Consider the following 111600-nt stretch of genomic DNA (forward strand, 5'->3'; position numbering starts at 1 on the left):
TCCCCCAAACCATTTGTGTGTGTGTGTGAGCCCACAGTTCTTTTGTTTATTTATTTTTGGCTGTGTTGAGTCTTGGTTGCTGCCTGCGGGCTTTTCTCTAGTTGCACCGAGTGGGGTTACTCTCTAGCTGCGGTGCCCGGGCTTCTCATTGTGGTGGCTTCTCTCATTGTGGAGCACAGGCTCTTGAGTTCATCCTCAGTAGCTGCAGGCTCCTTGGCTTAGCTGATCCGTGACATGTGGAATCTCCCTGGACCAGGGATCAAACCCATATCTCTTGCATTGACAGGTGGATTCTTTACCACTGGACCACCAGGGAAGTCCTCCCCAAACTTTTTATTCTGTAGTCATGAAATACAACTTTTAAAAAATTGTGGTAAAATACACTTGACATAAAAATTTCCTTCTTAGCCATTTTAAGTGCACAGCTCAGGGGCCTTAAGTACATTCACACTGAGAGACCATCCCACCACCATCTCCGCTTATCTTCCTAAATGGAAACTGGCCCCTCAAACTCCTGACACTTTTGCAGGCTTCCAGCATCAAGAAGGGCCAAGCCCGAGGCTCCCCTGCCTGTGAACCATTGGCACCGGCCCCATCTCTTTAAAAAAGTGTGAGGGATGAAGCCGCCCCCTCAGCGTGGGATCTGCCTGGTGGTCACTGCACATCACAACCTCTTTCTGCACTAAGCAGCTCTGGTTTAAAGCTGCGTGGGTCCCCCAAACAAATTCTCCAGGATGTGGAGCCACGATGGGGGAGATGGTCAGGGGAGGGGTGCCCTGACTCCTGCTGCGTGCATGGGGACAGGCGCAGGTGAGGTTGGTGGCCATCACTAGACAGACTTACTCCATGTGGCCTCCCCACAAACTCTGATAAGAGGTAACAAAAGGTGTTAGTTCCCCAGGGTAGGGTTTTTAGATCGTCTCTAGGCGGTTAATCTCTGAGGTTCTGAGGCTTGGGGGCAACCACACCCCTGGAAGTACTTTGTGGCTTCAATAACATGGTGGAGAGAAAGCAGGTGCTTTGTGGTATTTATACCCTGAGTGATGAATATGGCAATTAGAGCCTCCAGTCGGTGTGGGCCCTGTGGGAGGTTTGCTGGGGAGCAGGCCGGGGAGGGGAATGATACATCCCAGGGCACCCCTGGGCAAAGGGCGTGGGATGGAGGGAAGACCCAGAGGTTTGGATTTTGCAAAATATAATACAATAGACAAAACTCTGAGAGTCTGATTGACAAAAGGGGAAACACCAATGAGCCTGAGGAATGTGAAAGGTGACACAGTCTCAGAGGAAAGAGTTTGAAAGAAGGTAAGAAGTGTGTGGTGTGGACTGCACACCGAGGTGCCCACGTTCCTCAGAGAGCAGATCCATTCCCAGGAAGATTAAATGAAATGTTAGTCGCTCAGTCGTGTCCTACTCTTTGCAACCCCATGGATTATAGCCCTGCATGGAATTCTCTGTCCATGGAATTCTCCAGGCAAGAATACTGGAGTGGATTGCCATTTTCTTCTCCAGAGGATCGTCCCAACCCAAGGATCAAACCTAGGTCTCCTGCATTGCAGGCAGATTCTTTACCATCTGAGCCACCAAGAAAGCCCTCACAAAGATAAAAATTGCCCAAATTGTCTCTAAAACCACAGAGTAATGCTGAAGATCAGAAAGGGTCAGTGTCCTGGCCAGGAGCAGGCTTGCCGGGACCTCCTGGGGGGACAGATGTGGTCACAGGCAAACAGGACATCCTCAGAAAGATGTTGGCAAGGTTGCCAGGCAACATGTTAAGCAGCCACAGAGACACAGGAAACTGCATCTCAACTTTCCCCCACCAGGACTCAGGGAAGTAGAATAAAATTTGGTCACCAAAGAGCTGTTGGGTTAAAAGTGGTCGAGGGTGCAACTTACAAAATCACTTTAAAACTAAGAGTGCCTGGACGTCCCCGGTGGTGCAGTGGATAAGGATCCGCCTGCCACTGCAGGGGAGACAGGTTCGATCCCTGGTCTAGGAAGATCCCACATGCTGTGGAGTAACAAAGCCCCAGTGCCACAACTATTGAGCCTGTGCTCTAGAGCCCAGGAGCTGCAACTGTGGAGCCCACGTGTCACAAGTACTGATTGAAGCCCAAGAGCCTAGAGCCTGTGCTCTGCAACGAGAAGCCACACGATGAGAAACCTGCACACCAGAACCAGAGTAGCTCCCGCTTGCCGCAACTAGAGCAGCAAAGGAGACCCATTGCAATTAAAAAAAAATTATAAATATAATAAAATAAATTAAAATTGCATATTGAAAAAGAAAAAAAAAACCTAAGAGTGCCTGACTCAAGGCAGCGATGGTCATGCAGGAGAGCATGGGTTTGCATGGTTAGACTTGGCCTTTCCACAAGAACTCAAGCACATCAGCACAGAGGTGGTTCAGTGTTAGGACAGCTGCTTGTGTGATGTGTGACATGAGCAGACTCAAGGAGAATAATGAGATCTGTGTCTCATTTAAAAATTAAAAAGTGAGCTAACCAAGATGAAAACCTGGCAACTGAACATCAAAGTCCCCACTGTATTTGTACAGCATGTATCATGCTGAACAGTGGGCATCCTCTGGGGAAGTCCCAGCTCAGGGGCAGCCCAAGGGGTCAGTGAGAAATGCTGAAGGACAGCCAGACTGTTGCTTCTTGGAGTTGACCCCCCAGTCTACCTGGAGAGTAAGAGAATCAACAGAAAGACTGCTGGAACTGGTAGGAGGGTTCGGTCGGCACCTTAGCCCACAGAGGTCACGTTGTGCTGCTTTGGTGACAGCCCCAGGTCTCAGGGCTCTGGTCTGTGCCCCTCCACCAAGAGCCAGGCCCACAGAGCAGCCCCCTTGGGAGCAGTCCTAGTTCTGAGGCCCTGGGGGTGCCACACCAGCAATCAGATGCCCCCCTGCTCAGAAGCAGTTTATGGCCCTTCCATGGATGACCACTGACCAGGGTGAGTCCCCCAGCCCCACCCGCCCACAAAAGGCCAGTGGTACAGTCCTCCTGCCTGGTTACCCTTGGTAACCAGCACTGACGCCACAGGAAGGGATCAGATACACAGCAGGTAAGCGATCCAGGAGCTCTTCTGCACCAACGAGGACACACAGCTTTACTGAAAGCAGAAGTGAAGTGAAAGTTGCTCAGTTGTGTCTGACTCTTTGCGACCCCATGGACTATACAGTCCATGGAATTCTCCAGGCCAGAATACAGGAGTATTCTGTATTCTGGCCTGGGAAGGGAAAGGGTAGCCTTTCCCTTCTCCAGGGGAATCTTCCCAACCCAGGGATCGAACCCAAGTCTCCCGCATTGCAGGTGGATTCTTTACCAGCTGAGCCACAAGGGAAGCCCAAGAATACTGGAACGGGTAGCCTATTCCTTCACCAGCAGATCTTCCCAACCCAGGAATCAAACTGGGGTCTCTTGCACTGCAGGCGGATTCTTTACCAACTGAGCTACCAGGGAAGCCCACTGAAAGCATACGACACCTAGCAATACACATAAGCTGTGAGACAGCTGAAGGGAATTAAAACCTTTACCAAGTGAGAGAAAAGGAAACAAGTACATTTGTGAGAGTTCTGTGATGGACCAGGAAGGATCAACATTGGAAAGGTGTCGGTTCCTCCCAAATTTATCTATAAATCCATTGCTATCCCAATATAATGGCCAGAGAACAAAACTAGCAGAATTTGAGAAGCTAACTCTGAAGTTCACATGGAGAAAACCTGCAAGACCAGCGGCGAGCACCTCCCTGGAGGCCTCCTTCCTGGGTCCTACGGGCATCCTCCTCAGCACCGTTTCTCTTGGTTTACACCCTTATTTTACTGCAGTATCTCCTCCAGCAGCTCCCAAAGAAAAGACGCAGTGAATGAATGTATGTCTGAATCCTCGCATGCCTGAAATGTCTTTTTTGGCTGGTATTTGACCGGGATGTTTTAAAATTGCTACTTTAAGATGTCCCACTCCACTTAGCTTTTATTCTTCCCCAAATTCTATTAATTGGAGGATGGACATCCTGGGAGGTTGTTCAGCTTTTCTCACATTTTCAACTCACTATCTTTTTGTTTTACTTTCTAGGGGATTTTACAAATTCTTTCAATGCTTTTATTGAAACATTTTATTTGACAGTCATTTAACTTCATAGACGTTTCCTGGAGATGGCGCTCCAGAGTGGACTGCGGGTTCCTGGAGGCTGGTGCTGCCTGACAGACCACGGTCCCTATGGGCCACTTACCGTAGGTTATGGTTGTTCAGAAATGTGCCAGCATGGAGGGCGCCCCCCAGTGGGCAGAATTCCACTAGTGATTTTGTTCCATGAAAAATCATGCCCTTTGGGACGACACTCCATAAGACAACATGACCCCTTGAAACGAGGCGCCTTAGGGACGGCCTGCCCCAGGGCAGATACCAACCCTACCCTGCAGGCGACGTGCTGCCAGGGGCCCTCCTCCGAAACCAGGCAAGAAGCACAGGCCTACTCCCCATGTCCCTGTGGTTCAATGCAGACGGTGTCATTTGGCTGTAACTCAAATATTTAATCCCTTCATGTGATATCCCTGGACTCCCAAGTGGTCTCAGTCAAGGGCAGTCCCTGAATGGCATCCATCCTCCAACTACATCTACAGCTGGGGCCCCAGGGCCCTCGTGCTGAGCTGGCTGGGCCTCTGCTTCTCAGTGTCTGCTCCACGGGGACCCTGCAGCACTGTGGCTTTGGCCCAGGGTGAGTGTGGTCACCAGCCTCCCATGGCCCGTCAGCAGAGCACAGTGACAGGTCGCTTCTGACGCTCTGCTGTGGAGGCTACCAATGAGACAAAGGAAAACCAAGACATGCAGCAGAGAGGCACTCTGGTCGGCTGGGGCTGGTGCCTGGGAACCAAACTCCTGTGGAGAAGGCCCTGGAGGGTGCTTTGGCCCCAAGTGACCAGGAGCGTCTCCCTGGGGTTGAAGGGCACCTCCAGCTCTCCATGGGGACTCCAATGGGCTTAGGCTCCAGGCAGTTCTGAGCCAGGCTTCTTACCCTAGGAAGCCAATCCAACTGGACTACAATGCCAGGGCCCCATTTCCAAACCATGCCAGGGTAAGGGTATAGGCCGAGTGCTAAGCACAAGCAGCTGAGGTCCCCACTGCAGGGCGGGCACCCCCACGCCTGTTTCCTCCAGCAGGTCAGGGCAGCAGCTCTGCCCCTGCGCCCCTCCTTGCAGAGATCTCCCCTCTCCAACAATGGTCACCTGCTCTGCTAGGGTAGCAGGGGGCGAGCCCAGCCCTCCTGAGGATGTGCACCCTGACCCCCAGTGCACAGAGAAAAACAACCCAGAGAACAAGTTTGGGGCAGGGATGATGCGGCAGGTGACAGGGTGGGGACTGTGGGACCAAAGCAGTTGAAGGCAAGATGGAGATGCCAGCAAAGGCCAGAGGGAGGAGCCTTGGCAGAGGGAACCACTTGGGGGAGCAAGCCCAGGGCAGGCAGGGCAGCCCTGGTGGGTGGGAGCCAGGGGTTGGCGGAAGGAACTGAGGGCAGGTACGTGACCCCCACCTGCCACAAAGCCCCACAAAACACTCAACCACCTTTTCATCCAAAATCAAGGCTGTATTTACCTTCATTGGTTGATGTGAGAACAAACTGTTTAAAATAACCGGGGTCTACCGTGAAAACATGGGGTTGAAAATACAGAATGGAATAAAGCAAACAGCCAAGGATGGCCAAACCGAGGCGCCAACGCTCAGGACACAGGTGTGGACGTCAGGAAAGAAGGGATACTGACAAGAGGGTACAGTGACATTCACGGGGTTATGAAAGTAAGACTGAAACCGAAAGGAAATCATGCCAAAGCCTTGGCCGGTGGGAGAACATGAGACCGATGTCTTCTGATGGCCTCCGTGGAGAAGAAACACAGGTTATTTCCTTTGTGAACAGCCTTGAGCCTCTTTACCTCCTAATCCCTACTCATCTGGGGTGGATCCCCAGGCCACCACACAGCCAGCCCGAGGTGCACGCACATCCCAGGGCCGCTCCGCGGTCCCCCAGCGGCCTGGCCGCTCAAGCGCTTGCATAGTTGAAGGATGTTGCTGCCATTAAACGTCTGAGGGCAGTTCCAACTGACAGCAGGTGGGTTGTTGTGACCACCTTAAACAAACAACCAGAGAAATTTCTAGAAACTGTTTTTATAAAGTCTACCTAGGTTAAGAATTTAATAACATCATATATTTATATTAACAGACTATTTACAGTTTCATTTTTCTTTTTAAAAAAACAAACCGAAAAAGAAACCCTTTTACACTTCTGCATAATAAGGCAAAAAAAGCTTTGTACATTATTATCTTAATATATATCTGTAACTTCGGTTCCAAGTACCAAGGGAGGGTCAGGGCCAGGCCTGAGTGGGGGCCTCACAGTGCATTGGACAAAATGACCGTTTTTTTCTACCATAAATAAGACAAAAAAACCCCAGGGGCTCTGGAGACAGATCTGAGGCCATTAAATTGCAAAACCAAACTAAAAGTAAAAAAGCAAAAGTGTCTTTCGTTTCTTTTAAGTGTCTAAAGAGCACAAAGTTGAAAAAAATACAAATCTATTAAAAATGCTTCTTACCTGTGGGAAAAAAGGTACAAACTTGAATTTTTTTTTTTTCCAGTAGCCTAATCTCAAGCTCGGAAAACAAAAGATCACCCCCAGAAAAGCTGTGTGTGACACCCCCGACGCTGCGAGTGGAAAAGTGAGCGTCGCCACCCCAGGGCCGATGGAACTGTGCTTAGGTTCTAGAAACGGACGTTTAGAAAAGTGGACAGCAGTGCGTTCCTGGAGGGGACCCGCACGCGCGGTGGGAGCGGGCCCGCGGCCACTACCGCGCCTCCACCTCCTGGGGGTTGCGGGACGGGGAGTAGTCGCGGGCCTCTCCCGGTGCGCGGGCCCCCAGCGGCGTAGTCCTGCTCCGCGGCTGCCCCGGGGGCGTGGGGGGCCCGCCTGTGGCCACCAGCGGCGGCGGCGCGCCCAGCGCGGCGGCGGCAGTGGGCGGGGTCCGCGCCAGGAGACTGTTGTGCAGTGCGGCGGGCGCGAGGCGCGGGTAGTGCAGGGCGCCCAGCGCCGGCAGCAGTGTCGCGCCGTCCAGGTGCGCGGCCCGGGCGCGCCCTAGCTCGTCGCGGCGCGCCTCCCGCAGGCGCTCGGGGCTGTAGTCGTGCGGTTCGCGGTCCCGGTAGGGGCGCTCGGGCGGCTCGAGGAGGGCGGCGGGGCCCGGGCCCGGCGGGGCGCGGCGGGGCAGCTCCGGGCCGCGGTAGGCGTCGCGCGGCGGCTCCCACGCGAAGGCCGAGCGCTCGCGGCCCGCGGGGCCCGGGCCAGGCTGTGGGGGCACGTCGCCGTCCTCACCCCGCTCCTCCTTGACCTTCACGTCGCTCTGGGGCTGCTCGGCCGGCGCCTCGTGCGGCTTCCCGGGCTCGCGGCCCAGGAGACCGGCCAGGCGCAGGCCCTCTCCCAGGGCCATCTTGCTAGGCTTGGGGCCATCCTCCCTGGCCGGGGAGCGGCTCTCCTTGATGCGGAGCTCAGCCTCGCGTTCGGCGGGGATCCCGGGCCGGCCCGGATCGCCCTGGCCCCGGAGCACGAGGCCACTGCCTGGGTGGCCCACGGGCGCCGCTGGAGAGGCCCGGCTCAGCAGGCGTGTCTTTTCCAGGAGGTCCCTGGGAGCGACAACACAGACACCCCCGCTCAGCCTGACGGGACACCCTGCAGCGAGTTCCTTGCCACCAAGTTCCCACCTAATGTGGCACCATCACCGTCCACTGAAGTGACCTCAGGGTCCTTGTGTGTGTGGGTGTGTGTCCACTTAGCACGCTAGGTTCCTGTGGAATCACTGCTAGTGGCACCCATCCACACACACATGGTGATTATGACCCACACACCCACAAGGGCATCCCCATACCTGTCTCCCCTACACGGGCAACTCTGGAGCCCAACTTTGCAACAGAAGCACAGACTTCTCCACCAGAACCCAGAGAACTTTGGGAAGTTCCACCCTGCCTCAGACCCACTGATCCACTGATCTGGAGGGACGGAGTTCTGAAATCCCCTTCTGGTGGGTGTGTGTGGCCCAGCTGGGGCTCACCAGAGTTCCACCCGCCCCATCCCAGTCGGGTTCTCACCCATGAGGTGCCACTCTGGACGTTTTAGCCCTTTGGCCCTGAGGCTGGGAGCAAGGGGGGGCATGACCTCCACCCTGATGTGGGGCTGGGAGGGCAGCTGAGCTTGAGCACATCAGGTGCCCAGGTCCCCCCAACCTCACTGCTGCACCTGGCTACCCTTACTGCACTTGCAGCCCGCCCTCGACCCTGATGTCCCTGCGGGGGCTGCAGCTCCCTGGGCTCCTGACCCTCTGCAATGACAGTGATGGTTGTAGGGTGTGAGCAGGCCCTGGGGTGCTCCCCGGCACCCTTCCTGGGGCCTGTGACCAATGTCCCCCTCATCGTCTAGGCCACCCCTCCCTCACTGTCCTTTCAGGCTCTGCCCAACACCTAGCTTGCAGCAATGCCCGGACCTGGCCGGAAGGGCTGGCCAGGGAGCCTTCCCCTGCTCCTGTCTGCATGGCTGGCCCATGCCTCCTCCAGAACCAAGTCCCGGACTCTGCTGCTCCCATTAATGCAGGCTCCCTCCTGCCCTGCCCTGGCCTAGCTCTGCTGCCCGTGGGGCGAGAGGGGGGAACACACAACCTCAGCCCCCATCCTCCAGCTCAAGGGCTCCCCACAGGTCTACCTCCCAGACCTGGCACCCTCTGGTGGTTCAGCAGCCCCTCTCCAGCACTGCCCGGCGGGTCTGAGCTACCTCTAAACCCTACCATGGTCCAGAAGCCCACCGTCCCTGCCAGGGCCTTGGTGGAAGTAACCCTCATCCTGGATGGTACCTGCCCAGATTGTGCCCCAGCAAGAGTCTTCTGTGGCAACAAGGTGGAGAGTGTGTGGACTCCGGGGTTCCCTTCCCCTGGTCTTTCCTACCCCAAGGATGCAGTCTTCGCGTCCTCCCACAGGAGATTTCAGTTTGCCCCCTTGGGTTCAGTAGAGGTGGCTGGGGGCTGCAGGTGCTGGGTGGGGGGTGGGGGCCAGACAAAGTTGGGGGGCAGGGAGCTGGCAGAACGGGTAAATGGAGGGGCCCCAACTCACCGGTCCCGCTCCTCCTTGCCCTTGTCCAGCTCTCGGTTGTGGTTGGTCAGGGCTGAGACCCGCTCGGCATCTAAGGGCTTGGGCCACGGGGGTGGCGTGGGGAAGGAGGGTGGCGCTCGGTGCAGCCGGTTCCAGGCCTCGTGAGGGCTGGGCAGGCCATGCAGCGTGGGGCCCTCCTTAGGGGCAAAGATGCTGCCGCCGCCGGGAGCTGGGGAAAGGGTTGGCAGCAGATGGTGAGGCCGGGGGGCCAGGGAGGAGCACACACAGGGAGATGTCCAACCCCAGGCCCTGAAGAGATGAGGGGCGACAGTCTGCCTGGTGTCCCTGTAGCCCTGATGCACGCCCGTGCCCGTGTGAGGGGAGAGCAGGTGGCGGGGTCACTCACTCAGCGCGTGGCTGCCAAGGCCTCCAAAGGCGTTGCTGCCCAGGCTCCCCAGGCCCCCGAAGGTGCTTGATCTGCTGAAAGGGTCTGTGGGTGCAACAAGCACTCAGGAATTTCTGTGTGCACCAGGCCCTCCCCCACCCCGGGGCTTCAGAACCTGGCAGGTACCACCTGCACAATCTGAGGGTGCCCTGGTTCTTGGGGGGTCAGCACAGGCCAGCCAGACTGCACAGACCTCAGGGACACCTACCTGTCAAGTGACCAGTGGGCAGGAAGCTGCCAGGATGCGCTGAGGGTCCGAATGGGTTGGCGGTGGGATGGGTGGCACCTGGAGAGGGGGAAGACTGTTGGAGGCGTGGGTGTACCTGGGGCCCCATCTGTGCCTCCTTCCCAGGGTGGCTGCACCCTGGCTGCTCCACCTCCCCATCCAAACTCAGGACCAGCTGGGAGGTAGGCTTCCATCTCCCTGAATCTGGAAGGCCACGATGCAGGGGAACAGGGAGGGAGGTGCTGATAGTAGTGAGCCCCCAGCAGAAACAGGGCAGAGAGAAGGCCTGAGGTTGAGCTTTGAGGGGCTACTCTCGCAGCCAGCTACCCTCCGAGGTCCTGACCAGAGCTAACAAACAATCCTGGTCGTTTGACAGTGGGTGTGGCTTGGTCCAGACAGACAATGGCCTGAGCCCCTCTGGTGGTGTCCCCTGGCTGCTGGCCACAGCCCACAAGCATCAGTGCAGCATCAGCCCCGCTCCCCCAACACCTCCAGAACCGAATCTGGAGGGCAGCCAAGTGGGCCTGGTTCCGAGAAGGGGCTGCTGGGTCAAGGGCAGACCCTGCTGCTTAGGGTGTCCCACCTTCTGTCTAGAGGCGAATTTCTGGTGAGACCTGTGAGAGGGGCGCCCCCCCTGTATCTCCAGCTCCCTCCACCTGTTAGGGGACCCTAACAATGGAGTGCTGCCGTCTGCCTGCCGTGGGTGTCACAGGTGGGCTCCTCCACCCAGACAAACGCAGGTTTAGTTCCCAGAGAGCTTCCACCTAGAAACGTGATCTCATTTCTAAGTGACCTTATGAAGAGATCAAACCAGAAGTTAGGAAACAGCTGGTCCCAGTGCTAAAGAGGATGCTATGAGAGCACTTGGAGGGCAGTCAGGGAAACGTGCTGCCTTAAAAAGCTACACCTCAAGAAAAGGCCAACGAGCTGATACTCCCTGGGGAAGAGGATGGCAGCATGCACACCGATGGAAGAAGCACTCACACCAGATGGGGGGGCGGGTGGCCAGGCGTCAGGCAGGGCAGCAGGGCCCTGGTCTAGGTGGGGCATGTGCTGGGGCAAGTGCACACACAGCAGGACGAGGCCGTGGGTGGAAGGAAGCATAGGGGGGCCCAGGCCACAGTCTGTAGGTTAAGGCCTAAGAAGTCTGCTGGCCGCCAGGGCTGAGGCCCAGATGGGAGGCACTCTGCTTTCTGAAGGACCAGACACCTAGGAGACGCCTCTGCCCTGGCTGGGGACTGGAGGCCATGAGGGTGGTGGAGTGGGGGCTGGGAAGAGCCGGCCAGCTCACAGGCCAGCTGGCATGATCCCATCACACCGGCGCGCTAATGGGCTAACAGGCTAACACCCACTGATGGTGGGTGGGGGTGAGCGAGCATGAGCTTGCGGCAGGGTGTGAGTGGGGTGGATGTGTGGAATGGTCAGGGAAGGTCCTCTGAGGAGGTGACATCCTTCAAGGGCCTGACAGCTGGGGAAGAGGCAGCAGCAGCCCTGTGGGTTCCAGACCATCAACCTGAGGACTGCTGCATGGTTGCCCTGAGCCAGCATCTGGGAACCTGGGTTTCAGGAGGTTCCTCACCTTCCTCTGATAGGAATACCTCACTCACATGTGCTCAGATTGTTTGTGCAAACAGTGTGGTTTGTGCTGAGCACTCGCTTTCCTTCCGGGAGTCTGGGTTTTGGTCCAGGCACACACAGGTGCCTACATGACTGGCCCCCAGTAAGAAGCCGGGGCGCTGGGTCCCCACAAGCTTCCCTGGGAGACAGCCTCTTGCCCTGTTGTCAGGGCTCCTTTCTGGGGAATAAAGTGCACCCTGGGGCTCCTCAGGCAGTGCTCAGGCGACACCCGACTTCCACCCTCCCCCCGTTCCTGGCCGAAAGATGTGTGTCCCTTGGCTGCAATGCATACAGCTGGGGGTGTGTGAGACATAGGCTGAGTCCTGGGAGCGCCGCAAGCCTAGGAGTAGCCCTAGGGACCCCAACACAGTGAGGCTGTGGTGTGGCTGCTGGCGGAGGTGAGCATGGAACAGAGGCTCTGGAGCAGTTTCCCACCATTCGGACAACAGCCGAACATGGGCCAGAGCATGGGCAGGGTCAGGTCACCTGTGGGGACACCTCCAGGGGGCGAGGGGAGAAGCCTGAGGCAGGCAGGACTGCCAGACCCCACCTGCTACAGCTGGAGAAACAAAAGCGCCGCCCAAGCAGCCGGAGCCCTCCTGCGCCCACACCAGCCAGAGGAGAAAGGTGAGACCGCGTCTGCTGGGCCATCCCCAGGCCTGCACGGTGGCAGGGGCCGCCATCTCCCCTGGGCCAGGCCGCCTTACCCGAGCTGGAGAAGAGGGGCCGGGCCAGGTCCTGTGGGTAGTGGAATCCGGTGAACACGCCCGGGGCGGGGGGTCTGCTGAACAAGTCCAGCTTGGTGCCCACGTCCAGCTTGTGGGGCTCCAGCTGCATCTGCCGGGACAGAGCGTGTATAGGGGCCGGAGGCCGGGCCTCTGTCCTGCTCGCCAACCAGGCTGCCGATGAGCTGGACAACAAGGTGTGATGCCCCCTGCTCTGCTGGCCTCGCTCAGTGGGCGGAGAGACAGGTAAGAGTCATCCTGAACATAAGTCAGCGATGTGGGGTAACTGAAACGTCGTCACACGCGGTCGATATAGGAGGTTCCCAATTGCGGCGTTTCGCTCCTGTTTATATGGTCTTTGAAAGCTGGTGTTTTACACTTAAAACTCATCTCAATTTGGATGCTACATTTTCATTAGAAATACTGTTTCGATTTTGTAAAGTTGAGTTGGAAAAGTACATGCCCATACCCAAGTCTCCAGTTTTCCGATGGCTAAGTTTACCATGAGTATTAAAATTTAAATGTGTTAAATTAAACTAAGATGCCAGTCCCTGGGTCACTAGGGCCACGGGAGGCACAGGGTGGGCCAAGTCCGTCCTAGTCCCTCCTGCTGTGGTGACAACAGAGGGCTGCCCCCACCCTGCCTCCTCCACTGCACCTTCCAGGCACCCTGCCTGAGCGTCTGCCTGTTAATCCATCATAAATCCCTTTCTGTGACTTGTCCTTTGTAACCCACTTAGGGCGTGATGCAGAGAAGGCAATGGCACCCCACTCCAGTACTCTTGCCTGGAAAATCCCATGGGCGGAGGAGCCTGGTGGGCTGTAGTCCATGGGGTCGCTAAGAGTGGGACATGACTAAGCGACTTCACTTTCACTTTTCACTTTCATGCACTGGAGAAGGAAATGGCAACCCACTCCAGTGTTCTTGCCTGGAGAATCCCAGGGACGGGGCAGCCTGGTGGGCTGCTGTCTATGGGGTCGCAGAGTCAGACACAACTGAAGTGACTTAGCAGTAGAAGTAGGGCATGATGATTTAAAAATACCTTGAGTAAGGGTAATGTGTTACCTGACATGACAGACAAAAAGTGTGGAGACCCTTCTGTGATACAGGGTGTGGGGTCCCTTCCTGGCCTCCCTCAGCGCCCCAGCCCACTGCCCCTGGCTGCAAGTCCCCAGGATTCCCAGGGCTGCCTCTTCCCTGAATTGCTCAGCCAGGGCATCTGGCATCACCCACTGCGGGGAGGATGGCCTCAAGCTGGGTTCCTCTTCACCACCTGTCCCCCCCAGGAGCATGCAGGCTCCATGAGCACTTAGGTTCATCTTTGTCCATGGCCCACAGCAGACACTTAATAAACACTTGGGGGGAAGGGGGGACCAGGCCAAAGGACCCCTGGGAGGGCTTGACGGACAGCAGGGAGGCCCGCAGGGTCAGCTCCTCTCTAACGCTGCCTGGGTCATCCCGGGTGACAGGTGGGAAGTGACTTTGAGTTCCCCATACACTTTTGTCCTGCTCCCCAGCTCCGACCCCTGCTGGCCCGGCCCAGCGCTGGGGCGAGGGGCACATGCGCTCATGTGTGGACGCTGGGGAGGGCCTGGCCCAAGAAGGGCGCTCTCTGAGCCGCAGGCCTGGCTGGCAGGACGAGCAGTCCAGCTCACCTTTATCTTCTGCTGATGGTGGTAGATCTGCCAGGCGATCTGCACGTGCACAGCGCACCACTTCCCCGGCTTCTGCGACGGGGGGATGGGCTCAGCCTCGCGGCCAGAACCGTCTCCTCACTCCCCACCCCCAGATCCCTGCTGTCACAGGGCACCCCTGTGCCACCCAAGAGAGTCCTCCCTGGCCTCAGACCCTCCCGGAAGGTCCCACCGGGCCCCTTCCTCCCAAGGTGAGACACACACAGGCACACACACAGACTTTACACGTGCAAGCACGCACACACTCACCCTGATTGCTGTCCGGTACGGGTCGGACACCTGCTGTCAACAGAGGAGGAAGTGTTAGACCCAGGCTCTGCAAGCGGTCAAGCCCAGAGGGGTGGGGAGGGGGCACTGTGTGAGCCTCGTGGAGCCATGCTGGCCGGACGCCCACCCGGGACGGAGAGAGGCAAGAACACCACTGCCACCTACCCCGGGGGCTTTCTGCAGGAGGGTGTGAACCACACTGGCCCGGCCTGTTAACTCGAGTGGGTTTGAAGTCTGAGGGGAGAGAGGGACACCACACGAGACCACTTTGCAGGCTCCGTGCCCAGGTGGCACCAAACCCCCCCAGGGCACCGGTGTCTGCTTTGCCCTCCTTGTGAGGCCCTGCACGCTGTCACCCGGGATGGTCTGGCCCCGCCACATCCTCCGTCCGGAGGTTTCTGAAAAGTCGGCAGGAGAAGGCTCTGATCGCTATGCTGGGTGAAGGCAGCCCGCTGCAGGGAAGGTGAACAGAGCAAGCCTGCTCCCTGGTGCCTGGGCCTCCTGCGGTGTGGACAGCTGTGGATGGCTGCTGTCCACACTCTACCTCTGCTCCTCTGCACTGCTCCTCCCACTCCCTAACCCCAAGTGCTCCCAGCTGAGGAGAGAACAAGTGAAGCAAGGCTCTCCTGGCCCCGAAGGTCAAAATATTCTGCACTCGGGTGAAGGCCCTTCAGGTGCCACCTGGGGTCATGACTGCCCTGAGAGATGCTGGATAGAGGGGGGGGGGCGGTCCTGCAGCCCCTGCCCACCGTGCCCACCCCCTCCCAGGAGCAGCTGGTACCTTGGGCTGAAAAGCACCCTGCAGGGATCCAAAGGGGCCTGGGTGTGGGAGCAGGGCGGGCAGTCCTGGGACGGCAGGAGGGAAGGGCGGGAAAAACTGCAAGAGAAGGCGGGAGGGGTGTTCCAGGGGCCTCGCTGGGCACTCGGACATCCTGGGCAGGGGCACTGGGCCTGGCCCTCTGGTCCCCACCCTGCCACGCCTGCACTAGGTGGGAGGCTACATAGACAAGGCATAGCCCGACCTCCACACCCCCCACCCTGCCTGGTGATCCCAGGGCACGCAGGGACACTCACGTTGGAATGTCGGAAGTAGGGGCTGTCCAGCTTGGGCGTGTACTTGTCAAACTGGAAGGGAAGGAGGCAGAGAGTGAGGCCTCCCAACCTTGCTGATGCCCTCCATTGGCCAAGCGCCCACCCACACCGCCAGGCCGGGCAGTGGCCAGAATGAGGCTGGCGGCCTCCAGCCAGCTATCCTCCAGGCTCCCTGAGGGTGCTGGCCCATGGCCCTTCCCTGTTCTAGTGACCTCACCATAGGAGGTGCAGACTCGCCCACCTGGGTGTCTGCAGCCATGGCTGGGAGGGTAGGGCCTGGAGCCCAGGGCTGGTGGTCAAACTGCAGGGTACACTGAGGCCACTGCTCACTGCCCAGTGCCAAAGCAAAGCTGGGAGGGAACTGCCTACAGCAGCTGGCTTGGGGATGAGATCTTGAGGCTCAGGAACATGGGAAGAGTCCTGATCTGCATGGCCCCTAGTCCTGGTCCTCCTGACCTGCTGCCTTGCTGCCAACTGAGACACTGAGGACCCCACATGGGTGCAACTGGCCCATGGTCATGTGGACAGGGGTGTTCACCCAAGCCCAAGAGAACGGCCCAGGGCAGGGAGCGTCATGGGATGCCCTGGGAGCGGGGGGTGGGGGGAACCAGAGGGGCTGGACGGACGGACAGACGGACCGCGCGGGACGGTGTCAGCTGCATGCGTGCAGAGAGCGTCTGCGTGTGCCTGCTGAGTGTCCCGCGCCCGGGCCGCCCCCTCCCGCCTGCCGGCGCGCGGCCTACGCACCGGCGGGGGTGCGGCGTGTGGCAGGAGCGGCGGCGGGGGCGGCCCGGCAGGGAAGGGGGCGAATGTGTGTTGGTGCTGGTGTGTGTGCTGGTGTGTGTGTTGGTGCTGGTGGAACTCCGCCCGCAGCAGAGCTCCCGGGCCCAGGGGGGCGCTCTGGACCAGAAAACGCGCGTTCAGCTCTTGCCTGAGCAGCTCGTGATCTACAAGAGAAAAAGAGAGAGACAGAGAGGCACGTCGGCCGCGGGCTCCCGGCGGGGCGAGGCGGATAGTCACCTGGCACTCCCGGTTTCGGCAGGCCAAGCCGTGGTGGCCGCTCGCTACGTGCGGGCCCCAGGGTGGAGGTAAGAGAGGTGCCTGTGACCAAGTACCAATCAGAATCCCCGAATGAGGCTGGCAATACATGATTGGCTGGCTGAATGAGATCAACAGGCTGGCATCTAAAGGCAAGAGAGAACACGGTGAGCCACCCTGGGAGCCCAAGACAGCCCTGTCGGGGAGCCCTGCCCATCCCAGCCTCCCCCAGACCATTGTCTTGGTCCCAGTCTGGGGTACTGAGGTGCCCCCAACTGAGCTGGGCTCAGACTTTTAGAAAAAAAATTGGAGACCCATGGAAAAATCCTTAGTGACCCATGAGGGGGCACTTGCTGGAATCAAGCAGCGAGGGAGAGGTCAGGCTAGCTGCAGTTCATCTGGGGCCCCTCTACCCCACAATTCAGCCCTATCCACCCCTGCACCCCTAGCAGCCTAGGGACAGAGGGATGGGAAGAGACACACAGCAGGCCCCTGGAGCCCTCATCGCAGTGACAACTGAGCAGCTCCAAGTTATACCAACTCCCGGCTCCCAACTGCCCAACTAGGCTTGGCAAGGATTCAGAATGGAGCAGGGAGTGTGTATCCATGTGCACGTGTGTGCACCCATGTATCTGTGTGTGTGCATACTGAGGCCCTGGTAGGAAACTTCCTCTGCCCTGCATTGATGGTCTGCTAGGGCGCTGCTATCCTGCTGGGAGTGGTCTGGAGGAGCAAGTGGGAGAGAAGTCTTTATCTCGGAGGCCAACCCTGCCTCCCCAGGGGCCATGTGCCCCCCTGCCCAGGGATGAGGAGCCCAGAGTGGAGAGGGAACAGACAGTGACCCTGGCCCCACCGATGGCACCCAGACCTACCGGCGGGGTGTCCTGGGATGACCAGGCTGTTGGCCGGCAGCGCCGGGGGCGGGGGCAGTGTCGGGGGCGCGGCGAACATGGCCGCCGCGTGGTGCTGGTGCTGGGCCTGCGAGCGGAGCGCCAAGTGTGAGGTAGAGAGGTGGGGGCCCGGCCCGTGAGGCGACAGGGACGCGTGCTTCGCGAGCCCCAGGCTGGCACCGCTGCTGGCGCTGCTGCTCCTGCTGCAGGGAGGGGCGCTCAGTGCCCGGCCGCGCGCCCCGCCTCCGCGCCGCCCCGCGCCCGCCTGAGGCCGCGCAGGCTCGGCCCCGCGCCCACCTGAGGCTGTGCCCACCTGAGGCTGTGCAGGCCGTTGTGCGCGGCCGGGCCGGGGCCCGGGAAGGCGCCCGGAGGAAGAGGCACGTGCGTCAGGAGCGGGGCCCGGGGCTGCGAGGACGCGGGTGGCAGCTGCGGGGCAAGGCGGGGCAGCGCCGGGGCTTCCTTCTTGACCAGCGGGCTGGCCGCAGTGCTGGCGGAGGGCAGGACCGGCGCGGGGCTGCGCACGGGGGCCAGGAAGGGTGGCTCGGTGCTCAGCTCACGGCTGCGCTCGAGACCCGAGACCTTGGGCGCTGCCCCGGTCTTGGCCTCGGACTTCTCGCCCAGCGTGGGGCCTGCGGAGAGAGTGGCAGGGATGAGTCTGGGGTTCAGGATCATTTCCGAAAGGGAACTAGGTGGCACAGAGCCCCTGCCCACAACACCTTGGTATAACCCACCCCTTGCTCCCTGGGGAGGCTACTGCTTGAGGCCATCTCACTGCAGGGGCTCTTATGGCCCCGTTTTCTCGAGGGAGACTCAAATGCGTGAGAGAGCCAGCTCAATCTGGGCGCTGGGCTCCAAGCTCTGCTGCCCTATCTCCCACCACGGTAGTGTCACTTGAGTGAATGGCTGCTCTTTCTTGACCCACCCAACTGATCCAGGGCCTAAGCTCTTTTTTGGGTCCTCACCCTGGGGGAGACTTTCTGGACGACCAGCCTTGCCTAGTCTGTTGGGAGAAAGTGGCTGCCTCAACTCACCACCACCCAGAGCCTCTGCTCCCGAGCTCCAGGCCTGCCTTTGGGCCATCAGCAAGCCTGCTTGCTCATTCCAAACCCTCCTTTTGAAGCTGCTCTGAGCGAGGCCTCAGGTCACGTGCCCATGAGCCAGGTGGAAAGCATGTGTCCAGGCCAGGGGAGGCACCACCACCCATCGGAGCAGCTCTGCCTTCAGGGGATGACATCCCAGTTTTCCAGGAGGAGTGGAAATTCGGGTTACTGAATGTGGTTGCTTCATCTGGCCTGTTGGTTGACTCCACTTCCTTCTCTGGGCCCAGGGGCCCATGCAGGCGGCGGCCATGCAGAGTGACGCACTGGCCACAGCCTCCCCTGTGGCTGCAGGGCAGTGTAACCCATAACCCAGGCTGGAACAGAGATGTTTCCTCTGCTAGGGCGACACCTCCCTGCCTTGGGCCTGTTTGCTTAGGAACAGACCTGAGGAGGAGGCCACTGCCACCACTCCTGCAAGGAGGACAGGAAGCTGTCAGCCCACGTGCTCACTGCCCAGGGAGGCCGGCCCTCTCTCCCCTCCTGTCTCTCTCACTTCTCCACACGCAAGGCTCTTGTAAAGTGAGAGCAACTATCAGAACGGAAAGAGGCAGACATGGGCCATGCAGACTTGGACATGACCCCAGGCCTGCCACCAATGCTCCAGCTCTTCTGGAGAGTCCTGCAGTCTCTAGAGCCTCCTGCCACTGACAAAACCATGAGCACTGCTACTGATCACCCCCCTCCAACTCTGCACCTCTCTGGACACCTCAAAGCCCTGCCAGTTCCCTGAACTCTGCTAAATCATAACCTCCAGAACCTGGGACTGTGACCTTATTTGGAAAAAGGGTCTTGGTAGCCATAATCAAGCTAAGAATCTCCAGGTGCGATCAGCTGGGAATCGGGGGTTGAGGGTGCCTAAATCCAGTGACAGTGTCCTTAGAAGAGACAAAAAGAGGAAGGGGTCACATGAAGACAGAGGCAGAGATGGCAAGGATGCAGCCAGAAGCCTGGGGATGCCACATTTGCAGGCAGTATCAGGAGCTGAAGAGGCAGCAGGGACTTCTCCCCTGGAGCCTCTGGAGGGAGCACAACCCTGCACACACCTGACTCCAAACTTCTAGTCTCTGGAACTACGAGCCTATTGTTTCAAGCCACACAGTTTGTGATCATTTGTTGAAACTGGTAACACCCTACATTAATTCTGTCTGAAATGTCAGCTGAGCATGCCTGGCTCCAAGGAGCCTCTGGTGAGCCTCCTTACCTGGACTCTTCAGCAGGCATCGGCTCTGCTGCAATGCCTGACTTGAGGAAAGGGCTTCCTGAGCTAAAGGCACGTACAGGCCATGCCCAGCTACCAGGCCAGCAGGACCTGTGGTGCACTGGGTACCCCAAGGCCTGTTCTGTGTAGTCATGTCCTAAGGGAGCCTCCCAAGCAAAAAGACTCCTTCTCTGTGCTGGGTCCAGTGACACCCGCTCTGGGCCACAGCCACGACCAACAGGCTGGGCTACAAAGGGCTATCCTGGCCTCGATGGGATGGTGCCGGCCAGAAGAGCTTTCTGCGATGATGGGATGCCAGGCACCTGTGCCGTCCCACTCGTTCACTGGCTAGGGCCTGGGTGTGGCTGAGGAGTGAGTCTAGTCTGTCTCATGTTAATATAAACAGCTACACGTGTGGTGGCAGCCACAGGGGCCAGTCCACACTGTGGCAGGGATGCTTCATGAGCCAGGAGCTGCTGTCCATCCCTAGAGCATGTACTCCATGAACCTGGGAAGGGCCTGGGCAAGTACATTCCTAATGGTCCCCAGGAGGTACAGGGACTGCCCCCCTCTTGGGGAACCACCGCTCCAGATCTGTGTGGCTCTGGCTGAGGCACTGGTCCTCCTCCCAGCTCCCTGTTTCCTTGTGGCTGTTTCTGGGGGTGTGGTTTGTATCCCTCAGTAAATGGGAACACCTAACTCTGGCCTCAGGCTCTGCACCTGAAATTCAAGACAGAGCTAACATGGCACTTCCAGTTCATTTCAGGAATGTGTCCTGTGCTTTTCTAGAGGCCTGGAGTCCAGAGACACACTTACCTTTATCGGCTGCTGGGGCAAAGAGCTTCTCGGAGCCCACAGATGCCTGGAAAAAAGAGAGGAGGGTCAGGTCAAAGGGACCTACAAGGCTTGGGTGAACCTGGCCCTTACCTCCTGCCCCTGGCACCCAGGGAACAGGTCTGGGCAGGCTCAGTGCACGTGAGGGCTGCCCAGCCTGGCAGAACACATCTTTCTGTGCCCACTGCCCCCATGTAGAAGTGTGACCACACCCAGGTCCAGCGGACTTGGACACAGGTCACTCGGCCTGTGATCAGGGACCTAAGGATCCCCCCTCAGCAGGGATGTGGGGGCTCAGTGGCCCTGCTGGGTGGGGAGTCAGGATTGGGGAATCTGGGTGCCTCCCTGCAGACCCAGCATCAGGAACCTGAAGGCACCCCTGGGCCTGGCACTGGAGGCAGCAGGGTGGGGGGAACAGAGTGGGGATGCCCCCCCGCCCCTAGGCTGCAGCCCACCACCTGCCAGGCCTCAGACAGCCTGAGGCACAGGTGTGGGGACCACAGCCACCATAATGCACCAAGGGTCCAGGGTGGAGTGGGCTCCTCTGAGTGGGGGCCAACCTGCTTCAGGAAGGAACGTGGCAGTTTCTGGCGGGCCCCCTGACCCTGCTCAGCCTCTCCCCTCCTGGGGAGAGGCCCGTGTGCACAGCACCTTGGTGGACACTCAGGATGAGGACGTGGCCCTCACGCTGGTTCACAGGCAGAGGCCTGTAAGGCTGTTCTTAGCAGATCTTGTCTCCCTAGTTGGTGGTGTTTTAAAACAGTTTTACTGGAATATGATTCACATACCATACAACATACCCTCACCACAACCTGTTTTAGAAGACTTTCTGTACCCCAGGTCTTCCGCTTTCACCCCAATCCTCGCATCTCCCCCAGCCCTGGGCACTGCTACCCTGCTCCCAGTGTCTGTGGATGCCCCGTCCTGGACTTCCATGGGGAGAAAGTAAGTGGGGTGACTGAGTACCGAGGCGCATGAGACCCCCCCCATAATGGCCACCATCAGAAAAGACAGAAAACCCCTGGCTTGGTGAGTGTGTGGAGAAACTGGAAGCCTTGTGCATTGCTGGTGGGAATGGAAAATGGTACAGCCGCTGTGATAAGCGGTATGGAGGCTCCTCAGAAAACTAATCACAGAACTACCATGTGATACAGCAATCCCACTTGTGGGCATCTGTCCAAAGAATTGAAAGCAAGAACAGACATGACAGGTGAACAAAGAGATACAAGAGTCCAGGCAGAGTGAGGCCCCACGCAGGCTGGAAGCCAGGTCTACAGGGAAAGGGTGGGAGCTGCTCGAAGAAGCTCCCTGGGCCAGGGTCACACCAGACATGCTGATGGAAATGTGCAGAGTGAACAGTGACACCTTCACGTGAGTGCTGTGCCCCTTCACACTTCATGCTAGGGTGGGGTCACCTTCCTAACCCTGCCCAGAAACCCCACATCCGAAAGAAAACAGGTGACAAACAGCCTGAAAACAGGCTCACTGAGCCTCAGGCTGGACTGGCACTGGACCAGATGGAAGGCTGCCAACCTGCCCCCCCACCCCCCTGGGAGGCCCCGGCGGGAAGGGTGGTTGCAAGGGTGTGCCTCCCCCACCAGAGCTCAGGGGGCAGCAGAGCGGCTGTGGCTGTTGAGCTCTTCCCATGGGTTCCCAAGGCACCCTGCGCGGTGAGCAGCAGCTGTCAGAACGCCTGGATCGGCACCTCACTCGAGGAGACCCCACAGGGGTGAGCACTCCACCTGAGCAGGGGGTCTGAGGGGCAGGATGGCAGGGTCAGCGGTGCTGCCACCCACCCCTCAGGGCCTGGATGCGGACACCTCATGACCACTCGCTGGGCACCAGGCGTGGCCCCAGCTCTGCTGGGAGCTGTGAGCGCGTGTCCAGGCATGAGGTCAGGTGCCCCCGGGCCCATGAGCCACCTACCCTCCTGCACTCCCAGGGCCCGCCCAAAGACCTCCCAGGGCCTTGGCCTCAGAGGACTGGACCCTCACCATGACCCCAGGAGGGGGTCCCGGTGTCACCCGCACTTGAGGCCATACAGCTGCTGTAATTATTATTAATATCTGGTCTCATGAACAGTCTCACAAAGTAGCTCTCCACATTAGCAGTCTCCAAATTAGCAGCCAAGAGTATCTTTCAAAGCCAAAGCAGAACAAGTCACCCCGGGACTGAGAACAGTCCAGCGCCATCCTATGGCCCCAAACTACAGTGTGCATTTCTCCCCCAGCCCCCAAAGGCTGTGACCAGCTGGCCTGCCTGAGCCCTGACCCAGGGACTTCAGTCAAGTCCCCTGGGCCTTTCCAGACTCCCACAGTCTGAGGGTGCCTCCCTTGCTGGTGCAGGTTTAAATCCTCTCTGCTTGCTGCCCTGCACCAGCGGGAGAAGGGCATAAGTGGGCACTCAGCGCCCCCCAGATGAGAGGAACAGGAGCAGGAGCTGCCTCTAGGCTCTGCCGTGGACACCCTCATGAAGGTCTTTGTTACCTGCGGCCCTGACAGCCCCCCTGAGCCTGGCCCCGTGCAAGCAGCCCACAGGGGTCCCCAGCACCTCCTGGGGTGCCTGAACACATGCCCTCAGCAGGTGAAACAAATGAGCTAAAGGGCTGAGTCTCAAAGCTACCATTACCTTCCGGGGTGTGGTCGCTGGGCCACCAAGATGGGGAAGGGGGGGTTACCTCCTGGCAGGTGGTGCCACCTCCTGGCAGGTGGTGCCTCAGCTGCACCCTCTGTGCCAGCCCTCCCTGGAACCCCCATCTCCAATATAGCGGGGCATCTCCACCCCACCAAGGCTGATAGTATGGGAAGGAAACAGCAGAGGCATCACTCTGAGAAAACGAGTTTGTTTCTGTGGGGCATGACTATCCTAGGTCCCAGACTAGGGATGAAGGGGTGAGCAGCAAGTTCAGTTAAGGCTGCAGGTGCCCTTGCCCAGCCCAGGCCCAGCCAGGCCAGTTCCGGTTCACTTCAAGGCCCCAGGCTGGAGCACCAGCTTCCAGAGCCAGGAGGTGGCGCCCCAGACCCTGGGAAAGTCAAGGGAGCAAAAGAGGGGGGAGTGGAGGAAGGGGCGAGCAGCAACAAGGGGGGAGGGTCTTCTCTAGCCCTGGAGACCCCTGGGATGCTGCCCAGGCAAAGGCAAGAGGCAGTGGGCCCGGCCATTCTCCCCTCCCTATCTGGTCCCCACACCACACTGCTCAAGTTAAAGTTTGGTCAGGGAAGTTAAGGGATCCAAGTCCCCACAGGCGTCACAGGCAGAGAGACCTAGCAGGCTTCCACCACATGGCAAGGGCCTGGACACCTGGCTAGGCACAACCACGCCCATTGGAGAAGACTCTCAACAAACACAGGAATCCTCAGGCCCCAGGATATCTGGGGCCGCGGCCTAGGCTACAGCCCCCTTGCCAGCACAGGTACAAAGCCAGCCATTGCTGGGGCATGTCCCAGGTCGAGGTCCTTCGGTGACTTTCCTTCCAGGACAAGGGGTCTGGAGCTGGCTAGCTGACCCAAGGCAGGCTAGCAGTCCCAGCGCAACCACTACACCCATGCTAATAACTTCCCGTGGATTAGCTACAGGGACATGACCCAGGCAGCGCGGGTATCCTCCCGCCCTGCCACTGACCCCATGTAGGGGTGGAAGGAAAGGGTCACTTCGGCCAGAGTACAGGTTAGAGGTCCTCGTGGAGCGGGGAAGCTCGGTACCAAGAGCGTCAGGGCCAGCACTCACTCCCCAGAGGTAGGCAATCCCAGCTGCGGGCGGAGGTCAAGGTGCGCTTTGTCTGCGAGGACCCGACCTGTGGGGCAGCCTCGGCCCAGACACGCGGCACAACCTCCTCTGGTCGCGCCCCGCCCCAGACAAAGAGCTCCAACTCCTGGCAGGTGAGCGCGACGGGCGCCGGGAACCCGGGTGGCCGAGCCCGCGCCGGGGCGCAGACAAAGGCGCGCGCCCCCCCACCTGCCCAACGCCTTGCCCAGCCTACGCCCCGAGCCCCCCTGCGCCCTGGCCGAGGCCCGGGACCCTCTGCGGGTCTGCTACCACGTGCGCCCCACGGACGCAGGCGGAGGTACTTGGGGGTCTCCTCGCGCCTGGCTCCTGAGAGTCGGAATGAGCTGAGCGCCGGGGGCCTCTCTCGATCCTCTAGAGGGGGCGGCGGCTCTCTCAATCCCGGCCTCCAAAGTCCCGAGTGCCTCCCCAGAGTCACCAGCTCTCACTCACCGCGCGCGCGCCCTTGGTCCCGCGCGCTCTGCCGACGATCGCCGCAGGCCGAGCGCGGGCCCCTGCCAGCCTTGCACCGTCGAGGTGGCCCCTCTCCCGTCGCGCCCTGCCTAGCCGGAACCCAGGACGGTGGCGCACGGGCCACGCATGACCCCCACGCCGACTTGTCGCGCTCCAGGATGCTCGCAGTGCGCACTGGAGTCCCGGGCGCCGTCGGGCGCGGCACGGGGACCGGAGACGTCGGCAGCGGCGGCGGGCGCACTGCTGGCGGGCGCGCAGGCGGCGGCCAGGGAGCGCGGCGGGGCGGAGCGGGGGCGGGGCGCGGGCAGGCCCGACTAATCCAGCCCCGAGGCGTGGATCTGCCCGCGCCTGGCAGCAGGTTTGGGTTCAAGCAATCGTCGTGCCATCCCCGCCACCAGGTCAGGGCGCAGTGCCAGCTATACCGAACTATGTAAGGGCTGGCAACGCCGATGTTCACAGTAACGAATATGGACGGTTCCTACGCCCAGTTTACAGAGGAGAAAACTCAAAGTCGTGAGGTCGAGCAGCTGAGACTTGAAGGAAGAACAGAGCCCCGCTACATCTGTCTGACGTAAGCTCTGCCCTCCGTTTCACCATCGGCGAAATGGGGATGCAAAGTGGGAGAATAGGTCCCAGTAGTTACTGTAATTGCAAAATGCACGGAATACGCCACCTAGCCACTCCGTGGACCAAAAGAATTGAGATCCAGGGGGAACAACTGCCCCTTTAGAAAGTCGAGTACACGTGTTAGTCACTCAGTCCTGTCCAACTGTTTGCGACCCCACGGACTATATGTAGCCCGCCAGGCCCCTCTATCCATGGAATTTTCCAGGCAAGAATACTGGAGTGACTGGTTGCCATTCCCTGGTGGCTCAGTGGTAAAGAATCCACCTGCCAATACAGGAGACACAGGAGATTCACAGGTCCATCCCTAGGTTGGGAAGATCCCCTGGGGAAGGAAATAGCAATCTACACCAGTATTCTTGCCTGGGAAATCCCATGGACAAAGCAGACTGGCAGGCAACAGTCCACGGGGTCACAAGAATCAGACATGACTTAAGCAACCAAACAACAACACAACAATGCCCCAGATGGATCCAGGTTCATGGGGCAGCACCTTCCACTCCACAGCACACAGATGCAACACCCGGACATCAGCAGCACAACTCCCAATCAAGAAACTTGCTGTTAAAAAAAAAAATCCATAAAGAGTAATGGGATGGAATGGCTGTGGAAGGAGTTTGGGAGCCCCACCTCTAAGCTGCTGTGGGATTGGGGGCACTAGGGTGTCAGTTCTGGTGAGGCATCCAGGGACCCACAGTTTACAGCCCAGGTTCAGGGCCTGCATATACCTACCTGCCCCAGGCTGAACGATCAGAGGTGGGTCCTTTCAGGACAAAAAAGCATAGTCATTCAGTTGGGACCATGGGAACCAGTTCCAGAGCTGTGCAGGATGGGCCAGAGCCCCCCTTTTCAAAAGGTGGCAAAACACTGGCAAACACATGCACTTGCACAGCCTACAAGAAATCTCCAACCTTACAGAACAAGTGGCTAATGGTGCCAGTCTCGAGGTGGGGCTTTTAGGTCCTCTTGCTCTGTTGAATTACTATTTACATGTACCAATTTACCCCTTACCCTGCCCCCGAAAACACCATACCTCCAAACTCAGTTACTGGCCATAAAAATAGCATATATGTGGCCTTTGCTGTGTGTCAAGCAGCACTGTGCTGAATGGCTTCCAACCATGAAATCACTGGGCCCTCATGCTTATCTTTGAGGACATGCTATAGTCATCCCCATTTTGTTGATGAGGAAACAGAGAAGTGAGGTGACTTGCTGGAGGTCATAGAGCTGGTATGTGGCAAAATTGGGATCTGAACCCTGGCAGTCTGACCGTGGGGTCTGTGAGCTTAGCCAAAACATGCTCTGCCTCCAGGAAGGCAAAAGGGGCGGGACCTAGGACTTGGGATTCTGGTGGGAGAATCCTGACTTCTCAGGCTGGGGGTTGGGAGGTCTGTGGGCCTGTATGCTCCTGTGCCCACCACACCATGACCCAGCTGGGCTCTAGTACTCGGCCCAGCTCCAAGGCCTCTGGTAGCAAAGGGGAAGATATTCATGCAGTGGGGTGTCCCTATGTACCCCTCTGGGGTCAGCGGCAAACGGGCCTTAAGCCTGTGAATCTGTGAACCTTACACAGCAATGTGGCATTAAGGCTGGTCATCCATTAACTGTGAGATGGGGAGATGACCCCATGTTGTTTTTGTTCAGTCACTAAGTCATGTCTGACTCTGTGACCCCATGGCCAGGCTTCCCTGTCCTTCACTCTCTCTCGGAGTTTGCTCCAACTCATGTCCATTGAGTCAATGATTCCCTCCAACCATCTCATCCTCTGTCATCCCCTTCTCCTCCTGCCCTCAATCTTTCCCAGCATCAGGGTCTTTTCCAATGAGTCAGCTCTTCACATCAGGTAGCCCAAGAATTGGAGTTTCAGCTTCAGCCTGAACTTTCCAATGAATATTCAGGGTTGATTTCCTTTAGGATTGACTGGTTTGATCTCCTTGCAGTCCAAGGGACTCTCAAGAGTCTTCTCCAGCACCACAGTTCAAAAGCATCAATTCTTCAGCACACAGTCTGAATTATGGTCCAACATTCACATCCGTAATGATGACCCCATGAGCACAGTTTAATCACAGGGTCCTTACTAGTGGGAGGGGGAGGTGGGAAGACGCTGGCCTGCTGGCTGTGAAGATGAAAGAAGGGGCCAGGAGTGTGGGCTCCTCTCCAAGCTCTGAAACACCACAGATGGATTCTCCTGGAGCTGCAGAGGGACCAGCCCAGTCCACTTGACTCCCACAGACTGAGAGATAACAGTGTAGTACTCAGCCACCAAGTTCGTGATAATCTGTCATAGCAGCTATCCTCACATCGAGGACCCCGATGAGGGGATGGTATGCAGAAGAACAAGCCCTTGGGCCTCCAGAGCTGCCCAGGTGTGCCATCAGCAGACCTAAGTCAGCCTCAGCCTAGTGGGAGTGATGGGCAATACTCGGGGAAACAGGCAATGAGTCAGACAGGGTGGGCAGGCAGTAAAGGGTGACATGATCTGAATGGCAGCTGGGGGAGACTTCCCATTAGGGGCATTTGAGCTGACACCTGAAAGAGGAGAAGGGCCAAGCCGAGGGGAGGTCTGTGGAAGAGTCCTCTGGGGCGGCCACAGCCAGTGCAAAAGTCCCTGAGGCAGGAACAACCTGGCAGGGCCTTCCATAGAGGTGGCGTGGGGGCACAGGGCCTCGAGGCCATGACGGAGCTCAGGCATTTGTTTTGAGTGACAGGAAGAGGTGTGTGTGGCGTCTGAGGAAGACAGACATGATGAGGTCATTAAGAAGGCCCTGCTGTAGGAACCACCACAGGGCTGGGTGGGGTGCAAGGAGCTGGGCTAGGAGCTGCTGTGACAAGCAGGTGTGGGGATGAAAAGGGGTGGGACCCCTCCAGACGCGGGGACAGGGACTGTTCCATGGGAGACGTCAACCAGTAGCTGGTGACAGAGCTTAGAGCTCCGAGGTGGTGGCCTTGGTGCACCAGGTCAGGCGCCATCCCCAACTGAGCAGCTGAATCCTCTGGGCCCCCAAAGGTGTTCCATTGCCATGTGTCCTACAGATGAGCAGCCAGGCAGCACCCAGCCTCTCCAGCTACCTGGAGACCCCACCCCTGGCTCTAACAGGTTCTAGGAGCCAGGGTGGAGGTGGGGAGAGCGGGTGGGAACTGAGGGCTGGGCCGGTGCCAGGAACCAGTGGGAGCAGCTGGGAGACTGGCCAGCCCTAGCCCAGCCTCATCACCCTGGTAGAACAAGCTCTTGAGTCTGACCAAGGTCTCAATGTCCCCCCCCTTGGCTCCTGTCTTGGGGCCTCTCCTACCACTGCCTCAGGCCTTGGAGGAGGCCCCATCTTCCTGTAATGATATGGCTTCATGTCGAATGTCATTCTTAAGTCCAACATGGGCACTGAGTCCTTGGAAAGGCTGCAGTCCTGGCCCCATCCTCTGGTTTGGGAGGAAAACCAGACTTTAGGCAGGACAATCTTTAAGTCCCTTTAGAAAGGAGAGTGGTGTGATCTGAGAAGACCTAATGAGGTGAGAAATCTAGAAAGAAATGGAGTGGGACTAGATTAGCAGGAAGAATGAAGGCAACCATTGGAGAGCACAGGGACGTCTCTCGGACCTTCAGGCCAGACAGAGGTAATCCACTTGCGGCCTGAGGTCAGCAGCACGGTTACCTGGGGTTCCGAGGTCAGCAACCAACGTTCTGTGTCTGTTGTCCTTACGCAGAGCAAGCGGAGGCGGCATCACGGGGTCCATGCAGGGTGTTCCACCCACAGCTGGGAGGCACTAGGAGTACCCACCCCACTGCCACTCAGTCAGTCACTGGGCTCCCCTCTGCTAGGCTAAGATGGTGATAGCCAGCCGCTGCCTCGTGGCTCTCTCAGTGGGGCAGGTGGATGCAGGGGCTACAGATGAAGGCCCATGGGCCATGTGACAGGAACATCTGCCAAGACAGGGCGCTATATATGTGAGAAGCCAGTGTGGCTTGTGGGTTGAGGGGAGTGGGGATAGGCTTCCTGGGCCCAGCTTTTCTGCCTTGGTTAGTTCTTGCCAAGGAGCTGGGTGGCCTCACACAGAGGGAGCTCATGGGCGTGGACTGGAACCTGGATCCTCTCAGCCAGACTGGCAGGCTCAGCTGAGGGGAGGGCATGGAGAGCGGGGCAGAGTGCTGAGGGTCCACACTAGCTGGGCATGTCAGTCATCCAGTGTTGGGAAAGAGGCAAGGGCCAGAAAGATCTACAAATGCTCACTAAAAGGAACCAGAGATCAAATTGCCAGCATTTTCTGGATCATCGAAAAAGCAAAGAAGTTCCAGAAAAACATCTACTTCTGCTTCACTGACTATGCTAAAGCCTTTGACTGTGTGAATCACAACAAACTGTGGAAAATTCTTAAGAGATGGGAATACCAGACCACCTGACCTGCCTCCTGAGAAATCTGTATGCGGGTGAACTTAACAATTAGAACCAGACATGAACAACTGACTTGCTCAAAACTGGAAAATGAATACGTCAAGGTTGTATATTGTCACCTTGCTTATTTAACTTCCATGCAGAGTACATCATGGGAAATGTGAGTTGGATGAATCACAAGCTGGAGTCAAGATTGCTGGGAGAAAATAACAACCTCAGATACGCAGATGATTCCACTCTAATGGCAGAAAATGAAGAGGAACTAAACAGCCTCTTGATGAAGCTAAAAGAGGAGAGTGAAAAAGCTGGCTTGAAACTCAACATTCAAAAAACTAAGATCATGGTGTCCAGTCCCATCACTTCATGGCAAACAGAAGGGGAAAAAGTGAAAGCAGTGACAGACTATTTTCTTGGGCCCCCAAATCACTGCAGAACGTGACTCTAGCCATGAAATTAAAAGAAGCTTTGCTCCATGGAAGGAAAGCTATGACAGACCTATAAAACATATGAATAAGCAGAGACCTCACTTTGCCGACAAAGGTGTATATAGTCGCTATGGTTTTTCCAGTAATGTATGGATGTGAAAGTTGGACCATAAAGAAGGCTGAGTGCCGAAGAATTGATGCTTTTGAACTATGATGCTGGAAAAGACTCTTGAGAGTCCCCTGGACATCAAGCCAGTCAATCTTAAAGGAAATCAACCCTGAATATTCATTGGAAGGACTGACGCTGAAGCTTCAACACTTCCCTGATGCTGGGAAAGACTGAAGGCAAAAGGAGAAGGGGGCGGCAGAGGATGAGATGGTTGGAGGGCAGCACTGACACAATGGACATGAACTTGAGCAAATTCCAGGAGATGGTGGAAGACAGGGAAGTCTGGTGGGCTGCAGTCCATGGGGTCCGAAGAGTCGGACACAACATAGTGACTGAACAACAGAAGGTCACTAAGATCCCACTCAGTGCTGGCTTGCCCTCCTCACTGACCAGAAAAAGGGCCAGTGCAAAACAGCTACAAGGGGGTAAATGCAGATTGTGCCAGAGATGTGAGATTTCATGCAATCGAGAAGACCCTTCGGAAAGCCTTGGAGGAGGGAGCTTGGTGATGGGCTTGGGAGTACAGTTGAGGGGATGCACAGCGGAGCTTTTAAGGCAGCGGCCCCTCTGCCATCCTTGGCACTGTGGCCACAACAGCCCTCTGCGGTTCATGCTGTCCACGAGGTGGCTGCGGGCAGGACAAGCCAGCCTGCCTTGGGCTGAGTGTGGCCCCCAGAGACACGCACACCTAGGACCTCAGAATGGAGCCATATTTGGAATAAGGGTCTTGGCAAGTAGGATCCAGGATCTGCAAGTAAGCATCCTAGACTGGGCGCCCAAGTCCTATGACTGCCTTCTTCTGCACAGAGGAGACACAGTCATGGGGGTGCGAGGGCCCGCATGACCGCAGACGCAGAGATGGGAGCCATTCCACCAGCTCAGGAAGCCTGAGGCCACCAGAGGCAGGAAGCCTCCTCCGGAGGGAGTACAGCCCTGCCCACACCTTGATTCTAGGCCCCAGGTCTCTGGAACCGGAACCCTGAGAGTGTAACTTGCTGTGGATTGACCCGCCCAGTGTGCGGTGCTTGAGTCCAGTGAGCGTGAGGTGGGCACCCTGACCAGCCCATCCCTGAGGGCAGTGCGTTCTCAGCCAGTGTCTGAAGCAGGAGCCATGAGCTCTGGGTATCAGGAGGAAGTGGTGGAGGTGGGAGGCAGGCTTGGCTCCTTTCAGCCAGAGTAACTGCAAAGCCCTTTCTTTTGGGACTGGGGACTAGGGTCTGGTCTGCAGGTCCCTTAGTCGGGTGGGAGGCATCAAGTAGGGCGATGCCTCTGGTCCTACTGAGGGGTGGAGGTGGGATGGGGGTAGGGAACAGGACTCACAGGGCGGAGGCCTCTTGTGGACCCTAATCCAACTCTCCGCTGTGGCAGGGTCGGGGTGTGCGGGGAAAGGCCTCAAGTCTGGGGGGACGGGATGGGCTGTCTCAGTCTATCTCTAACCCCTGCCCCATCCACCCTATTTGTTCTCAAGCTCTGACTATGTCTGGAAGCATCCACTGGTTTTGTGCACTTGGTCTTTCCTGTGTCCTGATGAACACCATGGTTCCCACCAGCCTCCCCACCTGCCACAAGGTAGAGAGACCACCCACCATGCACATCTGCACCAGGCCCTGGGTGCCCCCAGCCCAGTCAGGCCTCTTCTGAGGCTAGCAGGGCAGGTGCGGCTATCTGAAGGGCCCTGGGTCTCTGGATTTTAGCCTAAGGAGACCCATTTTGGACTTCTGACCTCTTGAACTATAAACTTGAGCTGCTTTAGGTCACTGGTGGTTTGTTGTAGCAGCTATAGGACACGAGGACCACCCCCACCCCTGCATCTCTAGCCCAGGCCTCGCCATTGCCTGCTAGGGTCCTTGCAGTAGCCTGACAGTGCCTGACTCTCCCTGGGGACTCCAGTCCTGGCAGATCCTCACTCGGTCCCTCAGGCTCCTCGCTGTGGGTTAGGCTGCAGGGCAGATGTCACTTCAGAGGGTTAGCTGGGGCAGAATTAACCGATGTGGGCAGGGCCCAGGAGGTATGGGCTACATTTTAGTCACCAGATCACAGTCCTTGCTGGGATCTATGCACTGCCCCCAATGCCAGCCCAAGACCCTCAGAAAGCAAACTGCCAAAGGCTCGTCCTTGGGCAGACCCGTGGGAAGACTCTCTGGGCAGAGCAGCCCCAGGTCCCAGTGCACAGCCCCTCCCAACCCTTGTGAGGACACCCATGAGGTCGCCCTGCTCCAGCTGAGGTGGGGGCACCCGAGGAGCACTAGCTCCAGGCACTTCTGTCCCCACAGCATCCGGCCTGGGAGAGGGGCAGCGGCTAGGAGAGAGGAGGGTGGGTGAGCCTCCTACAGACTCCGGCAGGTGTTCTCAGGACTGGGGCTGGGCCGGGCACATGGAGGAAAACCCCTGTGAGCAGGGGCGCTCCAAGGGCAAGCAGGAACTGGGTGCTGAGCATTTCTCAGAGAGTGTCAGCCGGGGATGGCCGTGGTGGTAGTGGCAGGGCCAGAGGGGCAGTGCCCCATGAAGGCAGCAGGGACGCATGCCAGGCGGTCTGAGCTGCTGTCTGTCATGTCTGTGTGCCCTTTCCTTGTCGTCACAGGGGACCTAAGGGGTAGACCTGCTAAGCCTCATTTCAAAGATGAAAACATGGGGGTTCAGAGAAGGCTGTGCCTGGACTGGGGTCTGTGCTCACTGTGGACTGAGGGCTTAAAAGCAGCAAGGTTGACCTGGGGCTTTGGAAGAGGATGTGCTGGGGTGGGAAATGGGGTGGGGGTTGAAGTGGGGGTGAGAGTGGGGCTGGGGCTGAGAAGCTGGCCAGACCACCTCAGCAGCCAGCACCAACCCCTGGAATCCCTGCCTCCACCCCAGGCTGCAGGAACCACCATGACCCCTAGTTCACAACATTAGCAGAGAGCTGAGGCTCGGGGGGTGGAGGGCTGGCTGTGGGAGTCTGGCCCTCAAGAGGGCCCCAGGCCCTCCAGCCAGCTGCCTGACTGCCCCCTCCCAGGCCCTGTTCCTGCAGCCCAGCACGGGGAGCATGTCCTGGTGGAGTCGGGGATGGGGGCTGAGCCTGGCAGACAGGCCAGACAGACAGACAGCCCTCCAGAGAGAGCTAGGTGCTGGCCAGCCAGCCACCTCGCTGGGCCGCTCAGGCAGACGGCAGCTGGCCAGGCCAGCGGGTTGCCTAATAAGCCCCACACAATTTTTCACCCCATATTTTTCCAATAAAAAAGCAGTTAGACTCCAACCACAGCCATCTGGCCGCCAGGCTCTGGAGCCTCCTGGCAGCACGGCCGCCTTCCCCGCCAGCAGTCGGGTGCCCAGAGCAGGACTTGGGGGGCAGCGTGGGGAAGCATGTGGGGGATTATGTGGCGGGGGGGGAGCCACATGTTTTGGGGTGGTGAGGGGGGCCTGCAGCCCGGGGCGTGGGCTGCCCCCAGGGCAGGACCTCGTTCCTCAGAAGGAAAGGCGGTGGAGAGGTTTTCCATCTGTCTGTCTGGGTGTCAGCCTCAGGGGCTGGGCTGGTCTCTGATTGTCTGTATCTGGGAGGCACAACGTCCTCATTGTGTTTGCACCCGGAGCCAGAGGCAGAGCCCAAGGCTGGTGAGGAGGGGCAGGTGGGCTGGCAGGAGCCTGGGGTGGGGGGCAAGGTGGGAGGGACAGGTCCATCTGGCCTCAGATACTGGAGCAAACTGGCCGGAGAGATGGGCCCTGGACCTTCCTAGTGTCCCGCCCTCCCTGCCTGCCATGGCGTCGCCAGCACCCAGCACGTGGGTGAGTCAGCGTGGACAGACCCCATCGGCTGCAGCTTCTCACTCTCCTGCCCCACCTGCACACCCAGCTTGCTTCTCCTTCACTGACCCCCTCCTTCCAGAGCAGCCCAGGTGGCTTCCAACCAGCTGCTTCAAATCTGCTCTGCACCAAGGAAGGTGACAGGTTAAGCTTGTTCCAACTTGTCCTGGGAGGCACCCCCATGGGTGTGCAGGGAGCTGCCCCTGGCCCGTTGGCTGCCAGGCTCCGGGGGAGGCCAGGGCGCTGCTGTAAGTGGACGTTGTCCTCCATCCCGCCCATGCTCTTGCGGTCTCCAAAAGGCAGGACTTTGGCCATCCTGGACATGCTATGGAGACACGTGGCCTTCCTCCCGTCCAGCTCCTACTGGCTCTGCTCCTGGAGGAAGGCAGTCGGAGCACTGCCAGGGGCAGAGGCCTTCTCTCTGCTCTCAGGAGGGGGCCATGCCACAGGCCAGCCAAACTGAGGTGGGGAGGCGGATGGTCACTTTGGCTGTAGTCCCAGGCAAGTGTCTGCCAGGGCCCTCTGACCTGCGCCTGCTTTTTGATGGGCCCAGAGGAAGTTACTCATTGTCCAGAGACCCAGCTTCGGCAAAGGACAGAAGGCACTCAGGTCTCTCTGGTTATCCAAACTCTCCACACCCACCACCTCGACTCAGAACCAAACAGCCTTGAGTAACCGGGTGTCCCTGCCACAGAGGAAACTAAGAAGTCTGAACCACAGTTGATACCCTTGGTGCATAATTAGTGTCCCCAGGGAGCACTGCCAGGGTAAGGCTGTGTGGCAGGGACCTCCCAGGATGGTGGTTCCCCACAGGGCTTGGAACAAAAGCTGAACTTCTTGCCATGATTATTTTTTACATCGTGACCCCTCTGAGCTCATCCCCTCCCTCCTTCTGCTTCGGCTCCACTGGACACTTTGCACCAACATCATCCCTTCCTCACCATGGAGTGATCAGTCACTTTGTAAGATCAATGATGTGAGAAGAGGGAATGCAGATGAGATGGCTGGTGTTAGAACTGCCCCCGGGGATTAAAGTGGTGACTATGAGGAAGGGCTTCCCTAGTGGCTCATATGGTAAAGAATCTGCCTGCAATGCAGGAGACCTGGGTTCGATGATCCCTGGGTCGGGAAGATCCTCTGGAAAGTGGAATGGCAACCCATTCCAGTACTGTTGCCTGGAGAATTCCATGGACAGAGTAGTCTGGTGGGCTACAGTCCATGGGGTCACCAAGAGTTGGACATGGCTGATCGACTAACACTTTCATGAGGAAGAAGCCATTTGCCAAGAATGCCAAGCAGAAAGAGGAACCTGATGACCGCAGACAGGCCATGCCAACCTAGAAGGCCGACATCCAGGCCTTTAGGTGAGAAAAAGAAACTACTAAGCCACTGTTAAGTCCAGTTTCCATTACAGAAGTAAATTGCGTTTCCTAACTGATCCGGGGCCCAGTCAGTTCTGACCATGCACATCCCTGTCCCAGCGGCAGAAATACCAAGATTCAGCCATGATGGTTGGTGAATACCCTGGGCCCTAAAGTGAGCCCCTGTCCTAGGTGACCGCTCTGCGAAGCCCCACGACCTCCCCTCCATCAGGCAGCTCATGGGGCTCTGTCCAGGACCCCTCTGGCCTAGGCTGAGTGGCACCGCTGTCAGCTGCATGGAATCTCAGCCCTGGCCTCTGGCCTCCAACTCAAGCTTCCCAGGGACACACTCAAGTGTCACAGGAGACCCACACACTCATGGAGAAGGCAAACTTGGGTGACCTGGGAGGAAACCTGTACCTTTCCCTGGCTTACCAGCCAAGGGTCTTTCTAAAGCATGACTTGGCTCTGTCCACTTCTGCGGACGCGTCGCCTTACAAACAAACAGCAGCAGACAGGCTTACTCACTCTGTGCTCACTCACTCACTGTAGCCCCCATCAGTCATGGAGCAGGTGGGGACACGGGGGCATGGAGAGTGGGTGGCTTCTCTCTCCCTCCTCTGACCTTGGCCAGCCCTGCAACGGAGCCATGGGCTGTCGCACGCGGGACTGGGTGTGTCCCCACATCACCCATGCAGCCCACTCAGGGCCCGCCACTGCGCCCCGGCCCAGTCAGCGTGAGGAAGACTGGACTCAGCCCTTCTTCCTCAGGAGCCCCTGAGGCCCCAACACAGAACCCAGCCAATTCCTCCCAGCAGAGGGGCTCTGGGACTCAGACCATGGACTTCTCAGAGACCCCCCAGAGAGGAATTCTTCCCTCAGGCTGCACAGGGAATCGCCAGAAAGAATCACGGGTTCCAGACCACCCCCAGACTTGGCCAGAGTGAGCTTCTGGGCCAGCTCGAGGGTGGGTGTGACTGTAGAGGAAGCCAAAGCCATGGTCCCCCGAGCACCCTTGGTCACAGCCCGCCGGCCTTGATGCTCGGAGCCGATGATCCCGTGCAGTTCTCGGTGTGCATGCTCGGGGCGGCCGTGTGCGGCTGGGCCCTGCCTCTGCCCTTCCAGCCCCTGGTCTCCACTCCCAGGGTCCTGCCTCCTGCAGGACGGTGGACCAAAGGGTGGAGGGAGAACGCTGCCAGGGCCAGCGCTGACCAGGAGGCTCTGGAAGGCGCAGTCAGGAGCCTCAGGGTCTCAGAAACCCCCTTCCCACACCTTCCCTCAGAGCAGCCCTCGGCTTCAGAGCACTTTTCCTGCAAGTTGGTTTTAAATGAAAGGAGGTGCTGAGGGCAACGGGCCAGCATGGCCCTCTCCCAGGTGCTATAATCTAAATCATTAAAGGCATCAGGAGTGACAGCGCCTGTGGCAATGCGGCACCTGGCCCGGGGTTCACCTCGCCGGCACCCACCATGCCCTGTCTGCTCACAGGTCAGCTGAGGGGAGGGCACCCAGGACCAGAGACACTTCCCAGCTGCCCTGCCCTCTTGCCATCTTCCTAGGATGGTCTAGACCACAGCGACCCCACAGGGCATCTGGACCAACTCACTTTGGACAGCACATCCTTGACCTCCCCCGTGGCCACACCCACACCTCCTCTATCCACCATGTGATTCCCACTGCTACCTGCAACCACTCATCTGGCCCAGACCAGTACCCCTGCCATGAAACTTGTCATCTGGACCCCAGGTGTGCGCTACAGGCCTGCCCTGACCCTGCTCACCCTGCCAGGCAGCCTTTTTGAATCCTTTCCACGCTTGCTCACCTGCTCACAGGCTGAGCTGTGCTAAAGCGTGAAGCCTGCAGGAGAGGGGCTGGCCGTCTGTCCATCCACAGCTCCAGTCCAGGCAGGCCAGGACACACCAGGGAGGTGGCAACTGATGACCACACACCGCACAGACCCCCTGATGGAACCACGCTCCAGTTCACAAAACCTTGCACAAACAGCTCTCAGCAGCCCTCCCACCCGCCTCTCACAAAGTGCCCTTAGGTGCACTGCCCTCTGCCTGGACACTCGTCCTCCATGGTGCTCAGTGCCAGCCCCCGGGCCCCACCCCAAGGACCAGGGGCTCCATCGCGTCGGTGTGGCCACCTCCTGCCAGTCTCACCACCTAAGATTCTTCAGGTGGGCTGTTCACTTGTTCACCAAAGATGGTGCAGCCAGACTGCCTGGGTTCCAGCTGTGTGGCCTTGGGCAGCTTTCTTACCCTCTGTGTGCCTTACTCGCCACATCTGCATCGGGTAGTGGCGGGTCCTGCCCCATAGTGCTTTGAGTGAGGGCCAAGCACTGTGGGAGGCCCCTCGCTGTCCCTGTGCTAACTCCCCACTTCATAAAGCCCGAGACAGTAGAAACTCCACTGTTCCTGAAAATCAGGGACTGGGGGGATTGTGAGGGACCAGGCACTGCTGCTATTAGCAGAAGTGTCTGTTTGGGGGTGACGTTTACAACCCCTAGCTTGGAAACACTGGGGGCTGCACTTGGCCCAACAGAGCGTGGCCCCTGCTCTGCCCATGGTGCCCCGATCCCAGGGAACCCTGGACTGACGGCTGCAGACAGGCCAGGAGCTGGGGTACGGTCCTGCAGTCCCAGGGAGCCTGGGCAGCACCTCAGCATGACGTCCTTGGCATCCTCAGCCAGGCCAGGCTGGCACCTCCACACCCGGGAGGCCACCCCCACGCCCCACATGCCCCACAGGAGAACCACAACCTTTCTGCCTGGTCTCCTGGGCCCAGCCTGCCAGGAGGCCAGGTCAGTAGGATGGGAAGGTGAAGTGTGTGTGGGGGTGCGGCTTACCTTGTCATCCCCGTCGCTCTCACTGTCGCACTGCAAAGGGAGAGAGAGAGAGGGGAGTCAGTGTCCTGCAGGGCAGGCTGGCCGCTAGTGGGTGAGACGGTGAGAATGTGGGCTGGGGGTAGGGAGGGCCAGAGGCGGTGGCTCTGGCAGACCCCCACCCTGACTCGGGGCCTTGGGTCTGGGGTGGGGGTGGCCCCAGCCAGGGGCCCAGGTACCAGGAGCTGGGAGGGATCTGGGGGCGCCTGGCAAGGTCTGGGTCAGAGCTCCATTGAGACCCTGGTGCGGGAACAGGGCACGGGTGTAGGCGAGGCAGAGGTGAGACAAAGGAGGACATGTGACCGGGGAGACGCAGACCAGCCACTGCCCCAGGCCCAAGTGGGCCCAGAGCCACCAGGTAACCCCAGGAAACACATGGAGTAAACCCCACTCCCCTCTGGTCCTCTCCCAGGTGCTGAGCTCCCTGGCGGTAGGGGTCGGTGAGATGAGAGGGGCTCCTGAGTGGCTATGAGGCCCATGGACCAGGGCTCAGTGGAGGGAGACGCAAAAGCCCAGCCTCGGAGCAACAGGAGGGCGGGGGCAGGGTGGGGGCGCCCGTGACGCCAGCTCCCACTGCCCGGCCCCTGCAGACACCCCAGTAGAAACCGCTACACATGTGAGAGCAGCTGGTTAAGGAAAGATTGTGACAATTGTGTAAACACATCTTTGTTTTCAGTTCCCAGTAAGCATAGAGCTCTAAAAAGAAAGGCTGCTCTAGAAACCACAGCAATTTTCCCCCTAAAAGAATATAAAGGAAAAAGAAGCTCTTCCCAGCAGCTGTAATTGTGACATGTTTGTGTCAAGTGAGTTATACCGCTGAAAATAAATCTCCCTGGAACTCACAGGAGGCTGATGGGACCCTGGCAGACATGTGGGGGTGTTCCCCAGACACATGCTGCTTCTGGGGGGGGGGCCCACCCCAGACCCACTCAGCAATGGGGCACACACCCTCCATGCCCTGGGCTAAGGGCTAGAGTGGTACAGCGAGAGTTCATAAAGTTGAGCCAGCCTGCCTTGGGCTTCACCGCGGTGGGAAAGTGACCCTGGGGATGGTGGGAACCCCAACCTGGAACCTGTGGCAGCAGGGATTGGTATTTGGGGGGATCTTCCTGAAGCTGAAAGCAGCTGCATGGACCCTCTGCCTCCCAGCCTTGATGTGCACCCTGCAGGGCCTGATCCGAGACCTCTGGGGGGTGGGGGGGGTCCCTTCACAAAAGGCAGAAGGGGCTGTGGGCCCAGCTTCCTCGCTGGACAACCATGGCAAGAGGCCCCTGCCCCGAGGGGCTGACCAGCTCTAGCGGGGTGGCTGACACCTGGGAGGCAGAGCAGGAAGGTGAGGAGGGGAGTGTGGGGGGTGAAGCTGGAAAGGTGAGCAGCCTGAACACACAGAGCTTCACGTGCAGAGCCCAGACTGCGCTCTTAAGTGTGCAACCATGTGACTGGCACTTCAGGAGAGAGGGGTGGAGGGACTAAGGGGTCGTGGCCTGTGGGGAGCGGGGCCTGGAGAAGGGCTGGCATGTCTCTGATCCTGCAGAAATAGCGGAGCTGCCGGAGACCCCCAATCAGGCCTCTTTATGCCTAATTAGTGGCACAGAGCCCCTGAAGTGGAAACTGTGATCCCATCAAGCCATCAGAAGGCTGGGTCTCGGGCACAGCACACCTGTCCCTCGGCTCCCAGGGAAGCAGCCCCAGGCCCAGTTTCACAGCCCTCCTGCACCTTCGGACGAGGCCCCTGGTGACAGCTAAATGATGTGACATTGAGGAGGGGGTGAGGGTGCCTGCCAGCGAGCGCAAGGAGCCTGTAATTAACCAAACAGCTCACCGTTTTCAGCCAGCACAGGCTGCGTCGTAAATGAATTCACGTTATTAAGTCCTACTGAATTAATGTTTAACTGCAATAGAGTCGGAATTGAATGAGGCAATTAATCAGGACAAGGAGGGAAAGAGAGCCACATCTGTCTTGCGGGAGCTGCCTGAGTGAGGCGACCTTCACGGGGCTAGGCTGGGCGGCCCTGGAAACTGTCACCCTGGTGTGGGTGGGGGTCCAGGCAGGGAGCCCACAGAGAAGGGGACAGACCCTAGGCGAGTGTTGGGTGTGCAGGGAGCACAAGACACGGCTCTGGGGCAGATGCCTGCTCTGACGCTGCGCTGCCACCGCCGCTGTGCAGCCTTGGGCAAGTGCCATGACCTCTCTGTTCCTCAAGTATGCTTCTGGAAAACAGTCAATGGCCCACCTACAGAACTGTTGTAAGGTTTATATGAGTGAATATGTGCAAAGCTCTAGGGCTGGGTACATACTCATTACTATATACAGTGAGATGCTGTATTTCACCACCACCACCACTCAATATAATTACTGTTGTCTTCCAACAAGGATGAGAATGAGGGCTTCCCTCCCCTTTGGAATGGCTGATGGCCCTAACCCAGGGAGTTTCTGGGAGGTGTCTCCCAGCCTTGGAAGTGCTGGCTCATGTCCCTCACCGTAATGGCTGGTGGCTAGACAGGGAGCCCTATTTGGCCCATATGAGAGCCCAATGTCAACCCCAACCTTCCCTGCTTGCCCCTAATTCCAATCCCACTCAGCAGGAACCACACCCCTCTACTGGCCAACCAGTTCCTCCCAGCCTAGTCAAGCCAGCAAACGACGAAGCAGTAGGGCCACTCGTCCAGGGCCATCCCCTCTGCCCATCTGTCAGTCAGCCCAGAGCTAGTCCCGAGTGCACCTCAGCCCACCCGGCGACCTCAGGCTATGTCAGCCCGAATGCCTGGGACCCAGGTGACTCTAAAAAGTGGCTGGGGGGAGGCGCCCTGCTGGGAGCTCATGACCACCCAGCGTAGGTCAGACACATATGTGAGCTCAGGGTCCTGCATCACAGAGCCGCCGAGCTCAGCTCCTCCATGCCCCAGGCCACCGTGTCACTCTGCTAACAGATGTAATCTCTGATGTCTGAGGTCGTTGTGTGTCGCCCATGTTCACAGAGGTGATCTAACAAGGGACATGTGGTAACCCCCAGGCTTAACTGACAGCCTTCCCTGATCCCCATCCATGGGTGGACAGGCCTTGAGACAAGGCTTAAGAAGCCAAAAGCTAGATGAGTCTTCCGTTGTCCTGATGTTTAAAAAAGAATTGCTGCCAACATTTAGAAGTCTGGAGACTCCTCATGAAATCCTGCCTCTTACTGAGAATGGGGAGCCACATGCTCAGATGACAGCCCTGCCCAGTGCTAGCGGGGCCCCACTGTGACCCCCACCCTGCCTCTCCTGACGTCGAGGGCCAGAGCGCTGGTCCTTGTCACATGCTAGGAACATGGCCACACAGAGGCTTCTAGAGCCCGATCCTGGGGCTCTGTCCTGACTCCTCCACTTACAGTCATGTTGGCCACTCATTTCACTTCTTGGAGCCTCAGTCTCCTCATCTGTAGAGAAGGGAGTGAGGGGTTCCACAGTGGGGTGGGCTTGGGGTTCAACAAGTCACTGTACTGGAGCACTCAGAACAGCAGCTGACTGGCAGGCTGGGCTCTCTAACTGTGAGCTACTGCCACAGCCATATCACCTCCTTTGTTGTCACTAAATGAACTTCACCTTCATCACCTCTGTCAGTGTCATCACCATCGCCACGGTCGCTTTCACCATCACCGTCATCTCCATCATCACCCTTGTCACCTTCACCATCACCACAATCTGCCCCAGCCCCTTCCTTCATGTTATCCGACCAGCCCTTGGAGGCACCCAAGTCCTGCTCGGGGCCTGCACACAGACTCCCTCACCTGACAGTGCCTGCTCCCCTAGGGCACCACACAGGAGGTCTGCGGGGCTTAGCCTCCATCACCGAGTCCCTTCCAGAAATCTAGGCAGCTGTCTGCATGGGGTGAGGGTCGCTCATCACCCTCCACAAATTGACACGGTCGTTCAGCAGCCACAGAGACTGGCCTTGTTCTCTCAGCGTGAACGTTAATTACCGTGTCACAGCAGCGCGAGGAAGGCTGCGGGTCTCCCACTCCTCAAACAAAGGCATGAAAAATTCATGGGCTAGGAGACCTCACTGCTGAGCCTGTGCTCCCACCAGACGTTCTAGAATCCAGGGCTGGCCCAGAGTCACCTGTGGGGACGAGTAGGGTCCCTCCATGTGCAATGGAGACAGAGGGTCTGCCCTGGGGGGAGGGTGTTTAAGACCACCGCTAACCCAGCCTCCATCCAGAGGTCAGAGAGGGCCGAGGGGCAGTGTGGCCTGGCGCTTGGGGTGGAGGGGAAGGTGGGCCGGGTCCCTGTCCCAGCGGCAGGGCCTATGCTGTGCAAAGGCCCTGGAGGCCCTGCCCGCAGACCTGCCAGGGGGCGGAGGGGGGCCGCACGCCCTGCAGCCTGGGCTGGGCTCACCGTGGGCACGGTCACCTGCAAAGGCCTGAGCAGCTGCCAACCGGAAAAGTTGGCAGGACCTGTGGTCTGCGTGTGAGTGGAAGGCAACAGGACCTTCTGTTCAGCCCACCTGGGTATGAGGGGAGGAAGATCTGAGCCACTGCACAGTGGTGCTGACCCCTGCCCTGGGCCGCAGCCGTAAGGCTGGAGGTGTGCTGGGGGACACCTGGGGAAGCTCAGGTGACACTGGCCCTTGGTGCAGGCAGTGCTCACTGGGCGTGTTCTCGTGTGTGCCGAGACATGGGGAGTCGTGCTCTGAGGCTTCTCAGACGTGAGCACCTGGCATCCAGTCCAGTGGGCGCTCTACCCAAGGGTATCTTGCCAGATGCCCCAGTGAATGCATGGCACCTAAAGAGTCAGACGACCTGCCATGGGGCCACATGGTGCCACGTGTGTGTGGGGCCCAGGAGCAGTGTGCGTGTGGGCAGGACACGTCTGTCCTCAGGGCTCCCGGCCTCCTGTGGCCCCGCACATCAGCCCCAGCTTATTAAACACCCTGCTTGCTGGAGCTGCCTTGGAAGAACTGGGAGAGAAGAGCGGGCCCTCACCCTCTAGGGAGCAGAGGAACGCCACCCCCACCCTGAGTGGAAATCCATCCTTCTCCGCTGATAAAGGCGGAGATGTCACCTTCATTTCTGTTGCAAACGCCCCGCAGGGAGGCAGAACACATTCCAGTTAAGCGATTCAGCGAAAATACAGAGCCAGATGAGGAGTGTGAACCCCAGGTGGGCAGCAGCCTGGGCGGAGGCTGCGCTGTCTGGTTACCACCCAGAGTGGGCTGCAAGGCTGCTGTTCATCCTGTATGCTCACCTCCACCTTAGCAGTGAACACTGCAGCTGAGGGTTTCAGCCAGGCTCCCCGGCCCTGTCAGAAGGAGACCCTGGGGGATCTCGGGGGTGGGAGTGGCCAGGAAGGCAGTGCTGGGGCCTTCGTTGTCCCATCTATGGACCAGGGCAGCCATGGTCGTCGGGTGGCCAGGTCTGAAATGCGGGGCGGTACAGCGGCGGGAGTCAGGCACACGGCTGGAGAAGGCTGCAGCCACCCATGCCCTCTGTGGTATAGGCCCACTTCATGAGATGAGAAGGCAGAGGCTCAAAGGGTAAAGGGATTTACTTCCGGCCATGTGGCCAGTGAGCAGGGGCCCAAGCTGAGTCCAAGCCCCAAAAGGCCCTGTGCCACTATCCATCCTCCCACAGGCGAGCCCTGGGGCTATGAGGTTGGCAGGAGTGAGGGCAGGAGAAAGGCAGGGGCCTAGAAGACAACAGGACTTGGGCTGATGCTCACTGGGGTTGCTTCTCCACACTTCTCAAGTCCCCACCACAGATCCACCTGCTTACGGATGGGGAAACTGAGGCAAGGTGACTGGAAGCCCTCCCAGGGCATGGATGGAGGGTGGGTGAGCAGGCTCCTAAAGCCATGGTCTTAACCTGGCCCATGTGGTCAGGGCCCCATGCCAGTGACTCACTCGTGGCAGCTGAGACTAGACAGAGGTCCCTGTCCTGCCCCTGGCCACCTCAACCCAGGAACTCCTGATTAATTAGACAGGAGATCTGGATGGTGGATCCTGAAAACTCTATTCTTATTTACTCAGCTAATTCACTTTTTATGACTGTTTAGGCTTCAAAGCAAAATAAAGCACTAATTACCCAATTAATGAGCAATTAAGTTACTGCATCCTAATGGCCAGGGTGCAGCTTCCTCTGTGAGCAGAGAAGGTGGGGAGGAGGCTACCGAGCAGGGATGCACTGGGGGGAAATGCCATCCATCACAGGTAGGGGCAGCAAGGACAGAGGGGCCCAAGTCTGCCCAGGGCAGGTGCCCCTTTCACACTGCCTGCCCACCTGCCTGCCCCACGGCCCCTCGGGGCCAGGACAGCAAGCCCCACTAACCCATCCATCCCGCTGTGCCTCGGCCGGTTGGGAGCTCATGGAGGGCAGTAGCAGAGTTCTGGGGCCACAGAGGCCACCAAGCCTGGCTGAGAAGAGATGGCCACCAGGGCAGTGGGTTTCATAGGGCCTGAGGGACAAGAGGCTGGTGACCCTGCTCCTGCCTCCAGGGTCTCTTCCCGCATGTTCACATGTGGCTGACAGCAGCCTCGGAGGGAAGCCCATGGAGACAGTACAAGGCTTGGCGGAAGCCTGGAAACATCTCAGGCCCTAAGCCTAGGATGTTAAGTGGCCAGTGTGTGGCCTGTCCTCAGAGGGCAGAGTCTGAGTGTAGCTGGTGCCTGGTGAGAGGGAAGGCCGGCACAGAAAAAGCCAATCCCCCCAACCTGGAATAGAACTCTGGGCTTTGTCACACCTGGCCGTTGTGACCCACCGGCTGCCACACCCCTCTACCCCTGCCAGGCTGCCTTCCTCGCCCTTCCCTGAGCTGTGTGGAGCAGCACCCCACACAGCGTTAGTCCAGAGTCTGAACCTCACCCTACAGCCAATCTTCAACTAGTTGCTAATTTATTTAACATCAGCCTCCTTCTATTGAAACCCAAGTTCCCTCAGAACAAAGATCTCATTCCTGCAGTCCAGAGCAGGTTGGGAGTGAGCAACTGAATTAATGACTCAGGCGGGTACACACAGACTCCAGACACTGGGAGCAGGGAATGAATGAATGAATGACTCAGGTGGGTACATACAGACCCTGGACAGTGGAGGCAGGCAATGAATGAAGGAATACATGGATGATTCTGCTCTGACCACTGACCAGTCCCACTCTCCTCCTCCCCTCATGGGGCCTCCAGGGGATAGAACCCAGACGGGGCTTTGGTTGTCACATAGAGTGGGGTTGCTGCCTGTGGTGGGGGCCAGCCCCACAACACTGCCTCATATCTCACACAGTTCTGGAATGTTCTGTCAGACAAAGTTCCTGAAGCTGAAAACATGCTAATAACTGGAGCCTTGACTGTAACTGCTATGAAAAACACCAAGTTATGTTTCATTTTCTCTGGGTGCAGTTCCCACAGACACCAAGGAGAACTGGGGCATGGTCCTGCGGGTAACTTTGCCATGAGCATGTGCTGGGAGCACCCCACAGCCTCTGCTCCGAGGATCCACGCTGGAACCTGGGCCTGGCACTCACAGCATGAATGAGTCATTTTGCCCCATAAACTTCTCTCCCATGACTGCTCAGTGCTGCGGCCGACATCCGCCTCATTCCTAGGGCAAACATGTATCCAAATCTCCACAGGTCTCAAGGGTCACAACCTGCTCCCACAACTGGCCGGCCACATTGTAATTACACCTGCACGCAAGCACATGCACTCAACAGTGCCATATACACACACTTGCCGACACACAAACACTCACATGATGGGCAGGGTCCGGTGCGTGCTGTTTCCCTGAGAAACGCCCACCCCCCAGGTAGCCCGAGAGGACAGGCCTCCCCTCAGATGGCACCCCTGGACCCTGAGCCTCAGGGGGCCCCTCCACATCCTCTCCCCTCCTCTGTCGTCCCCTTCATGCACCCGCTTCCCTTCTTGCCCATCGGCCCCTCCCTCCACGGCACCCATGAGAGCGGGCATCTCTGGGTTCTCTTCAATCCTCTGACCTTGGGTCCTGGAGTGGCAGGTGACCCATAGTGAGGGGGCCACAAAGACTTGGGGACAGCCAATAGTCGCCACTTTAGGACTTACTTTCCAACCACTCCCAGCCCCGCCCGAGCTGGAGGGGGACAGATGGCGCCCCTCAGAAGACCCCGCGGCCCTGGGCTCCACCTCAGGGGCCTTTCCAGGGCCTGGGTCCAGTCCTTCCCACACACTGCGGACGCTGTGTCACACCAAGCCGGCTCTCCCTTTGCTCGATCAGCCCTGGCTGGGCTGGAATAATGAATGAGCCCCTGTCAGGAAAGAATAAAAGATGGCCCCCGGCCCTGCCGCCCGCCACTGACCTTTCTGGAGTCGACTGTATTAATATATTCTCCTGTTGTCAGACTCAAAGCACTAACTGCCTTATGAATTATTTATCAACAGAAAAAGTCTTAACCAGAACGGTGTTAACACGAATCCCTAACCTTCTGGGTCCCAGCAGCCCCGCCTGTTCTGCATAATTTAATTTCAGCTCCCAGCGGCCTGGCCAGGCCCGTCACCCACCCGCTCCCCAGAATGACTGTCCCTCCAGCCATGGTTCCTGACACATATGGCCACGGCCTTGAGGGGTCCTGCAGGCTTGCCCAGAGCGTCTGTGTCCAGCCTCCTGGGACGGCCCTGACTGGACTGGAGTCCTGCAGGTCATGTTATCTGAAGGGGCAAGGGCAGCTGGGGCCTCCAGGAGACCTGAACTGCTCTGTGCTAATCTGAGGGGCTGGGATCTGCCTGCACCCCAGGCTGGGCCAGGAGAGGAATGTACCCGTCCCCACCCCCCCATACCCCTCCACCGCTGCAGCTGCCCTGGAGGGTGGCAACAGCCGAGGTGGGGGTGGGAGAGGTGAGTCCAGGGGCAGAAGCTGTCTCCTGACTGGAGGATCGGGGAGGAAGCTGGCGAAGATCCAGCACGGGTAAGGGGGCTGTGGTGGCCCCCACAAGCTCTCTCAGAGTTCACTGTAGAGCGACCATGCTGTCCACAGCTCGGCCTCCCACTCCCTAACAGGCTGCCCTCTAGAGAATTCCAGAGTCACACACTCCTGAACGCTCGGCCCTCAGAAACTGTTATGATGAATGCAGGTGTCCTAAGTAACTAAGTCAGTGCAATTGGTCACTTAACAACTGATGGTCAACCCAGCCTGAAGCTTCAGGCCCCCAGCTTGAGCAGAGGGCCTCCCAGCTCCAGTCTGCCTGGCTGCTCTCCAAAGCTCCCATGGGGTGCCTCGCCCAGAGGAGTGCCAATGCAGATGGCTTGGATGGCTGGGACCAGCTTGCTGAAGCTGTGGGTTGGCAGGCCCCTTCCCTCCTCTTCTCGGGGCCCTGGCATGCCTGCACCCCACCACGTATTTGCCCTTGGCCTGACTTCCCTGCTGCCCCTGACCACTGGCACAGCTGTCCCCAGAAACCCTGGCAGTGCCCAGCACTCTTGAGAAACACCCACTGCATCCACCAACTCCCCATCAGAGAAGGGACCCCAGGACTTGCTCTGCTGTGCCCCCAGTGGAACCGAGGCCGCAGGCCTCAATGATGCCCTGGACAGACACGTGGAGTGTGACACTGGCCTGCCCCACAGCACAGAGAGTAACAGCGGGAGCCTGGCAGGCTCGTTTATTCTCCCCACAGCCCTGTGGGTTGGGTACCACGGCTCCTCCCTCTTACAGATCAGACGACTGGGGCACCGGGTGGCACCCAGTGGTGGCTTCCCCTCCTCTCCTGACCCAAGATGCTGTTCAGCTCTGCCCAGTGGGCCCCTCATCCCCTGGGGCTTTGCAGAGCCTTGGACCTATGGTGCAGCTGCCCAGTGGGCAGGGGCTAGCTAGTGCCTCTGGCTCCGCCATCCCTGCCCCTCTGCCTGCTCATGTGACACCTGGGGGCCACGCATGACCTTCGGAGGCTTTGGTGTGTTCTTGATAGAGCAGATTCAGGAGTCAGAAAATTCACTAACCCAGAGGGCTGAGCCAGCCTGCTGGGACAAGCGCCCAGAGTCCAAGGGGCTAGGTGCCCAGGGCTCACAGGGGCAAGTGGCTGTCCAGGTCTGCGCCAGCCCAACCTGTGACATGTGTGGGCACTTGGACGGCCACCCCCCAGCACATGCTGGGGTGCTGTCTCATGAGAGGGAAAGCAGAACACAGGGGCAGGTCGGGGACCCCCAGGGAGCACAGGACGCATCTTTCTCCCACCCTAGCATCCAGCAGGACAGAAGGTAGCCAAGAGAAGTTTCCTGGCCAGGAAGGTGGGTCCTCAGGACCCCTGGAATTCAGATGCTAGAGCCCTGAGGGGGATGGCGTGCTGCCCTGGCCTGCCTGGTGCTCAAACCACCCTGGCCAGGCTGACCTCTACGTGGGACAGCAGAGGAAGTGCCAAGGACCCAGTTGCCTACAGAGGATGGCCAGAGGGGCCCAGAGCATGCATACATGACAGCCCCAGCAGGCAGAGCTGTCAGACACCTACAGCACCACTCGGAACCGCTCATACCAAGTCCCGAGTCCTTGAGTTCTTCTCCCTCTTTACCAGCACCTCACGAAATCTAACCCATCCCTCCCTACCAGCACCCCTCTGCTTGCACCACCACCATCCACAGCAGTGTGCAGGCCACCTGCTCACCTTCTGTTCAGTCACTAAGTCGTGTCTGACTCTTTGCTACGCCATGGACTGCAGTACACTAGGCTTCCTTGTCTTCCACTATCTCCCCACGTTTGCTCAAATTCATGTCCATTGAGTTGGTGATGTTATCTAACCATCTCATCCTCTGTTGACCCCTTCTCCTGCCCTCCATCTTTTCCAGCATTAGGGTCTTTTCCAATGAGTCGGCTCTTCACACCAGGTAGCCAAAGTATTGGCACTTCAGCTTGAGCATCTGTCCTTCCCAATGAAGATTCAGGGTTGATTTCCTTTGGGACTGACTGCTTTGATCTCCTTGCAGGTCTGTTTATCTTATTCTCCCTTTAGGAAGAACCTACTGCCCAGCTGCCTGGAGAGCCCCCCACTGCGCAAAGCCTGCCCACAGGAAGCTGAACAGAGGCCCCCAAGGCCACACCCTTTCTGCTGCCACAGGAATAGACAGATGGGTGGGTGTGTGGACAGTGGCTCCTCTGACAAGAGGCAGGCCAGACACGGGCTGGGGATGCACCACTGGTAAGGACACTGCCCACCCCACTCCAGCTGTCCCTGGTGACCTCTGAGCAGCAGCCACTTCCCAGCAGCAGCTGAAGGGCTGTCCTGTGCTCAGAGGCGAGAGGAGCATTCAGCTCCCAACTCCAGGGAGAGCCTGACGGGCTTTTATTGCTTTTGTACAAATTACGGCTGCTCGGAAGTGGCCCAAGGAGCAGGGTAATGGATGTCATAAACCTGCCTCGTAAAGACGGAGCCTGCACTACGTGGCTGTGTGCGGGGTGGGTTAGGGGAGGCCCGCGCTGGCCAGAGCAAGCTCTGCTGTCAGGGCGGCTGAACTGCTCCTGGGTGGGCATGGGGCAGGCAGGTCTCAAGGTGGCTCAGGGGCCCCCGGACACAGGTCCACCAGCCTTCCTGCCCTTGGACGCTCTCTAGAGCCGAGTCCCCCACGTGCTGTGCCTCCTCTTCAACCACAATTGCCCCTGGCTCACGGAGCAAAGCTGGCAAGTGACCCACATGTGGCCGGCCAGGTGCCCCATCCCCAGGAGTCTCCCTGCCTGCCCTCCTGAGCCCCAGGCCCACGGTTCCCAGAAGGCAAGACTGTGCCCCTTCTGCCAGTGGGTGAGTGCAGATCCAAGAGCCACAGCTACCATTTCCAGCGCATGCACACGTGTGTCAGCACACACGGGCACTCAGAGCCCATGGGACACACAGCCCTGCTGTTGTGGTGAGAGCTTGACTGGCCTCGTCCATCACCACACTGGACAGGGCCTGGCCACCGCAGGTGCTCGGCTGATGTGTGAGGCCTGCTGCAAGCTGTTACACACACGTGTGCATGCTTGTCTTCCCCAGTAGAAGCTGCTGTGCCCCACCGAGTGTGACAGGCCCTGTCAGGACCGATAGGGGCTCCGGGTGGTGGCCTGTACCTCAGGCTGCCATGCACCTGTACCCCTCTCACGAGTTGCTGACACACCTCCTACAGACAGGAGGGGTCCACGGCCTCTCCCCATGAACAGAGGTGGGGAGGCTGTGATAACAGAGCACCAGGAAGCCACGCCACACCACTGCTACTGCTTCCTCCTGGCTCTCGGGACCCTGGTAACCTGCCGCCATGCTGTAAGGCAGCCCAACCAGCCCATGGAGGTAGGCCCCATGTTGGGGGAACAGAGGCCGCTGACCATGAGCTGGCATCAAGCTCCAGACGTCAAGAGCCTTTCATGACCCCGCCCCCCAGATGTCTAGGTGTTTCCGAAATGAGCGCCCGCCCCTCCTAGACTTTCTCAGCAACTGCTTGTCTGGCACAGCAGCAGCCTGGGCCCTGCCAGCCCTCATGTCAGCTTTGCCTGGGCCACGCCAGCAGCTAGCTTCCACTCTGTCCAACTGCCCAGGCTCCCAGGGGAAGGGACTGGCCAGGGGTGTGCTAGGCTGCATTAGGCTCTCATGGCCCCGAGAAAAGATGAAACTCAACTGTGCCAGGAGCCCAAAGTGTGCCTGCCTGAGACTGGGGATGGGAGGTGCTGCAGGGGAGGTAATGGGAGATTAGCAGGCTCTCCGGGAAATTAGCTGTCAGCAGCCCAACCAACAAGCCAAAATTCATTTCCAGAAATCCCCTGAAGGCAATCAAGTCAATCAGCTAATTATGCCTCGTGTGTATGTATGTGTGTGGGTGGGGCTACCCTGGCGGTTTGGCAGGTGGGGCCCCACCCGACTCTAGTGAGCACCCTGGGTCCTTCGCACCTGGTGTGGAAGCTGCCTCCCGCCACCTCCAGGCTGCCTGGCTGGGGTGCAGGCAGGCGCTCCCTTCTCCTGATCCCACCGCGGCTCTGCTTGGAACCCACAGTTAGAGCCTCATCTCCCAGCCCACCCTCCTGCTGTTCCTGACGGTGGTACCTCCTCCCACCACAGGGCCTTTGCCCGGCTGCTCCCCAGACCTGTATCAGGGCGGGGTTGGGAGCTCTTCTTGCCAGGCTACTCAAACTTCTCCATAGCACTCACCACCTCCCCGGGGACAGGGACACTGGCTGTTTGGTTCCTTCCAGTGGCGGTGATACTCAGTAAATGTTTGTTGAGGGGAGGAGGGACCTGGAGGTGAGAGCTGTACCCCAGCCCAGGGAGGGTGGGAGGACGGCAGCTTGGGCTGAGATCCGGCTGGTGAGGGCGGGAGAGGAGCCTGGAAGCCAGCGGCTGGCTGCATTCTGGTGCCGCAGGTTGCGGTGGGCAGGCTTCCTTCAGAGGGTGACAGAGAGGGGCCTGGGCAGGGGACTGGATGGGAGGAACTGGTGGGGAAAGCCGGGGTGAACTGGGAGTGTAGCCCTGAGCGGAGGCCCCTCCCGACAGTGGGGGCTGCAGCGGGTTCTCTGCCCCCTCCCTGACCACACCCACCCTGAGGACACCTGCCAGGACACTGGATCACCGGGGTCCTCGGCCCTGTCCCCAGGCTACACACACAGGGTGGGAGCAGGGCAGCCTCCTGCCTGTGAGGCGCTAGGTCCTCATTTCTCTTTAATAAAGGAAACTCCCAAGTCCCCTGCTTTGGCTGGAGATGATGGATCCTTGTGTCCTTGGTTGCAAGCAGTCAAATTAAGAAAATTACTTTCTAACTAATTTTATGGCACTAACGAACCTCTGGCGGCGTGCTGGGGACGTTGCGCCAAGCTTTCGGGACATAACATTGTTGAGGACGGGCAATAATTGGGGATTTGCTGGGGATAAATCTTGGCAAATTAAACTTCTAAGTACGGTCTATAATCCAGGTCAGACAACAAATGCCCTGTGTCACCTAGCAAGGGGATGCTGTGGGGAGAGGCAAGGACAAGTGTGACTCCTCCTGAGCCTAAGGCCCTAAATGCAGACACATAAACAGCAAGGTGTGTGCAAACATATACACCTATGCATAATGCCACATGGCCACAGGTCACACACATACACTGCATGACCACAGTCATACATATAGGCACATCGGCACCATGTCCAGACACAGGCTCCCAGATGGACACTTACATGCAGTGTGGCACACACACACACACACACCTGCTGCATCCACAGGCACACACAGGCGCCTCTAGACAGACTCTTGAGAGGACAAGACACAGACTCACACAGAAATGGCTACAGAGAAACATGGAATGCTTCCGGGTACAGCTGTGGAGCCCTGCCACGGCCACACAGAGATACCACCTCATGGGCACATGGGAGAGATAGACACATGTGAACATACAGGGTTACACAACACACACTTCCCTTGCACTGAGAGTCATACACAAACAGGGCCCTCAGCCTGAGTGTCACCCTTGTGCCAGAGGGCTCCGTGGTGAACTCTGGATCTAGAGGCAGGGTCCCAGCCGGCCTCCAAGCCTCATCCTCCGGCTCCCGGCAGGGTGACCTGCCAGCCCCCAGCCTCGGCCTGCTGGGCAAGGGTCCTCTAGGCCCCGGCCCACTCCTCCAGCCTCAGGGGAGGCTGCCACCATGCCAACTGGACACAAGGGCCAGCAGGGTTGACCATACAAGTCCTGCAGTGCTGCCCAGCACACGTCAGGGACCTGCGGGCACACTTGCTCACGCCAGGGCCTGGCGCACACACACCGGTGTGTCTGCAGACATGGTTCAGGAACCCCCAGGGCTGAGCAGCAGGCTGGGCCACTGCCCCCCACCATCTGTCACTCACGTGCAGCCTCAGTGGGGGCTAAGCTGCAAGCAGCTGGCATGTTAATTACAACTTCTTCTCCAGGAAACATTCAAAGTAGCATTTTGCAGAGAAGACCACGAATGACACATGGTGGTTTGGAAGCAGAGGGCTGCCCAGAGGCTCTGGCAGGGAGACCCCAGCAGCCCCGGGCGTCTCAGGAGGCTCCACATGGGGTATCTCTGGGCCCAGCCTCTCGGGGCTCCCAACCCTCCAGGACAGGTGCAGGCCAGTGGGCGTTCTGCGTCTTGCCCCCAACTCTCCCCATCACTGCCCCAGGTTGCCCTGGTGCCAACCTGGACCATATGGCACCTCCCAGAATGCAGGTCCTGTCCAGGCCTGGCCGACCACCCCCGTCAACATGGTCAGGAGCGGTTGGCGCATCAAGACCACCCAGGCCCATGGGAGGAAGGAGCAGCTTGGGGCCGCCAACCATGACCACAACAACAGATGAGAGCACAAAGGCTGCCCGAGGAGGGCAGAGGCCTTCCCAGGAAAACACCCCTTGGGTGGCACCTGGGACCACTGCCCAGAAGTGTACAGCAGCCCCGGTCAAAGGCTCAAAGATGCTACAGCCTGGCCCAGGATTTGAGGCAGAAGGCAGAGCCGCTTGGGCTGGCAGACCTGGGGGTCGCGGAGCTGGGGAAGGGGAGGGCCAGGGACCCTCGGCTGTCCCTGCCACCCGGGGAATTAATGGGTTAATTACACACCCTATAAAAAGCCGCTGTGATTTAGAGAGCCTGCCTGTCAGACCCTGGAACTCTGGAACTCGTAGTTAATCAGGAGCTGCAGGATGGGGCGGGCGGAGCCCAGGCCCCTGCCTTCCAATGAGCCGAAACGGCCGTAAATTTGCAGAAACGGCTTTTATGGAGCTCTGGGTTTTATGGTGTCATTAACGGGCCTCCTGATACTTAAGGGGAAATGAAATAAAGTCGTGGGGAGGGGGCTGGGGGACAGGGAGGGTGGCCCCCACCATGGCTGGAGTATCAAGTGGCAGCAGGCCGGCCCCCCTCCTGCCCCTGGGCTCCTGATGACAGCTAAGAGCAGGGGCCTCACACCCATGTCCAGCCTCTTTGGCCGGGCCAAGCACAGCTGGGGAGAGGGTGTCAGGGCATGGGGGCAGGGGGCAGGGCGTGGAGGGCATACACTGCAATTGTTCCATGTGCAGGAACCCTGACACTAAACGCTGCCCCACAGGACCCAGGGTGTCCAGCCCACTGCCCACTCCTCTGCAGGGCAGGACCCGGAGTCCCACTCCCTCTGAATCTCTGCCCACTCTGGCCCATCCCCATCCTGTTCAAACTCCATTTCCAGCCTGGGGGCAGCATTCAGTACAGTTGGGGCTCCCGTGGGTCAAGGGTCAGGGTTAGTGTGTGGGGAGCAGACAGCAGAAGGAGGGTGGGAGACTTACGGAGTAACCTCTGCCTGAGACTGCCTGCGCCGAGCTCTGCAGGGAAGGAAGAAGGACAGTCAGGAACCGGTTGCAGCCCGAGATGGCCACCCTCTCCCTTGAGGACCTGAGCAGGCAGAGCCCATCCTGGGTCTTTGCTGGAACACCCCAGGCTGGGGCCACACTGATCAGCATGCGGCAGGGCTCAAAGACCCACAGAGGAACCTTCCACCCCCAGACCTGGAGGTATGGTCCAGCCAGCAAAGTCTCCAGGCAGAGAGGCGGCAAAGCCCCCACATTCCCCAGGGGTGGGCTCAGCCCCTCCCAGAGGATGCCCCCCACCTCTCCACGTGGGGTTCTAGGCCAGGGGCTGACCCCTCTCTGTGCTCAGGTCGGCTTTTCCCTCACCACCCACCAGCCTCCCAGGGTCACCGGGTCCAGCGGGAAAGCCTGGGAAGGTTTCCTGGAGAAGGAGCTGGGCAGGTAATCCAGGGGTCTCAGATGTCAGATGGGGGTGGGGGGTAAGCTGTGGCCTAGAGGCCAACAGTCACCCCAGAGGTCCTGTGAGGGTGATCAAATGCTCAAATGGGCATTTAGGATCTGACGGGAGAAACCAGTTAGGTTCATTTCACCAGCTCCCCAGGGCAGGCGGTGGTCACCAGGGTTGAGCCCCAAGGCCCAGGCAGATAGGACGTGATGACCCAGCAGGTGGGGGTTGGGGGGGGGGATGTTCACACGGCCGGCGAGGGCAAGCTTGTCTGAGGTGTGTGGGACTCACGAACCTGGGGCCAGACCACACTGAGGTCCAGATGCCAAGATTCTTAGAGGATGCGTGACCACTGCAGCCTGGACCACTCTGCTCAGCTCAGCTGGGGCCAGGGGACCCCTCCCCTCCCCAGGCAGACCCTGGCCAGGCCCCAGGCCAGTTCCTGGGGGTCTGCCAGGCCAAGCTCACCCCAGTGTGTGTGTGTGTGTGTGTATGTGTGTGTGTGTGTGTGTGTGAGGGTCCCTCACCCCCTGGGGTAGCTCAGGCCCCAAGCCCTGCCACTGGGGGTGGGGGGGTTTGGTGCCATAATTGCCCCCAAGCTTGCACACTCACGCTGCCTGTGCTGTGCCTACAATCCGCCTGCTCCCATCCTGGCCAGCAATTAGAGGAGTTCAAACTAGGGCAGCCCCCACGGCCCCAGACAATTACCAGCCTATTTTCCTATCTTGCGGCAACAAGATCGGAGCCGGGCAATTAGGCCCCCCTCCTGGCCTCCCGCGCCGGCCCTCCCCCAGCCCCCATTTAAATGATAATGAGAGACGACTCGTTCCATTTAGCCCTGCAGAAAACCCATCTCCGTTAGGCCGCCACTCCTGCAGCTGGGGGTCAAGAAGACAAAGGCCTCTTCCAGGAGCGCTGCCTCCCACGGGGGGCTCTTCCGCCTGAGTCCTCATCGCCCAAGGCCCCTCAACCCCCACTCCCTGCCCTTGCAATACCTGCCCCATCCCCCTTCTCCAAGGTCTAGGGAGACCCAGCAGCCCTGGAGGAATACCCTGCACCCCCATTGCTGGCCACGTCCCAGTGGGTGCCCTCATGTGTTGCCTGGGTCATCCCTAAACTGGGTCCTAAGACCCCCCTCCCCCGCCCCCTGGGACCTGAGCTCAAGGACCTTTTAGACAGGACACATCGAAAGGCGTCCCCAGACCCAGGGCCAGCTTGTGCCTCAGAGGGGCACCCTCCCCTCCGTGTGGCCCCCAGTGGCAGAGACCTAGACTGCTGGATGCCCCGTGCTGCTGCCAGCTAGAGCAGACAGAAGGGTCTGCCTGGGCAGGCAGGAGTGTTTGCAGCTCAGCGGGCCAGAAACGCACCCCCTGCCTCCACCCTTCTTTAGATACATCTGTGGGAGCTGTTTGGCATCCATAGCCCTGCCCGCCGCCAGCTGGGCACCGACCCCGAGCCTACCCCCAGCTGGACATAGGGACTGCACCCCAGCATGGTCACCTCCACTCACCCCTGCCCGTGCCTAACGGTTGGTCCTCATTTAAATCCCTCCTAATGGGGAAGCCCCAATTAGTAGACAGTTATGTTTTAAAGAAGGCAAATGCTAATTGTGAGCACAAAACCCTGGATTGAGACTCTGGGCCCCTAAGCAAACGGCTTGCAGTGTCCGCTGAAGGTTGGAGGCTGGCCGGGCAGTCACCCCAGGGACTCGGAAGTGTTCCCGCGAGCAGCTGGGGTACTCACATCACTGAGTTGGTCCCGAGAACTGCTCCTCCGGGAGCTGGTGGCTTCTCGGAAGCTGTCGCCGTCACTGTTGTGGTCGCCCCCTCTGGACACTGCGACCTTCATCTGGGGACAGGGAGAGATGAGAGACGGGCTCAGCACACACACCCTGCAGGGTGGGGCTGGGGCACAGCCTGGCTCAGGCTCCTCCCCCACCCCACCCGGTCCCTCTGGGCTGAAACCCGGGGAGGGGGGCGGCAGGGCACAGCCAACCACTGACAACCCAGTAAGTACTTCCCATTCCTACCCAGAACAGGAAAGAAGAGCCCAGAGAGCAAAGGATGAGCACTCAACAGTCTAAACTACTGTCAGCTCTGTCCTTTCCTCTGGCCGGCTGGCAACTAAAGACTCCTGGATGGGGAGCAGGCCAGTGGGAGGCCCCGGCCTTTCCCACTCCACCAGGGGCCCATGATCAGGTGTCAAGACAGGCCTGCCTGCGGCAATTCACCTCTGCTCCCTGCAGGTGCACCACTCCTGGGCCCCCTTCAGTCCTCAGCACAACCCACATCAGGGCTGTAAGGTCTGCAGAGTTGGGTGTGGACCAGCCACTCCCCTCTGCGTGTCCTAGGGTCATTACTCAACCTCTCTGTGCCTCAGTTCTGTCATCTGCAGAATGAAGCAAGTAGTACCCACTGGAAGAGCTGCTGCTGGGTCAAGTATCTGCCGGACTCTCTGTAGACCTGGTAGGCCCTCAGCTCCTTGCTCCTCACACAAAAGCCCTGGTTGGCCGCTCTGTGCCCACTTTACAGAGGAGGAAATCAAGGAGGGAGTCGATTAACCACTAGGGAGGTTAAGTGACAATGTGGAAAGTGCCCAGAAACCTGCCTGCGTTCTTTTTACTTGGAAATAGTTTCAAACCTCACCAAGCTGCAGGGTAGGAACATCCATCACAGCCCCTGACCCTTGACCTCTGGGCCCAGGAAGTCACCATCCCAATCATGCCAGCATCCATCCAGGTCTTGTTAGCTCCCAGCTGCCCTCCTGGACTCTCTGGCAGGACCCACAGAGCTCGGCTGACCCACCACCTCCAGGTGGCTCCAGCTTCTTGGTTCTGGAACATTCCCACGGTTTTGTCTGGACGTGCACCAACAGCCCAAACCGACTATTTGGGCTGTATGTCAGAGGTTTCCTAGCAACAGAGGCCACAGCTCCCAGCCAGCACACTGCCTAGCACCCAATGACCCCTGCTCCAGGCGCTGCCGACTTGCCTGCGGGGCAGCGTGTGGCCTCCTGTCCACCCCCCAGGCCTCCCCGCCCAGCGCATATGCTCTCAGAGCTCAGGCGTGCTCAGAACCTGCGCCACAACCAGGGGCAGGGAGGCCCAGTCCTTTGCATCCAGGCATTTTGTCATAAGCATCCTTCAGCTCCGGAGACCTCAGCTAGGGTGGAAAGTCAGGTGCACCAGCTGTGCTCTGGAATATTCTCAAGTCCCCAGGAAACCCCCTCAAGGCCTGAGCCCTTCTTCCTGTGGACCCAATGGTGGGCTCGCTCTCTCGAGGCTGCCCCTCAGAGCCTCTGCTCTCCAGGGCCAACCTAAGCCCTAGATGGGGTCCAAGCTCCCATAGCCACAGGCCCCTCCCTGCACGGTGTGGCTAGCAGAGCATCATCACGAAACATAATCCACAGCCCAGGCCTGAGTACAAGGACCCAGGGGAGGGCCCCCTTTTGGGGAAGCAGGAACAGCGAGGGGGATGCCCAGCCCTCAGGACTACCCTCCCATCCTATGGCAGGCCCAGGGAGGGGCCCCAGTCTCACCCCAGGCGAAACCTCCCCATTGTGAGCCCACGGGTCCCCGGCCTCACAGGCTCCATCCTGCATAGCTGAGTGGTGAATGCGCAGACCCTGGGCCAGTGCTGGCTCTCTGACTGTCCTTGAGCCTCAGTTTCCTCATCTGTAAAGTGGGGGTGTTGACAGGGCCCTTCACAGGCTCTATGGGGTAAGACGTTCTGTTTGTGAGCCTGAACCCTCTCTAGCACCAATAAGCCAGCAGGTGTCACTGCCGTCACCAGCTGGAGACAGGTCTTTCTTGCCTCTGGACTCCATGACAGGTCTCCCCAAAAGGAGTGAATATGGGGTTCAGGGGAACTTCCTCACTGCCTTGCTGGCAAGGAGCCTCTGCAAGAAAACAAATGCCCTCATCCAGTGGTTTTCAAAGTGGGGTCCCTGGACATGCAGCATCAGCACCTGGGAGCTTGGCAGGAATACAAATGAGCACTTCCGGGCCCCACTACAGACTCACTGTGTCATCAGGTCCTCTGGAGGATCCTGGTAAGGCTCTAGTTGGGACTCTTGGCTTTGACCTTCAGTAATCACCCCCATGAACCCACCCTCACTGTTGGGGGACAGTATTTCAGGTTGGGCTCAGAGCAGGGTCCCTGCCCATGAAGAAGGCTGGACCCAGAGACACTGCCAGGACAGAACAGGCCTGGCGCAGTTGTGCAGACTGCTCCCTGTACAAGGACGCCCGGCAAAGGGGGAGGGGAAGCGGGGGCTGAAGAATAACCCCACACAGCTGAAAGGTGAGAAGGGAGGATACCACATTCCACTTCATTCAGTCACACAAGTGGTCTCCTCTCTCAGCTGGACCCCAGAGAGGATTCCTTATCTTGAATCTTCGGTGATGCCCCACAAGGGGAGGACAGGCTGGGGTCTGTCATCCTCCTCAGGCAGTGGGTTTCAGCTCTGAAAGCCCCGTTTCCCAGAAAATCCCATAAAACTCAGTACTGTGCCCTGGGAACCATCCCAACCCTGGACGCACTGGGATGGCTGGTCACCTTCTCTTCCTTGGCCAGCCCCAAGCTGGACTCTGGCTGTCCTGTAGCCCCAGTCGCCTCCTACTGGCTCAGAAATGCTGCTGGCTAGCTATGCCAGAAGGCCAGGGATGCCATGCCTCCACTTCTAGCTGGAGAGATCAGATTCTGATCTGGGCCCTGATTGTCCCAGGAGGGCAGCTGGGAGCCCATGCCTGGGCCCACCCCTGGGCATTGTGGTCTATCCCTATGCCCACCCAACCATCCTTTATCCATCCATCCATCCTTTATCCACCCATTCATCCTTTATCCATCCATCCACCCTTCTACCCATCTACTTGTTCACTTAACCACCCATCTGCCCACCATCCATGCATTCATCCATCCATCCACCTATCCATCTTCCCATCCACTCACCACCCATCATCCACCTACCCATCCAAGGCTTACTGAGTGCCTGCCTATGAACCGGCCCTATTCTGGGCAATGAACATAAACAGACCCAAGTCCCCACCCTCATGAAGCCTACAGAGAGGCCAGCACATGGAGCATGTGGTCGGCAGACGGCCACAGGTGCTCTGGAAGGACAATAGCAGAGAAGAGCAAAGAAGGGGTCGCCAGGGAGGGGCCTCACTGAGAAGGTGACGCTTCTGAAAGGTGATGAGGCCGGACACGAGGCTATTGGGAAGGGTCGGGGGATGGCAATGCCGGAGCAACGAGGCTCCCTGGGGAAGAGGAGAGCCCTAATAAGCACCGGCAGTTTCTGCAAGTTGTGCAAAATTCCTGAACACGTATCAGTTGGCTCGTGCAAGGCGGCATACCACAAAAACATTTCCTCAGACTGGCGGGGGCAGGACTCCCCTTGAGACTGGTGGAAATATGGAAATAGGGCCTTGCTCTCCACCAGGCAGGGTCAGGACACAGCCCCCAGAAGGGCAGGGAGAGGACCCCCCCTTAGATCAGCATGGCTGGGGCACTGCCATTGGAGCAGCAAGGTGAGGGGCACTACCCTCAGACTGAGGCACCCCGGGAGTACCTGGGGCCCTGGCTTTCTGGCAGTGACAGGGAACCCTTTCCTGTTACCCTTCCTGGGCAAGGCAACTCCCTAACCAGGTTCTGCAGCAATTCCAGGAGGAAGTGTCGCCTCCCAGGCGGGCTGCCAAGTGCCCTGGGCCACAAACAGGCAGCATGTGGTTCCACTTGAGCTCAGACCCACAGGGTGTGCGCAGTGTCAGTAAGTCCAGGAGGCGTGGCTGGGAAAGGGTCCAAGAGGTGGGACCTGGCAGTGTCCCCAGGCTATGCCACCAGGTGCCTTTCCCCTATGGGGGACAGGAAACTCCCGAGACACCCCAGGGCTGATTCGGGGGCCCCAGAATCCCTCACTCCAGCAGCGAGAAGACTCACTGGGACTCCTGACCCTTCATAGACCAGCTCCCACCAGGACACAGAAACAAAGGAGCACCAGGAGTCCCTGCCCCGCAGGCACTCAACAAGGCCTCTTCTGCCCACATCCCAACACAGCGCCTGCCTGCTCCTGATATCTGCCCGATGATCTGTGCGTTCACCATGAGACCCACGTGGGTTACCGAGACCCACGCCTGAAGCAAGATGCAGAGGCTCCCCCCACCCTTAGAGTCCTGCCGCGCAGATGGAGCGGAGGCGCCCTGCGCAGCATGCTCAACTGCTGCACACCTGCATATGCACATGCCATCCATCCATGGCGAGAGTGGGAGTGGTGGCCCTAGAGTTGTGCAGCACGCAACCTGAACAGCCATACATGGCGGCCCCTGCAGGAGATCATGCCCCACCAGATGGCTTCACCCCCAGACAAGTGTCATCCCATGGAGCTCTCAGGAATGCACACGAGCACACACACACCTTCTCAGGAGCTCTGGGCTCTGCCCCATGCCTCTCCCACCTCCGCCCCAACACCACCAGCCCAGCCCAGGGGTGGGAGGTGCCCTCTGACCCACGGCTAGTCTGCACTGGCCTCCAGCATGAGGAGAGGCCCACTTAGCCTCCACACCTACAGGCCTGGGAGCGGAAGGGGCGGGGATGGCCTGGCTGCAGACCCTGGGGAACCCTGAGAAGGCGGCTGTGGCTGAGGCCACCCACGGTCTCCTTCAAACCAGCGGGAGGACGTGGCCTGGTAGGGTGACGCGAGGGTCAGGCACCCACTAAGCATCAGCACCCGCCCCTCAGCCCCCAGCCAGCCAGCCCGCTGTCCCGGTGAGAAGGGAGTCAGGAGACTCCCCTCACGACACCCCTACAGAGACCGAGCACAGGCTCCCGATGGCCAAGGCACCCTATTCCATGTCCACTCACTCACACACACACACTCACGCACGCACATGCACACGCCTGGCGTCCCAGCCCCAGGGCCACATGGCAACCCCAGGCCTGTGGCAGAGACCCCTCCCCCTTCACCCCAATCTTATTTCAGGGACTCCTGCACAAATAATGCCCCCACTGGGGTGCTTTAAAACCACTGGGCCTCCTCAGGGGTCAAACATTGTGGGTCTGGTTCTCAGAGACCTTCCTGGGCCCCCCAGGTGACTCCTCAGCGCACCCCAAGGGTGAGTGGGCAGCCATAGGTCACATGGCCCTGACTGGGCCCCTGCTGGCTGGACTGGGAGGATGAGCTGTGTTCATCCATGAGAACCGTGTTAGTCTTCTTGCCCCCACTCTGGTCCCTGCTCATTCCAGCTGATCCCTGGTGTCCAGTGTGTTCTACGGGCTCCAAAGTGAGAGGCTGTTCTGTCTACCCGAAGCCCCAACTGAAGCAGGGCCCGAGGCCCCGCCCGTCCTGGGGATGGGGGCCCCCTTCCCCTTTGGGTGCCCCGGACCCTGGCCTCTCTGTCACCCTGGTACCTCAATGCCCCAGGGCTATAAATGAGGCTCTGACCAGGAAGTCCCTTGCTCTGTCCACCAACATTCCCTGATGCTCAGTGGGACCTCATGACCCCACTGAACCTGCACCCCCGCCCCACCTCACACACGCCACCTCCCTCCCCAGCACATGACAGCCGTGAGGACAGCCCGTACTTTACTCTGTTCAACAGAGCCCCACCCTGAGCCCCAGGCCTGTGCTCTGCCTCCAGCTCTGCGCGGAACCTGGGTTTTGGAAGAAGGCCACAGAGCACGGCTGGCCCAGGAAGGGGAACCTTTACACAGACCATGCAAACACACTCATGAGGGGGCTGGTGGTCAGGTGAGATGCTGGGGTGTGCAAGGAAGGCCAGGGCCCCCTCCCCACCCAACGAGGCCACCTGCATGGCCTCTCCTTTGCTTACTCGCAGTGCACCGCTCCAGGTCAGTGTGGAGGATGGTACCCCAAGCACAGCACTGCAGACCAGCGTCCCCCGACCGACAGCAGCACCTGCTGGTGAAGTGTGGTACTGCAGCTGCCTCGGGACCGGAGGGTGAGAGTTCTCAGGGCTGTGACTCCAGGTGGAGGCTCCAGAAGGATGGGGTCCACTGTAAGGTGACCGTGGCTATAGGCCCCACTTCTCCCAGGAATCCTTTCCGATGCTCACTCCACTCCTGTGACAATCAGGCCGGGTGAGGCCCCTCAGGCTCCCATGGCCCCAGGTGTCCCTGAGTGAAGCAGGGTCACTGGACGGCAAGTGCCCAGTAGGTAGGGGCTGTCCTTTGTTCCCACTACCTGGCAGGGGCCTGGCACAATGAGGAAGGGTCCCACAGCCGGCACAGGGTGAGGAAGCAAGCTGCTGCCCTCGGAGGCTGGCCCTCCCCTCCCACTGCTCCACATCCTTCCCCCGGGATTCGGCCACGTGGCCAGCTGGGTGAGTGAAGCATGGAGACGCACAACACGCTGTACAGAGGCCACTGGCTGAGCTGAGGCCACAACCCAAGGAGACACACGGCCAGCAGGCTCTGGGGACACGAGCTGTACGTGAGCAAGTGCCATGTGAGTGACATGACACCCTGCCTGTGCCCGAGTGTGGTCCCTGTGGCTGAGGGGCAGGGGCAGTGCACCAGGTCCTGCCCCTCAGTCAGGCCAGTGGACTCTGGGCTCCATCTGGCCTCTACTCTCTAGCTGAGCCACTCAGCTTGCGCCACTGCTGTCCCCACCTGTCCAGCTGATTCAAGCCACAAGCACCTCCCTGCAGCTGCCCAGGCCCCCTCCAGTGCGAGCTTTGGAAAACATACCTCAGCTCAAGTCACTGCACAGCCTAAAACCCCCAGTGGCCCCTCTGTGAGTGAGTGGTGGCCACGCTCACCTAGGCCCCACGCCATCCCCGCCCCAGGGTTCTGTCAGCTCACTCCTTGCCAGCTGTCCTCAGGCCTCAAGGTGGGTCACCTCCTAGGCGAGGCCTCCCCGATCCGCTGGTCTAAAGCAACCCTATTTTCGTTTCCAGGCAGGTCTGTTGTCACCCCATCCCCCCACCACTCGTGTCACGTCTGGAATTCCAGCAGGTGTCTTAGTCACCGAGCCCAGACAGGGACCAACAACAAAGCCCAAAGAAGTATACACCAAATGGGCCATGCCCTCGGCATCCACTCCCCTCTACCCTTCTCCCAACAGGGCCCCCCAGCAAGTCCCCCATGTTAGGTTTCTGTGAGGGCCACATCTGGAGTGGGGGTCTGGCTGCGCCAAAGCCGGGGAATGGCCAAGCACTCTGCCCATGGGTCCTGCCAGGATGGCTGCCCTCAAGGGGACCAGGTGAGCCCGCCAAGGAGGCCGGAGACGAGACTCGCCTGTCCAGGCCGTGCCCAGGAAGCAGGAGAAACCATTCTATGAGGGATAATGATAAAGCAGTAACTGCGGTAACAATGGCATATCTAGCAGGAACTGTGCACGTCAACTCAGCTTTTCATCTCTACGACCCGAGACGCGTGCAGTATTGACAGCTCCACTTTACAGATGAGTAGACAGGCCCAGAAAGGAGGAGCACTTGCCGGGGGCCACCAGAGCCAACGATGACCTCACGATGAGGTGGGGTGAGGATGCAGAGCGTCCCAGGGAAGCCCACCTCGGCCACCCCCCAGGCTGCAGCCCAGGCCTCAGAAGAGAGGGAAGTGGGAGAAACCGTCTGCGTTAATGGGAGCCAGGCACTGTAGCGGCTAGCTAGGACCCAGCGTGGTTCGAACTTTAACTGACCCACACAAAACTCTGAGGGAGTGCCTGTCCCACTGTATAGATGAGAACACTGAGGCACCGAGGGGTTTACCCACCACGAGGTTCATCTTCCAGAGGGCGAGGGAATATTCTGGAAGGACTCTACCAAGCCAGTATGAAAACCTGTGATTAGAAAACCCCTACACTGGCAAATATGGACCCCGCAGACCAATGTGATGGTGAGGAGCACGACAGGCCATGTGGATCGCATCCAGAACTCTGCCCCGCTCTGTCTCACTCCCTGTGTTGACTAAGCGTCTGGGGCCCAGCCCTCTGCCAGGCTTGGGGTTATCAGGCCTGCTCGGGGGTGCAGATAAGAAATGGGCAATCCCCACACCGCAGAGGGGTGTGCCCAAAAAAGGGGCATGGGAGCAGGCGAGGGGCAGAAGGCAGGCAGGTCGGGGAGGAGGGAGAACTCAGACCACAAAGGCCCTTGTGGGGCACGTCCAGGAACCAAGACTTCCTGAGGGTGGAGGGGAACTTCCAGGGTGCTTTCAGCAAGGGGAGGGCGTGCTCAAATGGGCCCTTTAGAGGAACCTCACCACTTGCAGATGGGCAGGAAAACTGGTGCTGGCTGTCTTCCAGGCAAAGGTCAGGGTCAAGGGCACACATTCTGGAGCTGAGCCACCTGGTTTGAACCCTGGCTCCATCACTTTCCCTGCCTGTCTCGGACAAGTTACTCAGATGCTTTATTTCTTTGGCTTCAGTATCCTCCTCTGAAAAATGGTACTAGCAATATCCTGCCTCACAGGTATGGTCACTGGCGACAGTGCCTGGGCCGGCTGTGAAAGGTCAGCTTTTCTTTGCTGGTAAGAGGTGGTAGGCTAGCAGTGAGGGGTGGACATGGACATCCAGTTTACAAAGTCAATTTAACAGACACATGACTATTCAGATCATCTATTTCATCTTAGGGCTTCCCTGGTGGCTCAGTGGTAAAGAGTATGATAAGGCTGTATATTGTCTCTCTGCTTATTTAACTTCTATGCAGAGTACATCATGGGAAATGCCAGGCTTGATGAATCACAAGCTGGAAGGAAGATCGCTGGGAGAAATATCAACAACCTCAGATATGCAGATGATACCAGTCTAATGGAAGAAAGTGAAGAGGAACTAACGAGCCTCTTGATGAGAGTGAAAGAGGAGAGTGGCTTGAAACTCAATGTTCAAAAAACCAAGATCATGGCATCCAGTCCCATCACTTCATGGCAAATAGAATGGAAAAAAGTGGAAGCAGAGATTTTATTTTCTTGGGCTCCAAAATCACTGTGGATGGTGATTGCAGCCATGAAATTCAAAGACGCTTGCTCCTTGGAAGAAAAGCTATGACAAACCTAGACTGGATTAAAAAGCAGAGACATCACTTTGTCAACAAAGGTCCATATAATCAAAACTAGTTTTCCACTAGTCATGTATGGATGTGAGAGTTGTAACACAAAGAAGGCTGAGCACTGAAGAACTGATGCTTTCGAACTGTGGTGCTGGAAAAGACTCTTGAGAGTCCCTTGAAGAGCAAGGAGATCAAACCAGTCAATCCTAAAGGAAATCAACCCTGAATATTCGTTCGAAGGACTGATGCTGAAGCTCCAATACTTTGACCACCTAACGTGAAGAGCCGACTCATGGGAAAAGACCCTGATGCTGGGAAAGACTGAAGATAGGAGGAGGGGGATGGCAGAGGATGAGATGGTTAGGCAGCATCAAATGGACATGAATTTGAGCAAACTCTGGGAGACAGTGTAGGACAGAGGAGCCTGGTGGGCTACAGTTCATGGGGTCGCAAAGAGTCGGACACGACTCAACGAGGCAATGACGGGAAATTTCATCTTAAGTCAGTTTTGGTAAGTTGTATTTTTCAAAAACTTTGTTCATTTCAGCTAAGGTGTTCAATTACTGGGATAAAATTGCTTATGCCCCATTCTTTCAATGTCTGTAGCACCTGCAGTGGTATTTCCATTTTAGTTCCTAACACTGGTAATCTGTGTTCCTTTTCGCTTGATCAATCTAAGTACAGGGGAGTTCTCAATTTTGTTGATGCTTTCCAGGAAACAGTTTTCGATTTTGTTCACTTTTCCTATTGCTTGCTTTCTTGCTCATTAATTACACTCTCATTCGGATTCCTCCCTTTCTTCTATATGACACTCCGCTCTTGTAGGTTCTTCAGGTCACTCATCTTGAACTCATCTTCTTTTCCAACATGAGCACCGAAGCTAGAGGTCTTACTCTGAACACTGCTTTGGCTGTACCCTATGAGATGCATTCTGTATGATGAATTCTTATTTCCACTTTAATTTTCTAATGAAATCCTGTTCAGAAAGAGAGTTAGGAGGTGGAAGCAAAGGGCAGGCCTGGGTGGGGAAGTGAGCAGTGGAAGATGGCTCCCTGTTCCTGGCCCGATCCCTGGGGCAGAAGTCAAGCTCCCCACTGAGGTGAAGGAAGGTTTGGAGCTGTGTTCTGGCTCGTTCTCAATCAGTGAGGGGGCTGTGGCTTCTGGGGTGGAGGGTATTGGCCCTGGATACACGGACCTGATGCTCACATGGGAGGTTTTAGGCTGACAGGTGCTTGGCTTTGCTGCCTAGTGGTGGGGGTTCAAACCAAGGGCTGGCTGAGGGCGAGAAGGAGAAAACCAACAAGAGTGGCAAGTATGAGGAGACAGTAAACTTGGGAAAGACACCTTTCTGCCTCTGAACCACACTGGACCAGTCTGAGGCCAACTGAGAAGGGCTGCATGAGGAAGATACGTGGTACAAAAATTAAGTAGAATATCCCACTGTTAATTTTCACACTGACTACATATTGAAATGATACTATTTAGAATATAGTTGTCCCTCGGTGTCCATGGGAGGTTGATTCCAGGCACATTCTTTACTGCTGAGCCATTGGGGAAGCCCCCCAGGAGCCCCCTACAGATACCAGAACTCCATGGATGCTCAAGTCCTTTATATAAAATGATGCAGCCCTAGTCAGCCCCCTGCATGTGGATACACAGTGCTGATGGTATACAGAGTTAAAATATGTTAGGGCTAATTTTGACTCTTTATGTTTTTAATGTGGCTCCCATCATAGTCCCAGCAAAGAGAGCCACTCTAAGCTTCTGCAGGGTCAGAACCTGCCTTTTAAACAAGGCCCCTGGGACCCCTCCAGGAGTTTGGGTGGCACCCCTCTCAGTCTCAAGCCCTCTAGTCCCACCCCCAGGACAGGCTTCATGTCCAGCCCCCCAGGCAGAAGCAGGTGGCTGGACACAGACATCATCTTCCTCAGACGCCCCAGCTCCCGACCTGGTGAACTGCTAAGGATGTTCTGTGGTCAGTGCAGCCTCTGGCTGGAGAAAGAGGGCCACCAGCTTCCCTGTCCAGCCAAGTGTCTCTACACACAGATGTAGGCCTGGCTCTTCTAATACATTAAGGGACTGCGTCACATTCCATGTCTGCCCCATCAGAGGCTCCCTGGGGCAGGGGTGATCTGCCTTGGTCAAGACGCATTGTGTGCCTGGCGCCTTAGGTGCTGACAAAGTCCTGGTGCAGTTGAGTGGCTGGTCCAGGGGCCCATCCTCCCCAGGGTGTCCCCCACGTGAAGGAGCAGAACTCATGGGGAGTGACTAGGCGCTCACCTGGGGAGCACCTCTGTGCTCAAGACAGCTGTGCACACACACGCAGGGAAGCCCTGTGCATGGCAGCCGACAAGCAATCTCCCCCAGGAAACCGCCAGCCTGGACAGGTGTCCCAGGTGGACGCTGAAGGTGGCGTGCGATCCCCTTAAAGGGCTGGGAACCTGCGGACTCATGGGGGTCACCCGTGCTCATGGCCCTCCCCACCCACTGGGTGGATCCCAAGGGGTCTTGTTTAGTAGGTAGGTTTCATCTCTGTGTTGCTTTTGGACAGACCACCTGGTCACCCCTTACTCAACCTGACAGTAAAACCACAACAGCCATCACACAGCAAAGGATTAATAGTGACCAGGCGTCGCATCAGGGGCTCCTGTACAGAAGGCACATGTCCCCTCCCCATGGCCCAGTCTGTAGAAGAGGAGGTGGGCCGCAGGGTCCAGAAAGGCCCCAGAAGAGCACTGTACCCAGGCTCCAGTCTCCATCCAAGGGCTCCCTGGGGCAGCACAGGGCCTACCCTAGACCCCCAAGGCATACCCCCCTCCAAAGACTCCAACTCTGCCCGTCGGGCCAGGCTGCCCCAGTCTCCCCACAACGAGGTGGGCCACATCGCACACCCTTGGCTTCAGGGCCAAGACAATTGCCAAGGCCCAAACCTCTGCCACCAGGCCATGCAAAGCCCACACAGCTGTGTCCTCTGGCCAGCAAGGGGAGTCATCAAATTAGAATTAGCCACCAATGTTTGAAAAAACCCACTGAATCCATAGAAAAACCCAGGTTTCCCGTTGTTCTCAGAAACACTGATCTGGTCACACTGGACCACCTGTATTTTTTCATGGCAACATGGGTCCCCTAGGACACGACGCATGTGATCCAGTCCCCTCTATGGCCAATGGATGCCTCGCCCAAGTGCACATCCCTCAGGGTCCTGGCACTTTGACCTGAGGCCAGCCGTGGCCACAGTCATGTTGGGGTTAAATAGCCCTGCTAACTCCAGATGGAACCCAAGTCCTTTCTTCAGCAGTGATCACACAAGGAACAGCCCCACCCCAACTCACCAAGGAGTTCACCCACAGCGGGGTGGGCTCAGCCCTCTTCCCCGCCCCTCTCCTGCCATCAGAGATGCTGCCCCCAAGAGCTGTGTTTCCCCAACTAAGTGGCACCCATGTACTGCAGCCAACATTCCCAGAGCACAAAGGCCTAGAAAGGCGGTGACCAACGGTCAGTCCTGGCCTGGCCCGCCTGAGACACGCCCAGACAAGAGCACGCGCAGGGCCTGGAGACAGAGACGCTCAGACTGCATCTGGGTTAAGAGTTCAGGGCAGTGGGAGGGAGAGGGTGGCCTTGCCACCCTCTGTGCACAACAACGGGATAGTGGCACTACGCGGGAGTCAATGACAAGATTTCAGAAGCGCCTTCAGTGGCATCGAGAAAAAGACCCCTTCCACAGCTGGGGCTCCAAGAAACAGGACAGAAGGAGCGGTCCATTAAGTAGGCTGCCAGGAGGGCATGGAGGGTCATTACGGTGAGCTGATGCCCCCAGGCCCACACCATGTGGCACAGTGAGCCACGTCCGGGCCAGGCGCCCCCCTGCCTGGGCACCCCCTCCCCTGGCTGCTCTCCTGCAACTCAGCTGAAATGCAATAAACGAGAGACAAGTCCAGATGTGCAGAAAACCACTTGTTGGAATAAATCACTTTCCATACGACACAAACTATGTTAAATTACAAACACTGATGCTATTATAAAAATAATGGCACAGCACTTTTTATTTTCTTTAATCAGAAAAATAAGCCCCATGTTTCTGGGAGGGAGACCAGGTATCTGCAGGCCCTGCTCTGGGTGTCAGGACCCCGGAGTGTCAGGGTCTTCACGACCAAGCAGGGAGGAAGGCTTGGGCCTGGAAACCAGGGTGGGGTGGGGTGGCGGTGTGTGTGTCTGTGGCCTCCATGAACCAGGTCAGTACTAGAAGTGACCATCACAGCTGGGTAAGACGGGCGCACAAAGCAGAGCCCTGGTGGCCAACACTGCTCTCCCACCTGTGCTGGGACTCCAGGGGCAAGGGGTGGATGACCCTTGAGTGCAGACGTGGGTCTGGTAGCAGGGTGGGGGTGCGGCAGAGAAAAGCCTTGTAGTGTGAGGTCTGTCTTGACGGGGGACGTCCTGGGGAGCCGGGGAGCCAGAAAGCTGTAGGGGACAAGTGGGAGGCTGGGAGCAGACATTCTGGGAATGGCCTTGGGCCCTGCAAGCTTTCTTGGTCCAAAGCTGGGGGGTCGGGTGGGAGAATCTGCCCTCCGCCTCACTGCCCGGCCATCAGGGTGGAAACAGACTCCTGAGGGGACCCTCCTTGGCACCAGCAGACCCACTCAGCCACGGACGGCCCTGAGCATCCTTCAGGCCCTCTCTCCACAGTCACAGGACCCTGGAGCTGGACAAATGTGACCCTCTGCCAGAGGGCAGGCAAGTAAGGGCCCAGGCCAGGCTCTGGTTGTGCCCACATTCTGCCTGGTGAGGGGCATGGGGAATGCACACTGGCCAGATGGAGAGGGGCTCAAGGAGAGCAAGGCCTACAGCTGGCACACCTCCCAAAATCTCACACACAGACACACTCTCTCTCTCTCTCTCTCCATGGACACGCGCATACTTGCAGACCACACGCTGTGTACATGCACACACAAACTCACTCTCTGAACAGTACACCTGGGCATGGAACTCCAACACTGAAGGACACGTGGGCACTTTAGAGGCACAGAGAGATGCTGAAGGACCGCCCCCCCCAATCCCAAGCCTGAGCCCTTGGGGGTAGCTGTGTTCCCTCTCCTGGGGACGTGCATGTCACAACGCAGTGGGCACAGTGGGGGTGAGCCTGTGGAAGGTGGGAAGGTGCTGAGGTTCTCTCCTCTCTTCCTGGCGCAGGGGGGCCTCAGATTGGTGGTGGCCCTGCAGGGGGCTCCCGCCTCTGTTGAGCCTCAGCTTCCAACCGCAAACAGCCCGGCCTGTTTGGAGAAGGCCTCTGACCAGTCTGACAACACATCTCAGGCTGCAGGGTGAGGGGGCCCTTGGCCTGGCTCAGCAGAGCCACACCTGGGGTGTTCTGGGAGAACGGGTGTCAGGCTCCAGGGCTCACGGACGGGGCCTGGCGGGCCACCGCAGGGGTGGAAGATCGAGTCCGTCGTGACCTCAGGGGCTGGCAGGGTTGGCCTGGGGCCAGGAGGGAGAGCTGGGGCTGATGAGCCCGCGCCAGGTTCAGCAGGGACTGCCGTGGCTGGCTCGGGGGCCCCAGGAGAGGCCGGCGGGGTGGAGTTGGCCGCCCCAGGAGTGAAGGGCGCTCAGGTAAGGGGAGTAACGGCTGGGGCTTGCAGGGCTGGCACGGGCCCAAAAGTGACCGCAGGGGCTGGCAGGGCTGTTCTGGGCCCAAGAGTGGCCGCTTTCGTCGGCAGGGCTGTTCTGGGCCCAAGAGTGGCCGCTTGGGCGGGTGAGGCTGTTCTGGGTCCATGAGTGGCCGCTTTTGTTGGCATGGCTGTCCAGGGCCCAGCAGTGAAGGTTTGGGGGGGCCAGGCTGCTCTGGGGCTTCAACTAACTGCTGGGGCTGATTGAGACCAAGCAGTGACCGCCGGGGGCGGCTGGGCTGGCCCAAGAGGGATCTTCGGGGCTGGCATGGGGCTAGGAATGCCCGCCGGGGGCAGCAGCACTGGCCTGAGGGTGAGCTGGTGGGCCGGCGACGTGGACGCAGCATGAGGAGCGACTGGGGGGGCTGACACCGCTGGCACTGGGCTAGCAGTGACCGAAGGGGCCGGCACCGCTGTCCTGAGGATGCCCTGCTGGGCTGGCCGCGGAAACACGGGCCCACCCACGACCTCATGGGCCAGCAGCGGTGCCAGAGGGCCAGCAGGGACCGGCAGACGTGGCATGGGACCAGGATGGACCGCAGAGGCCGGCAGCGGTGCCACGGGGCCAGGATGGACCGTAGGGGTCGACAGAGGTAACACGGGGCCAGGATGGACCGTAGGGGCCGGCAGCGCTGCCACGGGGCCAGGAGGGAGCGCAGGCGCCGGAAGCGCTGCCTGGGGGCTAGTGCCCAACGTGGCTGGTGGGGCTGAGCTGGGAGTGACCGCTGGGGCCGGCAGGGCTGATCTGGGGCTGGAAGCAGCTGCTGGGGCCGGCAGGGCTGACCTGGGCCCAGAAGTGACCGCCGGGGCTGGCAGGGCTGTCTTGGGCCCAGAAGTGACCGCTGGGGCCAGCTGCGCTGACCCGGGAGTGGCCGCTGGGGCTGGCAGGGCTGCCCGGGGTCCGGGGAAGCCCGACGGGGCTGGCAGCGCTGACACGGGGCTGGGAGTGACCCCTGGGGCTGGCTGGGCTGGAGCTGCTGCTGGCGCTGGGCCGGGCCGTTCTGGTCCCAGTGGTTGGCTGGGAGCGGCCCCCCTTCTGGGGAGCACACCTGCATGGAAGAAAGAGCACGTGTCCACCTGGGCAGGTGTGTCTGTAGACCCCCCATCCAGCCCGGGTCCCTGAGACATGCTGCCCCCTCACCAGCATTCCAATCCCCAAGGGAGTTGAAAGTGGAGTGTGAAACACCAAGAAGAACCCCCTCTCTGAACAGAAGGCGCAAACCAGTGAGTCCCTGAGAGGAAAGCAGCTGCAGTGCTGAGCCGACACCTAGGACAGAACCCTGTGCTCTGGGAGATAAGCCCCTGGCCCCCGTCTTCCTGCCCCATGCCAGCTGGGCTCTGGGTGACAGCAAGGATCACCCCCCACTGAGGTCCTGCTCTCAGCGGGGCTGCTCCTTGCGCCTGGACCACCAAACAAGTGATGTGACTCCCCCCGTCTTGCAGACACTGCGCTTCGCCTAAGTTTAGCACATGGAGAGCACGGAGCAATGAGCCTGGACCCCACGCATTACAGACACGCTGGACACCCCGTAGTCGGCGGAGCCTGACAGACGCAATGGGGAAACGGGGCCAGCCTATCAGCGGTGCACCCTCCTGTCCCGCCTGAGCCGAGACACCCCCGCCCCCAGTTCCTGGCCTGGCATGGCCTCTCTCTGGCTGTGACCCACCCGAGGTGCCTCTTGCCTCTATTCAGGACCCTCAGACTTCCGGCGGACGGGTGCCCCTGGCCCCAGTCCATGTGTGCCCCATACCTCACCCCCGACAACGACGGAGCACGTTGCCAGGGAGGCCCAGCTGCCGATGGGTGGTGTCCAGGTGCTGGTGTGGCCCCAAGGCTGCCCAGGGGCAGAAGGCACAGAGCCCATGGCTCTGAGTGGGAGGGGCCCAGGGCTCACCTGCTTGGTGGGCTGCAGAGGGACCTTCTTCTTCCCTCGGTCACAGGGGGTCTCCAGGTCCTGCTCAGAGCTGCCTGCCTCCAGGGGCCGCCCGTTCTCACTTGGCTCTGCAGATGGGCAGTTTTCTGCCTCCCGAGGCTTCTTGACAAGGCGACGTTCCCACTTCTCCTTCCGCTCGTGTGGCTTCAGGGCCATGTCCTTCTGTGGGGTGAGGAGGAACAAAGCCAGTTAATCGGTGGTGACACATGGAGTGTTAGCTATCCCACCTGTGGCACCATGAGAGACTATGCTATGCCAAAGGTGGGGCCCTGTGCATGTGCCAGTGCCCACCTGAGGGGCCGCAGCCCACGCCGCCCTCCACAGCGGGCTGTCAGCCTACCACTCTAAGCTTACAAAGAAGCCTCCCACCCTGGGAGGGCCGCGTGAGGGGAGTGAAGGGAGATGAAGGGACGGGTAGTGCACAGATGGGTCAGATGAGTATGGGCGGGCCTGTCAGGACTAGGAGTTTGGGAAGGATGACTGGGGTATTTCCCAAGGAGCCCAGCCAGTAACAGGGTGCCCTGATCCTTGGCCCAGTGTGACGTCTCAACCAAGCTCACAGGAAGCAGGCACTGAGACTGGTGGCTGTGCTGGCCTCTGTGAGACATGGCCCGTCCTGGGAGTGGCCCTCAGATTCCCAGTCTGAGACCAGGGTGAGCCCTGGGCTGAGGGCCATTAGCACAGTAGCTGGCCAAAGGCAGAGATGGTGCAACTCCAGCTGCCTCCTCCTCTGGTCCTGAGCCACCTGTGGGTCTACCAGCCCAAATCCCCTGCAGCTTGGCATCCGGACCGGATGGGAACCGTCCTGGGAAAGCAGTCTCCATCTCAGCCAGGTGTGCAGGGCTTCAGCAACCCCAGATCCAGCCCTAGAGCAGAGATGTGGGCCAGCCCTGCTCACAGCTGTACCCAGCGTCCAGAGCTGAGCCTGACGCACAGTGCGTGTTTAACAAGCATGTGTTACCCTGATGCTGACAACGACAATGTGGTCTCCCATCCCATCAAGCCTCTGCACTGCCTGCACAGCTCCAACTATGCAGAGGTCTGGATGCCCCGCTCCCCCACTCCCCAACACACACAGCCCTGCCCATGTGCCCAGAACCCAGGAGGACCTGGCATCCACAGGGAAGCTGGAGGCAGCTCCAGCACCACTGGGCTGTGTAAGAGAGAGGTAAGGAAACGCCAACAAGGGACTCAGCAGACTCCAAGAGCATCTGTCCAGGGAGGAGAGGAGGAGGAAAGCCTGAATGAGCGCAATGGTGACTTTATCCCACGGCCCTGCAAGAAGTGTCCCCAGGCACTTAAGCGGGTGGCAGGAAGGACGAGGTCCCCATCTGCTCTGGTCCCCTGGACTGGAGACAGGAAACAGGAGGTGCTGTGCTTGCGGGTGGGGTCCTCCAACTCAAGGTCCGCAGCCACCTCAAGAAGACTCCCCACGTCCCTCTTCCCACCCAGTGAGCGGGGCCCACACTTTCCAGAATTCACCAGGGGCGCCGATGAGACCAACCAGACGGGGAGTTGTCCCTCCAGGCACCCTGACTGCCCTGTCAGGTGTGGCCTGTGGCCCGGCCCGGGGGCAACCACGTCCAACTGCAGGCTGACTGACCACCCCGTTCCACGGCTGCACACGGCAGTGGTGACAGACCCCTCCCCTCTCCCAGGCCCAAACCCACGGGCACGCAGACCTGGAGCTCGAGCAGGATGTGGGGAGTGAAATGCCATCCACAGCCTCTCAAGAAGAAGCATGTCGCACCCTGTGACGCCTGCCCCCTCACCAAGCACTGGCACGCTCACCTTCCTGCACGCCCCTGCCCTATCCTCAATGTCAACTCAGGAGTACCAGGAAGAGACAGGGATGGTGTCCCAGTGGGGATGGGGGCTCCTAAAGGTCAGCTGAGCCGTGGGGGCCACAGGTGGGGCACCTGTCCTGGGACATCCGTGAGGTCAGACACCATGCCACGCAGCAGTCCTGCCAGCCTGGAACTCAGGTCCCCACTGATGACCTGCCAGGCCCACAGTTGTGGATCTGACCAAAGTTCCACAGGCAGATTTTGCCTGAGCAGCAAGGGGGACCCAGACTTGCTGGGTGCAGAACAGCCCCTTTCCCACACTCACACACTGGGCTATCGGACCCCAGAGACACCCACAGGTCACCTGCACTTTTGCAGCCACCTCTGGAACCCCCCAGGGCACCAGCTTGTCTCAGTCAGAAGGGGCTACTCCCCACCTCATGCCCTGCCGACAAGAGTCCCTGCTGATCCCAGGACTTTCCGCGCCTGCCCCTCCCATAGGAATCAGGCCAACTCATTACAGTGGCAATGAGTGCCGAATGTATGCCAACTTGGCTCCAGGCACCTGGGGTCAGATCAGGAGGGAGTGGGCCCATCAGGCGAGTTGTCACGACTCCCAAAAAGAGAGAAGGCTAATGCAGACAAGCAAGTGGAAGGGAAGGAGCCACTTCAGAGGTGCATGCCTGTCTCCTGGGGATGGGAGGGAGGCCAAAGGAGGCTCTGACGTCTGACAGCAGTCAGCAGCTGGCCTTGCATATGGCCATGGACTTCCCTGGAGAACAACACTGAGGCTGTGCCTCCACTGACAGAAAGCACTGGTGAACACAGCGGCTTGCTTCCCACACGCAGGGTACTCAATACATATGGACTCCTGGTGTGCCCATGACACATGAACGCCAACCCCTTTACAGACGGAGGCCAAGGCCCAGAGAAGTCCAGAGAGATTCCTGGTCACTCAACTGTTCCCTCCCAGGCTCTGGAAAGCAGCGAGGCCCCTGGAACCCCTACCTGTCTACCGGCGTCAGGCTGCAGGTCTGTCCCCTCAGAACCTCACTGACCACCCATGGGTCCCCGCCTCCCCCCAGCCTCCCATCCGAAGGTGGAAAAGGCCATAACCCCACTCAGAAGGCTTCCTCAGGGGAGGGAGGGGCTTTTGTCCCACGTAGGTCTTCGGCAGACGGGACTGGGCTGGCCCACATGCAGGGAGCTGCCTGCCACACTCAGTCTACAGATGGAAATGCAGGCTTGTTCACATACCCTCCTATCTGACCGAGCACCTGTGGCCAGGCTGACGCGGCACTCACCAATGCAGGAGGCATGGGCAGATACCATCTAATGGGCCCACAGACATAAGGAGGCGGGGTTTTGAGGCATCTCCCCCCCCAACCCCCGACACATAGGCGTGCACACACTCAGACCCCGCAGCCTGGACAGGAGTCTGGGGCGGAGTCTCCATGCAGGACACTGCAGCTGCACTGACCGGGCCCCTGGACCCAATCTCCCATCCTTTGGAGCCCCGCTCCTACCCAACACAGGCACTGTGACTTTCTTGTTGCCACACAAAGTGGCAAGCTTTCTCTCCCCATCTTCCCGTGGACCATTTCATCCTGAAAAGAGTAAGCCTCCTGCCCCTGTGTGTCCTGATCCTGAGGTGCGCACCTCACGCGTCACTGTGGGCTGAGCTCTCACAGGGAGGAAGGAGCAAGCACCCACCTCAGGGCCTTCTTAGGGCCATCCAAGGCCACTTTTGACCCACATGGCCAAAGTCACAAAGGCTATTTCCAGTCCAGAGCATAACCTCTGAGCCGTCACGTCTGAGCCCCAGAAAGAGAACAGGGCTGCCTGTGATGGAAGTCTGAGCATATGGAGAGAATGTGTGGACAGTCCACCACTAACCATGAAACCTGTAGGGGCAACCTGCTCTAAGGGGTCACATGGTGGGGGCAGGGATCTGTCTTTCTAACAAGCATTTGTGAACCAGGGAGACAAAATGGGCTGGACAGACAGGGAAGGGAAGCAAGCATGGGAGTGACTTATGTGGTGGGCGCTGCAGATAGAACCTCCTCCGGGACCCCACCCACTCCGTGCCAGGACCCCTCCCTCCCTCCGCCACTAGCCCCAGCCCCTCTGCAGGTTCTGGAAGGGCCTCAGGAAAACTCTAGGTCATCTCTCCAGACATATCGGGCCACTGCATCATTCACGTGGTAAAAAAGACACATGTCAACCATGAATTGTTCTAACTTGTCACTTTTTCTGTTATTTTTCTTTAAAAAACAACTAGATTGTCAGAAAACTTGAAACACCCGTGCCTCTCTCCCCGGGACTGGACTCAGTCCAGTTCCATCCCAGCCACAGCCCACGGTGGCACGTGGGGCCCCAGGACAGAACCTTCTGCGTCTGGAAGGAGTGGGGGAGCAGGAAAGCCACCTGCCCTGGCCAAGCTGCCATGTGCCCGGCGTGGGCCCTGTGCAGAGGCTCCCCGGCTTCCACAGGCAGGCGGCCTCGTGCCACACACGTCCTGGCTCTAAGAGAGGCCCACAGCATTTCCCGCCTGAAGGTTCGAGAGGATGAACTCTAAGCCAACAGCCCCGCCAGTTTCCTCTCCTGGAAGGAAAAATGCCATCTCAGCAGGATTTCTCTGGAGCCGGGCTCACAGGGGTCCAGACGCCGCTCCCACAGCGAGTCACTGCCCTGAGAACGCTCCCAGAGCTCCCCCGGCTTCTGTTCTGTGCGTGCAGCTGGTGAGCACGAGCTAGCCCTGCCCCTGGTATCCAAGGCTGGGGCTGCCCTCACCTGTGAGGCCAGTGTGGTGGTGGTGGTGGTGGTGGTGGTGGTGGTGGGGGTTGTCTGGGCCCCTTTAAAAGGCTCAGCCATGCCTGGGCACACGCAGGGTCACTGCCCTGCCGGCCTCAATTTCCTCATCTGGAGGTTGGAGCAGCAGCTTTGCCCAGGCACAGGGGTTTTACCCACAGCTGCTTCTGGAGCCACACTGCAGGCCCACAATGATGCTACTACAAGTGCTCCCGAGTACAAAGGGGCAACGAGGCCCTGCCAAGGCTGTGACGATGCAGGGTGAGCCAGGACGAACTCCAGTGCTCCAGGGTCTGCAGTCATGTCCACCAGCGACCCAGGAACCTCTAGCCAGCCCGGGCAGTGGCCAGCCCTTGCCATCACCAGAGGTGACAAGTGAGGTGACTCAAGAGGGGTGTCCAGGTAGCCCTCTGTCAGCACGGAGCCTCCGGGCCGCACCTGCGAGCACACACGGGCAGATGCGGCCATGCAGGCCCCGGCACCCTCGCCCGCACGCAGGGGGCCCTCAGAGCAAGCGCTGCGGGGCACGGAGGTGCACAATCCCTGGCCGCCTGAGGCAACAGATCAGCAGTGAAGGCCCCGAGTGACCAGGCCCTCGGACCCTCCCCGGACCACTGGGGTAGGGGGCAAGCTGCTATGAAATCACAGATTAGGTTTTCCTGTAGCAATTTCATGTGAATACTTTTAACTCCCCTAAACATTAATACTATGCACCACCAATAAAATTTCAAACTGTGCTTCAATAAACCAACCATGAAGAGATAAAAGTAATTAAAACTGGCAAACACAGACTCAGAATTGTTCCCCTCGCTGGGGGCCAAGGCTGCTTGCTCCCACGTGGATCAGGCCCTTCCAGGCCACGGATTCTGCAGGCAAAGGCGTGGCCACCTCTCTCCAACTGGGCAGGAGCCCCCTTCTACACTCTGTGAACCACGTTGGGGTCTGTTCCCCAATACCTGGACCCCAACCCCACAGAGCTCAGCCCTCCTCACCAGACTTGGGCAACTCTCACTGCCCCCTCAGCAGGGTGAGAATGCAGATGGCCCCAGTGGACGGCCCACACGAGACCTCACCACCGCCTCCCACCCCACCTGCCCCTTCACTTCCTGGAGGGAGGCCTTGTGGGATGGCCATGTCACCCTGGGACAGGGCCAGGGGGCTGTAGGGTGCCTGAGGTTGCCTGTCTCCCAGAACCTCCTGGACTCGAGGGCCCCAGCAGCACTCTCCGACTCCTGTTCAGGCATCTGCTCTCTGTGGTTTGAGGAGTTCAGGTCAAATGCCACCTGCCTGCAGTCTGAGTGTGGGCCCCACCCATTCTACCTTCAGAGCCTCACCCCCGGCTCACCTGGCAGGCTGTCATCTCCCATCAGAGCTTGTCTGCCCCAGGGCTCTGGCCCAGCTGCTTCCTTTGCCCTGGCATGCACATGGCTCGCTGCCCCTCACCTGCAAGTTTTGGCTCAACACTCCCGCACCCGCTTACCTCAGTAAAACCGCAGCCCCTCCACCCTGCTCCTCTAGGCTGTGGTTCACACGCTGGGGCAGAGACTCCATGTGCAGGTGCTTCCTCCCAGTGACCCGGGGAGCCCGTGGCTTACTGCTGGAGTCTTTCCCCAGGAGGTAACCCCTTCCCCTCCCCTCAGCCAGAAAGCAAGTAGCTTCTGCACTGCCCACCAGCATCCGATGCCCCCAACCCCCAAGGGACCAACTCTCCATGTCTGCCTGGGACTAAGAGGGTTCTGGGGACATGGGACTTAAGTGCCAAAGTCAGGGAAGTCCTAGAGAGACAGGGAAGCAAGGCCCTGTGAACCACCACAAGAGGATCTGCCTCGATCTAGACAGGCTTTGCTAGAGGCCCTCCCCGCCCACACAGGGGGCTGGGGGCCAGAAGGGGGGCTGAGAAGGTCCTCCGCCTGCCCTAAGCCCTGCCCTGGGCCCTGCTCCAGGTGCAGGAAGGCCACAAGCACCTCAGCCCCCAGCCTGGGACCTGTCTGGGCTCAGGCGCTGAACTGGGAGCTGGCCTGACTGCTCTGTGGGGCCAGGTCCAGCCTCTCCTCCAGCCGCGCCACCTGGTCAGAACTGCCTCCCTGACCCATCCCCGGCCTACGTCACACCCACACTGCCCCAGCCCCACACCCAGTATGCTGACTCTCTAGGCAAGGTTTCCCTGAGGGTCCCCTTGCCCTTGAGGGCTGTTTCCTGAAGTCCTCACTGACACCTCTGCTGCTCTGGAAGCTTCCAGAACCTGCCTCATTGCATCCTGGTCCCACTGTGCTCCTCCTCAGTGCCTACCCCGAGCACCCGCCCACAGTGTGCACAGGGCACTGAGCACCTGGTGAGGTGGGCATGACCGGAGGGCAGATGGGCAAGGGCACGGAGTTAGGAGCCCGGCTCCAGCAGGATGACCGTAGCCTCGGCCAGTGCCTCCAGGGCCCCAGCTCCTGGCACACGGGCAGGGAACCCCTCCCAGGCCCTGTGAAGGTACCCATCTCTTCCCATATCCACTGACTGAGCCTCTGCCATCAGGACAGAGAAGAGTCACCTGGAAACAGAACACACAGACCCACCCACCCTGTGGCTCAAGACAAGTCAGACAGATGACTGATGACGCAGACAGAGGTCTGGGGAAACTGGAAGCGCCTGGTGGACGAGGAGGTATGACGGTGGACAAAGATAGCCACCTGCTCAGGTCTGCACCCAGTGGATCTGCTTAAGCCACCACCCAACACCATGTCCATGCGTGGGTATCCCCCATGACCCGGGCCAACCCTTGACTTGCACTACACTGGGATTTAATGGTCACAAACCACTGTTCTGACAATGACATGAGGTCGGTCTCTGTTCAGGGCCCCTCAGGCCATGAGCCCCACCCCAGAGGCTCAGCGCCCACTCCTCCACAGCCAGACAGTGCACCCAGTGCTCAACCAGGACTGTCACGGTTCCTCTCACGCTCGTGGTCCTGGGAGCTCCCCCTCTGGCCCTGGAATCAGCACAGCTGCAACCCGGCCCAGCAGGGGAGCAGCCAGGGCGGCTGCTGCTGAACCATCTCATGCTTGTGTTCTGCGTGGGTGGGGGATGAAGAAAAACAAGCTCAAGAGAAGAGATAGGGAGGTACATGACCACTAGTAGGTACTTCCACCTTATCACCCCTAGATGAGGAAAGTGAGACCCAGAGCAGGCACAGGGCTGCCCCGACTGATAGGAGGGCCTCAGAAGAAGCATCCTGAGCTTGCTCCTGGGAGATGATGCGAGCTGTGCAGGGCCCCGTGGCAGGCGCTCCTGGGGTGCAGGGCCCGAGGTGAGGTGGTAGGCAGGGCCAGGCTTCGAGGGGAACATGAGTTCATTCCATGGACAGCAGACAGGGGATCCCTGGGGAATCTGGGTCAGGCAGAGATGTGATCTCAGGAGTCAGGGTCCCTTGGCTTTATCCAGATGAGTCTATGAGCATTCCTGTCTGACGAATCCTCACTGGGACTGCAGGTGGAGCCAAGACTGAGGTGAGGGCAGGCTGAGCAGTATGTGGGCAAAGCATTGGCCAGGGGCCTGCCAGGGTCTGAGGATTAGCACACAGCGCCGAGCCTGCGGGCCAGAGGGGATAGCTATGGTATGTGAGGTCAGATATGTGATAGGATTGTGGCAGACCCTATGGGTCCCTGTGGGGACTGGCTCTTATGAGAGGCGGGAGACCTGAGGCCAGGACTGTGAACACCCCTGCCCTCCCCCAAGGCTGGAGAGTGTCTGCAGGGAGAGGGGCAACTGCCAGGCACCAAAGGTGGCAAAAGACGTCAGATTTGGAGCAACCAGTGGGACAGGGCAGGGAGAGAGGATCAGGACATGGCTGATGGCCACACATTGCTGGAGCTCCTGTGGAGGCTGGTCTGGAGGTCCCACCTGATCCCCACAGAGCCAACTCTTGACTCAGTGTGAAACTGTGAGGGCCCTCCCTCCAAAGGACAGGAAAAGCAGGGTGGTCAGACATGCAGCCCCGGGCCAGAGAGGTGAAGCCCAGGCTGGACAGGTGGGGGCCCTGCCGCTCTCTGGTTACATGGCCTCCACCCCCCGTCCCCTGCCCCTCCCCGGTACAGCACAGACCTAGGTCCTGTGCCTGGTTCTCATCTTGCTCTGCTACTTGCCAGCCATGCAGATTTAAGAAGTGACTTAACTCCTGAGTTTTCAGAGGGGAAAACTGAGGACAATGGGAGCAGCACACACCTGCTGCAGGGGCTGCTGGGAGGACGAGGTGAGCCAAGGCCCTGACTGTCGTTGTTCCTGTTGCTGTGATTTTCGGTATCACTACTGACTGGGCCGGGCTCTGGTCCCCTGGTACTTCCCTGGCAATGGCACATAGGTGGGGGTCCCCTGACAGGGTCACACAGGTGCCGTGCACAGATGCCTGCTCTGCTTCCCCCAGCACAAGCTGCCAGGTCAACATGTGCAGCTCCGTGCAGAGTCCAGAGGGCGGTGACCGCCCTAAACATCTGTTCCAAGGGAGAAGCAGAGCCGGGGCCACTGGAGACGCCTCCCCAGGTCAAGGTCCCTCCTCACATACACACACGCACAGCACAGCGGCCTCCCACCCCCCAGCCCCACGTGCACACCAGGATCCAAACCAGCTCTCCTCCCACACACACATGGAGTCCTGGTGAGCTGAACAAAAGGGGAAACTCAATGAGATTTCTTTCCAGAACTACTGTGGCAAATCAGGGTCCTAAAAGATTCTCCACACTGAAGTGGAACCAAATACCACATTTGCCCTAATTCCCCAAAGCACTCGATTCCACACAGGTTTCAGATTCCAGCTCCCGGAAGGAGAAAGCGTCTCAGGGGACCTCGGTGACCAGTCACCGCACGCGCCCCTCCTGGCCTCACAGACCTTCCACAGCCTCTTAACCCGAAAGCCCCACCTGCCCCAGCTCCGCCCCAGTACCTGCCTTGCCTTCATGGCAGATGCTGTCATCACAGCGCATCACCTCCTTCCAATCTCTTGCGAGTCTAGTTACCTGTCCGCCTCCTCTGCCTGGAGCCAAGCCCGCAGCTGGCATGGGGCACAAGACGCAGCCAGTGCTCAATGAGTCAGGAGGGCAGGACGGGTCAGAGCCCTTCCTGGTGGCCAGCAGTCACTTCCAGAGGCCTGGGAGACCCACGTGAGCCTCACGCGGTCTGCCTCGGGGCCACCACTGCCTGGGTCCCAGTGACTGAGAGCAGCGAGAGACCATCCCAAGCACAGTCCAGGCAAGAAGGCTGGGTGAGGGAGGCCATGGTTCAGTGACACGACTCACAGTGTTGGAAACCTCTGAACGGGCAGTGGCCTGGCTCCCCAGAGGCCTCATGAAGACTGAACCTGGGGATGTCTCCTCGGGGAGGCAGGTTCCCGGTCACCGAAGATGTGCAGAAAGGGACTCCTGGCAGAGGGGTGCGGGCAGGGAGCACGGCCCAGGAAGTGTGACCACAGCAGGCACCTGGGCCTGGCCCCTGTGCAGCTGGACTTCTGGCCCAGATGAGAGGCCAGGTGAATGCTTTCGTCTCCCCATCTGCACAGGGTCTCCAACTCCCAGGGCTCCTCACAGAGCACGAGAACCACGTGGCTCAAGGGGTCTCAGTGTGCGCTACTGCTGTCACTCTGGCTGCCCCCAGCTCGGTGACCCCCACACCCATGGGGGGGGTGGTTTCCAGACTCCAGCACCTTTCCTCCAGAAGGCAGTGAACTGCCCACCTGAACAGAATTTGCTGCATACACATACCTGGGCTGCGGACCCCCACCCTCCCAACAGTACATACATGCACACACGGCCCCGAAACCAGAGCAAGGGCGGAGAGAAAGCCGCTGCAGCTGCCATGGAGGAGCCCCACGGCCCAGGCTGCCACTCAGCCCAGGCAAACTTGACTAGCAGGAAGGGAAGGCTCCAGGCCGTGGAACCCCTCTTCTGTCATGCTCTCCCCCAGGCAGAGCACAGCCTCCAGGTACCCACCACTCTCTCTGTCATCAGCTCCACATGGCCTTCACAGGGGCTGGGCACAGTGTAGGTGAGACAGACAGGGAAGCCTGAGGTGCTGAGGCCACAAGTGCCATGCACACAAGCCCCAGTCACAGGGGAACAAGGCAGTGAGCCAGCTAAGGGAGCCCAGGAAACGGCCCAGCCCAACAAGGGGCTCAAGACCCTCACCGGTGCTTGCGAGCAGGCGAGGGTAACACACTGGCCAGCAGAGACAAGGCCACCATCCATCAGGACTTTGGCTGCCGCCACTGCTGTGTGTCACCGGAGTGTTCCCTGTGACCCTACTTCCCGAGATGGACATGGGGTGATACTGGGGGATAAGGCTGAGCCCTCGCAGCCCAGTGCAGCCTCAGGCTGTGCAGCCCTGTGCAGATCCCCACGGTGCTCAGGGGGTCAGCCCTTCCCCAGAGGTCAGGCAGCCGGCCCCAGCCACAGCATTGCTCCTGGAGCCCACGAAAAGGCTGACCCTTCACATGTTGGGCAGAACCACCCTCTGCTCAAGCTCAGCTTCTTCCCAAAGAGTGTCCGAAAAATGCAGCCAAATTCAGGGGAAGATCTGCAGTTTCTGTGGCCTGGGACGGCGGTGGGCAGATCTTGGGTAAGGATCTGGCCTCCCCGGGCCTCATCTGCTTCTCTACAAAGTGGGTGTGTGAGGACAGGGAAGTCCTCAAGACAGGTGCTCAGCAGCTGCTATTGTCAAAACTGCTCCCACAAAGCTCGTCTCCCCCACAACAGGAGATAGTGATGGTACAGAGACGCCAGGCCTGACTGAGGCTGGGCCCAGAGCCCCTCCCACCCCATGATTAGCAAAACCGGTGCTGCCTTGGGCTGGTGGACACTCAGGTGGGCCAAGGGTCCATGCGGTGGCTTTGCTTTCACTGGCTGCCAGGGTCCCCCTTGGAGGCTGCACACCTCACAACAAGCTGTGGGCCCTTGTGGAGCAGGGGCAGCGGGAGCAGCCTAACACATCCTAGGCAGGTTCCAAACTCCAGCCTATGACTGCAGGCAAAGCCCCACCCACCCACCACGGGCCTCAGTTTCCCTGTCTGAAGAGCAAAAGGCAGCCTGGAGGAGGTGCTCTGGCCTGGAGACTTGGACGTTTTCCATGCTGAAGGCTTCTCTGGCTGCTGGCTCTCCTCACAGCACCCAATCATCTGTGTATTCTCAGCCCTGACTGTCCCCGTCTGAGGGCTGGGTTGGGCACGTGGCCCCCCAGGTTAACCGACAGCATGGGCTTCTGTCCATGGGCTGTGGGGGCTACATCCCAACTCACACGCCTGGCCTTGAGCACCGAGCTAGCACAGACCACGAGCTCTCTGCCCCAAGGGGGGACTGAACCTGACTCGCAGAGGGATCACCAGTACTGACCCTCCCCAATGTGGCCCAGGAAAGGGGGTGTCTTGGCACCCTGCACTGACTCTCCCACCCCCACGGGGCCACGTCCAGGCCTGAACCCACCCCTCAGCGGGCATAAGGCTCACATCCCAAGCTGGGAAGGGTTCCATTATTTTTTGGGGAAACATACAGAGAGCCCCTGGACGGCCCCAAAGTCTGGGAGCAGCGGGGCCGGGCCAAAACCAGCTGCCCACACACCACTGTCCACCTGCTGATGTGTCGGAGGCGGGAGCAGGGTTTCTCAAGCACGACTCTAAGTGGAGCAGGTCACGTACAGCTTCAGGTGTACATTTTGTGGGTTATAAAAGCTACACGTGTTGATCAAAACATAAGAAACAGAGAATTAGAGAAAGGAAGTCGCCTGTGAGCACAGCTATAATTTTGGGTGTATTCCTTTCCATCTCTATTCCCGGACACACACGTCCCAGACATGTACAGATGCGGCAGATAACCTTTTCCTTCTGCAAAAAGGAGAGGCACAAGACTACAAGTGTGGTTATAGCTGCATAACATGCTCTGAAAAGGCCAGGAGCTGGGGACAGTAGTTACTGAAGGAGACTGAGTCTGCTGCTAACTTTTTTCAAAATATACCTTTTCATAAAAATTGACTCGATCCAGGTAAAAGTGTTTTGCTGTTTGAAAAGCAAATGAACAAAGAATCGTATGGATGCCAAACCAGAAGAGTGGTTCTATTGCCAAACGCTCTCTCCAGATCCGGAGAAACACGAAGGAACACGGAGGGCAAGGGCCGGCTGCCTTGAGGGAAAGCTCTGGGAAAAAGATGCCCTGTGCCGCCCCAACCACAGGGCCCCTATCCCATGGCAACCTGCTCATTGTCCCCACCTGGATAAATGGAAAACTGGAAAGCCGACAGGGGACGAGGGCTTAGGTGTGCGACCCCGCGCCCAGATCGTGACCTCTGCACACCCTCAGCTCAGACACTGGATTCCAGTGGAGATAACCCTACCCCCAGGACTGTGTACATGTCCTGAGCCAGACAGACTTGGGGCCCCTCCTCAGTCGACAACACCCCCACCACATATGGAGCGCCTGCTGGGTCCACAGCACTTAACAGAGGTGGCCAGTGATCTTCTCAGCTGCCCCAGAGGCAGGCACCTGTGTCACCCTTCCTCTGGAGCAGACACAGGGACACCAGGTAGAGGGTGAGGGGGCCTGAGACCTGCCCAGGACTCAGGGTGGTGGGGGCCTTCCCAGGACATAGAGGGATAGAGAGCCTGAAGGGGACTGGGAGTGGGGGCCTGCATCCTCAGGACAAAGGTAAGGAGGCCCTGAGGGACACTGGCACTCTGCACAGGCCCCCACACCTGATATTAGGTTATGCTCCAAGGGTGGTACCTTGCATCCACATGGAGGCTATAAGACAGACTCGCGAGGGCTTGGCAGAACTCTGAGTCTGGGCATGCTGAGGTCCTGACACAGCAAGCGACGGGCCTCAGTGTCCCCATTTGTGCAGTGGGGACAAAGAGGTTCAGAACAGCACCTGATAGAGGGAGCACTTGTTCGCTGCGTGCTGTCACTCAGCCTCATTATGAATTATCTGAACTCTGGGGGAAAACCACTATACTTTAGCAAGAAATGAGGCCAAACAAGCAGGCTGATCCAGAAGTTTTGACTTGTCCAGAAGCCCCGTACTTTCCAAGACAGGCAGACCCTTCCCTGGCTCAGAAGGGCAGAGAAAGGTGTGTAGAGCCGGCCCTGCATGATGCGGCTGCGTGAATGACAAGCAGAAAGCAGCTCGTTCTCACCACGATCTGGCTGGGGCTGGTCTGAGCCTGCAGAAGCCCCCTCACACTGCGTATCCCCTGAGGCAGGAGGGGTACAGCCAGAGCCACTGCAGGCAGTGTGTGGGGCGCTGAGCTACCCAAGGCCCAGCCTCCCTGAACCTCCGTTTCTCCTCTCACTGGTTCACTCCAGGAACATGGGGGCACTAGAATCCTCAGGGGAAACACACAGACTCGGTGCCTGCTCTCTTCCAACTACAAGTTCTGGAGCGTCAAAACAGCAGACAGCTTCAGAAAGAGTGGGAACTGGCAACAAAGAGAGTGTGTGAAATAACAAGGGGAGATGCACAGCTGGGGGGAAGGGATGCTGCTTCAGGCCATGCCCAGAGACAGCCTCTCTGAGTGCCATTTGCGCTGAGACATGAAGGCGCCGAACAGCCCAAAAGAGGGAACAGCAAGTTCAGAGGCCCTGAGGCAGAACCTGCAAGGGGCTGATACGCTGGTGTAAGAGGATGTCAGGTGGCAGAGGCCAGCTGATGGGGTGCAGGGCCCTGGAGGCCAAAGTAAGCGTTTTTGTCTTTACCCCACCTGACAGGGCGGTTACGCATCTGGAAGGTGGTTGGTGTATCCACTCTCAGAGGCCGCAGGGCAGGACCTGGCTTGAAAACTCAGCCCTGGGGCCTCCCCTCCCCAGGACAGAGCCTAGGCCTGCGCCACCACACCCCGACAGAGAGTGTTAGCTGAAGACCCCTAGGCCCAGGAGCCATCCCAGGATTCCCAGATGAGCACAACAGAGGACCTGGGAGAGTGTTAGCACAGGCTCTGACACAGGTGCATCCACGCGTCCAGACAAAAAGTGGCAAACCTGTTCCTGGGCCACCTGAGCCTGAGGCTCTCCACAGAGGCGGGGCACCCCTGGAAAGGGGGCTACTGCAGAGACCTGCAGGGTGGGGACTTCCCCTCCCCCAAAGCTTAGCTTCTGAAACTGGGGAGTCCTAGGCCACTGGCCCCCAACTCCTCAGAAAAGGGGAGCTGTTAACTAAGCATTTCTTGGGACCCCAAACCCCACAGACGCTGGTCCCCCAAAATACGTGCTGTCTAGGGCCCCTGGAGGGTGAAGGAGCTGGCTAGCTGACTGGGGTTCACAGGACTCCCAGGCCAGGCGCCATTCCTACCCAGGCCAGTTCTAGGAGACAAGAGCTCCCGAACAGTCCACTTGCCAGCTCTGACAGCATTCATTTCCATCTCCACTCACTTGGTTTCAAGCGAGAAGGGACGTTATTTGCTCAACAAATATTGTCCACGATAACTCAACCAGACAAGCAATATTTTCTGCCATCCTAATAACCACTCAGCACACAGCGGTGGCAGAGAGAGGGGGCTAAAATATGATCCTCCCTCTCCCCATGTGAATAGAAACCTCGAGGAGAGGGAGGAGAACAGGAAGAACCCTCAAGTATCCATTTTATCACGGCCTCCATGCAAGTTCAGCAGTGCTCACCTCCCTAGCACATCCTGAACTGAATCAAGTGATATTTTGGCAACATAAACACAATTGAAAAAGACTGAGTAGCCAGGCAGCCCCTAGTTTGGACAATATAATTTAGAGATTTTTCTCCCCAGCTCCTTAAAACACCAACAGGCCCGCACCCCCCGCGGGGGGGCCGGGTCCTCCCGGAGCAACCCTCTAGGCGCGTGGGGCCCACGCAGCCCTGGGAGCCCTAAGGGGGTGGGTTGTGCCCATGCTCCAGGGGCTTCTTTTTCGCGACTCCGTGGCAACATGCTCGCGGGGGCCCACCTACCTCCAAGGCCTCCAGCGTGCTGAAGCTGGCAATGGCGAAGCCGTCGATGACCTCTTCCTCCTGAGAGCTGGACTCGCGGCGGCGGCGGCGCGGGGGGCGCGCGGCGGCGGCGCGGGGCGGGGGCGCGCGGGGCAGGCCCGTGTTCTCCTTGCCGGGCCCGGGCTCAGGCTCGTCCCCCGACGACGCGCTCTGGTCGCGGGCGTCGCGGGCCGCCTCCCGGCGCCGGCCACGGTCCCGCTGCGCGCGCGAGCGCCGGCTCTGACGGACCTTGGCCTCCATGGCGCGCGGTGACCTTGCGGCCGCGCCGTCGGGCTCCCGCTCCGCTGCCGCTGCGCTACTCGGCCCCGCCGGGCTTGTTGCGGTCCGCGCGGACTCGGGCCCTGGGCGGCGGCGGGCGGCGGGTCGGGCCGGACATGCCGCGCGGGTAGCCTCAGCCCCGGGCCCTGCGCGGCCTGGGCGCCCCGGCGCGGGAGGCCGCGCGCATCGGCGGGGCGGCCGGCGCTCAGCGGCCGTCGGCCGCGGCCCCGAGGGCACGCCCCATGCGCGACTGGCGGCGGGCGAGGGCTGGGCTGAGGCCCGACAAGCGGGCAGGCGGGCGGGGCGCTGAGCGGGGCTGAGGCGCCGGGGCTCGTGAGGCGGCGGTGGCAGCGGCGCCCCGAGCGGATAACAACTGACGTACTTCCGCCAGGCAGCCGGCGCCAGAGGAAGTGGGCGCTTCAGCGGAGCCGACGTGAGCCCCGCCCCGCCCCGCCCCCTCCTGGCCCCGCCCAGGCCGCGCTTTGCCCCTTCAGCCTGGCCCCACCGCCCCGCCTCCGGTCCCGCCCCACCCAAGCCCCGCTCCGCCCCACAGACCCGCCCCGCCCTTACCCCGCCTCTTGGGGGAGGGAGCTGCGGGGCCGCGCCCCTTCCCGCCCCTCCGCACGCACCTGGGCAGGCGTCCCAGCACGTGGGAGGTGTAGGGAGCTGAAGTGCTACCGTGACTTTCTGTTTGCCTGTTTTGGGAGGGGCGGGGGGTTCATCACTGCGCCTCCGCAGCCGCGGCCTCGTTCCGATAGAATCTATCAATGGGAGCTCTTAAGCGGAAAAGGGGGGGCCTCTCCAGCCAAGCGAGACATATGCGCGGAGGGGCACGCTCACCGTCAGCGCCCTCCCCCGCCCCCGCAGCTGGGGGAGGGTGAACAGAGTTGGGGAGTCCAGGTTCCCACCCGCGATGGGAGGCCCAAGGGTGGGTAGTCCTCGACGTCCTTTCAGATCCAGGGGCGGGTAAGGGATTTACTCGGTTCGAAGAGGGGGACAGACCATCTCAGCCCAGAGAGGGGGCATGTTAAAGATGAGGATTTTTCACTCCCTCATATCCTGCGCCCCAGTCTAGGACTTTTTCACGTGTCTCCTGCCTCTCGTTAAGTGGTCTTCCTGCAGGCTGGTTTTGTCCTTCCATGGCTTCCCGTGCTCTCCACCGCCCCCTGCCCAGGCACCTGATCTTTGGGCTCTATTATGGGGAGGGAGAAGTTCTACACGAAGTGCATTCCCTCTACCTTTTCCTGGGTCAAGTTCCCCACCTCACCCCTCTGGGTGGGAAGCCCCCCGGGGATGCCTCGTTTGCATAGAGACAGCAATTTGGGCTGCGGGGGCTGCTCCCCTTCCAGGGCAGCATGGTGGCAGGAACGGATGAGAGGGGGCAGCTGGAGAGTTGAAAAATATAAGGAGGAACTTCCTCTTTCACCCATGGGAGACTGCGGTTAAGGACCCACTGCGGGTGGGGAGGGACCGCTGTCTTCCTCAAATCTTAATATCATTAATTCATTTAACACCTATTTACTAAATACCCTGCAACCGACACTGTTTGTGTTGCTCTAGTGGATGAGACAAAGGGCCCTTTTAGAAGTGAGTGAGAACCTGAACACAGAGCCGAGTAGCATAATGTTGAAGAGTAACCTGAAGATGACTGAAGAGGGAGTTGTCATAGGAAGTGGGCATGGGGTGGTCCCGGAAGCCTCTCAGAGGAGTGGTAATTTGAGCTGAGACCTGCCAGATGAGAAGCCAGCCAGCCCGGGGGCCCCAGTGTGAGCAGGGCAGGGAGGTGTGTGGTCTGGGTTGTCACAGGCTGTTGACAGGGTTGTCCCTGGGGACAGTGGGGAAAGCAGTACTCCAAACATCCTGATACAAGGGGTGGGGAGCCCAACCTGCCAGCCTCCAGTTCACCCAGGCCCATCCTGTCCAGCTCTCTCTGCTCTGGGCCCTCCTTCCACCCTCTCCTAGTCTCCTTGGGGGTGGGAGCAGGATCCCCCTCTCCCTTTCCCATTCCAGATTTTATTATCACTCGGACTTCCCCAGCATCCCCTTTGGTTTTTAAGAGCCTTGTTAGAAAGACGGAAAGCTTCCTGGGCTTTCCTCCTACCCTAATTCTCCTCTGAGGATGGAAGGCCTGAAATTTGTGTTTGCAGGGGCAGGAGGTGGGGGTGGTCCCAGGGGTAATACTTAAGGATTTCGTTTGGGAAACAGGCCCTTGGGCCTGCCTGCCCATCCCCAGTGGGGCTTCCAGGCCCCATACTTGCTCTGGAGGCCTGGAGTCCTCAGAGACCTGCAGCCTGGGCTGCTGAGCTGATCTTGGGGACTGCAGGGGGCTTCCTTTCTTGTCACCCCTTTCCTACCTCTAGCACAATGCTTGGGAAGGCCCAGGTTTTGGTGTTGAGGTTTTCAAGTATAGGAATGACTGTCTGTTCATCTCCCCTTGAAGACACTTGGATGTGTTCAGGGTGAAGGATGGGATCACTGTAGGCTCCCTGTGGGGACTCCTCTCTGGGTTTCTTAGCTTTCCCGGGGAGAAGCCCCCCAAGGATTTTCCCTCTTTCAATTCATTTCCAGGTGGCTGGCCAGTGTCTTAGGGACCAGCCACCATCTCCTGGGTACAGGATCCTGGGCACAGGAAACCTCCCTTTAGGGGAGAGGCAGAGTGGGGTGGGAGGAGGCCAGAGCCTGCTTGCCTGCCTTGTGCTCATCCCCCCTGCGCCCACCTATGCACATCATAGGGGTTCAAACGGTAAAGAACCTGCCTGCAATGTGGAAGACCTGGTTTCAATCCCTGAGTTGGGAAGATCCCCTGGAGAAGGGCATGGCGACCCACTCCAGTATTCTTGCCAGGAGAATTCCATGGACAGAGGAGCCTGGCGGGCTAGAGTCCATGGGGTACCTCTCCCAGGGCTCCAAACCTGCTCCTGAGGGTTTGCAGGAGCCTGCAGAGCTAAGCGCTGACACCTCCACTCCCTGCTGGTATAAGGGGTGGCAGGGCTGCTGTTCTGCTCACTTTCCATATGTTCTTGCACACACATTTGTTCTCTTCTTCCTGGAGGGGGATGGGGGGGTCTTTGGAGTGCAGACACCAACAGTGGCTAAGGGATAGCTTCAAGACCACGCTAGTGGTATTTTCTAGATCTATGCCGTCCAGCCCAGAAACCACCAGCTTGAGATGTGGCTCATGCAACTAGAAAACTCAACTGTGCATTTTATTTATTAACTTCAATCTGAAATGAAATAACCCCTGTGACTGGTGGCTACCATGCTGGCCAGAGCAGTTCAAGAACCTAAGCTCTAACCTCAGCTCCTCTCTTCAGACTGTGAGCGGATGGTCTAACTTCTCTGCCTCAGCTGTCCCTTCCATAAACCTGGAGTGGGGTGGGGTGGGGTGGGGTGGTGATGACATGCTTCCTGTGGTGGGTGGTCTGAACATTCACCTAGAATCACTCAGGGGCCACGGGTTTTGTCAACATACCAGAGATCCTTCCCTTCCTGGTCCTACTTGGGGTTTGAGATTTGCATTTCCAACAAGCTGGGGCTGCGAGTCTGCAGACCACAGGTTGTGAGCCCCTCTTGTTTTCGTGTTTACCAGTGTCCCAGAAAATGGGCGCCTTCGCCCCTTGCTCCGCCTCTCTAGAGAGGTATTTGCCTTCTGGACCTGGATCCTGATGAACTAGGTTTTTCCTTCCTCTCTGCCTTCCCACTAGACCCCTTGGGGCCCTTGGGGCTCAGCTACAGCCAGCCCAGGTCTTTCCTTCCGCCTCATCCCATCCCTGAGGACTCATCCTTCCTCCAGTACAATAGGGGAAATGGGTCCTTCCCACAGGCTGCTGCTGCTGCTGCTAAGTCACTTCAGTCGTTTCCGACTCTGTGCGACCCCATAGACGGCAGCCCACCAGGCTCCCCCGTCCCTGGGATTACAGGCTAGACACTGCCAAAAGAAGCTTTGCCCCACCCCCAGCCTGCTGGCCCAGTGCTGTGTGATTTCAATCCTAGCCTTCACCATATCCCACCCCCAGAGTCAAGTCCTCACCTGGTCACCACATGAGCGTCCTCCCCAGAAGATTTCTGAGAGGCACTGATGAAAATTATCTGCTTCCAGGGTGGCCTGGAGCTCAACCCCATCAGTCTTTGCTATTTGGCTTTGCTTTAGAGTCACTTCTCTTCTGTCAGGCTCTGAGCAATGTTAATTGACATGGAATTGTATTCAAAATTGAATTTGCCCTCACAGATCCATTCAGGCCCTATAAATCATCAGAGTCAGCTGCTCCTTCGGGGTTCAAACACACTTTCAGTTTGTCGGGTGACAGCCAGAAAATGAGTTCTGGCTCACAGACCAGCCCGTAGTGCAACGTCTGTGAACAGCTGTTTGCTCCACCATGGTGAGAAATGTTGGTTTCAGCCTTTCCAGTATCCATGCAACCTCCTTCTGGCAGCAGCACTTCAGTGTTCTTTGGACACTTAGCCTATTTCGGTGGATGCGGTCTGGGAGGGGCCGACAGCTCACTACAAGCTTTTCTCTCTCCTAACCAAAGAGGCAGGTGTCCTAGTTTCTGCAACAATGCTGTGTGACAAACAGCCCTAGAATGTCTGTGACTTAGAACATGAACTATTTCTGTTTTGCTGATAAGGCTGCAGGTTCCTGGAAGGGCTCTGCTTCAGACTGTGGGTCAGGTTCAGGTCTGTTCCAAGGGTCTCTCTCTGGGACCCAGGCTGCAAGAGGTGAGCTACTTGAGGCATTTTCTTTGCAAAACTCACAGGGCCAAACCATATTTCAAGGCACAATGGATGGAAGTCTGTGCTTTAAGCCTATTGTGTCTGCTTGCATCCTGTCCAAAGCAAGTCACTTGGCCAAGACTGTCACCCATGGGGAAGGAAGTTGATGCCTTCCAGTCCATTGTGGGGAAGGCGGGAGGGTGGCATTGTAGTCATGTGGCAGGGGGTGGGTGTGGAGTCTTGCTTCAGAGAGGAGGTAAAGATTGGGGACTATATTCCCATTTGTCACAATAGAGGGCCCACATACCAATTCAATGTCCTGTGCCAAAATTAGAATCTTTTTTGGGGGGGGGTGGAGCCATGCTGCTCGCTCAGCTTGTGTTATCTTGGTTCCCCCACCAGGGATCGAACCTGTGCCCCCTGCAGTGGAAGTGTAGAGTCCTAACCGTTGGACTGCCAGGAGATTCCCTAGAATCTGTCTTAAGCTGGGTATCCAAGGAATTGAAATTTGGGATATACTCATCCCAAGTGTCGGAGAAGGCAATGGCAACCCACTCCAGTACTCTTGCCTGGAAAATCCCATGGGCGGAGGAGACTGGTAGATTGCAGTCCATGGGGTCGCTAGGAGTCGGACATGACTGAAGCAACTTAGAAGTAGCCGCAGCAGCATCCCAAGTGTGCCCCTCCTAATTCTTGCACCTCAGGATCTTCTCTGTGCTGGAGCTTTGAGCCCCCTGCTGCTCCGGGGGCTGACCCCCACCTGCCGGCTCTGTCCACTTCCCGTCTCTTCATCAGCCCTAACTCAGATGTCTCTTCTCCCCAAAGTCCAGTTGGCGGCTCCGTGTTGGGTTGACTCAGCTGAGTGGGAACATTTCTCAGAATTCCCCTCATTGTGTGGCCAGTCAGGATGGCCCACCTGAGAATTCGTGTGCTCTGGCAGGCAGAAGTGACAGCGAGAGTGCTCATTTCTCCTCCAGGGCCCCTAAAGGTGCCGGGTCTACCACCATCCCTCATGCATGGATCGGAATCCACTATTCCCCATCTCCAGAGGCTCAGACAACTCCTTCTGCAGCCCCGGGGGCTTCCTGTATCTCCTGCCACCCGCTAGAGTCCTGAGGCAGGGTTGGCTTTGTGGGCGGTCCCTCTGGAGCTCAGGTGTGTCCAGACTCTGCATCTTTACAGATGCCACCCGACCTTCTGACCACCCTAGAGACACACAGACAACACCTGGTAGGGCTGTCTCTGCCAACCCATCTGCCCATCGGGGAAGGCCCGGCTTTGGTGCCCAACCGCACAGACAGTGCATCTCTCTGGGCCTGAGGCCTCTCCAGGTACAGGTGCCCTCTTGGTCTTCTCCCCTTCATGGGCTCATCAGCTCCGGGAGAGCAGCTGTGGGCCTAACTCAGTGATGGCATGCAGTGGGCCCCTGAGTGTCCTTTGTCTGAGGCACCCAGGTTTCAAACACCATGCTTCCCTTGGCTTCTTTGTTTATCCAGCAAACGTTTCTTGAGCTCCTTGGAACTCCAGAGTTTATCTCTAGTTATGGAGAACCTGCTTCACAGGTGGTACCAGTGGTAAAGAACCCACGTACTAGTGCAGGAGATGTAAGAGACATGGGTACGATCATTGGGTTGGGAAGATCTCTCGGAGGAGGAAATAGCAAAACCCTCTCTAGTATTCTTGCCTGGAGAATCCCATGGACAGAGAAGCCTGGTGGGCTACAGTCCATGGGGTCACAAAGAACCAGACATGATTGAAGCAACTTAGCACACGTGCCTGGAGAACCCAGAGATGAGCAGGACAGCGTTGGATTTGTCAGATTTTAATTGGCTATTGTTGCAAGTGGCAGACACCCAAGTTCAGCTTCTACTGACTTGGGCAGGAGGAGTGTATGGAGGACATGGGGGATGGGGTGGGGTGTTCAGGAGCCTCTGGAATGGGGAATCAGGCACATGTCCATGCTCCGAGGGGTGGTGGCTGCTCTCAGAGCTGCTTCCCTCTCTACTACTTCATGCTCTTTGTAAACACTAGACCTTAGTCACAACAGGCTAGGTTACAGTGTAAGATGAGCTCTGGAAGTGCAGTGCTTACCACCATATCTTTTTTTTTTCTTTTTTTTTGGCTGCGATGGGTCTTTGTTGCTGCGTGTGGGCTTTCTCTAGTTGCGGCGAGCAGAGGCTACTCTTTGTTGCAATGCACGGGTGGAGTACAGGCTCTAGGCATAGGCTCAGTAGATGTGGCACACAGGCTCAGTTGCCCTGCGGCATGTGGGATCTTCCCAGACCAGGGGTTGAACCCATGTTGCCTGCATTTGCTGGTGGGTTCTTAACCACTGGACCACCAGGGATGTCCACATTGTATCGTATTCCTGCTCCACGTGATCATTCAGGGACCAAGGCCGGTGGAGGGTCTGCTGCCCGGAACACTGTTGGTTGCCCCAGTCATGTAAGAGAGCTGAGAGGGAATGCCAATTCATCATGTGGTGGCCCTGAAGTCACACAGGGCAGACAGACACTTGGGTCCCCAAAACACAAGAGGGGGCTTGGGGTGAGAGGGTCTCACAGGTATTTATAAGCAGTAGATGTTTCTCCAACAGTGTTTACTAGCACTGGAGTATAGACAGGAGCCACTACGCACCAGCTGTTAGAACTCTCTGGATTCACACGCAGAAGCCCTATTTTCTGGTCTTTCATAGAGCTCATGAGGTCTGGAGTCTCAGGTTAACCCTGGTCAGCATATTACTGAGCACCCACTCTGCACCAGGCTCTCTGTGGGAGACATAAGACACCATGCCTGCTTGAAGCACAGCATCTCCATTTCAGAGATTCCAAATTTGATCTGAATTCTGTTGTGGGCTCACTTTTTTGGCAGGTGGAAGGTCGAGGCATTTGAACACCTTTAGGCAGAGTCCAAGCTTCCTCTGCTACAATCCCCACCATTCCCTATTCCCTTCTACCCACAGGCCTCACGCATCGGGTTCCTGCCTGTCTCCACAGATATTTGTTGCCCTGGATTTCCTTATCTGCTTGTTCAAGTTACTCTTTAAGCCTAGTGTCAGATAGTTCTAGAGAATTGATGACTTGGCCTGACTTTGGCTGACCTTTAGAAATTCAGGTTGAAAAATTTTACTCCAAATACAGACTGGAAAGCCTGAGTGCTGAAGGTTGGCATCTCCTGGAGTTGTGCATTGTTCCACCTGTGTGGATGTACACTGAGACCCTGGTCTGTGGGAAAGGGAACAGACTGAGATAGGCCAGTTCTGGAACTTGGCCACCATGCTGTGAGGAAGCTCAAGCCACTGCCCATGGCCAGGTCTTCTTTTCCCTCCTTCTCTCACTCTTCAGACCTTGCATGGCTCATCCTTCACTTGCCACTGCCTTTGGGGCTCTGCAGAGACTCGCAGAATCCACTGGAGCTCTTTCTGTTGTGAAGGACCTAAACCCAACCCAACTGGCATACATAGAAAGAAAGGATTTTATTCCTGTAGCTGAAAAGGACAGATATAGCTTGACCTCGGGTTTCAGATAATCTACCAGGATTCCACCTCCCGCCATCAGCTCTGCTGTCCCCTGTGTTGGCCCTGTTCTTGGCCAGGCTCACACCCTAGGGAGCAGAATGGGAGCAAAATCACTTGAAACGGAAGCTCCCTGATCACATTCTACCAGGGCAGTGACCCTCGTGAGACGGTCCTTGTAAAATCCTAGGGTTCACTTTGATTGGACTCACTTGGGTTATTTGCCTATCCATGATCAAACACTGTGACTAGGGGGATGGTGACATTGACAATAAAAGCAGTTATTGAGTGCTCATCAACAGCCAGAGTGAAACTGAAAGTTGCTCAGTCGTGTCCAACTCTTTGCAACCCCAGGGACTATACAACCCACGTGATTCTCCAGGCCATATTACTGGAATGGGTAGCCTTTCCCTTCTCCAGGGGATCTTCCCAAATCAGGGATAGAACCCAGATCTCTCACATTGCAGGCAGATTCTTTATCAGCTGAGCCACAGGGAAGCCCAAGAATACTGGAGTGGGGGTAGCCTATCCCTTCTCCAGTGAATCTTCCCAACCCAGGAATTGAACCAGGGTCTTCTGCATTGCAGGCAGATTCTTTACCAACTCAGCTATGAAGGAAGCCCTGAACCAGGTATTATTGACCCCAGATCACCACCATCACCTTCATCATCACCATCATCATCACCTTCACCTTTTCATCACCTATTTCACCATCGTCCTCCTCCTCTTCCTCATCATCACCGTCACCATCACCATCATCAACACCCCAATACTGAAAGTGGAGATGGAGATGGTAACAGCGGTGAGGGATGCAGGGACGAGTTCTCTGGCCACCAGGGTCTCCAGCCCAGATGTTAGGCAAGAGTGGGGTATGCCTGCATGGGGAGAGTCAGGGGAGCACATTGGAAAGATCAGAGCCAGGACCAGCCTTTACTGAAGGATCAATATATTGGCTTCAGGCTCACCTCTGTGGGGTCTCTTCTCACAGATGCAGTGTGCTGAGGGGACATGAGGACTTGCCTATAGTTGGGGTAAGTTGTGAAATTTTCCTACAAGAAGGCAGAGTTGGATGTGGGGATAACCTCTTCCCAGTCCCTCAAACCCCTCTTGGAACACCCACACCAGGCCTTACAGGGAGTGCTGAGGGCCATGAGTACCTATCCAGGCTGATGGACACACCCTGGCTCCCACCCAAGCCTCACTCTGGCTGAGCCCAGGCAGAAGCCAGCCTAGGAGGCTCCATCTGCAGGGTCAGGGTTGGGCAAAGAAAGAGTCCCAGGGCAAACAGCTGGGCACAAGTTGGAACACAAGGGTGGACATAAGATAAAGCTTCTTGGCTGGCTGTGCACAGATAAGGCTCTTCTTGCCCTGGCAATCCAGGAGGCTTAAACTTCCGTTAAAGAGATGACACTCAGCCCTTCCTAGTTCTCTGTGTGCCCTGACACTTTTCTGAAAATGGAGAAAGGCTGACATCACAAATAAATTCTTTTGGGGTTCCCCCTGATGGCACAGAAATGGGGGATTCTCAGAGCGAGGGGCCACTGTGGGCACCAGTTCCCATGACACAGAGACCAAAGCTCCTAGGTGGAGATGTTCAAAGTCACACAGGGTAGGTTAGGGTGGAGCCTGGACATAACCCACTTGTACGAATCTTTTTAGGAGCCAAAGAGTGTTAGGGAGGGCTCTCATCAAAAGTGACAGAAACCCAATCCAATGAGGCATGAATAAAAATGGAACCGTGTTACCTCAGGTAATTGGAGATGCCAGGGATACTGGTTTCAGGTATGGCTTGATCAAGAGGTCAACCCAGGCCAACACATCTTGGGTGTCCCTGACTCTATGTTCAGCCATTCACCTTTGCTGAGTGTTGGCACAGATCCAGGAGTATCAGTGGTTTGACTAAGGTTATCTGCCCAGACCTGGACCAATCTTTGACATGGGCAGAGGGAGGGGGAGTGATACCTGCTGACAGATCAGATCTGGGTTTGACCAAATTGAGGGTGGGTCCCCTGAGACTGTACTCACAGGGGGAGGCTGCTCCTCAAAGCAGGCTGAGGTGACTTTAGCGAAAAGTGGGAGAATGGACATGGACAGGCAGAAAGAGCTCCACCCCCACAATGGGGTTCCCCTGGCTCTTACAGATGCAGTGGGGCTTGGCATCTTCAGCCCCTCCCAGGGAAGGCCCCAGTTGTTCTCACTGAGGCCCACTGGGAGCAGGTGCCCTTCACGTGTGTACTCTGGGTGCTGGGCCCGCAGCCTGGCTGGGGGGTCCCAGGGGAGCGGGTGTGTCAGGCTGCCAGGAGGCCCACATGCTCTGGGCTTTTCCATGGCAACAGCTGGGCCAGCTGGCAGCTCAGCAGGCACTTCACGAGCCTCTCAGAGGCTGTGAGGCCGTGTCCTGCATGCTGATGAGGGAGGGAGCCAGGCTTGAGGGCACGTTCCAGGCGTGCATTGGTGACACAGCTGCCAGCAGGCAGGGGGAGGCCTGGGACTCCACGGAGGGCCAGGCAGGGCTGGAACCAGCTCACCTTCCCTGATCCTGCAGGGTCTCCTGGGCTCGGGTGCAGTGGCTCAGAGCCTGGCTTTGAAGTCAGCATGACATCATGTGGGTGAATGACCGCAAATGCTGTGCGCTCAGCAGTCCGGGCCTCAGTTTCCTCATCTGTAGGAGATGATGAAGGTGAGAGAGGACAGCGAAAAATCTGGCTTAAAACTCAACATTCAAAAAACTAAGATCATGGCATCCGATCTCATCACTTCATGCCAAATAGATAGGGAAATAATGGAAACAGTGATATACTTTATTTTCTTGGGCTCCAAAATCACTGCGGATGGTGACTGCAGCCATGAAATTTACAGATGCTTGCTCCTTGGAAGAAAATCTATAACAAAGCTAGACAGTGTATTAAAAATCAGAAATATCACTGCCAATAAAGGGCTGTATAGTCAAAGCTATGATTTTTCCAGTAGCCATGTATGGATGTGAGAGTTGGACCATACAGAAGGCTGAGCGTTGAGGAATTGATGCTTTTGAATTGTGGTGCTGGAGAAGACTCTTGAGAGTCCCTTGGATAGGAAGGAGATCAAACCAGTCAATCCTAAAGGAAATCAGTCCTGAACATTCATTGGAAGGACTGATGCTGAATCTCCAATACATTGGCCACCTGATGCAAAGAGCTGACTCATTGTAAAAGACCTTGATGCTGGGCAAGATTGAAGGCAGGAGGAGAAGGGGGTGAGAGGATGAGATGGTTGGGTGGCATCATCTACTCTATGGACATGTTTGAGCAAACTCCAGGAATTAGTGAAGGACAGGGATGCCTGCTGTGCTTCAGTCCCTGGGGTCTCAAAGAGCCAGACATGGTTGAGGGACTGAAGAGCAATGTCATAGAGTTGTTGAAAATTGTAGGTTTAAATGAAATAAAATCAATCAGGCACTCTCTACCTGGGCCTTTTGAGGAAGGTGTAGAAAGAGACAGGCACCAGGAACTGGCCTCAAAAGAAATGCTGGACGATGGCCTTCAGGCAGACAAAGAATAATTTAGGTCAGAACTCAGGTCTGCAGAAGGAAAGAGGGTTGGAGAAGGAATAAATGAAGGCAGAATAAAATTTTTTCTTTTTCTTATTCTAATTGTCCTACAGGTAACAGTTTCTTCAAAATGATACCAGCAGAGTGTATTGGGTGATTATAGTTCATGGGGACATGAACAAGGTCATGGGGACATGAACGAGGCAGTGTTCCCCGGAGAGGAGGCAGAAACCAGCCAGTGTTATTGAAAAGGTGCTGCTTGCCGTGTTATTGAAAACGGACTTGGATTGGTTGTGAATGTACATTGCAAACTCTGGGGCAACTGCTAAACATTTTTTTTTTTTTTTTTAACAAGAAGGGTAGTTGCTGTGTTGCAAAGGGACACAGGTGTGTTTGGGGCATGGGTGTCCCCGGAGGAGAGAGGAAGGAGGGTCCCATCTGAGACTGAAGGGCGGAGGGGAGGGGACAGATGCAGGAGCAGAGACAGCAGGACAGACACATGAGAGGGAGAAAGGAGGAGACCCCATTGGGCAGGGCGCCTGCAGGAGCTGTGGTCCAGGTAGGTGGAGGGCCACAGTCAGGGGCCCTCTTTCTCTGGCCCCTGGCCCTGCTCTCCTCCTGGTGCTCCCTTGGCTGGACTCAGTGGTGGTCAGAGAGCAGGGAGCCTCTGACTTGTCCTTTCCAGGCCCAGAGCAGGATGGTGAAGGCTGGGGCAGAGAAATTCCAGGAAAAGCACAGATGGGTGACCTGCTGCCCCCTACTTCCTCCCCCCTCCCCCCCACCCCAGCTGCTAGGATGCTTGTTTCTATTCCTGGGCTCTAATTCCCCGCCCCCGCCGCTTGGGGGTCTGGAACCTAAGTGATGGGCGGGGACTTTGTCCTTAGAGGCTATGCTCTCACATTGCTGGATCTAGTCCTCAGGATGTTTCAATTACCGTCTTTTTAACGACCTCAAACAGATTCTCTGCCCACCAGGGAGAGACGGCGGCGGTGTGCCAACAGCCAGCCCAGCAAATTTAATCAGTGATGATACTCATCTGACAAATCCAATCCTTCTCCACCCCACAGCCTCCAGCGACCACAGGCCGGGAGCAGCAGGGAAGCACTGGGGCCAGCTGGGTGGGGACAGCCCCCGGGCCTCTCAGGGCTGTGGGGTGGGGGGAACCAGGGAGGCTCCTGGCACCCACCAGCTGTTGGTGACAGCCGCTTCCGTCTGATTCACCCCCCAGCCCCTTCACAGCCCCTCCAGGGCTCTGTCGGAGGGTGAATTCGGGTTGTTGTTCAAACAAGACTGATTTTGGCAAAGCCCGTGGGGTGGATGTACTCTCACAACTGTCGCCCGGTGTGTGGTTTCCTGGCTGCTGTAACCGAGGGCCACCACACAGGCACTTCTCAGTCTGGAGGTCAGGAACCTGGGGTCTCATGCGGGTCGGGGGTTGGCAGGGTGCACAGGAGGTTGTCTGCCCCATGGACTCAGGCACCCAGCTGGACCCCGCTATTGAGGGCCGCCTGCAGTCAGCCCATAGCCCCCACCCCAACGAGACACAGTGAGTCGGATGGCTGACAGTCGATGGTGAGGGCTGGCAAAGACAGAGTCCAGGAAGCTTAGGAGGCCGGGGCGGGGAGGCTTCAAGCAGAAACTTAGGTAAAGCCCCGAGGAGTGGCCCTGCTGTGCCAGTGGGAACAGCACACGCACACGCGGTCACCACTAGGCTGGGGGCAGAGGCTGAGAGTGCAAGCAGACGGTCCAGGACCCCATGGGCCCAGCATATGTCCCCTATGTCCCCTGGGTGTGATCTGTAGCCTGGGTCAAGGTCAGACCCATGCACTGAGGGACCCTTGGCTCATCAAAGGCACACCAGGCCTGGGATGGAGCCCTCAGAGCAGGAGCAGGAAGCCCCGGCAGCCTAGGAGAGACCCGCCGCGCACACGGAAGTGATGGAAGGTCACCTTCAGCTCCCACAGGGCCAGCACTTTCCCAGGGAGGCAGCAAGGGACCAGGTGCCAGAAGAGGGGGTCAGCCCATGTCATGGCCCAGTACCCGGCTCCTTAGGCCCGGACAGCACCCCTGGAATCTGGAAGGTGCCCCCATTTCTCCTCCAAACTCACATCCTGCCAGGCAATTCACTGATTCCAAGTGCTATTGATTGATGAAGCGCATGCTCTGTGCTGGGTGTTTTCTCATCACCAGAGTGCAGTGAGGCCAAGCAGAGAAGGTTCCCCCACAGGAGTCTGGATAGCAGTTGTGCTGCTTATTCTATGATAGTTGTTGTTGTTTAGTTGCTAAGTCATGTCCGATTCTTTTGCAACTCCACGGACTGTAGCCCACCAGGCTCCTCTGTCTATGGGATTTCCCAGGCAAGAATACTGGACTATTGGCATTTCCTTCTCCAGAGGATCTTCCCAACCCAGGGATCAAACCTGCGTCTCCTGCATTGGCAGGCAGGAGACCGCTGAGCCACCAGGGAAGCCCTCTGTGAGAGTTAGCCAACCTCAAAGTTAGGGGGAGCCCAGGGCACACAAGTCCCCCAGTTCTGACACCACCTGCAAGTCCAAGGTCCCCGAGATCCCCTCGAGTTGGACTACCCCCTGGGAGGCCTCCCGACCCCTCAGGGCCCTGTTCTCACTGTCCAGGTTAGCTGTAGGCAAGGGGCATGGATTATTATCAGCCAAGGGACTGGCTTGGGGCAGACCCAAGAGACCCTGAACATGAGCCCCTGGTGTCCTTCCCGTGGGGCTGTGGGCAGAGCTGACTCCCCGGCCCTGGTGTGTGGCAGCACGCATGGGGCACTGCCAGCCAGGGGCGCCTCACGTTGGTGTCCAGTCTTTACCGGGGCTGCAGGGCCCACATGGTTGCCATCAGTTTCCAACCCCTCTGGAGAGGGAGAAGACCCTGCTGTGAACCCCATCAGGGGCTCTGATGGGCCCTGGCCCCATAAACAGTCCTCCCAGTAGATAGGACACCGGAACCTGGGGTCCCTCCCAGAGCCTGACACAGGCCAGCCCTCAGTTTGGGGTTCAGCGGGGGTTAACTCTACACCCTCTGTGGAGCTGGCTTGCTTTTGTGGGCATCTCTCAGGGTCTGAGGCTGGAGTTCAGCGGGGGTTAACTCTACACCCTCTGTGGAGCTGGCTTGCTTTTGTGGGCATCTCTCAGGGTCTGAGGCTGGAGCAGATTGAGGAGTCCCATGGCAGGGGTCAGAATGCAGTGCCTGCCTCTCAACATCCTTCCACGAGGCAGAGACTCACAGTTATAACTGCCAACAGTGCTATCTGGGGCCCATCACCATGCTCTGGGCCAGGTGGGGCAGGGAACACACCCAGTGATCACGTGGTGTGGGGCTGCTAAGGCTCCGGCTCTCAGTCACTCAGGTGACACGGCTCGGGGACCTGCTGCTTGCTGGTGTTCTAGGCCTGGGGTGCAGCTACATGCAGCTGCCTGCTATGTGTCTTGTCCGGCACAGACAGAGAAATAAGGCAGGAAGAGGGTAGGGAACAAAGGTATGGAAAGGGCAGGGTGGGGCTGGCTGAAAAGGTGCCTTACCTGACGGGGGTGAGCAGGCTGCCCAGGGCCAGCGGTCGGGGGAGAAGCTGGAGGGGCAGCTCTGGGGCATGTGTGCGGGGGCTGTCGCCTGTCACTGCTGTGATACCACCTTCCAGGGGAGGACGTGAGACTCGGGAGGCAGGAGAGGTGGGGACAGAGCCAGTCGTGGCTACCACGCCTGTCAGCTTGCCTAGCCATCAGCTCCCACAAGCAACACTGCTCCAGGTCAGTGAGGGCATTTCCGGGCGAGATTGGCATCTTGAGTGGCGGCCTCTGCTGCACACGCCTCTCTGGTGTGGGGGCCTCTCTAACCCAGTGGAGCCTGAATAGAGCCCAAAGTGCAGAGTGTCTCTTTTTCCTGCTTCACTTGTGACCGGGGACATCCGTCGCCACTGCTCCTGCCCTTGGACTGTGGTTCACACCATCAGCTGCTCTGGTTTTCAGGGCTTAGAACTCAGACTGATTTACTCGATCCGCTGACCTGGGCTGCTGGGTGGCAGATGGCAGGTTGTGGGTTCCCAGCCTCCAGAAGCACGTGAGCCAATTCCCGCAATGAATGAATGAATGCGTGAGTACAAGCAGGAGGCCAGCTGAGGCCACTGCAAACCTGGGCAGCAGAGGTGGGGCTGCGGAGGTGCGTCCGGCTGAGTCCTCTTCCTGGTCAAATGCACTTGCCCCGAGATGCCAGCACGTGCCGATGAACTGGATGTGAATGGGAAGACAAGAACATGGGAAGGTGAGAAGATTCTCCTATCGGCCTAAGCAACCAGGAAAGAGCAGTCATTTCTCAAGTGGGGGACGCTGTAGGAGGAGCAGGTTTGGGGTGTTGTACTTGTTTCCTGGGCCTGCTGTGACAAAGCACTGCAGACCGGAAACAGCAGGAATGCATTCTCTTTTCATTCCGGAAGCTGGAAGTCTGAAATCAAGGTGTGGGCTGGGCCATACTCCTTCATTCTGGAGGCTCCAGGGAAGGGCCCTTCTTGCCTCTTCCAGCTGCTGGTGGCTCCAGGTGTCTCCGGCTTGTGGTCACATAGCTCCTGTGTCTGAGCTCTACTCCCCTGGACTTCCTCCTCTGCCCAGCCCTCCTCCCACCCTCTTCTCCCTGGTGCAGGCCCCCTCCCAGCATCTTGCTCCTTACTCAGGGCCTGGAAGTAGGACCTGGTTCTGTTTCCGTGGGCGTGGCCTGTCTCTCGACAGGTATTTCCCCTCCTTCACCCCCCACAGATGTGAAAGCTGGGCCATAAAGAAGGCTGAGTGTGGAAGAATTGATGCTTTCAAAGTGTGTTGTTAGAAAACACTCTTGAAAGTCCCTTGGACTGCAAGGAGATCAAACCTGTCCATCCTATAGGAAACCAGTCCTGAATATTCATTGGAAGGACTGATGCTGAAGCTAAAGCTCCAATACTTTGGCCACCTGATGCAAAGTGTCGACTCATTGGAAAAGATCCTGATGCTGGGAAAGACTGAAGGCAGGAGGAGAAGGGATTGATAGGGGATGAGATGGTTGGATGGTATCACTGATTCGATGGACATGAGTCTGAGCAAATTCTGGGAGATAGAGAAGGACAGGGAAGTGTGGCAAGCTGCAGTCCATGGAGTCGCAAGGAGCTGGACACGACTTACAGACTGAACAATAGCAAGCCCCCACATGGCCTTTGTTCCAGGAGAAAACATCTAACACCAGGTGGTCATCAGAATAACAACAACAGAAACGTCTGACCGACTGCAGGCACTCTATGGCACTTCATCAACACTGCATCGCGGCTCTCTTGATGCCCCCATGGCTGGCGGCGCTACACCCATCTCACGCTGAAGATGGAGGCCAGAGAGGCAAAGCGACTGGCTTGACATAGCTCGGCAGGAGGTTTTGGTGCTGAAGTCCAAACAGAGGCTTGTGTCCTCCTTCCAGGCTGTATCGCAAAGGGGAGGGGACAGGAGCCAGGGCCGCCCTTGGCAGAGGCCCAGTGGCTCCACGGAGCGGTGGGCAGGAGGCCAGCCTCCAGCTGGTGTTCGGTCATATTTCTTCTGGTTGAATAACACCAGTATTGACATGAAAAGAGCGAAGAGATATTTCGTCTGCCTGAGACAGGGACTCATCTAAATGGCTGTGAGAGGCCGCGTGTCCACCACGGCGTCCCCGGGACAGAGGAGACTGTCGGGTGGTGGCCGATGCTGTTGTTCGATTGTCCACTTGAATGGACAGGTGCTGACTGTAGTCTGTGTCAGGCCCTGTCCTGGGCACTGACAGCAGGCAGAGTCCAGACATGGGGAGGTTCTGCTGCCTTGGAGTTGTACTGTTCCAGGGCTCTCAGGGTGGCTGCTGCGGGTTGCCTGGCCCTCCATTGCTACAAATGTCCAGCTTCACTCTTAGAGGGCAATAAGGTGCTCCTGCTGAAGCCTCACAAGGACGGGTGACCCAGTGGGGGTCAGGCAGGGCTGGGGGCAGGAGAGGGAGGCAGAGGTGAGGTGGAGCCGGGGATGGGGAGGGGGGGACACCTGATTGGCCAGGATTCCCCGCACAGAGTTTTGCTGTTCTTTGACTTGTTAACCTTTAAATATTTATTCAGATTTAAGTGGGAAGAGACAGATTTTTATTTTTCTAACATTTCACTTTTTCACCCTAACATTTTGTTATGAAAATCTTTGAACACATGGGGTAGCTGTAAGAATGTTCCAGGGCAGACCCCACAGCCCATCCCCCAGACCTGGCTGTACCTGCTTTCCGCCCAGCTCCCCCCACCTCCATCCAGCGGGGCTGGTCACCTAGGGCGGCTGAAACACATGACCACAAACTAGGGGCTGAACACAGCAGAGTTTATCCTCTCACAGCCTGGAGGCTGGAATTCCAGGCTCAGAGGTCGCTGGGCGGGTTCCTCCTGGGGACTCAGGTGAATCTGGTCCAGGCTTCCTCCTGCTCTTGGAGTTGCCAGCATCTTTGATGCCCTGCACTTATGGCCAGCCACAAGTCACATCACCTCCCCTCTCTGTGTGTCTCCTCCCCTTGTCTGATGGACACATCTTTGGGGACCACCAAGTGGAAAGTGAGAAAGCTGGGATTCAGGAGGACAGAAGTCCCTCAGCCCAAGAATAAATGAATTCATATAAGCAGAGTGATATATGTAGCGCTAGGTGGATGATGTTTTCACTGTACATCAGGAGTCTGCTCTGTCAGGACCACTCAGGGGTGTGATGAGTTGGGGATGCTGGAGGCTGGGGTTGTTGTGTTGTGTTAGTCGCTCAGTCATGTCCGACTCTTTACAACCCCGTGGACTGTAGCCTGCCAGGCTCCTCTGTCCATGCAATTTTCCAGGCAAGAATACTGGAGTGGGTAGCCCCTCCCTTCTCCAGAGGATCTTCCTGACCCATGGACCAAACCTGGGTCTCCCGCACTGCAGGCAGATTCTTTACTGTCTGAGCCATCAAGGAAGCCCCTGGAGGTTGGGGGAATGACCTCAGTTTTCATCTCATTCCATCTTAGACTTCATTTCTGAGCATATAATACCTTGACAATGATGGTAATTAAATGCAGATTAGAATTTCAATTCCAAGTGTGACCTACAAATAGGAGAGAAAGAAGCAAACACTAGCACCTCGGTGTCCCCGCAAAGCCAGGCCTGTTGGGGGGCCGGTGGGGGATGGCTGTCAGGTGGGCAGGCTATAGGCTCAGGAGGCAATTGACCTGGGAGAGCTGGGTCATGGGTGAAAGAAACAGACCTGATGGTCCTCTCTCCTAAGGAGAGGAAGTCCTCATGGGGGTCCCCAGGGTTTGCTGTTTTGGGTCCTGGCCCTGAGGAGGACTGGCTCCCTGCTCTGCCTCCCAGTTCGTGCCCACCCACCCAGCCTATGAGCATTAGACCATGGAATGCGAGCCCAGCCCCCCACCTCCCAGCAAACATTGGACTGATGTGGTTTGATGGCCGGAGCCACCCACTGCTCCACGAAGCCCTCCGGGAGTCACCTCCGCCTTGGTGGTGTTCACTATGTCCCACCCAGAAGCTAAAGGAGAGTGCTCGCAGCCAGGAGACGAGGTTGGGGACCAGACAAAGTGAGATTTCAGTTTCTAAAAGGGTGCAAAGGTTGGGGCTGAGCCCTCGGACCTCTGAGATGGACATGACTTTGGCCATGAATTTCAGAGTGGACACTGGAGACCCTCAGAGAAGGGGGGAAGTCACTGGGCGGCAGGCTCCCCGTGGGCACAACAAATCACACAAACTCATGGCTCAAAACCACACACCTTCCCTTCCCCCCTCAATTCCCGTTTCTAGGGGTCAGGTCTGGGCAAGTTGTTCTTCTGGAGGCTCCAGGGAGAACCCTCTTCTTGCCTTTTTCAGTTTCTAGAAGCACCTCTCTCCACTCCTCCAACTTCAAAGCCAGTCTCCCCAACTTCTGCTTCCACCGTCACATCTGACCGACCCCGCCCCCCATAAGGACCCTTGCGATGACACTGGGCCCACTGGCATCACCCGGACAACCTTCCCGTTCCCGAACCTCTATCTACAACATCTTCAAAGGCCCTTTTGCCTTGTAAGGTAACATATTCTCAGGTCCCAGGGATTAGAACCTGGTATCTCGGGGGGCTGTGGGGGGTGGCTACCAGCCCCGTGTCAGACCAGCGAGGTGTAATGTGGCGGGTGAAACATGTGTGAGTTTTAGCAGGACGTTTGGTCAGACTTTCAACCTCTTCTGTGGCAAACGGCAAGCATGGCTGGATGCTGAGGGAGGCAGTAACCGCTGGACCACAGGTCACTGTCCATGGACAGTGAGAGCTGACCTAGGCCCACCCCTTTGCTTATCCTGGAGGTATATGGGGATCTCAAGGGAACACTCATGGCTGTCATAGTGCTGGACGATGTGGTCATAGTCCAAAAGATTCCAATCATCTGTAGCATGGGAACGTCCACCCCCGGGGATGGATGGTCTGGGTGTCATCCCAGTGCCATTGTCATTGTGCGTGGTCTTGGGCAAGTTACTGACCACTCTGCATCCCTGTTTCTTTACCAGGAACACACATCTGCCTCAGATGGTGTAGGGGTGGGGAGGGTTACAGGGAGATGATCCACATGTGGCTGGGGAGTCTCTAAAGATGCAGGCATAACATCACCCCCTGAGTGCTCTCTTCCAGTCCTGCTCCCTGCCCTGGAGCCGGGCAGGCCTTCATGGGTGCCTTGGCCCACACAGCATGGTGCAGGTGGCGCTGTGTGCTATGCGACGCTGGATGTTGGCGCTTGGAACCAGCCGCCATGCAGCTCACATGGGGAGAGGCCACGTGGGGAGGCCTCTTGGCCCCCAGTAATGTGAAGGCGCTTTCTCAGAAGTGGGTTGTCCTGCCCAGCCGAGGTGCCCAGGCGTGGAGCAGAGGCAAGTGTGGTCATTGAGCCCTGCCCACCTGGTGGGTGCATGAGCAAAAGAACTGAGTGCCATTTGTTTGGGTTGGGCCACCCAGTTTGGGTGACTTGTCAGGCGGTGACAGAGAACCGAGGCCCCACGTGGAGCACTTAGAACACTGAGAACACGCGGTTAGTGCTCAGTAAGTGCACAGGCTGCAGTGGGGGCCCCAGGGCGCCTCCCGGCACCTGTTCTGTGTTCTGCCCGTCGCCCCCGCACCCAGCAGCAAGCTCCACGTGGTGTGGGACATGTGGACAGCAGGGAAGCCCAGCTGACATATCAGGCCAGGACAGGAGCTTCGCTGGGGTGACTTTGCCCGCCAAAGAACGTCTGGAGACATTTTTGACTTTCACACCGGGGCGGGCGACACCCACTCTGCAGCCTCTGCTCTGCCTCCCTCTCCCATGTATCGAGGGCACTCTGATGGCGCTGGGCCCACCCAGGTCACCCAGGATCGTTTTATTTTCAGGCCAGCCGATTACAACCTTCCTCCCCCTGCCGTGTAACCCAGTACATTCACTGGTCCTGGGGATTAGTGCGGCCCTGAGACCTCATTTTAACTTGATCACATTGGAAAGATTTTTTCCAGATGAGGTCGCATTCGCAGGTGCTGGAGGTTAGGGCTTGGGCACATCGTTTGGGGAGGCAATGCAACTCGTGACAAGTCTTTAAATGAGTGTTGACGCCCTCCAGTGTTGTGCTGTGTTGGCTGCAAGGTTACACTGAGTCCATCATCCTCACAGGGTGGCCTCCCCCTCCCCACCTCCCCCAGAACCTTCTCTGTTGCTCGGCTGTGCTGGGAAGGAAGCCCCGCCCATGTGGTGCTCCAGGTCTGTTCAGGGCTCTGGATGTATGTGTGTGGGGGGGCACAGGGGGGCGTGGTGTGGCCTCTGGTCCTTGGCTGGCCAGCCCAGGTCTTCTGTCTTCCTGCAAAGCCTCCCTAGGGGCCCCTCGGAAGCTGGAGCCTCCAGAGATCTGGGTCCAGGGCTCGAGCAATGACACTCCTTGATCCTGACAGTTTGGGGGAGACATGGGCCAGCCCTGATCCCGGGGGATGGGAAAATAGCTCCCCCACCACCCTGATGGGAAGACAGTCCACGTCGTGGGGTGTGGCTGCTGGGGTCTTCGTCGCTGTCTCCCGGTACACAGGCAGCCTCACCCCGCAGCCAAGTGGGGCGTTTGACTTCGTTCTGAACTTCAGGAAGGGTGGTCACTTTAGCTCCCCCCAGTCAGTCTGCACGTGCACACCCTACACCCACCATTCACACGTTCACACACTCATTCACACATCCATGCACGTATACTCACACCTTCACATTCAGTCACACACGCATGTGTGCACACACATTCACACAGGCTCACACCCAGATCCAGAGTTTTCCTTATAAAGACTGTAACCCATAAAACCCCAAACACCTGTATTTATTCCAGATTAATGGCTCCTTTCTCCCATTTCGCCTCTCAGAGTGCCAGAGCAATGCCCAGTGAGGCAAGCCCCTCTGGTCCCTCCTGATGCCCTCTCTGTTCCTGGGCTGACCCCCCAGGCACATCCTTGCCCCCTGCCCTGGGCCTCTGAGCAGAGAAAAGCCCAGACCCCGTACTGGTTAGCTCCTCTCCCTCTTCTCTGAGCAGTTACCACCTGCTTCAATGAGGAGAAAGCAGAGACTTGAAGGGATGTGGATCATTGGGCCTGTAAAAGTTGGGGGTCAGACAAGTAGGCCTGCAGTGCAGGAGATCCC

General features: G+C 58.2%; 1 protein-coding gene and 1 long non-coding RNA gene across 20 annotated transcripts; both read right to left on the reverse strand.

Annotated features, from left to right (window-relative positions):
- Nucleotides 1-5562: 5562 nt before the first annotated feature.
- On the reverse strand, nt 5563-89558 carry FBRSL1 (fibrosin like 1). Of its 19 annotated transcripts, XM_055550757.1 has the most exons (20): nt 88882-89558; nt 73313-73513; nt 56499-56603; nt 54290-54325; nt 38063-38092; nt 20226-20271; nt 17425-17740; nt 17094-17314; nt 16299-16367; nt 15931-16130; nt 15166-15216; nt 14873-14968; nt 14257-14325; nt 14074-14103; nt 13786-13857; nt 12112-12241; nt 9770-9847; nt 9523-9606; nt 9138-9345; nt 5563-7664 (listed from the first exon to the last, which is right to left on the reverse strand). In XM_055550757.1, exons 1-20 carry the CDS (start codon nt 89158-89160, stop codon nt 6836-6838), a joined length of 3150 nt encoding a protein of 1049 aa, XP_055406732.1. In that variant the 5' UTR covers nt 89161-89558; the 3' UTR covers nt 5563-6835. The 19 variants fall into 19 exon arrangements, with proteins under 19 accessions (XP_055406732.1, XP_055406723.1, XP_055406734.1 ...); XM_055550748.1 differs by having other exon boundaries at nt 15931-16367; nt 17094-17311; XM_055550759.1 differs by lacking the exon at nt 16299-16367.
- Nucleotides 77368-88864, reverse strand: LOC129630250 (uncharacterized). The gene is made up of 2 exons (XR_008703619.1): nt 82874-88864; nt 77368-81525 (listed from the first exon to the last, which is right to left on the reverse strand). It is a non-coding gene; the product is annotated as an uncharacterized LOC129630250 (long non-coding RNA).
- Nucleotides 89559-111600: the final 22042 nt, after the last annotated feature.

This window comes from Bubalus kerabau, chromosome 16 (genome assembly GCF_029407905.1).
Source record: "Bubalus kerabau isolate K-KA32 ecotype Philippines breed swamp buffalo chromosome 16, PCC_UOA_SB_1v2, whole genome shotgun sequence".
NCBI lineage: Eukaryota > Metazoa > Chordata > Mammalia > Artiodactyla > Bovidae > Bubalus > Bubalus kerabau.

Coding starts and splice junctions, on each gene's coding strand:
- FBRSL1 (XM_055550746.1), bottom strand. CDS start 89,160: ATGGAGGCCAAGGTCCGTCAGAGCCGGCGCTCGCGCGCGCAGCGGGAC. Junction 9,607..9,769: donor GCCCACTGGTCACTTGACAG/GTAGGTGTCCCT, acceptor TTGCACCCACAG/ACCCTTTCAGCAGATCAAGC. Junction 9,346..9,522: donor CCTTGGCAGCCACGCGCTGA/GTGAGTGACCCC, acceptor CCCTTTCCCCAG/CTCCCGGCGGCGGCAGCATC.